This window comes from Manacus vitellinus, unplaced genomic scaffold, assembly GCF_001715985.3.
Source record: "Manacus vitellinus isolate BGI_N305 unplaced genomic scaffold, ASM171598v3 scaffold_15_pilon, whole genome shotgun sequence".
NCBI classification, from domain to species: domain Eukaryota; kingdom Metazoa; phylum Chordata; class Aves; order Passeriformes; family Pipridae; genus Manacus; species Manacus vitellinus.
In genome coordinates, this window is record NW_021939122.1 from 8508254 (window position 1) to 8652432 (window position 144179).

The following is a 144179-nucleotide window of genomic DNA, read 5'->3' on the forward strand; positions in this document are numbered from 1 at the left end:
GTGAGCTGAAGCATTTACACCAATGTGCAAGGGACAATTTTAAACTTGGACTGCAAATATAGAAGCAAGCTCTCACACTCCAGTGTCCACTGAAAAAGCTAGGTGCTTTATATGTGTCATCGTGTCAAAAACTAATCCCTGTTTCTTCTGGGGCATGAGCAAGTAACTGTTTCTTCTGAGAAGTCTCATTTTGCTGTGGTCAGTATCCATCAGAAGCTGGCATGCTTCCTGGGATATGTGCCAGTGGTGCTGTAGTTTCAAGCTGTAGCAGCAGCATTATTCACCAATGCCTCGGTCAAGTGCAGAGCTGCTGATACTACTCTCAGTAGATGTGCTTTCTAATAAAAGCCGTGTCAGCTTTTTGTTGTCAAGACCACCAGAAGTTTTGCCAACATCAATATTGAATTTCCTTGTGACTTTCAGTAATGAAGGGATTTCTCTCTGAACCAAGTGCAAATGTAAGTACATAATCCATGTAAAAGAGAACTCTGTTTTGCTGCATGCTAACCAAGCTTCACCAGGGTGACTCAGCTCCAGCTAAACTGTTCTAACTAAATGAGGTTGTTTTTTAACAGTTTTAAAAACTTTAGTTCACTCACACATCTATCCCATGGATTTAGGGCCTTTATCAGTGAATACAGGGTATCAGAATGATTTGTTTGGACATTGCAGGATATGGTAGAATGCTCTCACCAGGAACTGAGATCCTGAGTAAGATTTATATGGAGAATTATAGTCTGATGTTTAAGGGCCACTGAACCTTTGCTTAACTTTCAGGTGTGCATAAAGTTACTTAAATTCCTGCTAATGACCTTTGATGCAGAGACATCAAAGCAAATATTGTTGCGTACATCTGAAAGATTTACAAACCAAACTTGTCACCAGCCTCTCATGCTCATGAGATGTACTCAGACATTTCCTGAACACATTGGTCTGCTGGGTTGTACACTGTGCAGAGATCACAGATATCTTTATTTTCCCTCATATTCAAGAACCCAGTGATTAGAGAATGCTCTTACTTGTGAGATTTAAGGAGAATTGGCTTGCTTTTCTTTCCCTTATGTCTCATCTTAAAGAGTAACTTGTTGGGAGAAACAGAGGTTCTTCAGATCAGAATTGGAATAGAAACTTTACTTTTAAAAGCCACATTTTTCTGAAATAAGGTCAACAGAGTGCCTGTCTGCTGCAAAGAAAATCTGTCCATATTGGAAGGCAAGGCACGTGCTTAACTAGCATTAACCTAGGGCTGGAGAAGTAGAAAAATCACTCTTGCAACAGCAATGAGGGAAAGTTCAAACAATACTTTAAATTCTGCTGTAAACCCTTCTGATTTCTCAAATGTAATGTTAATCATATTATTTTCCACGATGTCCGTGTTTAATATTATCAATGGCTATTTGAAATGACTGATAAGAGATGACTTAGAGCTTCTTAAAAACTGAGGCTTGAAAGCATGGATGCCTTAATTAGGCTGTAGAGTTTCCTGTCTTGTTGAATGAAATAATATTGACCATATCACAGTTGTTACATTGACAAAACTAGCACTTTCACTGTTGCAGTGTGCACATTCACCAGTTTTGAGTTGATGAGGGTAATTAAACCTGGTGGCACTGTCAAGAAGCCAGCTGGATATCACTATGATAAGGTGTCAGGCTTCATTCTTACAGGATATTCTGAAGCATCTTATCTTGCTCTTTTTGAAACTATTAATTCAATATGAAATACTTAAAATCTTAATTGATCAGAGAGAGACAGCAAAATGTCCCTGACTTCCGGTGTGGATTTCTGTTCAAGTCTGAAGGGAGACTGGGTGTAAGGGGAGGTCTCACTTCTTGGATACATGTCCTGTTTGAAGTCTGCTTTTTTTTTGCAAGAGGCTCATTTGACATAGACAGCCAATGTTATAAGAGAATTCACATCTGCTACTCCTCCAGAGCATCTCCTTTCTACACACCAAGCCTTTCTTGAGCAGTCATGTTTCTCACTGGCTGGCTTGGTTAACTCTCACTCAGCACACCAGCTTTCTGGAGCACCTTGTGGAGGGGATTCCAAACTCCCCAAATGCCATAGAACCAGACACCATGGTGCTGTTCATTAAAACAACGTGGGGATGAGGCACTTCCCAATACTGGGTAATTAAGTGACATCAAGTGTTTGTGTTATTTATCTTGTTTTCCAGCAGGGTTGCGATGGTTCAGTGCAATAAAATGGCTTTTTCTGCTCAAACTAGAAGTTTATGCAGACATAGGAATACCAGTAATTTTCCACCTGAGAAACACAAGATTAAACTGCTTTCATGATTCTGGTGTGGTAGCTACTAATTCTGCATGGAGTGAAATAACATTGAGGGTCCATGCAGAACAACAATTGTGTTTTTATTTAAATCTTATTTATTGCAGGTCTTTGTGTGTAATTTAAAATAGCACTTCAAGGCACTGTGAGAAATCAATGGCTGATATCCCTGACCCAAGGCAGACTCACGTGTCGGGGATGGTTTAGGTAGTTATGTAACTGTCCCCATAAATCTCCAGTGGGGGAGATTTCACAGCCTCCTTAAGCAATGTGTTTCACTGCTCATCTACTCCAACCACCAGAAAGATTTTCCCTGTGTCAGACTTTCTCCTGTTGCAATTTTGAACATTACTCTTCTCACTGACCATAGGAAGACTTTTTTTCTTTCCTAGTGTTGGTAAATCTTTATATTAACGCCCAAGCTTCCCTAGACCATCAGCTTTCTACTAGGTTGAAATTCTATTCCTTGAAATGTGCATAACACAGAAGAAGGCTACTGAAATTGTAAACCCAAAGTGCTTGAAATAATTAAAACATTGCTGTTGCTTCCTGTCTTACAAAGAACTAAATTTACAGCTTTACCATTAAGATGAGCTCACTAGGCACAAACTTCTTTCCTGAATATAACTAGAGAGAGGAGCAGCAAACCTTTTTCCTTTTTGAATACTTTAAGACTAAATAAAATAATTTTTTGTCTTAGAGGCCTTAGCTTCTGAAGAATGGAAAAAAACCAATGATATGAGCTGCATACTTTACAGAGTGGGAGTTTTTTAGTTGGTTTTAATTACATGTAAGTGATGACAATAGTATTTGTGGTTCTTCTTTCAAAATAGGTATTTTTATTCACTAGAATGTAATTTTTATATTTTTTAACATATACCACACTATGATCCATATCTTTATCAGCAAGGAGGGGTTTTTTTGTGCTTAGGTGTAATATTTAGCAGGTAGGACTAAATCTGTTGTTAAAGTTCAGAAAAGGGTCTGGAATGAACAAAACTTTTTAAAGGTTATCACATTATCAACTATATGAGTCTTCCACTACAGTACCAGCTTCTAATGAGAAAGTGTTTCATGCTAATTTAAGAAAGCCTCAGAACTGCTGAAGAGTGCTGACCCGTAGTAGGCAAATTTATTTCATCTATAATACATAAAAGATCAGGATTTCCTTTTGCAGAAACTATGCTGAGTGTGCAACTGGGAATAGAACACTAGCTGATTAAGGTGTTGTGAAAATACAACTAACTTAAACTTTCAAAAGTAGTTTAATTAGAGATTAAAATTATTGGGGTTCAATGAAAAGCATGGCTTTTACCCTGAATTTTTAAAAGATCTTTAAAAAGACATGAAATTAAGACAATTTCTCACAGCAAAACCTTGAGATTCTGAAGCATAATTTCTGTTTTACTCATTAGTTCATTATATCTTTGGTAAGAAAGCCTGTTGCTAACACTTGAGCAAATTGTCAAATACAAAGATTAGCCTGAGACATGGTCAGTGAAATTGAAAAGTGGATAGAGTGGCTAATAAAATAAATTCGGCAAAGAGAGTGGTTAATATAGTAAATTTGGCAAAGATATTTCAGATATAAAGATAATAGATTTTAACATTTTCTTTCTGTCTTATGAACACTGGATTTAATCAACAATAGTATCACTTGATACTCTAAGTTATTGAAAATAACTTGGAAAACACATTCATATTTTAGAAAAAGGTTTAACCATCAAAGATTAAGGTGAGCATTATGAGGTAAATACATGCAGCTTTGCAGCAAAGCATGATGGAAAAAGCTGATATTAGCTAGCAGTCAGGACCAGTATGCCAGAGGAGAGACCTTGGGGTTTTGACTGTCCTCAGAAAACCACAAGCTTGTAAAAGAAGCAAATTTATTCTCAACTAGTGTATTTTTGTAAAATTTCCTCATTTTAATAATTTCCACAGAAGGAACTTCTTTTTGGACTTCACTACAGATGCAAGGAACAAAACACTGGAAACAGATTCAGGTTTACAGCAGGTGCTAGAGAAAAATAACGCCGCAATTCCAAATCCATAAGGGAATTCTTTTGCGAGTTTCTAATTTGTTGCCAGAATTTATCATTAACTTGTTTCCTGTAGCAATACCAAAATACAGTGACACTTCAAATCCACTAGAGCAATTTATAAAAACTGCACTTTGGGACATTTGTCAAATATAAGATTGAATAACTGACATTTCTCAACTTTAACCTCTAAAATATAGAAGTACAAACAAGTTCAATTCAGCATAATTCTATATCCAAACTTCAAAAATGGCCTCTGACATTGTCTGAAATATAAGCTTTTCAGCACCAATGAAGTTTGTATTTGCTAGGAAGCTGGTTTTTTTGAGAAGAGCTTAAACCTTGGTCAGAATTTCGGTCACCCCTGATTGTGGTTCAGGAAAATAAGCTACTTATGATTGATGTTTTCAACATGAATCTTAAGCAGCAAAGATCTAACATGGCCCTCCTGAGTTTTTGTGTATCAAGATGACATTTCACATGTATATGGTTCATGTCTATATATACTATACACACTACACATACATACACACACCATGTACATATAAATATATATATATATATAGTGGACCTATGAGGGCCAAAAATCTTTTGCAGCTATTCTTGTTAGTTAAGGTACAAGCACAATCATCAGGATTCACCAACCAAGAACTGGATATGCCAAATGTTAAAATAAAGTCTGACACAATAGCTGTGCTTTTACTGTTCTTATATTTAATAGTGCAAAAAAAAAAGAGTCAGTAGTTTACTATTTAAGATATTCCTAATTCTAAAAATATTTCCATTTGCAACCAGAAGTGCAATAGCTGCTTTTTTGCAAAAACATCAGGTAAAATATTTGAGGCCAAATTATTATACTCTTAATGTTTCTGTAGAACTGAATTATAAAACTAGCAGTAGCAGTCCTTTATGCAACCTTAAGAATAAAGCTTTAAAAGATCTCTTGCTGAGCATATTGGCAGTATGTGTAAAGCAAATATAGTAAGTCCATTTGGAGCTCAAGCTGTACAGAAGTCAATATGTGCTAACAATTCTCTGTGCTGGCTTGTTGGATACATCATTTTACATCTGGGACACTCGAGAAAACTTTCATCAAGGAGGCTTGAATGTTTTGGGGAAGGACTTCTGTCATACGTGGTCAGCTTCTCGTCAAACAGAGCTTGCAGATCTTCTTGTAGTTCCACACGTCCAGATTCTCGGAGTTTCTGGAAAAGGAGGAGCTTTAGCGTAAGACTGGTGAGACATGTGCTGATCAAATACCGTAGGAAAAAACATTAAGGCCTGATGGCACACAAACCTTGTGTGTGTTACAGCACTAAGAATTGTGTCTTGTTCACCAGCAGCAAGTTTGAGCAGAAGCATAATGCAGCTCTGTCACTGTGAGACAGACAAAACTAGGGAATACATTGTGATACAAAACACAGTCGTGTTCCCTGCTCAGCAATCTGACTATTCTACATCTCCTGCAGCAGCACTGTAGGAAAAGCAATGCCTGGCTAGCTGGCTGTCACAGGGTTCTGCTCCTTGGGACCACATACCTGAAGGATGTAAGGACACTTACTACGCTTGAAATAAGATCCCAAAGTGAGATGTATGTTTATGCAAAATCCCTGACTGAATTCACCTGCAAGTTATTCAGTACATACCAGAGGTTCCAGACGGGATATTTGCTCCCTGGCCTTGTGCAGTTCCTTGAGGACTTTGTTTAACTGATGCTCCAAGTTCTGGCGATCAAGCTTTCCATTCTCTAAGTCTGTGGTGCATGTCTGGATCTGGCAGCCCCCCAAGTAAAAAATAAAGAATTAAAGTCAGAATTATTAAGAATAGGGAGGAATATTTCCCATTTATATGTTTAAAGTCAGTTTTGCTCTGCAATCACATCCTACAATGGGATTAGAAGGAAAATTTAAAAAAAATAATTAAAAATCACTTGTTACTTTCACTACAATTAAATTCATACATGTCCATTTTATCAAAATCACCCTTAGCAGAGGTGAAGTTGAAAGATTTTTTGGTTGGAGGGTATTTCAGTTTGGACAGAAACTATGGATAACACTGTACACCCAAGCTTAGCAAATAAACATAACTGTAAAAATGTACTTGTAAAAAAAAAATAAAGAAAATGGAAAAGATAGCAATGCAATTATTTCTATAGCTTTATCAAAAATATATTGCAAAACTTCAACGAGTTGATTGGTTTAAGGACATTTCCTGTACCTCATCTGAGGATGTAACTGTTGAACTAGTGACTGTGGAGAAAATAATATCAGGTTTGATCACACTCATCAGTAAAAGGATACAGATTTTCCTCTTGACAGATGTGTCAAAATTTTTAGAAGCATCAAGAGATTATTCACAGTTGAATATTCATGCCTAGTATTGCTTTATTTAATATACTAATCATTCTTAAATTTGACGTTAGTCTAGAAAGACTTTATGCATAATAGAGATTAAATATCAGCATTTTAGCATATAATTGGGTACCTGTTGTTCCAACAAAGCTATCCTTGTGTGCTCCTCTTTCTGTTTGAGCAACGATTTATGAAGAAGTTGCACCTACAAGGCAGAGGAACACTTGTAACAAACAACTTTCATATACAGTAGTTAATAAGCTTGAAAAAATGATGAAGCTAAAGTGGGATGGAAGTAAACTTTTACATTCCCACGCCAACAGAAAATATATACCTGTTATGCAACAGCCAAACTTGATTTAAGTATCTCTACTTCCCTGAGGAAAACCCCACAGAAAAATCATTATTGCACTGAAAAGGGGAAATGCAGGATGATGTTATTGTTAAAAAAAGAAACACAAAACTGATGTTTCCTAGGTAATTGCCAGGATGCTGAGAAAAATTACACACAAAACCTACATTTGTACTAACATGACACAATGTTAATAGTATCAAACAATGCAGCTTTTTTTATAAGAGAAAAGAACAAGTTTAAGGCTCAGAAAGGACTAAACTATAATAATTAAGTAATTGCAGACATTAAAATATCCTCCGCTTTCAGTATGTATCAACTTTTATGACAATGCTGCTGTTCTGCTTCAAAAAATAAACATCTTTTAATCAGCGAGAACCAGCCTGTGTTTAGAGGGCTGAACTCCTGTTCTGGTTTTAGTATACTTCAGTGTCTAGTAAATTTTATTCTCTTATTTCGAATTTCAATTCTACATTGCTTTATTATTGACCCCAGAATTCTAGTAGCAAGTCTATCATATTTAGATGCCCTGAGGTCTGTCCTTCAAGGATGACTTTCCAGTTTCTCTTCAGCAGTTATGTGGCCATGATTTCATGTCTAGAAGAAGAAAGAATAGATTTTTTTTTTTTTTTTAGTGCTACCACGCTGATAGGAATATTCTAAGACACCACTGTAATTCTCTGTGTAGCAGACGTGGCACACTCCTCATGAGTATTTCATACAAACGAAGGTAAGCATTGAGTATTTTTAAAGACAAACATACAGCACATTCATATCTTTCCCCAACTTAAGGTCCATCCCTTCCCTTGCTATCAGTCCCTTGCTTTCTAGTACTCAGGGGTACTTGCAGAGATCTTATCCATCATATACAGAATCAAATGCAGGAACTCATCTGAATAGAAAAGCAAAGGAAAAATAATGCAGCTACATGGCTGCAATAGTTGGCTGAGGGCACTATCTGGGGACACAGCTGCTTATTCAGTAGGTATGAAACTACAAACCCACATGTGCATTGTAGCTGCCAGATGACAGCAAATATCAATGATATTCCATAGTTAGGAGCACACAATAAAATGAATTTTCACCTTTCCTATCCTCCTTTACTATTAATCTTGAGGATGAACTATATTAGAATCAATTCAATATTTTCTCACTTCTCCCTCATGTCCCACAAGACCAGGGAAATAAGTGAACAAAGAAGTTCCTTGTTTAGACAACTCAGTTTTAATCACAACGACATGAGTCTAGATCTATGCAGAGAACAGTTATCAGAGTGAGTGATGGGCCATTCTGATTAAGTATGACTTTTCATCTCTCTTGGTTCTTTGCTATTATCTCAAACCTCCAAATGCATCCACTTACCTGACAAGAAAGATCTTCAGCTTTTTTTTTTCCTTCTCTGAGCTTTTCTTTGAAAATTTCATTTTCCTGTTTTAGTCTCTGCACTTTCTCTTTCATTTTATTTTCATTTTCTTGAGCCTTCATTTCAGCAACCCGTTGTGACTGCAATGAGGCGTTTAAACTCATTATTTCTCCTTGTGTTTCTTCATATTTCTTTTTGAATTCATTAAGTTCAGATCTCAGCTGGGTTACAGTGCATCTTTCAGTCTCAAGATCCCTCTTAGCAGTTAGTAGCAGGTGGTCATAGTATTCTTGCTTTTCCTTTTGCAGATGACCTTAATGAGTCAGAAATAATTGAGTTAATAATGTGGAAAAAACCCCACTTAAAAAGCAGGGCACTAAATCCTTAAGCATTTTAAGGCTGGTTAATAGAAACTGACATAGTAGGCTATTACATAGGTCAGATTAGCACCAAACTTTAGTTAGAACAGCTTTCAATATTTATAATGCATAGTCTCCTTACCTATACAGTTACTGGAAAATTGCAACTTGGCATGTGCATAATATTTTGTGCTACAGCTACTTCCATCACTTACCCTTACAGCAATATTACAACCTTTGCCCCAAGTACACAAGCTCCATGACCCACACAGTTCTTACATGCCCTCATGCATTATACTGACACATGGGAATCTGACCCAAAGACACCAGATTCTTACTTCCACTTTTAGCCTCTCTAGCATTACTCCCTCCCCAGAGATACCCTGGGGATCTGATAGACTCCATCATTGTTGACCAAACTCAGACCATCCACTGTCTTTTGTAGACCATCTTCTTCAAATTGTATGCCTTAATTTACTTCTAAATGGCAAATAGAAAGAACTAGGATAGTTCTTTTGCTAAAAAAAACCCTCGACTGCTTCTTGGCTAGTGACTGTTACTTAAACCAGAGTTTGAAAAATTTCTGCTTGTTGACACAAGAAAAGTTTAGTAAGTAGGAAAAAACTAAGAGGCCTGCAGTAATACGGTCAGTAGTAAAACAAAATAGAAGCAGAACAAGGAATGCAGAATTTCATGGGATTTGCTGATTTTGGCACTGTTTCTTGTCTTTGATACTGTTATGATTGAAGACTTACCCTATTTCTTCAAAGTGTAATTTACCAGGGAGAGTTTCTAACTTGACTGTTCTCCCTTCCCTCAGCTACAAACTAAGCCTTATGTTCTCGTTAGCAATACTCCTTTATAGGGTGGTGACATCCTCAGAGACAGACAAGATTTTCCTTGGAAAATGTTGTCATATCTACTTTCAACTTGTATAGCTAGATCCTTAGAAATCTGGATTTCTGCTACTGTCTAGCTGCTTGAAGAAGGGAACTTCCTTACATCCTAACTCGTGGTCTCCTGGCTGCTCTGATGACAAAGCTTTGACTGCAGTAAGTAACTCTCGAGTTACATTTCCTGGTAAGCTACTACTTCAGTCTGTCTTCATCTAAAAATACTGTTCACAGATTTCTGAACAGCACCAAAACAAGATTTTGATGATATTTTATTGTTTTCCATAAAGATTCAAACAATACAGAAACCAAGCCACTGCATGTGAGTTACTGTGGCAAGTCCGTGGGTATGCTCTTACCCCACATTTAATGAATTTACCTTGCAGGTCACTTGCAGCATATATGAAATAATAGTTTGATAATAACTAAAGCAAGTCAACACCTTCTGGTTCTTCTGCTCAATGTGATTTTAGTTTTATTAATACTGAGAGGGTGTGCCTTACTGAGGACCTGCACAGCAAGGAAGTGTGAGCTGGCGGTGTCCAGATCCATATTGCGAAACACTATTTTGGACAGGTTCCAAAACCTATCACAGGTTTTCATGCCCTGTAACAACTGTTCAGGTGAATAAAGAACGTGGCAATCTTGAGTCATTTTTATAATATTTATTTTGAAAAAAGTAAATTTAAAAAAATCTGATCCACACCTAGCTAATAAATCCTTAATGCTTCCATTATGTCGGTTGAAAGTGTACTTTGAAGGATGGGAGACACCTATTTATCTCAACACTTTCAGCAAACAGAGAGGTTGCTAATAGTGTGTCAGAGCTGTTAAAACCCATCTTTGAAGTGGATAAGAACATGAAGTACTGTTGGTAAGTAACACAGATAACAGGAAGCAAAGAAATATTACTTAACCAAGTTTTACCAATAAGCAGCCAAAGCGTTGAAAACAAAGCCTTGATTTTGATTAATTGTGCTATCACTTGTTTTCAGAAAATTTATTCTACAGATAATTATGGTTTGAGTCACTTGTGGGGAAAAAATAAAGTTGATACCTTCTGAACTGAATCCTTTAGATTCTTGTTGGTTAACTACTTCTGACTTCTGTTCAAGTTCAAAGATCCTCCCAAGCAATCCCCTGACATATGCTTCCCGTTGCTGGTCATACAGTAGCCACTGTTGGTTTTTCTCAAGAGCCTTCAGGAAAATGAACAGAAGAAAAAAAAAAGTGTCTTGTAATTTATCAGATTTTTATTCCTTAAAAATGCAAGAAGTTATATATTGCACAGTTTAAAGATAAGCTATGTCTGCTGCAAATTGTAGGAATCGCCGTACAATAAATAAATCCATCTTCGTTTGGAGAGATAAGGCAGGATGCTGAACATAAGTTAAAACTGCAGCAATATTAAATACTCATTAGATTACTTCTTGGAATGGGAAAATGAGTTAAAGAACAAAGGCTTTCTCGAGTCATGCCTAGATTATGGAAAATTAACTTTTCAATCGTGAATATAAAATAAAACATAAAATAACAGACCTTGAAAATGGAACTTAGAGTTTCTAAGAACAAGAACATGGAGTTTTTAGCTGATTGGATCATAGAATTATTCAGCTTGGAAGGGACCTTGGGAGGTTTCTGATTCAGCTTCATGCTATTCCAGGCAGTGCCAGACCAGGTTCCTCGAGGCTCCTGATTTGTCAGTAACCCCTTTGTTCTGATGTTCTAAGCAAGGTTTTTCAAAGATGGTGGAAATCTTATCTCAATTTTTTTATTTTTCAAGGTTTTGTTTTTTTCAATTTAAATTATTGTCTTATCACAAAATAATTTTAGATACTATATTTTGGAGGGAAATATACCCTCTGAAGTTCCATGCTACCAAAAGTGTATACGATGATAATTTACATTCTTACACATCACAATACAGATTATATGCACTTGCAACACTGTACAGGAAACTTACATCTTTCAATTGTCTTTCAACTTCAGTGCTGTTTGTTACAGCTTCCTGCAGACAAAGGACAACCTGTTAGTGTTGTTTAAAATAGATGGCTGAAAGAGCAAAGCTAATTCTATATAACTATTAATTTCACATAAATACATGTGCCTTTTGTGTTTAAAAATCTTTAGAGTTGGTTGTTGTTTTCTTTCTTAAAGGATCTAAGTTATGTAGAAAACCATTTCATATATTTAAAATAGACTGTTCTGCAAGAGATGGGAAAAAGATTTACATTTTATTTATTCCATAACTCTGCAACTCATAGTTACACTAGAACATTTCCTAAGAAGACCATCATGTGTTTTCTGTTGAACTGCTCTCTTGGAAGACCTGAAGGGTGTTCTCCAAAGAGCTTTTGAAAAATCAAGATATTTAAGATATTATTTAAGTACAGAAAAAAAGGTGGTTGTTCTATTTTTGTATCCTTATACGTTTGACAATAAGCCAGACCCACAGGAGTTATTGGGGGAAAGCTCCAGACAGAGACTCGACAGCTTCACTGGGATAACAGGAAGATAGTTAACATCTGGGAAGTCGTGCAAGCCTATCCGGAACAATAAGGACAAACTGTCTGAGTTTTTGAGACCTGATCCACAGTACAGTGCTTGAAGTATGAGTCGGAGAGTTCTTGAGACCCATTTAAATCTAAAGAGCAGGTAAACAGTTCTATTTCTTCCATAATCTGACATGTTTATTCTCTGCATGATAGAATGAATTTAGGAAATTGGGTAGATGTAAGTCGGAGGTAACTTCAATAAGAAAAAAATAGATTGCTACCCAAATCCAAACTACATTTTTCCAATGTTTACCTATGGGTTTTGCAACATGATTTACAACAAATTTTATAACTGAAAAATACAGAGGAGCTTTGAATGCAGTCATTAAACTTCAGCACTTCCTAACAAAAATAGGATTTAAAGACACTACAATTGTTTATATGAACGTTAGAATCCTGCTCAGTGAAAACTGTGTCATACAACTGTTGTTTCTACTTCAGAGCTCACATGCCACCTAGCAGTTTCAAGCGGCATTGCTAGACTTGTTTTCAAGTTTTCCATGACATCCAGTCAAAACATCAGTCATATTTGTTGTCCTCTGTTGATAGATCAGTTAAGATTTTAAAAGAAAATTATGGTTTTAGAGTAATAGGTATTTTTGTAGTTTATTGTCAAATATATCCTGAAAATCTGTTGACTTTACATACATTTTAAACTATCTAACACAGTTCAAAGTCTCTTAAAATTGAAAATAAATATATTGCATTTAAAGTGGTATTTACTAATATACTTCATTTAGAAGTGATACATATTCAAAAGTGATAGATTAAGATATTTTGCTATGTATTTGCCTAAAGCAGAATTTCTAAGTTCCTTGTAGAGCACAGGGAACCAGCACCATCTATAGGTCAAAGCTGGAAAAGAAAGACTTACAGGCACTTACTTTTAGGCGCCAACTTCCCTGTGCCCCGCATTGAGATACTACTGCATTTTCCATGGAACATTAGAACAGGGAGGGTTGTAAAAAACAACTAGTATATTAAATGCACTTGCAAACGCTGCCAAGGATTGGCACCATACCTACTGACCACTTAGAATGAGAGGAGAAACTCATTATTCCTGTCCTACCTCGTGTCTCAGTGAAGTATTTACTGTGAGTGATGCCATAGAAAGTACAGACAATTAGTTTTAACAACTGAGACACAAATGAGGATTTATAAGAACAGAGAGGAAAAAGATATTCTCATGACTGAAGCTGAATGAGGTGAGGATCTTAAAGTGTGTCTTTATTAGTACCCCACATCTCTACTGCTGCTGCCTTCTCAGCCTGTCTAATCATTGAGTACACAAATCCAAGAAGGGCATAGTATCTGCTTAATCAACAGGGATCATTACATGTAGTATCACTAGTCACACTAGCCATGTGAGCTTGCATAAGGGACCTTGCAGTACAGCGTGAGAGAATTCCCTCCCCAGCTGTGTTGCCTGAAGTTGTGCTCCCTGACTGTTCTTCATTTAGCATTCAATCTGGATATCATCTCTCTACATACAAGAATATTTCAGAATGCAATGCAGCTTACAAGAAAATTAAAACCCCATCCTAGTTTATAACAAGTATTGGTGCTTAGTGGGCACAAATTCCAATTTGCAATTACAGCATTTCTTTAGTGCTTACCTGGGATGCCTGAGAAGTGCTACTGGCTTTGTTCTCGAGATCAGAACATTTTGCCATGACAGCAGATAAATTACATTTTAACCGATTAATTTCTTCTGATAGAGAACAAAGTAACTGTTCTCTCCTTTCTGCTTCCTTTGTTTTTTCCTCTAGTTGATTTCGTAGTAAGGAGACTTCACTATTACTGGTTTTGGACTTAAGCTTGTCTTTCAGGTTTTGGATTTCCCTGTCTTTCTCTCCAACAAGATGGTTGTGTTTTTCTTTTTCTTTTTCAAGGGAATGTATTTTCTAAATGAAACAGAATAAAAAAGTGACACAAGTGAGTAACTTAGTCTATGCAACAAATGCATTAGCAAGTTTACAATAGTTTGAGTGATCTGAGCAACCAAGTCTAGTGGAAGGTGTCAGGGAACTAGATGATCTTTAAGGTCCCTTCCAACCCAACCCATTCTATGATTCTATGATATTCACTTTCAAAGAGTCTCTCTTAGCCTTTAATTAGCTGAGAATATTATTTTTACTCAAACCAGACAATACTAGCACAATCACCTGGAATATTTCAAGTGATAGCAAAATGAGTCTGAAGTAGATGAAACAGGGAAAGAACGCAAAGAACCAAATTTCATAGGCTTGGTAGGTACTCAGTTTTGTATATGAATACAGATCACTACAGTATATGAACCTTCAAACACAAGCAGTACAAGAACTCCAAAAAACTTCCAGTAAAGACATTGATGATACATTTCTTAGCTTATTTCTCAGCATATTTAGTAGCTTTTGGGAAGCAGTAGAGCTTTCTTGCAAACTACATGACAGTAAGTGAGGTTACGAAAGAGTTATAATAAAGCATTCAGGAGAAGGATCCCATTTTCCAAATTATGTGGCCCTTCAAAATGTGCTTTCGTAGGTATTTTCAACAGGCACTCTCTTTTGAGTAGGCCTCCAGCACAGGTAATTATTACACAGAATTAGTACTGCATTTAAGATACCTTGGGGCTTTCCATGAACTTCTGATGTGAGAACATTTAATTTTTGGTGAGAAAGGCCGATGCTGAAATCCTACATGTTGAGAAGTCATTAGAAGATGACAAAGAAACTGAAACAAATTGAATTTTAGAGAGCCTCATTTAGGGAGTGGTTGAACACCATAGAATGCTCACTAAAATTAAAATATTGACACCACAGAATACCTGTTACATCTAAACATGGGGGTGATTTTTCACTTGAAAACTAGGAACCCAGTATTAAGTAACCAACACTGAGCAAGCAGCAAATGCTAACAGACACAGCGAATACACTAAGGAATTTAGCCACAACTGTACACGAGCTGCCCAGGCATAGCTGATCCTTGGCTTAGGATTTCTCAACTGACGTTGTGGCACAGACACAAGCAAAGCCTTTTTGCCAAAAGAAATGGCCTAGAAATATTAGTGTGCCTAGTCTCCATTAGCTGTATCCTTTGAAAGAGTCTACTTAAAGTTTTGCAGTCCTTCTGGGAAGCCTGACAGTATGTGACTTGGTCACATATTAAGTCTTGAACTTCTCTCTCTGCAACCACAGGTTTACCTTGGATGGAATTTGCAGTCTTAGTTTCTGCTCTTTGGTTGCAATGGAAGAATAATGTAGGGACCTGATTACAGTTTTATTTACCTATAGCTGAGTGGGAGCTTGACAATTCACTTCAAGCAAACACTCAGCACTTTTTGGCATGTTCTTAGACAAATGTTTGCAAACATAATATTCTTTGCAGGAAGTGCTTAAAATAATTCTCCGAGACCTGTTGGACACGAGAGGACAGGTCCTAACGGACTAGTTGGCACCTCTGGCCTCAAGTCTTTGTATTTAGCAGCCTTGTCAGATGAGTGTGATTTTATTAGTTCAGTCATCTCTGAAAAGTACACGAGAATGAAAACGTCAAACTAAAAGTTTGTCTAAGTTGTCTAACAGTACTAAACCAGCAGCGACATCAAAGTAAGCGAAGTTTCGAGAGGAAAGGTGGGGCTCTGGCTCCCGGGCCGGGCAGGCCCGGAGGCCCCGACACGGCACGGCCGGCTGGGCACAGCCCGCTCACCTGGAGGAGCCCGCTCCTCTCCGCCTCCGCCATCCCGCCGCTCCCGGGGGCGGCTTCCTCCGTGGGATGATTCCTCAGCCCAGCGCTCTCCTGTTTACCCTTCTCCAGCCCACTCTCAGCTCTGGAGCTGCTCGACTTTAAGCCCCACTTGCCCATAATACGATCTTTGGCGGTCTTGGGGTTCATCTTTCGGCGCCCGTAAAACCCAAACGCGGCGTCACGGAACAGCGATCCCTTTTAGCGGGCAGGACATGGCTCCCGACAGCTGGAGTCAGGCGCAGGGCTTCCCGGATCCTGCTGCCGGCTCTCGCTCCGTGGGACGGGACGGGGCCCGAGCACCCCAAACCACAGCCCGTCTGGCCCCGGCCCGGCGCCGCTTCCGGGAGTTTGAATCCCGCGGCTCCGGCCCGTCAGTTCCGGGGGTTTGGAGCTCGTCACGGCGGGCGGTGTGGAGGGACGGGCGGTGCTGCCCTCTCGTGTCGCTTGCCGGCGGTGCCTGTCCCCACCCTCCGCAGCGGCGCTGGCCTGGCTGGGGCCGCGATGGCCGAGTGTGGAACGGCCCGCTCGGTGCGGTCCCGTACCTGTCTCTGTCCTCGTCCCTCCCTCAACACGTGTGCTTCACATTACTTTTTTTTCTCCTCCTGAAGCTCTCCAAATCTACCCAAAATCTAATAATTTTAGAAATTCCAAAGTAAGGTGGGATGGTTCTCTATGATCGTGTAAGAACTAGGCTGAAGTGTGCTTACATGTGACTCATCCTGCTGTTTTCCCCCCTCATCTCTGCTTGGCACACGAGTTGCAGTGGCAGCGTGCACTTCTCGGGCTTTAACATCTGTTCCACAGCTGAGAAAAACTTGCTGTAACGCTGAGCTCGGGGAGCTGGGAGCTCTTGTGCCAGTCATGGAAGTTTTACCTTGTTACTGCATATGTTTGTGTTAGGACAAAACATATGCCTCCAAACAGTACAGAGGCAAACAAATACCACCTTTTTGGTTAGTTAGTTGGTTGGGTTTTTTTGTTTTTGTGGGGTTTTTTGCTGTTGTGGGTTTTTTTTGTTATTGTGGTTTGTTGGGGGGGGGGTTGTGGGTTTTTTGTTTGGTTTTTGGTTTTTTTTTTGGTACGCATTTTCTTAATTATTTTCCATTTTTAGTTATGCATATATATTTTAATAATTTCTCAATCTGTCTACTAAATCTAGCCTGTTCCGTGACGAAGCTGCAGCACTTACTGTGCAACACATCGTTGTTCCAGAACGCAACGGGAGGGGGAGAACTTACACTGGTTTTGGGGACCGTCGCTAGTTTGTGGCTGTAGGCTGTCACGGAGGCAAGCCAAGACCATTTGCAAACAATGAAGTTCTGCAAATTAAGAAGGGAAAAAACATAACCCATCGTGAAATTTCATACCTTGGTATACCAAGATGAAGATTTCATATATCTTGAGTACTAGAGTCGTGTTTAATGTTGATGTTGCTTAATGCTTACTCTTGCCTTAGTTACTTACTAGAGATTTATCACACAGCTTCAGAATAAAAGCAACCAAAAAACCCTCCAAAATAAATTTGCACTCGTTTTTGCACTGTGTCCTTTCTGTTACAGGATTTCATTAGCGAGAGCTGTTTTTTGTGCAGCAAGACAGAACTTGGTGTCAATTTACAGGACTTTTTTTTTTCCTAGATGGAGTAGCTAGTCCGTCATAGATCCACCCATAGACCTTCTTTATTGTAAACCAGCAATTCCCTGCCTCCTCTTCCTGCTAGCATTTCGGTCCAGAAGTTAAGGAGTGTGAAACTGAAGACTTCCTTGAATTTATTTTGTAACAGTCGACATTTAGGCAAGACGGGAAAGAATGCTTCGGGTAATTGTGGAATCTGCTACCAATATCCCTAAAACCAAGTTTGGGAAACCAGATCCTATCGTTTCTGTTATTTTTAAAGGTAAGGAAAACTGTCATAAATGTAGTCAGGGAGGAGGTTTTGTGTAAGACAGTGCCCTTTGTAAGCATTTGAAAATCTGTGAATACATGTTTTCTTGAAGCTATGTCTGATGTAGTTTTAGGGAAGACTTTTTAATTAGAGAGACAGGAGTTACCTGGATGAAATTTGAACTGGATGGAGTGCATTGGTCTGTCTGTCCAGCTGTGCTTCTGTTTCAGGATTCACATTTTACAACCTTTTGCAAGGGCTTACCCCTTTGCTTTAGAAACACAAATCTAGTTGCATAGATAAATCCACTTTTAATTCTGCTATTGAAGATTACCTTGTTTTCCATCTAAAAAATCCTTCTTGTCTTGATCACTTTGCACAGACACTGCTCACTGTTACACAAATTTTTATTGTGACTGGGTTATTGTTATTAGTAGCATGTTGAAAACAGTAGTTACTGAAGGTGTTTGTTTTTATTTTTTGGGTGGTTTGTTTTTTTTTTTACAAACTGATGTGCACTTCAAAATTTTGCCTGTTGAGATTATTTAATTTAAAGATTTAGGAAGGAAACCACATTTTACACTTTCATTGCTCGTCAGTTATATATGGGATAAGAAGACAGTGTGATAAAATTAGCACTTATATGTAAAGCTATTTTACTTTAACTGTTGCCATCATTTCCTCACTTAGTCTAGAGGAGCTCCATTTCAGATACTGATTTATCTTTAGGGTGCCAAAACCTCCAAGCAATTTTGGATCATGTAATACATTAACCCAAACTGTTACAAGCAGGCATCTTAATTCCTGGTGACCTGGTTTCCTAAGTTTGGGGTTTTTTATCCCCTTGTGTGTTAGAACAAGTGGCAGAGACTGTCTCAGTAGCTTTTGGAACTTCCTAGCTCTTAAAATATGATTTTACTTGCCCTGCAAAAAGTGATGATACTATAATTCTGCTACTTCTTAAGTATCCATATTCTCTTTTCAGTTCCTTGTCTTTTTCTTTGCTTTCCTGTTACAGTTTTGCCTTTGTGTTACCTCTGTTCCTGCAGTTTTATACTCCAGAGTTGGTTTACGCCTCCACTTCTTTAAATGTCTGTTTAATCCCTCCTTGTAATCTTTTGTTCCTAATATGTGCTCTAATGCAGTTCACTTTTACTAGTAAATATAAGTTACAGATATTTTTTTTCCTGCATTGCTGGATTTGTTTTTCAGTCTTTCAGTTATCCAAACACAGAACTTGGACAACAAACTTTGAAGGAATGAGTTTATATTTATGCTTTATGTGCTATAACTGGGATTTTTAATGTTCACAAACATGCTTAACCAGTGTCACAAATACAACTTCAAAATTGTGACATGTTTAGTAGGATATTTAATTTCTTATGCCACTTCTACTTATATGGGTTTACTACATACCAGCAGTCTGATTTTTTGCTTTCTGTCCAGAGTGATTCAAGGGCAGAAAATATGAGGCTTTTGCCAAGCTGTTAAGCAGCTCCGATTTAATTTGTGAGTGGAGTGCCTGTTTGCCAAATGCAAGGGCGTAGGGATCATATCAGAAATATGTTGAACTTCCGGCTGTTAATGTTTATAGATGTCTTTTTATATACACTGATGATTCCCCTCTCACTCTGTTAATGTGTAGAAATGGGAAACTAGTCTTATTTTATTTGGGAAGATTTATGTCAAACGGCATCAGTCTTTAACTTTAGTCCCTACCCCATGTAGATGCTGGGGGACATAAAAACACATTTGGGAGTGCATTTTCTAGACTGGGAAAACCTTGAGCATTTGCAGGACTTTGGCCATAGCCCTGCAGTACATTTTCATGTTCTTGTTTGACTCTGGAGTGTTCTTGGTGAAGTCTTAGTGAGTAGCACTCATTTGACAGAAAATTGCTGTGGAAGCTGAGATTTCATTAAACAATATTGTGTTCAAACTTTAATTTACAGAGCCTTTGCTGATGGCAGGTTCAGTAAATTTAAGGCTTCCATGAAATCACAGAGTGTCTCTTGGGATAAGACCTTTGTGGCTATGGTGTAAAGCAAAAGCGTACGGTCCTACAGCTGTTAGTATGAAAGTGACTGCAAAGGTTTTATATGTTAAGACACATAAGTTAATACGCCTTCATCTGTGAATAGGATAGACTTCATCAAATTACAATCAGTTAATACAGTGATTTATATTAGCCCCATATTAAGAGGAAATAGGCAGCTGTTTCTGTTCTGATGTCTTACATTAAAGGGGTTTTGTGCGAACATTTGACTCTTTTTTTCACACATTTATGTTCAGTCCAATGGAATGGAACTTTTATTTACTTTAAGAACAGCTCACTGTTCAAAGAGAACTACACCCTGAGAGTAAACTAATATCGCTATCTGGAACTGGGTGCTGTTCTTACAGAATTCTGAGTTCATCATCACTCAGCGTGAGACAAATTGTTAGTCCAATTAGTACAAAAGACTGCTGCCATTTGCTAAAATGGCACTGAGTGGCAATGATTAAATCAGTGTAGTGGTTTTGGTTTGTTAGATTCTTGTCTGAGGGTGTAAAAATCTACTCAATTGGTTATCTGTGCAGTCAATATTAGGGCATTTAGTGCTTTGATCATTCGTTTTGACTGCCTTGTTGCAATTTATGCATTAAAAACTGAGGTGAAATGGCATTTAGCTTGATTGAACTAACTTGAGTAAAATTTCTTTTTCCATCTGTGCTGAATCTAAGAGCTTTCCAGCAGGCCTGCAACAGTGCATAGCTATGTTAGTTTATACTTCAGTGTGTGAAAGAAAAGAGTATTAGAGTGCAATTATTCACTGCATTTATATTTCTGTTTTGCAGAGAATTAAATTAGCTACATTGGGGTTTAGAGATTTTTGGAGATCTACCCATTTGATCTGGCACTTGTTGCCACTGTGCAATCTTAATTCTCCTTTCACAAAACTGTTATGGAAAACTTAGTTAACTGAAATATGATTCTCAATGAATCTAAGATTTAGGACTGTTATAAAAGAAAATGTTTGCTTCTGCTATTCCCCACCTGCTGAAATTTATTAAAATGCTATTTATAATAAAAGAAAGAATTTAAGATGGAAGCATTGGTTGTTTTGCAGTACTGTAATTATCTTTCTAATGATGGAACAGTTATTATTTAAACAGCTCATCTTGAATGAATTTTTTTTGAACGCTGAGTCAACTCATTGGCCCCTAAGTTCTTATTACAGTCATTTCCAATTGATAATATTGACCAACATGTGGTAGTCTAACACCTTGATGAAGATAAAGCTAATAGTGATTTCTTCTACAGTACCATAGCTATTGTAGTTGATGAAACAAATATATAGAGTCTCCTACCTGTAGCCATTATAATTTCTTGTTGGTAGGGCCAAACTAAAAATAATGACTGGCCATATCTTACAGTTTTTCCTTAGGTCATTCCTAGTCTTTGTTATATAGCTGGAATCATTACCAGTAAAGGAAGAAACCTGAGGGCCTGAAACTTGTGAGCACCTGGAATAACTGCACAGTCCTTCTTACCCTGCCTGGCAATGGGATTCTTGGTTGGAAAAAAGAAAGAGCTTTGCCCACAGCTTAAAAACCAAACACCCCCACACCCCCCCACACAGTGTACTAAAATACTGATAGAAGTGTAATAAAAGGAAAGTCAGTAAAGAGAATATATACAAAATACATCCGTGAGGAATATGAATGCCACACTCAGACTGACTAAAATTACAACTGAAACCCAACGTAAGATGTTTCCCAGTGTTTTTTTATCTGAAGTTCACACAGATGCATGGCACAAAAAGTTTTTTTCTCATTATAATCTAGAATAAGCATATTGTTAGTGGAAACATTAATAATTTATTTGTATGAAAATGGGTAGTCCAGATTGTAAAATTTTGCTCCTTGTCAAGAATTTTCTTGACTGTTGTTCAAACCAGGGCTTTCCTTACCTTAGAGAGCTACACTTGAGCTCAGGCAGGGATCGTAGGACTTTTATCCATTAGTTCTGTCAGAGTCAGGTCTGTGATTCACTGTCTCCTTTACAAACAGCTGCAAGTGTTCATTTTTTCACCACCACTGAAAACATCTTTTCCCAGACTATCAGTTTTTAAGGGAAGTGCCAAACCCTAGATCTGGGACACTCAGTTTTGAAAATGCATTGTCTCCTATTAGATAACATGAGGTTGAATTTCTCTCACTAGCTGGTTAATTACTACTTTGTTCTGCAAAATGTGAGTCCACAGCATGGTATGTTATGAAAGCTTTTTCCTTTGTCCTGCGGTGTGAGTCAATATCCTGTATAAATTGTAGACAATTCTTGTTACATAAATGTGAGTCAGTTCTCACAATTTGCAGCATGGGCTGACTTTTTCAGTACATCCCACTCTCATCCAGTGAAAAGAGCCACCACAGTCTCCTGCCTAAGTAGTGGGTATATGAACTTACCCATTTGGCAAGTTTCTTTCCCAGGCCTTTGCAATGTTTTCCTGGCTAAGTATAGTTGTAACTTGTGAATAATAAAAATCCCGTTATCTTTACTGTAGTCAAACACAAGGAATGTGTCTGAAACTTACCCTTCTTGTGGTGGCTAAGCATTTTTTAGATCAGCTGTTGTTTTACTGACTGTACTTAAATATGCTCATTTGTTATCACAAATAGGTGCAAGTTCTGTTTAAAGAGCTGTGGTGTTGCCAGTGTTCTTTGGTGCTTCTCAGAGTCAAAAGATTTGTTCTCCATCAGAGCTGTGTACATATAGTGCAACTGAAAAGTAAAAATAATGCCACAGTATATATAATTTACACCATACACACATTACCATGATTTGTAGGTTGCCCAAATGCAAATTTTACCATGAAGTATGGAAAATTTATAATTTTTAGGCCACAGTCAATGTTGGTGAAGTGGTCCACATAACCTCTGGAAACCGATTTTTCAGGAGGGATTGTGAATGTGTATTTCTGCTAATGTTTGCTCATTTAAAGCAGAAAATACTGACACTGTAAGCATATTTTCTAAAGATTTTTTTTCGTGTGATTTTCTTTCAGAACTAAACACAAGTATTTTGTAATTCGGATGTGGTAAATATGTAACACATTTTCATTACTACTTTCCCAAGTAGTACTTTAATACTATCACTTAGAGGTTACTGTTTGGTTTGATGTCTCCAAGTCTTTTAGTCTTTCTTTTTTTTTTCATTATTCAAGGTGCAGTCAAGGGTCATAAAAGGCTGAGAAACCTAAATATTTATTTTGCTTTTTGGGAATACATCTAGCTATGCTTAACAAAAGAGAATGAAAAGCCTCAACTGCTAAAATTGCCCAGGGGACTTTTTGATTGTAAATTGTGCAACTACTGGAAGAGGTAAAAAGATCTGGAACATTTGGTTTAAAGCTCAAATTTTCTTTTGAGAAGTGAAAGGAAAAATTATATTTGTGTAGTGCTTTAGCAAAAACAAATAATCACCCTTTGTTTGTATTTGCAGATGAAAAAAAGAAAACAAAGAAAATTGACAGTGAACTTAATCCTGTTTGGAATGAGGTAATTTTTTTTAAATAAATCCTTGGTCGTTTTCAAGACAAAATGCTTTTAAAGTCTGTAAGTCAGTTTTAACAGTTGTGTATGTTTTTAGGAAGAGGAACTAGTGTAAGTACATGCAGGTGAATGGATTCATCTTGCACCATGTATTGCAATTCATTAAGTTATGTTTTGATGTAAAATTAGATGGATAACTGATGAGTTTATGGCCTGGTTTTGTTCCCACTTTCTTTTCATCAAATGATAGCCATTATTTAGCCACATGTATGGGAACATAAATGGATTGTTTATTACATACTAGGAAAACCCTACAGAATTAGAATAAATTTTACATTGCAGTTCCTCGTGGTTTATCTGTAGGACTAGTCCTATTTTGCATCTTCAGTAATATTTTTCTTGGGGAAAATGTTTTCTTAGTAGTGTTTTTTCACAACCATAAATAAAAGTTAAATATTATTCTTACATTTTGTAATTAGAACTACAAAGAAAGTCAACCTACAACTATTTGTCTAAATTCTGCAGAAACTGACCTCAGCCAATACTGGAGAGGAATCGTATCAGATATTATGAGTGAGAGGAGAATATGTATGTTAGTGTGAGGAAGTGGAACTCAAAAAGAGATTATGGCTCACTGCTAAACAACTCTGTTATTGTTACTAGTAATTAACAAATCAAATATGGGCTATGAGCGTTTTTCACTTTGCTTTTGCAAATGTAAACTGGTTTGGTCTCTCACTAAATGCAAAATTTGTTTCTGAATAATTTTGTTGTATGTGTTACTCTTCTGTTAATTAATTTCTACATAACTTGTAATTATAATTTGGGTTTGGTCCATTTTTTTGTTCAGATTCTTGAATTTGACTTGAAAGGAATTGCTCTGGATAATTCATCTTCCCTAACAATTATCGTGAAGGATTTTGAAACAATTGGACAAAACAAGTATGTTCTTTCTTCCCCACCCCTCCCCCTTCTCACTATTAAACAAAAGTTTCAATACAGAAGTACAGGGGGAACTGATAGCTGCTGTTTGCTGTGCACTCTTCTCTGTCAATGCCATGTAGTGTTGGCTGTTGCTGTTTTGAAAGGGAGTACATCAAGCCATCTCTCTTGTTTTATCAGGACAGATTTGGTATGAATTAGGCATACAGTCGTGTTTATTGATAGCAGTCCAATTCCATTGTTAGCTTTTTTTTACTACTCTGCCTCCTCCCAATATGTAGATTCAGGTTTTTACAATATTCTTAACAGCTCAGTCATAAAATTAAGCCAATGCCCTCAGGTCTCTCATTCTTGAGATTCCTGCAAGTCAGTAAAGCAGGAATATATTGCACGCCTCTGACTTTAGGGAAATCCCAGAACTTGAAATAGGAAAGTTTGTTAGTAATCAGAATTTTGTAATGGATTTTATAATGTATCAGAAAAAAAGAAGGTGATTATCTTAAGCACCTAAAATGTTTTACTCTGTATGTGGGTTCAAAGTTAAGCAGGCATGTGTTATTTTTTTTCTGCTTGGGTTTTTTGTTTTTCAAACTGTATTTGTAAATACCGTCTAGACTCATAATTGTAATGCTTAACCCCCAGTGTGTGCAAATGCCTGTTTGGTTTGCTTGAGTTTTATGCTTTGGAAGTTGTTCTCCACATACTTTTTCTGTCTATAATTTAAAAAGTAAACCACTGGAATTCTTGGGAAAGTGACTTCCATGTATGGAATATGTAGTCCTTACCAAAGCCAGAGTGACACCTTCAAAGTAATGCTCTTTGAAAACAGATCCTCAATAACAGCCACCTATTTGCAGTGTGTGATGTGTGTGGAAGGGCTGTTGGCAGGGAAACAGGATAAGGGGGTGAGAAGAGGGAAACACATGAGCAGGCATCCTGATTGTAACAAGACAATAGGAAATAGCACCTTGTATTTGTTTTAAAGACAAAAAGCACTGTAACAGCAGAAGGGATTTGATATTAACAAATCATCACATTTAGACAAAAGAGTACATGAAAGGGGGGAATGTGAAATAAGTTTCCCACCTATCACTTGACGTATGCATAACCTGTATTTCTGTAGAGTTACCAATTCTATTTACCGAGTTGGAGAGAGATTTAGGACTACCATATCAAATTTGCTATTTTTTCACAGTATCCTCTTTCAATACTTAAGAAAAAGTCTATAGTTAGATATATACCTGCAGTGCTGCAGCATTTCAAACAGGTGCTCAGTGGAAGAGTGAGCAAATGACACTCCCTTGTTTTGTCTGCATGCTAGTTCAGGATTGCGAAGGTGGAGTGCAATGCCTGCCTAAGGTCCTTACTACTGAGAGCTATTCTAATCACAGTTTAAGAAACCCAGTGTTTGCTGTGTGCTTTCGAAATTCAGGAGTAGACTCATTAACATGGGAGGTGTATCAAGTATTTAAGCTAAGTAGAATTTGAGTCAAAATCAAGAATCTTTCCCTTAGAGGTTCATGTTTTTATATATTTTACTTTAAAGCCTAGATTGAATTTGGATTTTGTTTTTGACTGTAGAGTATGCCTAGGGGCCTCTATTGCCTAAGAATGAGCAACGAGAAGAAACTACACCATGTCTTTGGGTTTACTTTTTTTCTTCTGGAGGAAAATCAGTGGGGATTGCTATTGTTATTTTGAAGGTAGAGACAGTGTTCTGCACTGTCTTTGCTGCAGTGTAGGCTGGAAGCAGAGCAATGAGTTTCTCAACCCAGCTTCCCTCTCTGGCTGCTCACTCAACCAGCTCCTGGCCAATACACACTCTGCTATTCCATGCGTGGTTAGTCCTGACGAGTTCCAGGCACCTGGTCTGTTGCTGTGCCTTAGAAGTGACTACAAAATGCATACTCCCCTCTGGAACAACAGAGCAGAAGATTGCAATGTAAGACATGATTTGTTCCAGCTCCTAGAAACTGAAATAGCTCTTCATCCAGTTCGTTCTTAAACTGACGCAGGACAAGTAATACAGTGGATGTTGTTCTGCTTTTACGCTGTGCCAAAGCACTGAACTCATTGCTTTGGCATGTTTCTGTAAATTAACCCTGAAAGAACATTTGAATATTTTTCCATTTCTTTTTTCCTGGAGATAGAATTTACTGCTTCATTTACAGGATCACTAAACTTTTGCAGATAGATTAAATGAGTGCTCTTCGTAGTAAAAAGACACAGTCATTGGAAAAGATAAATAAAGCAAACCACCACTGTATGCAGGCAGACCATCGTAGGAGTAAACCAGAGAACTCATATGATTCATGCTTAGTTAGATTTTCCAGCATAAAGATGTTTGAAAAGAGAACACATCTGTTTTCTATTACGTCTAAAACCTCAGTAGAAAGATTTCAAATTCTCAGAACACAAATATTTATGCAGTTAAAAAAAAAAAAAAGGACCAAAAAAATAACAAAACAAAACAAAAAAAACCCCAGTAACTTCAGTTGTCCCTGTGAAGTTAGGAAAAAAAAATATTAACAGGAAGTTAAAGTTGTGTCTGTATGAAGCGATTTTCATTCTATTTGAAAGACTCGGAATTATGTGTTTCCCCATGTCCTTTGTGTAGTTAGTAACCTAGTGACAGAGGAAAAACAGCTTAGGCACACCCTTTTCTCTAGCAGAAAAATGCAGCCACAAATGAACAGTGCAGCAAATTATTTAATCATGATTAAGTATTTTTCATGGCTTAATAATTTCTAGATTGTTTGAATCCTCCTACAGCTGTACTTTTGTGTGGATTCTTTTCCACATAAGTGTGACTGTGTGCAATTGCAAGCTTCCCTTGTATCCATTGTATGCAAGATCCAGCCAGTTTAAGATGCAGTTTTGGGCTTTTCTTTCTTGTACAAAACAGAATCCATGTTTGGGGGGATTTTTGAAGTTTGTTCATGCAAAGAGTATTATCAAATAACTAATGCTAAATAGACTTTTTTCTTAATAAAAATTACTCAACATAACACAAATAACAGTAGGTGAGTATTGGGTCTTGTAGCATAGACTCTATAATGAAACATACACACTGAGAAAGAAAGGTTCAGTATAGCAATTATAAATGCAGTGTGAAATCAAGTTTGCTGATGAGAATAATAAATATAGACCTCTGCCAAAATAAACCCTTAAAAATAGGTGAAAAGAATTTAAATGCTTGACTCTCAGGCAGTTGAAACCTCTGGGCTTCCAGTAGAAGTAGCATATAAGCTGCTGGAGGACATGATATGCTAAAGAATTTAGTATAGATTGCTACCTACAAACCAAGAGGAATAATAAAATGGTTGGTACTGTGAGTTAGCATTTCCTGATCCAGACAGGGATGTGAAGTTTCACTTCTCTTGGTTATTTAGGCAGCTAAGAGGAAGTGCTAACCACAATGCTAACGGATTAATTAGCTTTGGCACAAGAGCAAAAGTTGTTCAGTAGTTAGTCATCAGGAGTTCATTGATTTCATGCTTATAAACTAAGTATTTCCCTTTGGTTACTGACAGGAAAGTGTCATAGGCCTAGTGCTGGTAAGGTTCAAAGCTTAGAATTTGTCTAAAGCTTAGAAGTAGATTAAGATAGGATATAGACTGACTATTAAATTTCTCAGTCTTGCTAGAGTAGAAAAAGACTGGAGACTGTTGTTGCCCAACCTGCTAAAGGAGAGGGAAACAAAGGACTATAGAGACAACTGGTTGCAAGCAAGTAGTGTGTATAACTGATTCCCTCTTCAGTTTTCTGAAGGTGATCAGTGTTTTAAAAATGGTTACTATGCGTTCAAATGTGTGCAGTTATCATTTGCACAGGACAGATAAGGATGTAGAAATGGAATTTTACAGTGAAAAATTCCAAAAGCTCTACTTTGAACAGCTATTATTGAGTTAATGTCACCAGATAAGAGGGTGTGGTTGCTGAAACTGTCATCTTGATACGAGATAACTTTGAGTGGCTTCTGAATTGCTGATGTTTTTGAAGTTAATGTATGTCACTCCAGCTCATATCAAATGAAAATGTCGAGTCTACATAATTTTTCTACAAATGTGCATAGGAGAATATTTTCTTTGTCTTTCTCCAGAATCCCATTTGGCTGAACTGCTTTTGGCTAGTCTTGTTGGGTTTTTCCCTTCTAGACACCTCAAAATATGTAAATTTCTATTTGTTATTCTCAAATGGAAGCCATAGTCACGGTTGAAGGATTTAAGGAAAATAAGACTATTTGGAATTGATATTGATTAGTTTTCCATTGAAGGAAAAACAGTGAAGTGGGTTTCTTTCAGTATCCAGCTGCGTAAAGGAAATTCAAGCATTTGTTCCAACTGTAGGAATAGTTTGCCATTTGCTTATATTATAATTGCTTTCAAAACTATTAACATGTTAGAAGGCTATGTTTTAAAGAAGAATATGCATTGAGCTACCCAGTATGTTTCTCTCTTACTTCTGGGATTTGCAGTCTTTATAGAATGAACCTTTTCTACTTTTCTCTGACTGCTGGATAGTATCAGTGGCTGTCTGCATGACGCCTGCTCTTAACATAGAAAAGTATATAGAGGGAGATGTTCTCTTTGGTGTGTAATGTCAGATTTACTTGACTTCTATATAACAGCAATTTTTTGAATTTTGAAGTGACAGGGGAAAAAATACAGCCTTTTTCTGCTAGCAAGACCATGTTGTTTCCTGGGCTGGGTAGATGTTACATGCACCACAGGATGTTTATGTGATGTTCCAAATCCAGGTTTGTCTTGTGGATTGAATGCAATTTTATTACATAACAAGAGAAATTGCTTTTTAACCTCCCTAAAGCTGAGAAACACATGGAGACAATGTTTCAGCTAATTTCCATCTCCGTCCAACAATTTGTAAAAACTGAAAATGTATCTATGGTTCATCTAATGCTTACTGAAATAACTAGGTGTACTTCTGTAGTTTTTTAAAGGACACTGGATCAAGACTACGATACTGGATCCAAGTGTCTGCTCAATAAAGGGAAGAGAGATAGGTGTTAGAAATGGCATCAGAGTTTCAGTCATGGTCATCTTAAAGATTGGAACAGAATTTCATGGATTTCACGAATTTCCTCTGCAGCATGGCCTGATCTTAAATCTGCTTTTCACATCTAGACCATCCCCTCTGTGTGATGAGTATATGAGGGATAGCTGAAATACTACTGTGCTCTGGCAGTTTGGGGAGCAGAAGTGAAAGGCTTGAATAGTGAATCAAAACTGTAAAGAAGACAACTAGTTTAGGAGAACTGAGATGACCTGGGAAAGCAGAGTTGACTGAGGAGGTGACAGCACCAAAGTAATTCTAACAGGTCATTCAGACAGCAAGTGTAGTTATTTTTCATACATTAAACAGGAGTTGTAATGTGTAATACCAGGAAGATATATTTGCAGGAAATTAATGTACTTTGCCAAAAAAAGAATTTATTTTCTCGTAACATAGCACCCAAGAGTAGCCTTAGTAATGCTCTTGCTCTATGTCAAAAAATACCCTTGTGTTCTAAGCTTCTCCATAAAACAGCACTGTAATCTCAAGGGACCTCAGTTAGGTTCTCTGTGTACAGATCTTTTTTCTGTTTTGGCAGCAAATCTGGTATTTTGTTTATAAAACATGTTGTTTTAATACTTACAAGATTATCTTGGGTTTTCTTCACTGATAAAAATCTCAGTTATTCCAATAATCCACTTCAGTATAGGAGTAAACTGTTACTACATACTGTGGGAATGAAATACAGTGCCAGGTATCATAAGACCAGTGCCACACTGTGAGAAACTCTGCCTAAAAAAAGTCTCTTGGATTAAAAGTACATGGTATTTACACGTTTTCATGAGATGATGGGCATGACAGATGCAGTCCCAAAGCAGGCAGAAGTAGCTCAGGAGAGTCTAACACGTCAGATCCCTTGAGCAGCTTCTTTTGGTAGGCCTCTCTAGAACCATATTAAAACATTCTGAGGCTTTAGAAGCAAGAAGATGAGCCTATTCCAAAATGTAGATGGGCAAGAAGATCAATTTTGTGAATTCTCTAGTAAGCACATTGATTGCATTTGTTCTCTTTCATTGTTTTCATTACAGAGAGGTGTGTATGTATCTGGTTTTGTGTCTCTTTCTATGTAGTACAGTAGCTATCATACCTAAGTTTTATCCATTACTTCTTACCTGGGAGTTTGCAAAGCTACATAGGGAAAGGAAGGATTATATATTTTAGTTTGCCAATGAGAATTCAGTGGTTGAAACAAGAAAGTACAAATTAGCAGTACGCAGTCATAACATGACGTCTGCGAGGATCTTTTGTTGTGCTTTGAGTTTTCAAGTCCTGGCTAGAGTTACTTAGTTGACTAACAGACACTAGTAAAAGAAAAAGGGGAACCTCTGTTTGGTGTATACTTGCATTGTAATGATTTTTATTTCATTTCAGATTAATTGGCAGTGCATCCATCGCACTTAAGGATCTTGTAGGTAATCAAAGCAGATCTTCTCCCTTCAAACTCATACCTCTACTAAATGAAAGGGGACAAGAAATTGGAGTGAGTGACTTACAATTCCTTATTTTACTGTATTCTTAATCAAAATGCTCCAGCAACAGGGTTAGCATCAATTTAATGCTTGGAAATGTGTAGCAAAAGCTCCAAACAGATGAAATTTATAGCAAAATATAATTATGTCTGCACCATCTGAGTCAGTTTAATATCCTTTAAGTTATAAAATTGCATTCTGTGTATGTATTATGTATTTCTATATATGTGTTATAAATATTTTGGGCACAGAGTGTGCATGGAAATCAGTCTGATGTTGAAAAAGTGCATTTTCCAAATACCAGATGGAGTTCCCATATGCACTTTTTTTTTTCTGTATTCTTTCTAATAGCCACATGTGTCATAGCACTGATTCTGGAAAGCACATGATCCTGTACATGTTCACTGCCAGCTCAGTTCAGAAAATTACACAAGAACTTGTTTAACTTGGTTTAGCACATGTTTAAATTTAACTGGTTATTGACTTAGCTATTAAGTAGTTTCTAAAACCTGGGGCCTTACTGCGTTTGTGTAGTCTAGCTGTTAAGGCACTTCATGTTGCATTGTAGTACACTTAAATAAGAAGAGGCTCCAAGGGTAATTTCAATTTCTCATCAGCTGCAGTTTAATATCATGATTAGTTGGTCACAGGGTTGGGCTTTTTTTGCTGTCTCCTCATGTTACTCTGGCAACAACGAATAATAATGGTTTTTTCAAAAATCCGAAACTGCATTCAAGCATAAAAAAGACAATTCTATAATTAGAATGGAAAATGACATAGTGTTTTTGTTCCAGGATGGAACTATGAACAAGCAATTACAAATGCCAGATAGAAAATTTTACTTACAGTTCAGACTTGTTCAGTTGCTGATCAGATAGTGTTATTTCTCCATTTCTCTGTTTTTCTGTCAGCAAATTTAGGATGTCACCTTGTCTGCCATGAATATTGTGGAACCACATAAATTAACATTTGTAGAACATCTTACATGCTTGTATTGTGACAGATTTTTCTAAATATAAACAAATGGATTCCATTTGTTAGATATTATTTTAAAATCTATTCAATTACTTTCAAATTGTGTAATCTTTATTGTTTGTATGTATATATAGCCTAATAACAGTTTATCAATTTACTAGCAGCTGAAACTTTATAAAAAATGTGCTGTGACAATGAGTACTTAGCTGTTCATTTACAGTGTTAGAACAACTGGCTGCTTTAAATCAGCTGTTGTCAATACTGTGTGTTTCTCTGTAGGCAACAATTGATTTGGTAGTGGGATATGAGCCACCAGCTGGACCTGTAAATCCGAATGATCCAGGAGGGACCAATACTCAGGAAGGTATTTCCATCTTTTCTCAGAATAGTATTGTTAAAAACTCATGTAGCTGTTTAAGATAAGGCAAGAAAGTGATTCAATAGCATTGTTCGTCAGAAGAAAATGTTCACCAGAAACAAGCATGTCAAGACTGCCAGGTAGTGATTTTAAAGAAATTAAGGATGATTCAGAACTACAGCTAAGAAGAAAGTTGGCATTTACTAACATAAAATGGATTTTAGCATCATTTTCTCCAGTGGAATCAGGTTACAAAAGAATGACGTTGCTTAAAAGCTTTCAAAATGGCTTTTGTTTAGGAAAGAAAAGTTCTCGAATGCTCAAAGAAACAGCACTTATCTGCTCTAATGCTAGGAACAGCCCTGCTCTAATGCTAGGGCTGACCAAAAAACAGGGGAGTCACATCTGTTACTTTCCCTCTCAGGAGCTTTGTGAAAAGATTTTCTTAAGTCATTGAACCTTTTTTCCCCTACAGAATAATTAATTTTTGGAAGACACTCTTTTATCATATATTAGGCTTGATATTTGATTAGCCAATGAAATACTGTGATCAGTAGGGAATATTCTTTGATCTGTCTGTATATTGTATTAACCAGGCTTTTTCTGAGAGTGTTTTTGAGATCCTCTGGTTTCCTAGACTGTGTGAAGTAACAACAGGTTTTTGCAGTTGACTGGCAAATAATTAGCTTAATATCAAGGCTGTGTTTGTGCAGAAGGAAGTAAATGTAATAAATATTATGTATTTGAAGAGAATTAAATCAGTTTGACCATTATTTGCTGATAAGAAGGAAAAAATTAAAATCAGGAGTCTTCTGGAGGGAAATTTTGATTCCATTGAGTTCATTGGTATTCTTGGAGTGGAAGGATAGAAAATGCAAACACAAAAGCTGTGTGTTAAATTACCACACTTCAAAATAATTTTATAGAAATGTGGACTTGAAGACTAAAAATGCAAAATTCACTTATATGAGATTATTTTGATTGCTTTTTTAAATGTACTTGAACTATAAGATACAGCTAAAATAAAAAATGGCAGTTTTTTAACTAGCATTCAGCAACCACATGAAAATTATTTCAGTGTGAATTATCAAACACCTTAGTTAACTGTTGTAAATACCTATTTTCCATGAAATTAAATCACTTTCCCAGCTGAGATTGCTACAGCTCAGTTTTAGAAATTAAGTGCTAAGTTAGTGTATATAATCAGTCAGTTGCATGGATCCATTCAGGCAAATGGATTTTGAGAGATGTTAGAGAAATAGGTGGAGTCTTCTGGTTATAAAATACATGGTATGTAAGTCTCTCTGATTTTATACATCTCTTACAAGGATCACTGAAGACTTCCTCATGCAAAGTGATCATCACCCTATAATTCATAAAGTTAATACGCAATCTGTTAATGCTAACCATCAGAGACACACTCAGTCTTCTCTAGATTTTGCCATAGTCACTGTCTTTCAGTTAAGAGAAGAAGCTGGAAACACGAGGGAGTGACCACTTTTGTGGTCTAGATATTTATGGATTCTGTTTTGCAATACTGGAATCTCACTGTATGATTCAGCTTTGTAGTGTCATGTGCTTGTAGAACTGTCTTTCGCAGGTATGCTGATTTCAGAACTGTCAAAGAGGCTTACTGAGAAACTTATTCCACACTTAAATGTTGTGTAGAAGGATTCAGAGTTTTATTTATCATGAATGTCTTCATGATTCTGAACTAAAAACCAGCATTGTGCTATAGCCTAGTCTTGCAGATGGAAAACAGCTTCAGCTGGAATAAAATTAACCCCTTCTGGTGTACTGTGAAATAGTCAGGTGATGGTTATAGCTGACCTGTGTTTTGCTTCAGTCTGTTGATTCAAAAAAGTGTATAGGAATTGTATTAGGCACACTGCATGCTGAAGAGAGACAGATCTAGAGGTAGTTTGGTTAGGATATGAATTTGTTCTTAAGCAGCTTTTGAAAGGAGTTGGAAGCATGGAGTTGGCAAAAAAAAATTGTTGACATGAGATAATAATACAATTTTAATGGAACTCTTGGCTGTTGGACTCTTACTCCTGTAACTTTAACATCCAGCTCTGCTATTTGTTTATTTATTGCACTGTTTTTTTCTGTATGAGATGGAGAAGATGATGGAGATTATGAGGATATATTGGATGGCCCAGTTGGTGGTATCACACCAGCAGTTCCAAGTGGCACGAAGGAAGCCCAGCTGGCTAAACGCATCACCAAAGGAAAGAAAACGCGGAGAATCCTTTCTAACAAACCACAAGATTTCCAGGTATAAGATTTATTAAATATTGCATGTTCCCTTTTTCTGCCAAGCATGACATTGCTCCTTTCACATAGCCTGAATATAATTTAGTGTCAGCTTCTGCAAATCTAGTGCACTGTAGAGACAATTAGCCCCTTCCTTTGAAAGGCAGTATTTCAAAAGTATTCTTCAAATGTGCCTGTTACTGAGATGTCTGATTTTGTACAGTTCTGACTGAAACCTGGTTGAACCTTATTTATTGTGTAGTTATTGTATAAATTTCAAACTACAACAGCAGCTTTAAAAATAAGTGGTTATGTAAAGTTAAAAAAACCTACTGAAATAATTAACCCAAACTTGTCTTGTAAAATTCAAGTAAAACTATACTTGCTATCATAATTAAGCCTGAAAAGTCTGTCTGGTCCTAACTGCCAGCTACTTCAGGTACTGGCTAAGTTTTCTGGTATTATAATAAGAAATGCTTGTCACCAGGATGATGGATAATATAGAGAATGAATTAATATAAATATTTGTTGGTTTGGGTTTTTTTTCAGATTCGTGTTAGAGTCATTGAAGGTCGCCAGTTGCCTGGAAATAACATAAAACCAGTAGTCAAAGTTCATGTTTGTGGTCAGACACATCGGACAAGAATCAAAAGAGGAAATAACCCATATTTTGATGAAGTGAGTGGTGTAAGAACACTGTAGCTGAAATGTTGGTGCTATCAATTGTAGAAAAGTATTTAATACCGCTTTCATTGTAATCAATTATTAAGAATCTGCTAGTTTTTATGTGTAATTATTGCTAATACTCATCCATTTTGAGTCCCTTTCTTTATCTATTCACATCACTAAACACATCTCTGTCACCAACAGTCTTAGTAGATAAAACTGTCTAGAAGGAACTTGAAGTTCAGCTGAGACACATAGAACACATTTCTTGGTGCAGTTGGCCATGTGACAATCACTTGAGTAGTTGTGTGCTGGTCATAAAAATCACAGAAGAATTAATTAGAAATCATAGACCTCTATGGTGAGTGCAGACAAGTGCTCAGTGCAATACTTTGGGTCAATAGGACTGCCACAGAATCTGGAAATGTCATTGCCTTGCTACCCATGATTTGTAAAAGTACAGCTAGATTTCTTTGTCCAGAGGGGCTGTACTCCAAACACACTGAAATACAGGAGAGAACTCAAAGCTACATAAGGGACACAAGAATGATCCCATAGCTGGAAGAGTAATGTTCTCAAACTTAAGCTTAATAGAGAGGATGCTGAGGATAACTCGCATTATCTGGACATTTGTGGAAAATTCAGAAGATTTTGGAACTGCGTGGCGAGCATGTTTAACACATGCAGGCAAAACCAAGGAAGTTCTAAAACTTTGAAACTAAACTCTAGGTAGCAGTCAAGATTTATGAAGCTGTGGAGTGAACAGGGAGGGCAAAAATTCAGTTGCAACTTATTTTGAAACAATTCCTAGGATGTCTCAGTATCCCAACTAGACTAAAAATGGAATAGGATGGACCATGTTTACATACCCTTCCACTTTGTTGGATAAAATACTGACTGGAGTATAGCTGGGATCAAATACCAAACTTATTGAGGCATATGCTATTATGAAAACAAATAAGCTAATAAAGAGTATATTCATCTTTGTGCAGTCAAACTCTCAGTTTTATTCTTATGGCCTTGAATTTCAAAATTTCAGATCATTACAATCACTGTCACTGCTAGCCCTAAACAAGACCTTTTTTACAACTACAACAGAGGTGGCTAGACCAGGATTTAATGCCCTGGAAAATGAACAACCATTATAGTTGCCGAAGTTGTTCCCCTGAGACAAATGTGAAGTGCAGAGCAAGGAGCAAGGGCACTGCTGAAAGTTTGCATGTTTACTGCATTCATTCAAATGGAAGTTGTGACTGACTTGTCTGTTTTGTACTGAGTCTATTTACTAAATTTAGTTTTTTATTCTGCACTAAATTATCATATAATATGTCCAGCAAAGAGGCAGGGTAAAAGTACTGCATGCTTCATGTGCCTCTTAAAATAATGGGTTTGCGTTTTATGTTCGGCTAGTTATGTGTTTGTCATTTTGAGACAGGTTTTTTTGTTTCTTTTTACCCTGACAGATATTTTTCTACAATGTCCACATGACTCCTTTAGAGTTGCTTGATGAAACAGTTAGTATTCGGGTAAGAAAAAACAGCACATATTTAGAAGGCTGCTGGATGCATATGGCATTGGCTGGCCATTTCACCATGTTTAGGAACATTCCTATTTCATGCTCCTCTGTCTTTTTAGGTGTATGATTCTTACTCTTTACGAGCAGACTGTCTAATGGGTGAATTTAAGGTGGGTATAAAGTAACTTCCATATCTTGACTACATTAAATAAAATGGGAGAAATTTTTTAAGTACTAGTTTTAAATGTTTAAATTTATACTTCCTTAGCATGGGTCCAAAGAATTACTTGATGATGTCTTGCTTTTCATACCAGAGACATTTGCTCAAAACACTAGTAAGCAGTTTTCTTATTTGAGTATAAGATTATTATTAATGAAATTTGTGAGGTTTATATGCCAAGTTCTCTAATTTACATCCAAGAGAAAAAAATATTTACCTAAAGGTAATTTTTTTTCCCTCAGGAGGTGAGGTGATTATTTGATATGACATAGGGTTTGAAGAGATAATGTTGAAAGGGAATTATAATAGGCAGAATAGTGGTACTGTATGGTGGCATAAGGATACACATTCTCAAATGATGTGTAAAGGTGTTCCTTTGGTCAGAAGTTAAGTAGAAGAGCTGGTGGAAAAGTCTCTTAGTTAAAGCAATTTGTGATGATATTAGTGAGATTGTCTTTATTTGTAATTGTTATGTCAATACTGGGAGGTAGACATCTGCCTGTTGAAGATATTTAAAGCAATATAGACAAAGAATTCTCATAGCAATTGTAAAGGCTACTGGGATCCCCTATTATAGCATTTACAGTATCAGTGTTGGCTGTATTTTCTGTTTGCTTCTTTGATACTGCATAAATTCAATAGGTCTCTGGACCAGCTTTTACAAAAATATGCAAATGTGGAAGAGTGCTCTTCTCTAAATGAAACGCTTTCTACCACAAAGCTTTTTGCTTCTCACTGCTTATTATCTATGTAATTTCTAGTGACTCAGTCAGTGATATATTGCTCTGCTGTTGTGGAGGATTGATCATTCACTAAGCAGGTGACAGCACGTCATTCAGCTGCTTTGTGCTCCTGCAGGCACACATTCCAAGAGAAAACCGCAAGGGTAATTCTGTCTAGAAAAACACCCTTTCAGACTTTACCTGAAAGGAATACTAGCCCCAACTGCCATGAGCAAACATACTTACCTTCCTGAACATGTTTGAAATCTGATAACAATGAATAACAATCATGGCATATGTGCAGTCTTGTCCAGATATGAGACAGTGGGGGAAAAAAACTGGTCATATTCTTAATAAAACAAAAAAGGAAATTATTCATTAAAAAAACAAGATTCATTTCTGGAACTGAAGGATGAGATGTTGAGCAGGAAATAAGCAGGGAAACAAAAGTGTTCTGAAAACCCTGTCTGAACATAAAATAATGGCTGAACACAGGGAATTCAAGAAGCAGTAAGCTAGCCCCACCTTCTGTCTCTGGTAAATGAAAAAGCTGGGGATCTGAGGAAAGAATAAAGTAACTACAGATGTTACTTCTAATACATATTTTTTTGCATTGTCTTCTTGGCTGCTGTATCCATTCATAATCCCTCACTTGTCAGGGTAAAACATTTTCTCCTCCCTATAAAATGCTGTGTAAACTGTCTTGTTTGTGACAAGAGAACAATGTAGTAGTACTCATGAAAAACGTGAGAGGAGTTTCCCAACCAGTTTTTTGTTTTGGTATTTCTTCAAAGATAATACCTTTAATCTTTATTTCAGATTGACATTGGCTATGTTTATGATGAGCCTGGTAAGTAACAGTTACTCCAGAACTTTTTTCCTAGCTTGAGATTAGAGGTTGAAACATTTCATTAAATTTCTAAAGTAAAAGAAGAAAGTTATTTAAGTTATTTAAGTTTGCTGCTTTAAGTATTAACTTTAAAAAATCCAACAATATATATCTCTTTCAGTGATTTCAAGATAAAGTAGAAGCCCCTTTTTGTATCAAAGATCTAAAATTTGAAAAATAATTCAAAAATATTTCATAGTTATGTCCCTGAATTAGTATGCCACAGCATTTTAACACTAGATTTCTTGTTTTGAATGGCACTGTTGAGACCTGTCTAGGACAGAATAAATTTTTAAAATAATTAGGATAATTTAGGTTATACTTTTGGAATAGTTGGCAGTTTATATGATGTCTGACATTTTGTAATGGATATTACTGGGGACTAGTGGTGATGTTTTGTTTTATTTCAGGCCATGCAGTCATGAGAAAATGGCTTTTGCTAAATGATCCTGAAGATACAAATTCAGGACCCAAAGGCTATATGAAAGTCAGCATGTTCGTCCTGGGAACCGGAGATGAGCCACCAGTAAGTTTCATTTAAATGTCTTTCTTCCCCTTTCCACCCCATGGATATTTGTTTATGTCCCCCTGACATTTTTTTTAATACTGTATAATTTGCTCTGTGAGCAGTATTTAAAAGACAAGATTTACAAGTGGTTTGCAGGTTATGCAGTACTAAGTGGCTAACTCAAAGCTTATTTTGTTATTCTGCCCAATTAAGCGACCTCTGGACCAGCTCTGGGTGTGTTACTCTACTATGTGTAGATACTCCTTCATATGCTGAAGTAGAGATGTGTTAGACTGTTCTTGCATGCAAGCTGGTATGTAGTTCTCCTTAGCAGAGCTAATTAGGCCGAGTAACATACTGATACCAGTTCCAGGACTAAGTCAGGAATGTCTCCACTGCTACATAACGAAGACAAGCCCACAGAGAGAAACCTGAGTACCAGAAAGCTCCAAATTTTTCCAGGTGAAAATCAGACCTGTGCCAGGCACAAGTGCACCTGTGCCAGACTTGTGCCAGGCACAAGTAATTTGATGCATATGAAAGCAGTAGGTAGTTTTAACGATCCAATCTTTAGCTGTCTGCTGTTCTGTCAAGGTAAAAACAGGCCCTTTTTTCTTGTAATGTTTTTCTTACTTGACTATTGTCTGTAGTTTAAGTTCTACTGTTCTTCCTGCCTGATATTTTTGCATACTGGTACTACCTAGTTAAGTATAATACGGTCCTCAGAACCATGGAAGATTCTTGTTGCATATTAACTCTTCCTCTCTGCTGTCCTCATTATTCTTGAAATCACAAGGATCACAAGTTATTTGTGGTGTGTTTATTTTTATTTTTAAATGAGGAAGCAGTAAGTTCTGGTAAATATATATCAGATTTGTAAGCCTTTCTAATTGCAGTAAGATGCCTTGAGATGAGTATGAAATTTGCATGAATTGACATTATACATGGGCCAAAATCATCATCATCATCTGATGATGATTTTAAAAGTATGATTATAATGGTCTCCTGCAATTGAGTACTTTAGAGCTAAAAGTGTAAGTAAAATAGTTTATCTAGAATGAATTTTTTGTGGCTTGATAATTTGATGCAGACATTCTTCATAAAAAACTGACAACAGTGTTCTGTTGAAGAATGTTGCGGGCACCAGTATAACTAATCACCTTAATTCTGTACATTATTCTGTCTTTATTGTGTACCACTGTATCTCCCAACAGGTTGAAAAAAGAGAGAGAGATAATGAAAGTGATGATGTGGAGAGCAATCTATTATTACCTGCTGGCATTGCACTTCGATGGGTCACTTTCCTTCTCAAAATCTACAGAGCTGAGGACATTCCCCAGAGTATGTAGCTTCTCCCACCTTGTCCACTGGTGTTTTTATTTACCATTAGAAACATTTATTTGTGTTAGCCATTCAGAAACATTCTTTGAACATAAAACATTTTGAGGTTTTTTCATTTTTAATTGAGTCAGTCATTCTGTGATGGCTCCAGTCCTTTTTTAATGCTCAGTAAGTCTACTTAATTCTTGTGATGGTTAATTTAATGTGTTACCCATTAGATTGGTAATGTTCATCTGTTGCTGAGTGGTAGTGGGGAAGGGTCATCTTCACTAGCCCTCTCCAATCGTAGAGGTTACATGTAAGTAACAACACTCGATATGCAGATAAGGTTCTGTGCACATCTCCTGAAGTATGTGGTGCATGTGTCAAATTCCCGTTGGATCCCAATCCCTGCCAGCTTTTGAGAGGTTATTAGACAGGTGGTTCCCTGCAGCCCTCTTTTCCAATGTCATTTAGATTCCAGGAGATAAGTAGTACTGCAGATGGCCTTCTGCAGCTTCCTCTTGCCAACAGTCCATTATTTCTTCCCAGGTGCTGGTAGCTGCAGCTGTGTTCAGCAGGGCAAAGGCCACAGGGCTGCCACAGTCAGTCAGCCCCTGCTGCTGTGGCCAGGGCCATCTGCAGTGCCAGCACCCTGCTCCTGAGTGGCCACGGGAAACAAGGGTCTAGGAACTGACTGCATCTCGGAAAGCAGCAGGCAGTTTGTGGGCTCTAAGCTGAGTACCATAAGCTTAAATAATAGCCTTGGAGGGCAGGGAAGTTTGTAAGCAGTTTGATCTTAGTTCTTTTAGTGAGATTTTACTTGTGTCAACCCTACCTGGCAGAGACAAAGGCTGTTTCTCTCATTATATGCCATATGTGTTTTCGCATAGAATGTAGGCGGCTTTTTGTGCCTTATTAGCTTATTTTCTCACCTGTATCTGTGACAACAAATGGCAATGTCTACAGATACATGCATAATGGTTTTCAAATACAATGATGCCTTTAAATTCAGGAGCACGTCATCATTTCTTGTGATGTTTGAAAAATCTATATTTTTAAAAATGCTCCTAAGCAAAAATTCACCATTTTTACCAGCAATACGCTTCAGAATTTTGTTTATCAGGTTAGACTTTATCCTTCCTAGATCTGTAAGGTGGTTAATTTTGGTGGGATTGGTATGGGCAACTTATTATTTAGACTGACAATAATAATAATAATCATCATCATCAACAACCAACCACCTTAATTTAATCTTTGACACTTCTCCAGTGGATGATGCTTTTGCACAGACTGTCAAGGAAATATTTGGAGGAGAAGCAGACAAGAAAAATCTGGTGGATCCATTTGTAGAAGTTTCTTTTGCTGGGAAAAAGGTAATTTAGTAAATATCTGAATCTTTGTATTCTAATCGTAGTCTTAAGAACAGATTTCATATGCTAATATGAATATTTAGGTTTACTGAAATTATAGAAATAAAAAAACAGTGAAAAACAAAGTTCACTTTGTAAAGTGAGGAAAAACAGCAAGGTACAGTAGAAAGGGTGTAGAGCTGATGACTAATAAAAGGAATGTATGAGTAAATGCTAGAAGCAATGCATGCCAGATTGCTTGCCTTCTGGCTGTTCCCGATGGCTTTTTGTAACTCATGATACAGATCTTTCTGGACAGGTTAACAGCATTTGTGTGTTTTATTGCTAATGTGTTCCTTAGAATGCCAAATTTGATCTGGAGCACAACTGTACAACTTATATTCATTGGTAGCCTATCTTTTTTGTCATTTCTTTAATATGTTATGTAATCAGGTTGCCACACCCAGTAATGTAGAGGATCTTTAAAAGATATGACTAGCAAATAATTTAGCCTCTCCCATATTCTTCATCTACTCTAAAATCTGCATAAAGAATGATGGAATCAAGTAATTCCTCCATTTCATTTCTTTGCTGTGTTCAGTACTACTGTGAAAGCACATTAAATTGTGGCTTGTGGAAATAACAGGCTTTAATAATTTCATTTAATTGTAGCAAGTGAAAATAAAAGGTAGGGTAGCTCCAATCTCGTATTTAAACACAGTTTCCAATTTTCTTTTCCCTCTAATAGTCATTAATGTTGCATATGCAGATTGCTTTAGCAGTAGTTATCAATGGAAAACTAATGGCTCACTGCAGCATAAACCATTCAGGATTCATCATTAACTACTACCTATTTTTTCCAAACAGATTATGATGTATCCTAAGTCATAGCTAGTATATGCTGTTTTGTCTGTTTAATCTTTGATGTGCTGTTTAGTTGATTTCATTTTTGGCAGGTTTGCACAAATATAATTGAGAAAAATGCCAATCCGGAGTGGAATCAAATTATTTATCTTCAAATCAAGGTCAGTTTTTTCCCCTTGTTTCTGTAGAAAACAGCCATCCTTCTGGAACTCAGGGCATTAACATTACAGAGGTGAAATAAATAATGAGTTATTTTACTTTAATTGCTTTTTTTTTCAGTTTCCTTCAATGTGTGAGAGAATAAAACTTTCAGTTATTGACTGGTAAGTTATGACTTTTAATCAAAGTACTAAACAAAATAAATTAAGTGAAGAAAAGTCTGGTTCTGTTGTCAGGTATTTTCAGTATTTTTTACGGTCTTTGAGAGTATCTAAGCAAGTGTTTAAGTATTTTTATGGTTTCTTTACAAGAGATTGGTTAGTGTAACGTGGATTGTTGTTAACTTTGTGCAATGAGCACTGAGCACAGTCACTTTTAAGTGACAGTGTAAAAGTCAGGTGATTTCTTCTTGGTACAACCCACTTTTGTAACTAGTCATTACCATCTTAGTAATATTAAAGCGTTCTAGGTGATGCAAAATGTGTGTACTAGTAGCTTGCTTCTGTGTATGATGACCAATATTATATTTAAATAAAGTCTTTCTTTTTTCTTTCTGTAGGGATCGTCTTACAAAAAATGATGTGGTGGGAACAACCTATTTAAGCCTCTCAAAAATTGCTGCTTCTGGAGGAGAGGTTGGAGGTAATTGGTTGAGCAGTGTCTAACTTACTATCTTCTCTTGTGTTACAGAGAATAGCAAAGATTAGTGTTCTAAGAAAGTATATTTTTCTGTAGTTCCCCAATTCTCTGGCAAAAAGATTATCTATTTCTGGAGTTTTCAAAACAAAGCTTTTAGAAAAAATGATGTGGGACTTTTCAAAGTAAAGTATTAAAATTTTAATGTCTAAACCACATCATCATTGAAATAGCAGTAACTAATTCAAAATTCAGCGTTCTGTTCTGTATACACACACACACACACATATATGAAAGTTAGTGAACTAATTAAATTTGTGAGTACTTTGCCAAATTCAGAAAACTATGTGATATCACAATCTATCATGAGTAAGATATGCAAGTTTACTTACATGTTTAAGATATTTAATTTCAAGGCAGCTTGCAGTCAGTGCTTCAGAATCACTGATTCTTTGGGCACTAGTAAACAAAACTTCCATTGCCACCTTGTAAGAGTATCTGTTCTTTCTTTGGGAGGAGAATGTAAAAGCTGTGGAATTTTCCTGAGTAATTAGCCTGAAGGAACTATCTAGAACCACATACTCATTTCTGGATACTATTAGGCTGCTTTCAGATGCTGGGGGAACTTGGATCAGTCTTTGATCAGTAGCTTACTAGAAATGGGCTCTGCATCTCGTTGCATGAGTGCTTCATATTCTTACTTAGTAACTCTTATTTTATTAGCTTCAATGAATGAAAATTTTATTGCAATGCATGATTGCAGGCAATTAATTTATGCGCTTCAATCCGTATAGATGACTGGATATGTAATTTCATAAAAACTAAAAAACAAAACTGATTAACTGGAAGAAAACAACAAGATAGGCAGGATATGAAGTGCCTAACATGTTGTTCCCATTGGAAAACAGCTTTGTAATAAAACTCTTCTTTATGATTTTGGATAATATTTTTAAAAGTCCTGTTACATTTATGTTTTAATATAATCTTGTGATTATTGATTATTTCTTTGTGATCTATATTTTCAATCATCTCATCTTTTTATAAAAAGATATCTGATTTATCTGATTATCTACACTAGTATAAAGGGCACTGGCTCAAAACCATTTCTGCCATTGCCACAATAAAAGTCTGTTGTGTTTATAAAATCTATATATGTACTTATCTGAGACACACCAGTTTGTCCTTAACTTGGTGGCTATATCAGGCACTTAAAAATAAGATGGCAAAAACATAGTGGCTCCAGTCCTATAGCGACTTGAGGCAAGAATTGGATGGAACTGTATTTTCAGTCATATAACTTCAAGCTTCTAATGTAGTTCTCTTAGAACGACTGCTGTTGAAGGAAGAGCTCGTGCAAACATTCTTTTCATATATCCCATGTGCAATCAGAAGCAAAAGAAAAAGGCAGTGGATTAGGCTTTAGGGGGAAATTCAGCTCTGGAGAGATCACTTATACTCCCTGTATAAGTGCATAACTTGAACTGCTTTGTGATGTGTATGCTTTTACAATAGTGTTGTCACTTGTCATATAACTACTTCTCTTTTCATAATATAGAATTTTCATCTTCAGGAACAGGGGCTTCATCATATGAAGGTTTATATCTTCATCTGTTATTGATTTTTCTTTCCAGTGCCCAAACTGAGGAGTATTGCCTAAGATAATCCATAATCTTAAAAATATTTTTAATAATTACTTTTCTAAAATATTTCACCATTATGATTAAAGAGTATCAAAAATAACTAACCCTAGAAAACAGTTTTGGCACTGGAATTGGTTTGAAAATGTTTCTGTTTGGCTGGTGCTTCAAGCTGTGTGTTAGAGATGAGCATGTAGTTGCTTCGATTATAAAGTGCTTAGTCTAACAATGGCTTGCAATTTTTAACTTAACTACGAGATCATATCTATTTTTGCAGCTGCAGAGCCTTGCAGAAGTAAGTAACTGCCTAAAATAATTAGTGGCTGTTTTGCTGATGCTTAACAAGCTATATAAATAAAGTCTGAAAAATAAAATCTGATTATGTTACTACCTGGAGAGATGTGTTTTTCCGTAAATGTCTAGGTTGACATCCAGTTTTAAAAGACTTTGTGATAAATATTTATATAGTGAGGAATAAATATGAGTGGATTGCAGTTGAAAGGTAGCATTCATTCATCAGCACAATACTTCATTTACTGTCTTTCTTAATAAAATAATATTAGGTTAAAGACAAATAATTTCTTGGAGTCATTTTCTGTAATACATGATAATCAACCTTCTGAAAGTAAACAATTGAATATTAAATGTTAAAAAAAATAGAAAATAATTCTTTTGATTCCAGGTTTGGGAGGGGTTTTTTGTTTGTTTTAAAATTTATATTTTGTTTAGTTTATTAACATCAGTAAGTAGTGAATATATTAATACATATCTATACCTCAAATCTAGTCAGACTGAGATCTGATGTGAGAAGTTCAGTGTTAGAATTTTTAAAACACTGAACATCATTCCAACAATTCTTTTTCATTCAAATTTTGATTTGTTTCTGATTCAAATATAAGGATATGGAAGCATCCCAATGCAAACTAGGGAACTGCAAGTCATTATTTTGTATTGTGCAGATTTTATGTGACTTTGTGTTGACTGGAAATTACATCAAGACATCACATTCATTTTTACTATCTGTTTGTGCTACTCAGCAGTAGCATAGTCATACAAGGCATAACCCTTCACTGTCACTTTCTTTTCTCAGCCTTCTTTTCCTGTGATAAATAAGTGCCTCCTTCTTTGTGCTGCAGATCACTCCAAGTGATATCAGTTGCAAGGTTAAGAACCTGTTCTCATCTCTTTTTTTTTTTTTGTACCAGGATCATTTGTTCAAAGGCAAAGGCTAGGATACAAGAAGGAAAAGAGTATAGAATCTTTTCTGTTCACTCAAAACTATGCAGTATTTTTCTGCATGTGTGTTGCTTACCTTGTTCTAATTATCTTTACATCACTTATTCAATTTATCAATCAATAGCCTTGGCATGTGTTTGATTGTTACTGAAAGCACAATTACCTCCCTAGAGTATAGATTTTAATTAGCTCTAAAAGGAGCTTTTTATAATATCATTCATCTAATAAATTTGCAAGGCATACATGCAAGCCCAAAAGATAACAGCAGTAATGCAATTGAGGCTTCCCTATATATATTTTTCTGCTAAAAACCAGAACATTGTTAAAAAATACAATTTTATGACAGTAAGCATTAGCAGTGAAAATGCTTTTTCAAGTTTTTGGATATTATAAATATCTGAAAATAAAAAATAACTGTGGTGTGCAGTTTTCTAGCTTAGCCATTGAAACTGACAAAAATTTCTAAATACTTATTAGTATATGTTTTTAGCTAGATTAAAACATTGGGAAATTTTAAGCTGTTAAGTCATGAAATAATTTTATTCAATTTAGTTGGTTTATTCATTTTAATCGGTTTATTGTCATTGGAATTGATTGAGAATCAGCTGAATTTGTGGACTTTCAGTCTTGTATGGATTTTAGCCTATTGAAAAGGGAGTTGGTGAGAAACAATGCGCTGTAGCATTATGATTAAATTTTGCAGTAGTCTGTTTTACACTAAAGGATAGGCACAGAAAAATGATTTTAAAAATTAGAACAGTAGGATTAGCTCTGTTAACAGTAGGGGGTTTTCTGCTACAGTGTGCATCTTCTTTGTGACTGTTTAGCTTGATCATTGGCTTGTGAATTTAAATGATCGCAAATATTATTTTTCTATGAGCGTAAATGTATTGCCCTTTGACATAAAGGAAAACCATATATTTGGGGTGGGACAGAAGTTCTGTTTATTCTGGGGGGGTTTACCGTGTGAAGTGTTATTTAGAATAAGTATTGTACAATGAGGAAGGAAGTTAGGAACAAGTATAGTATAATTGCTTTACATTCATATGGTATATCCAGAGAATAAAGCGTTCTTACATTACTAATACTAATACCTAACTAATATCTAACCTTCATTCTAGTGGATTTGATAGTAATGTTAGTTGCCTTTCTGGTTCAGTAATTAACAATATAATGGTAATTAACAAAGATATAATTGTGATGTTTTCTGTTAGTAAACACTGGAGACACTGAAGTTGGCTTTTTACCAACATTTGGGCCTTGTTACCTAAACTTTTATGGAAGTCCAAGAGAATACACTGGATTCCCAGACCCATATGATGAATTAAACTTGGGAAAGGTCAGTTTCCTTATTAATTGTTTTAATAAAAGAATTAAACCCAGTTGTTTCTAATCAATAAATTAATTAATTTTAATGTCTTGTCTTTTTTTTTGTTTCACATTACACTCCTTTTGGAGTTTCTTTTTGAATAATATATTATATTTAAGATTAATAAGGAAGTATAATAATATTTACCATTCCTATCTGTCTTCATTTTAAAGGTGTTTTTGATAGAGCAGCAGTGTTTTTGATGATTTTCACTAACTGCATTTTTGCATGCATTTATATTTCTTATTTCCTTGCTTTTTACTTCTAGCGTTAATTAAAACCGAGTGCTTAATTTCACTTGTTCACATATGTACATTCATGCCTCTGCAGGAGTTCTGAGAACACTTCAGTGAGACCAGAATCATGTACAGCTAAAGAAAGTGTATGCTTCTGTAGGACAAATATATAAAGTTGGATTTGATGTGTGTTTATGTTACAGGGAGAAGGAGTTGCTTATAGAGGGAGAATTCTGGTCGAACTGTCTACAGTACCTGAAAGCAAGCCTGTTAATAAAAAGTTAGAGATGATTCCTAATGATGACTTGCTGGTTGTTGAGGTAAATACTTGTTTTATCCTTGTCACTGTTGATAATGGAGAGGTGCCTTGGCTGGTTGTCTTCGGAGAATCATCTAACTCACAAACATCAAAACTAGATTTGAATCTCTGAATTTGAAGGGGTGTTTACTCGTGGTTATTGGTGACTGAGGAGTGGTGGCTAAAAAAATGTCATACCCTTGTAGCAAGAACTGTTAATTTGAAACATTTTATAGTATCAAATACAGTAATTTAACCAAAACGTTATATGTTTTGGTTTCTTCTCAGAAAGTAGCAAAAATATTAAAGTTATTATTTCCATTAAGAAATTATTGCTATTTCTTTCTATAATTGTGGATCCTGTTTTACAAATATTGAAATACAAGTAAAAAGATTGTTCTTGTAGAAATACCAGCGCAGACGGAAGTTCTGCTTGGCTGCTGTGTTTCATTCTGCTACCATGCTGCAAGACACTGGAGAGCCCATTCAGTTCGAGGTTAGCATTGGTAACTACGGCAATAAGTTTGATACCACCTGTAAACCTTTGGCATCAACAACTCAGTACAGTAGTGCTGTTTTTGATGGTAAGGATGCTGCCAGTATGGGGATGAAAGACTCTAAAATTCTGGGTTTGAGATGCTGTTTTATAGCTTTGGAATGTCAACCCTGACTGCACTGCACACTTACTGAAAATATGACAGAGCGTGTGGCTTTTCACAGCTCTTGAGATGAAGTTGCATTTATGGAATGCATGCTGCAAAGCCTGCTGGGGTTATTAATGAGGTTTTGACAGAATTCAGTGAAATCTTTTTACTATGTCCTAGATGTGCACAGGAAAATTTGCAAGGAAAAAAAATCACATTATTTTACAGGTATCTAGGGGTTAAATAGGGAAAACACCCTTTGAATATTCTTATTTAGAATAAAATAATAACTTGTTTTTAAGCCATGCATCTTGCAGCCCAGAAAAAAAACCAACCTAGCTATATCACAGGAAAATATATTTTGCTATAATTTTTTTTTAATTAACTACCAAGAGGAGTATTTCTTCCATTTGTATTAAAAGAAGTAATCAGACTTAATCTGGAAAATAATTATTTGAATATTTTATTTGTAAAAGTTTTCCATTCAACAGACACTACAGTGGCTTGAAAATAAATCCTTTGATGAATTTGGACTAGCTTGCATGTCCTTAAATGATTTGTAGTACATAAATGAAATAAATATAGCAACAATGTACAATATTATACTCCTGCCATGAATTCCAAATCTAACATGCAAATGTTTCACACCAGGTAATTATTATTACTACTTGCCATGGGCAAACACAAAGCCAGTTGTAACACTGACTTCCTTTTGGGAGGACATAAGTCATAGATTAGACGCCGTGAATGTACTCCTAAACATGGCTGAAAGACTGGTAAGACACTTAAAATCTTCCTTTTGCTGCTATGCTTTTCATGTTTACTTTTTTTTTCGTTTAGACATATAATCAAAAAGTGACATTTTGAGCAAATTATGGAACAGTTTTCTGACGCTTTACCTCCTTTTTTCTGATTCAAAATTAAACACAGCTCAGTGTAACAAATGGCACTGTTAATCATAGGTCTGCATTTTGGCAAGGCTCAGTACACTCCTGATTGAATCTGCGGGGAATTCCCAGGGGAAGGAAGAGTCCTCGGTGTTAGTGGCATGTTAAGTCTGTGGAATTGTTATTTGTTTTATAAGCTAGGTGCAATATCATATATTGTTACAGTGAGGAAGAACATCAGGTTAGTTCTGTTAAATACGAATCAAGTTTGAACATCTAAGTCTTTTTTTGATTTGGTCTTTACACAGAGAAATAAATAAGATCAAAGTCTTAAAAGTCCTATTGACCATAAACCACAATGGAAGTTTATAAGTGCAAATCCTTTTCTTTTAAATTCCTCAGCAATCCAATTTAGCCACCTTAAAATCAGGAATGCAGGCTAAAATTTCTGAAAACCGATTAGCTGAGATGTGGTTGAAGCTGATTGATGAACTTACAGAAGATATAAGGTAAAAGTACCCTTTTTATCTCTTATGTTATCATTCTAGGCCTGCTCAGAATCTTTGCTATTGCCTTTACTAAGTCAGAAAACAAATTCTAAGGACTATAAAACTGACTATCCCTATGAACTGACCTAAGAACTGGAATTCCAAAAGTCTCTGAAAGTAGTAAAACATCATGAATATTGCCAGTGAAGTAATCCATCTAGTTTTGTAATTCCCCTTTATCTCAGGATAGTTTTATTACTAACAGTGATAAAACAGTATCTCTTGAAAAAAATCTAAAAATGGGAAATTAGGTCGCTCTGCTATCTTTCTACCATTTTGCCTTCTTTAAAATTCCTCATGTACCTTTGTTTTACCCATGTTTTAATGTTGTATCTGAAACTGAAGAGGGAAGAAATTCTATGATTTACTGGTAAACCCAGAACAAAAAGTCAAAAGCTGTGGAAGACTAAGGGTCATAAAGATTGTATTTTTGACTAAGTTGAATTCACAGAAGACTTTTCCTTCTTGTGCTAAAGTTTAAATGAGTTAAGAGTTTGAGAGAGTTTTCAGTGCACTACTTAAACCTAAAATGAGGTTACTTTCTGGAATTTCTGATCGGGTACATTTGATTTATGCCTAAGTACTTGCACTCAGGGCAGATAGCACTTGCATTCAAATTAGTAGAACTAAGTGCAGTGGAAGACACTATAGTCAGTATCAAGGTTTTACAGAATCAAAACCCTCAGAAGTGCATAGCATGTCATTAAAAGTAGGTCAAAGAAGAGTCAGTCCTTTCAAACTAGACAGTGTCTTCGAAAATTTTTACACTTTTTCTAAAGGATCATATTAAAGACCTCCTGGTGAACTCTGTTAAAGGGATACAGTCATTGGTCTTTGAGAAGCTGCCTTTTCCTCAAACTTCCTCCAACTCAAAAAAGCTAATTTCTCCTTGTTTTTACTGTGATACTCTGAGACTCATGGTGTGATTTTTTGGGGTTGTCCTGTGCAGACCGCAGACCCAATGATCCTTGTGGGTCCCTTCCAGCTCAGGATATTCTATGGTTCTATGATTTCTTGGTTCCATTGAGTAGTTACTCTGCCCTCTAGTGACTCAGAAGTTCTATGTCATGGATTTTTTTTAGAGTTCTTTGATGTTTTCATACCAGAGGGTTAGATAGTCATAGACAAGAGCTGTATTTGTATATTGAGTTTCTGAGAATTTACAATTTCCATTGAAGGAAAAAATCCTAATGTTAGTCTGAAGGCACTGATTTCATTTTTGAGATGTACATTCTGAGACAATAATTTTTTTAATGTGAATATACAGGGAAATGGATTTTGCTTGATTTGGTTAGCAGCAATTACATTAAAGCATACACATCAAGCTGTTCTACCTTGGTGTTTGTATATTTAAGTACACCATTTCTCTTGCTGTAAACACTTTGTCAGGTGGAAATCTCTGCAGAAATAAATGCTATAGCACTCTTCCCGTGGTTTTTAATAGCAGGAAAAAGTGGCACTCAATCTCTTGCCTCTGTTTGCACGGCTGTATTCAGTGTGTGGCTAAATAAAATCCACTAAGGTTATTAACCATAATTAATATTCTCTTTTCAGTAAACCATTTCCCCTCATAGAAGGCAAATCTAATATTACAGTCCTTGACACTCAGATAGAAAAACTGCGCCTCAAGTCTCTCAAGCAGATTGGAGAAGCAGCAGCAAGGATGAGAAATGAAGCTACTGATGTGAAAGCCACTCTGACAGAAATTGAGGACTGGTTGGATAAATTACTGCAACTCAGTGAAGAGGTTAGTGCTACACAGTAGTGGTGATTCAGTTAGTTTAGCAATACCTCTCTAACACAAATAGTTGTAAAGTTCACTGCTGATCAAGCAATATCCGCTCTCCTTAGGAAAGTAATTTTATATGCTGTGGAAGTAAACATGTTCCCCTCTGTAATTAAGATTTACTTAAACATAATGTTCTTGTATGCTACCTGTCTTCACTGAGAATGTGTGTTGGGTAATGAACACTCTGTGATTTATGGAATAGACTCTATTCTGTTTAAAATGATTGTATTTTGTTCTTTCTTCCAGAATTGCAAGTCACATTACTGGTTCAGAGACTGCAGGATATTTGTTGTCTTTCCACAGCTTGTTAGCCATAGAAATCAACTTCTAACAGAGTTAAATCTCTTTGTTTCTGTGTTTTTTTAAATTTTCAGCAACATTTCCTGGTTTCATCTCTGCTATCTCATAACTGGTTGTCACAACATTGTAGAAATTTTTGATTTGTTGCTTCTGCTCTGAAAAGATACTGATTACAAAAAAGAGCAGACTTGCAGCTAGCATAAAAGATGTGCACAAACTGCAAAAAGATATTAGATGGTTTATGTCTTCTGCTAAAAGTCTTGTGATGATATACCCTTAATATGGAAGCATCATAAGCACTTAAATAGGTAGCAGGTCAATAAGGTGCATTACCATTTGGGATCAGTCACTATAGTTGTCATAAGAGGATTGAGATACAAAATGTCTCTAGAAATATTTAGAAAATACATAAGAACTGTTTTTTTAATAGAACTTACTTGCCTTCCAAAAATCTCAGTGGTATCTTCTATGATTCTTTCAGAATTGTCTTGCTTAGTAAAGCAATTTCCTCTATTTATAATAAATTCATGGCAATTGTTGATTCTTAGAGATAAATTCTTTGACATAAATCCTAATTTATGTTTCTGTTTTCTAAGCACTAAATTAACTTAATGTTCTATTAATTATTATTCTTATCTTTCCTTTCCCCACAAATAACCTGCAGCCACAGAACAGTATGCCTGATGTAATCATATGGATGATCCGAGGGGAGAAAAGACTGGCCTATGCTCGTGTTCCTGCACACCAAGTGCTGTATTCCACAACGAGCCCTGAATCATCTGGTAAATACTGTGGAAAGACCCAAACAATCTTTTTAAAGGTACTTTTTTTTTTTCTTCTTAAGAAATAATTAACTCCCTAAACTGAGATGCCCTCAGACATGAGCATGAAACATGCAAACAAACTATGAAAAATGGAATATCTAAACTCAGGACAGATTAAAAGCCAACTGCATGTAACTTCTTCAAAATATCACAGAAATTGTAAATTCATCATAAACCAGTTAGAACCAGATTGCCCTTGATCTCTGGGGCTTTTCTGAAAGAGCACAAACTTGTGACAGGACTTTTAAAGTGTTACTGTTGGTATTTCCGGGTTGGACATGCATGTAGACTTTCAGAGGGAATAATAAGTGTAAGTCAGAGAAGTTCCAAAAACGCATTCAAAGTTTTTGATGGTTTTCTGCAAGTGATACAGAGCATGTCTACACCCAGAACTTATGTCTCTCTGAATTGTGTCTTACTCTTGAATAGGAATATCTCCATTTAAGTTTATATTATCTTCAACTGAAATAAACGTAACCTGAAAAAAAGCAATCTGACTGTAAAACAATAGCACTTACAGAGTTTGTCAATGTAGCAGTAGTTACACTGAATAATGCTTCAATGAAGACAAGCCTGTACCTTCACAGTTCTTTGCAAGCCCCCTTATCATGCATTGATTCAGTGTGTAGTGAACCATCCCGACGAACCTCTGCCTTTCCAGAGTCTCCTGGCAAGACACTCAGACATCAACAATGAAGTTATTGTCAAAATCTTGTTGAATAAAACTTGGGAGAGAATATAGAGGAGCAGGGATGATACTACTGTTACTATGTTTGGTTTTTACATGCCCTAGGCAGGTATTATTTAAAGAATGTTTCCTTCCTGGAATATTTATTACTGGCTTTTGAGAAAAAGCAGTACAGGAAGTGATAAATAAATCACATATTATTACTCCTCATATCTCTATGTTATTGCATATGTTTTACTGAAATCTACAATACCTTCATAACATAACAAAGAATAACATTTTTGTTTGTGTGCCAGTACCCACAGGACAAGACGAAAGATGTCAAAATGCCTGCAGAGTTGCGAATTAACATTTGGCTTGGGCTCAGTGCAGTGGAAAAGAAGTTTAATAGCTTTGCAGAGGGAACATTCAGTGTTTTTGCTGAAATGGTATGTCCATCATTGCTTTCTTACTTTCATCTTGGACATGATTAGGAATTCAATGCAATTGGAACTCTTTTGAATTTCTTTGCATGCTGGACAGAGAGGTAGAGTAGTATTTATTATAATGAAACAAGTAGACCCCATTCGAGGCAGTTAATGATCAAGTCCATTGTGCCTAGCAGACGAACTTCAGCAGACCAGATTCTGAACTGGTTAATCAGGTACAAATCTGGTTAACTCCAGTGATTTCAAAGACATTTATTTTAGATTTTTATCAGTGTAATTAAGATTGGGATCTAGACCATTATGTTTTGGCATGGGAATAACCCTTTTCTTTTAATTGCTTCTTCACTACTACAAATTATACTTGAATGCAAGTAGTTTTGCTTAATAATGGTTCTTTTGTAGCAGTGGAAAATTTACTGCTACAGGAAAACTGGTCAAACCCAGTAGATTTTGATGACAAAAAGCTATGTTATGATAACATTTCAAAGGTAAGAGGTAAGAATAAAAATGATTGAAATAGTCCCACAGCATATAATAGAGATTTTGAAGGGTAATGGTAAGTGGCAGATGTCTCTTATATGTCACATCACCCAATGGTGCACCTAATCCAATATCAGTAAAATAGCTAATGAAACAAGACATTTTTACAATGGTGTCACCATTGCAGTTATGCTTAAATATTTAGCAGTGCTGTAGTAAGTTGCTTGAAGCAATGGGTGTTCAAAGCCATTTTTTAAGTATAGAGGTTAAGGTACTATTGAATATCTCATTTTTTGCTCTTCATACAGCAGTCCAACAATTTTACAGGAATAAGAGCAGAAAACTCAAGACTATCATAAATTACAAATAATCTCAGGAAGGGAAGTAGACTATATAAACTGGGCTAACATCAGAATCATGCCCCTGGTAACTACTATGATAACACTTTTCCGTGTTACAAAATAAGATATTTTAAATAGGAGGAGATTTGAGATGGAAAAGAATGACAGAATCATGCATTTAAGGAACAGAAGGAACTTGTTTGAATAATATAACAATATTTTATTTAACAGAGCTTTACTTTTGAGGAAACTTGAATGTAGTTGTAGAGAGGCAATAAATTGAGAAGATTTGCTTTACCAAGCAGCATAGAAGAAAATTAAAAAAAGAAATTAATGATTACATTGCAGAGTAATGGAGAAAGGGAGTACTTAATTTCAGAGAAAGGAAATGTGTAACAGAATGATTCATTTGTAAAATTTACAGAAATATTTGTTTATTATTCCTAAATAATAATTTGATTTTTACTTTCTTCCCACACAGTATGAAAATCAGGCTTTCCTTTTTGGAAAGTGGGGTACCTCAGGACTTGTTGGTCGCCACAAGTTTTCTGATGTCACAGGAAAAATCAAACTGAAAAAAGAGTACTTCCTACCCCCAAAGGGCTGGGAGTGGGAAGGAGAATGGATGATTGATCCTGAAAGAAGGTCAGATTTTTTTAATTCTATGTGGGCAGCAATAAAGACATTTTAGTCTAGACTAAAAACTCCTCTATGTTTTCTTCGCTGAGGAGATTTTAAGTTCAACATTCTATGACTGAAAAAACCAGCCAATAGTCAAAGCTAGTTAATAACACTAAAATTAACATAACCTTTTTTAAAAAGTGAAATAAAACAGGCAACAGAAAGAATGCATCCATTTCCTAGGAACCAGCTTATGGTTTAGCGGTCCCCATGTCCTGATGGCTACATTACTTATTCTTTGGGTCTCGGTGCCTCATTTTTATAAAAGGGATAATAATAGTATTTCATACCTAGAAAGCTACTGTGAGGTTTATGTGTGTCTCTGTGAGATTCAGAGATCCTGCTGTGATTGTTTGACACAAGACCCTTGGATTTCTGGGTCTTCCCTTGGTAGAAGCTTAACCCTGACACCCAGTATAAAGCTTGGATTCGTGTTGTAGCAATACCATTACAGCATTTGTGTGGTGGTTTTTTGTCTTTATTTCATTAAGTGTTGAGAAGTTCCATCATTCAACAACTGATGTAGGTAATTTCTCAAACTGACTCAAGGCAGGAGTTGTTTTCAGATTCTAAGGTTGTGGTGCCATATGACAGCTCCTCCCCTGGCAGACCAAATTCATGAGGTGTCAGTTCTCCGCCAGCTCTAACAGGGTCAGTCTTTCTCTGTCAAAGGTTTTCAGCTTTGGAGTTGTGCCAGTTCAGCTGTGTTGCCACACTTTAAACCAGACTGGGTACATTATTTTTTTCATAAACAAAAACCAGCATGAGAAAGAGACTATTTTCTTCTTTTTTAAAAGAAAATATTCACCCCATTTTAAATTCTTGTGTTATGATGGTGAAAAAAATACAGAACTGTTGCTGTAGAATAACCATGCAAGAAAAATGTATGCTATTATTTGATTAATTTTAAAATTGTATCTCTCATAGGTATGAATGGATGGGGTTTTTTTCATATTAAATTAACAGCTTTTATTTCAGTGAATAATCTGACATGAAGAAAAGCAATAACATGGAGATATTTTCTCAGATAATGGAAAAACCCCTCCTGTTGAAATGCATGGTTTTGCCATGCATCTGCTTTTACTGGGAGAAGATCTGCCTGGCTGTATTTGGCCAGCAAATGGCAGTGTAGAACACACTTCAGCGCGTTCTGAACTGCAGTGAAGCACTGAGGGAAAGCAAAAGGCTTTTGATTGATTTACTGTTCCCTCATTTCTTTTATTTGCAAATTAGAAAATACTAACCAACTGATTGCTTGCCTTGTCAACAGCATAAAGGGAAACAAATTTACGTACATTGCCAAATTTTGGTGCATGCATAGATGCATGCACCTTAGAGACACGTGTAACTGCCATACACAGTCTGGGGTTTCCTACATTTAAATATATGTTGTTTTTTCTTTTTTCAAGAGGACGTATTAAAAGCAGATCCTGAATAACGCAGCAGTTAAAATACTCATGCTAGTCACTCATATTTATGGGTAATGTTCCTCTTATTGCTTACTACTACTAGAGTTGCTTCAGTTTAAGAAAGGCATTCTAAGGAAATAAGTGTCCCTCATATAGATGGAAATCCAGAATACCACCATGTGTGCATGTTCTGTGCTTTGTTTCTATATGTTTCTCTGTAGTGAACTAAAATATTTTTGATTTATTATTACATTTATTTTGGATGTGCAGTTTGTTGACTGAAGCTGATGCTGGTCATACTGAGTTTACTGACGAAGTATATGAAAATGAGAGTCGCTATCCTGGAGGGGAATGGAAAGCATCTGAAGAGAGTTACACAGATGTGGTGAGACCTTAAGTTTTCACTGGATAAATAAAGGTTTAAGAGAAGGAGTTCTATGCTTTGCTACACAGTGTATTTGCTCTATTAATGCACAGAACTGTTATGTTTTCCCTACATAAAAGAATGGAGAAAAAACTCCACCCCCACGCGAGTTCACATGTCCTCTGGGATGGATGTGGGAAGATGATGCTTGGAAATCTGATCTAAATCGAGCAGTGGATGAGCATGGTGAGATTTACTGTTTATTTGCTGATTATCAGGAAAATCTGTTGTTGATACTGAAGGATGATGTACATCAGGACTGTGGCAATATCCTGGGCATGACAGTGGTTGCCCTGTGCAAAAGTATCAAGGAAATATTTGGGTAACAGTTGCTTAAGGAATCAGACTAAATGACCTTGAGAAAGTGTTCACTGTCTGCATCTGTTTCTATTTCCATTTTAATCACTGTTCATCAAACTCACCGTTCTCATTGAGTCTTTTTTAGATCAAAAGCTATTTTGTACAAGATACATAATAAATGCATTTGTAAGTGCTTACTAGAGAATCTCATAGTCTAAGAAGCTGTATGTTAGTCTTAACTACAGCAGCAGATGACAATATTGAACCAAAAACTTTGACAACTTAAAAAAATGAAGGTTAATGCAAACAACAGTCTATTAACATGAGAGGTTTCATATGGGAAAGCTGTGTGTATAAACAGCGGGCTTGGAAATAGAATCCACCCTATTTTTTAAATAAGTTTCCAGAACATTTTTCGCAAGTCCGATCTTAATGCAGTCCAGTGGTTACAATTGGGCCTATAAGACATGGATAAGTAGCAGTAACTGAGGTTTTTTAGAGAAGTCCAAAACTTGAGACATGAAACCTCTGTAATTGCACTGAGAATATGTGGCAAAACTAGATTTGGATCTTTCGAATAATTTACCTGCGAGCCTTTAGCCGTGTGATGAGTTGCCAAACAATGCTAAGAAGTGAATCAGGAGGTCTAGGGACTAAAAGAAGTGAGGAACCTGTTTGTGTTGGTCACACACCACACACGTGTGTGAAGGATTCCTATATTGCTGAGAGAAAAATAACTGCACTGAATTTGTGTGGGAAGAGAGACATGCAGGACTGCTCAGGATGAAACAGACAGTGTGCAACTGATTCTTGGGCAATTCTGAAATGAAAAAAGACTTGAAAGCCTTTTTGTGAAGAGTCTGGTGCTCCTAGACAGAGTTTTTCAGATTAGATGTACTGCTATCCTGATGAGGTTAGAAAATCCTAAGTGCACCATTTTCCTGGTGTTACTTTGACTTCCATATGCTTGTTACTTACACTAAATTAAAACTGCTACCAGCTTAGAAAGTTGTGATATAAACAACCTTATAAGACCATAATTTGGATTCTACAGCAATAGGAAAAGGCAATATATCGTAGCAAAGAATTTACAGGAGATTGGTTTGGTGGTTTGAAAATGAATAATGAAAACAAAAATCTCTTGGGAGATTCTGGAAAGCCCGGAATTTTGCAAAACTATAATGAATTTTTATTTGTTCTAAAACAGCTGAAAACTCTCAAATAGTTACTACTTTTAAATATAAGTGAAATAGCTAGCTATTAGGATAAAATAATCTTTTCTTTATCTTAGTGTATTGATATCTGTCTTAACCGGAACCTCTGTTAGGAGTCTGCAGTAACCTTTTAATGAGATGACTTTAAATTAAAGTCTGAGTCCTAGATATTTGGCAAATGAATTATATTACATAGTCAAAATACCAGTTCTTAAAGTTTTATGATCAGAGTTCGTATAGTTGGTCTTCCTTTAAATGCCAATCTGCTGGAGTTACAAGAGTGCACAGAACATTCAACTCTTATTTAAAGTTAAAGATGAGTTTTTCCTGTGGTGAAGTATGAAAATGTGATATCAACATCTGAAAAAAAACAAGAATGAGAAGAAAAGGACTTGAAATATATTGTATCTGTTTTAATATTGAGATTTTTATTGTCACATATATTAGCATCATTAAAATGTCATCAGTTGCCCCCTGGCTATTGGACACTTAGGTTCTGCAATGCTGAATAGTCTTGTGTGATAAAGCTTCATCCTTTACAGTCTGGTACACTCTATTTCCCATGCTTTTCTTCTTTGTATCTTGCTTCTATTTCTGAAAATATACCAACTAATCGATTCTGTTTTAGGATGGGAATATGGAATTACTATTCCTCCAGACACTAAGCCCAAGTCATGGGTTGCTGCAGAAAAAATGTATCACACACATCGACGGCGAAGACTGGTGCGGAGACGTAGGAGGGATTTACCTGAAGCAGTAACAGCAGGAAGGGTAAGCAAAGGAGAGATCCAGCCAGGGACTTGCACATTGTAACAGTCTGAGTTTCCTTTTTTTAAAAAAAAAAATCTGCATGAATTTCTCATTTCCTGAGTAAAGAAAAAATGTAATACCAAACAAAAAAAAAAATCTAGAACAACCTTTTATTTTTTCATTATATTCCTTTTCTTTATCCTTTTGTAAATTGATGTTACTAGCTTTGGTTTATAAGGGGAATTTTAGGCCTGCCAGAGCAAGTGCTGCTTTTTTTCATTACAGTCATACAACACTGTGGATAACAAGAATTTGTGTCCTCTAGGGAATGTCATCATATGAAGATCAAGAAGGATGGGAATATGCTTCCTTGATTGGCTGGAAATTTCACTGGAAACAACGCAGTTCTGACACCTTCCGTCGAAGACGATGGAGACGAAAAATGGCTCCCTCAGAGACACATGGTGCTGCAGCTATCTTTAAACTTGAAGGTGCTTTGGTAAGGGATAGAGTATCAAAAAGGTCTTTCAAAGGTCAAACTGTTAATTCACAGTAAATAAACATGTATATCAGTCATTCTTAAATTGTTAGACTGATAAGTAACTAAGAAACTAATATAGTTTATATTGTTTAAATTATTTAAAGTCTGAAAGGGACCATTAAAGTTGGAGTAGAGACTCTTGTATTAGTATTTTTTTATATTTTATATTGCGTAGAAAATATTAGATATTATATATAATTTATATATTTTATAATTACTTTTGATTGTTTTTATTACTTTATTTTTCAATATTTTTTTTTTACTGCATTACATGAGATTTAGAGCAAAAGGCCAAATTACTAAATAAGCCTTCTTTAAGTAAAAACAAGTAAAGTGAAAAGGTAGCTCAAGATTTTCATGCACATAATTTAGATATATTAACATCAGCACAACAAACAACCGGCACTGAAACAGCTGCCCCTGATTGGTATTTGCATGTATAAACAACCAAACACAAGAAAGGAGAGCAAGTGTTGGAGAAGCCAGAATGTCATATGTCACATGTCACAAATAGATGACCAGAATGTAATTATTCCTCACGTTTTCAGGTTACACAACTTCACAGATAAGCTCTATTTATCAAAATACAAATTGTAGCAAATCATGTGAGAAGGCTACTTTGTTTTTATAAAATATATAGGACTTCTGAGTCTGATTGTATAGCATTAACAACAGTTTGCACTTTTTTCTTGGTTTGTTTCTCTTTTTTACATCAAATGATGACCAAGGATTCGCTGAGAGCATTTTCTTTTTCCAATTAATTTGGTTTCACAGAGTTTAATAATTCCTGCATCAGTTTTGCTTATGACTGTACTTCCTGGGCTATTGCTTGGATAAAGCCTTAGAGCAGTTCTCTGCAACAGTGCAGTGCAGGACACCTGCAACCTCTCCTTCAATCTGAGCTGAGAGGTAGCTAGTGTAACTCCAGAAATAAGACATCCTGGAAGTAAGATGAAATGGTGGGATATGATTTCTGCACAGCTTCAATGGCAACAGGAAATGACCTCTGGACATGAGTAAACATCTTAAAGTACATTTACTCACAGAAGTAAATTTCTCCTTGCTATGGAGGAGAGACTGAAACCCATAAATTCACACACAGAGTCCCCTTTTCTCAGATTCCTTCTATGTTTGTAAATACTCAATAACTTTTTTCTATATATAACTTCAGGGAGCAGACACCAGTGTTGATGATGGAGAAGGAAAGAGTTCTGACAAAACCAAAGACTCAGCTACAAAGGTGTTTGGTGCCAATACACCTCTTGTTTCCTGCCACTTTGACAGTAGGTTCTTCAACAATTCCTTTCTGAAAAACCATATCTGTTTCTCCCCGGTTTCATAATTCTTTACGTTTTGCATCTAGCTTTATATACCTTCTGTTAAAATGACTATCAGATCCCTGATTGGGCCCTAATTAGGTTATTAAAATAAAAATTACAGTTAGTCATTTTGATGTTTTAGTTCACTGTCACACAGCCATTTTAAAAACCTGTATGGGACAGGAATTCTAAAGCTAACTATTGCAGCACCTGAATTTACGCTGTCTTAAATGATGCATCTTTAGCATTGGGGTCCCTCCATGACAATGCAGGGAGCTAATGCAACAGAGATGATGTATATACAGTCAGTTTTTTGTTGTTTTAGCTCACTTAACCAGCTCAGTGCAGGGTCAGACAATGCCTGACCCAGAGGAAGCAGTACCATGTAGTTGAGTTGGCAAAGTGAACAAAACTGTAACTTTGCCAACCTGGATTGGTTTTAAATGCCTTGTAATCACTGTAATGTGATTCACAAAAGCAGGGACACTGAGATGGGAGCCACCAGTGCTAGTTAACAGGAAGGGTGGCCAATCCTGAAATTTAAAATCCTTTTTGAGGAGCTCTGACTGGAACACTTGTCTTTCTTTGGACTCTGCAGAACTTGATTTCCCTGCTGGGAATGGGTGCCTAAATCTTAAATCTTTTAGAACCTGAGGAAAATTATTGCAGTTTCTTTTTAATAAAGACCACAGTTGGAGGAAAATGACACCTTCTCCTGCCAGAGTTCAGAGGTTTCAGCTCAATGAGGCTATGAGTGGCTCAGATTTTTTCAAGGGCTGAATGAGTTAGAGGTGATATCTTTTAAAGAAAGGCTGTAGTAACTGCACCCCATGCTGTCCTGGGTTTGGGAAACTCTCACATCTTCTTTTAAAGTTATTCCACCTTACCTACAGTGTTTTGTTGTTGTTTTTTTTTTAATCTTTTAGTTCAAGAGACACAGTTGCAATTGGGATAATTTTCTAGAGCGGAGAGCTAAAAATGTGAAACACTCAGGTCCCTGGAGGTGCTGTAGTGAATATTTAAATTAAGCACAGGAATGCCCAGTTATTGATTCTCTTTGGATGAGCTAGATTGTCATGCTGTTTCAAACAGGAGTTTTTGAATACAAGGATTTTTAGATGATCATATGGCGAAAAAAGCCCAAATAGCATTAGTGGGCTTTTTCATTTCTGCTTTGTGTTGGAACAAATGTTCTCAGGTGCTAACTGAGGTATTAATATACCTGTCACAAGAAAACCAAAAATGTTCCTACAGTTCTTGTGTTAAAATGTGAAAGGCATTTGAATAAACTCAAAATATCTTCATTACAGAAATGAAGCCTGTATAATGCACTTGAACTGTTTTTATTTATTTGATACAGGAGTATATACTTACCACCTTCGCTGTTACGTCTACCAGGCAAGAAACCTCATGGCTTTAGACAAAGACAATTTTTCAGGTATGGAAAAATGCTTTTGCCATGAACCAGTAAATTGATTTAGCTGTAGAACATCTTAAGGTTTGTGTGTAGGTCCTAGCTACTAAAACTGCACTGTAAAAAAAGTCTCAGATTTGTTAGGTATGATCTCAGATTGGTTAGTACTACCCCAGAAGCAGCCAAAAATGCAGTGTTCTATGTGTGCAGTACCTGTTACTCCCAATGAATACTCAGTAAGAGAATGGGATTTCAAATAAGGTCTGAATTTCCCATGACCAGTCCCTTCCTCTTGCCTTAGTTTCTTCTTCTAACCAAAGTCTACATGCAGTTTTTTTGTGCAGGAAGCTTGCATAAAAGCAAGGATGGAGAAAGCTGGATGGCTGTCACATCACCAAGTTTTTTTTATATAGTGTTCAGGTTTTTTTATATGAATTCATTATGGAGATGAACTTGTAGAAGAACTACACTGTGCCTTACTAAAAAGCATAGCTTTTTTTCATTTATAAATGTGTACTGCTTGCCTTTTTATTTCCAGCTCTTAGGTATTCCAATGGTATTGTATCCATTTGACATCTTTGTAGTCAGGCTAATACCCAGATTTATCAAAGATTCAATTTTTGCAAATTAAAATTAAAATTTCACTGTGAAGTCGGAGAGCAAATTGAATTTAGATTCTGTAAGAATAAAACTTTACACTTCCTTTAAGGAAGTTCAGCAAAAGATAAAGCTGAAATTAATTTTCTTTCCCCATTATCCTCCATTTGCATCCTTTTCTCCCTGTTTTAAGTAATAATTGAGTAAATGTAATGCATTTGTTACAGAAGATATAGCACTATACATATTTCAGTGCTATTTTCTGAAATGAGGAAGGTTTCATACAACTACCTGTGTATATTTGGTCTTACTTCACTATGCAGCACTTAAAGCAATACACACAATAATAAATGCCTCTAATTTGCACATGTGTAATTCAGGACAGGCACCTCATATGCAGTCATACATAAACTAGCTCATCTACATTTTATTTTCCCCTAAAATTAGCTTGAAGAGTTAACCAAATTTTGTAAAACTCTGATCAGGTACCTAGTCAGAAGCTATTGAAACTGACCTAAAGATAACCTTTAAAATTGCCTTGAATCCTTAGGAATTGCAATTTATACAGGAAACATCAACGACCATCATCAGATACCTTCTACAGAGCTCTTGATGATTTAAGGACCTGCCAAACACTGGGCTTAGACCACTTTAATCATTCAACTGTTTCACAAGAAGAGATTGCTATAAATAAGCATGTTTGAAACCAAAAATTGATCTGAGCTATATAGCCTGGGAGAATTTGTTGTTTGGCAACTATTCAGAACTAGAATTATTTCTTTGTATTATTTATGAGGCTGTATATCAACGGAGATAACAAAAAAGAATTGCTACAGACAAGATGTAAGAGGAGATTAGTATAGACAATGTTTCGTTTTAGCTTTCAGGTTCTCTTTCTGATTTACAAAATATTTTATCATTTTCATTTATTAGTCTGTTAATCAAGACTTGTATAAAGGAAGCGATTTAGTAATCAAATGGAAATTGCTCTATTAAATGCAAATTACATATATGTGTTTGTTTTTGTTTTAAACAGAATGGCTTAGAGCTGGTAACAACACAAAAAAAGAACATGCTGTATTTGATTAAAATTGTGATTGTGTGCTTTATGACTTGATGAGGCTTTGTTTGTCTGTAACTCTGTGCTTTTAATCTTTGTATGATATTCCAGATCCGTATGCTCACGTTTCTTTCCTCCATCAAAGCAAAACAACTGAGATCATTCATTCAACTCTAAATCCTACATGGGACCAAACTCTCATATTTAATGAAATTGAGATCTATGGGGACCCACAGACAGTAGCTCAAAACCCACCTAAAGTTGTTATTGAACTTTTTGACAGTGACCAAGTGGTAGGTGAAATCCTTTTACACAGATTGCTTTTTTATTTATTTACATTGGTTGAGAATACATTAATGGCTGTGATTGCTATTTTTGGTTGCAGGGTAAAGATGAATTCCTTGGAAGAAGTGTTTGTTCCCCCATGGTCAAGTTAATCCCAGAAGAGGACATCACACCAAAACTGCTCTGGTATCCTGTAACAAATAATGGCAAAGCTAGTGGAGACATTCTTTTTGCTGCAGAACTTATTTTGAGAGACAAGGTATATGTTTCTTTTTTTGTGTGTGTGTATGTGGAATGTAATATGATACATTATATATCCTTTCAAAGTGAGAGAATATGTGAAGAACTATCTTAATACTTGCAAGGTATTTCATCTAAGGAAGATGAGAAAAACTTATACTCATGTTTATGTCTTAATAGGGTGGTGCCAACCTTCCAATTCTTCCATCACAAAGAGCACCAAAGCTTTACATGGTACCTCAAGGAATCAGACCAGTAGTTCAACTCACTGCTGTTGAGGTATGGCTTACTCTTAAACTAACTGAATACAAGTACAATCATCTTATCCTCTAGACAGTAAGTTTGTGTATTTGCTTAAAGAAAACTTAAAAAATCATAGTGAGAAATATAGGGGACTCTCTTCCTTACATGTTTTGGAATTTCACTGTTTCCATTAACTTTCCTAGAACTAGAACCTTGAAATATTTTGCCAGTCAGATTTTATTATTTAAAAGACTTTATTTCTTTCTTCCTACTTTTTGAGTATTATATTAAGCATATTTGTATCTCTTCCCACTTTTGCTTGTACTGGATTTTATTTTACAGATTCTGGCTTGGGGGTTGCGAAACATGAAAAACTACCAACTGGCACCTGTTATGTCTCCCAGTCTCATTGTGGAATGTGGGGGTGAAATGGTGGAATCTGTGGTGATCAAAAACCTCAAAAAGACACCGAATTTTCCATCTTCTGTTCTCTTCATGAAAGTGGTACGTTACAAAAAAACAGCTGTCTACAGCAAAATAAGTTATTCCATGGTTTTAAAGGTCAAGGATTTCTTCTGAATAGAAGAACTCAAACATATGCTTTTGACTTACTCTAAGCAATTTATGAGCCTGAAAATTCTAATAAAGATCATGTAAATGTGTCTGTACAGTCATTGATAAGTGTACCATTTTATATACACAATCCAGTGCAGTATATATATTTTTTTATTTGAAAAGGCATTAATTTACCTGTAGGTATGTGGCTACTTTCCTACTGCTATGATGGGATCTGTGCAAGAGTCTAGAAAATTCAAGACTTGGGGCAATTAAAATTGTTTTTACTGATTTTTATTAATTCATAATATAAGGTTAGAAGTTTTGATTCACCATACAACCATAGAACACAGTAGTTCAATGTGAAATAAATGAAGCAACGACTCTGATTTAGGGGGGAAATCTTTATTCAGTTTTCTTCTGTTTGCATTATAAAAAAACTCTAACCTTTTATTTTTAGCTTTTGCCAAAAGAGGAGTTATACAGTCCATCTCTTGTTATTAAAGTAATAGACCACAGACCATTTGGACGGAAGCCCATCGTGGGACAATGTACTATTGATTTACTGGAAAGCTTTCGCTGTGACCCCTACACTACTAAAGAGGACATTGCACCACAACTGAAAGGTAGAAAGCTGGAAAATAAGAAGTTCTACTTTCTTGTGTGATGCTAGAATTACCTACCTTCAGTGTTTACTCTGTATGCTGTAGTGATGAATAGCTACCTCATGTTGTGTACTTATTTGGGGATAATGTTGTCTGAAAGAAAGAAACTCTAAAACAGAGTATTAATTAGGGCAATATTCTGTGGAGCGTAAGAGAACATTATGCAAAGGCAAGTCTAGTCTTATGCTTGATGTGCTAGTTCCCAGAAGTTCCTCTTTCGTGTCAACTTAGAATTTAACTACCTGCAGATTACCCTGGCAATGGTACCAAAGTAACAACCCAGGATTCCAGCAAGAATGCTCTGAATACAATCCTGACATTTTCCTCTATATTTTTTCCAAGTTTGACTCTTTTTTAAAGAAGTCTGTATATTTGAGAAATGTTTGCATGTCCTGCGCAAAAATATATTGTGGCTTTTTAGCAAAAAATGGCAACTAATCGCTTTCTTTAGAGTATCAAACATATAACAAATTAATTATTTTACATTTTCTGTGACTGTTTGGATTTCAAATCTGATGAAACTGTTTAGTAAGATATTTTTCCAACACCATATTGCCTTAATAAAAACTTTGGCTTACAGTTAGTCTGCTCTCTGCTGCACCTCGCCAGGATACAGTAATTGATATGGAAGACACACAACCACTGCTAACAGCTCAGGTAATCTTTGAAATTTGATACTTTACTTTATTCTTCAGATCTGTGATTTCTGAGAAACTATCTAGACAGCAAAACTGTCAGAAACATATGCAACCTTCTAGAAAGCCAGATGGAACAAAGGCACTTTGTGACAAAAACGCAAAGGAAATATGTTTGTCATTGTAACCTTTGTTTTCATGTAGTAAATATCAAACTATAGCATTTTTGTGCTTGGTAAGGTTCACCCAGTGTTGTAAGAATTAATTCACTTGTTCAAAGCTACTGAAAGCACATGATAGAACACTAGCAGTTGCCCAGTGATGGTGGTTGGAGCAGCCTCATCTGGCACAGACTGAACAGTTCTAGATAAAGGAGTTAGAAGTAGGTGTGTGTTTTGGTGGGTGCAGACCTTCAGCTGTTCATTTTGTCACAGCCGTGGCTTTGTCTCTCTTACCTTGAAGTCATCCAAACCCAATACCACTGAAACAGTTTTATCTGCACTAACACTTCTCTTCTTTCCTTTTCTGTTGTGCCTTGTGAATATCTTTACTGCTCTGATTCTTTCGGGACCACCACAATACAGTTTTACTTGCCAGGTAAAAAATAATTTACCTTGCAGAATTTTACTCTTGAGTTGAAACATTAGTGAAAACAAATTCCTGACAGTGCATTTTCAAGGAAAAATTTTCAGTTCTCTTAGGAATGTAAAGTGTTTCCCTTACCTAGAAGATGTTTTCATTAACTTCTGATTGGCCTGTTTTGTTAAAGGAAGCACAAAGGTTATGTCCTTTAATATATAGTAATTTTGCAGGCTCTTAATCCACAATTTTGACTTTTGAAAATGCAGAAAATTTTACTTTGCTGCAGAGGTCCCAAAGTAAATACTACTGAATTTAGATTTTTCAACTCTCACTCTTATTTGAATATATTAATGATTACATTGTTCTTTCTTCATTTCTTCTTCTGTATCCTAAAGTCATGATATTCAGACTAATTTAAGTATATCATAGACCATGGTCTTGTGTTTCTTGTCATCATACATGTAAATTGTCCTTAATATTTAACTTAGAACAGTCTCTAACTTTTATCTGAAATAGGTTTTCTCTTCTAATATAAGTGCAGAGAATCATTATTTCCTTTAAAATTTTTAAGAAGAAATATTTACAAAATAAAGAAGATTTAGCTCTTCAAAGTCACTGGCAAAATTGATTGTATTTGTGTAGTTTCAACTATAAAGGGAAAATTTCAAATTTTATATAAGGCGAAGCACAATTTCTTTTAGTTTGTCATCACCCAAGCCACATACAATTCTGGATACAGTGATAGCATCCTTATTAGAGGAATGAAAATTCAAAACAATTGAAATAAGTACAACTGTGGGAAGTATAAATGCTATGCAGACAATACTTCGAGGACACCAAAATTTCATCAATTACATTCCAATTTCCAGTGTTTAAGCAGTATGTCAACAGCACTCAGCAAAATGGCTTCTCCAACAACAGTGCATGTATGTATGTACCGAGCTAATGCATGCAGGTGACCAGAATATTGATGTGGTGGGGTCATGAGGGTGTACATCTCTTGGCAGTTCCGCCACAGATTTTGGAGGAGATGATGCTCGTAAGTCTGGTGTGGTTAGTTATGGATATTAAGATATCCTTGTTCTGAAAGTCTTACTATGCATATAAAATATGTATGAACTACTAAAAACCTGGTTTGTGTTTCAGCTTACTTGGAATCTGTGTGGTAAAAGCATGAAACACAATAGGAATTACTTAACCACACTATTAATATTTAAACTTTGTCTAGAAGTCTACTTTGTGGAAAATAAAATAACTTTATGATAAGTAAAATTCTAACTTTTAACTTTTCTAGGCATCCACTGCATCATAGAAATTTTTTTCCATAATTCCAAATTGTTCGAAAAGCTAATAGTTCACTGTTGATGTCCTGAAAACATCATGTGTGACAATGTAAAGTCACTGGATACATTTTAAAAAGGACAGTACCTGTCACATTGTTTTTATCATGTGAATATCTCACTCCAAAATCTCTAATTTATCATATGGCATTTTATTCTGTGTTTTGGCATTCCATAAGCACATCCTGCTTACAACTTTCAGTAAGAATAATATCCAAAGCTTGAAGATTGTTTTTTGCTTTGGGAATTTTTAAAAAAAGTCTTAAAGTTTTATTTTTTCCTTAATTTCTTCTTTCCAAAACTACCAAGTGCATTATTTGAAGAGACATTTGAAGGTATATCAAGGCAAAAAAAAACCCCAAACCCAAAACATATACTCTAATTTAAATTCTTCCAAAATTATGCTCCAAAATGATGAAAGATTAAGACTTCTACACAGTAGGAAAAGGCTTTAAATTAGGAGTTTAAATTATTATTGCATAATTATGCAAGTTATCCTTCACATTGTCAACATTACCAACCAGAGTTTAAACAAAGTGAAATTTAAATATGGCAAAGTATTCAAAATTATCTGATGAATTCTGCCTGTAAGTTTTGCGAATCGCTAACAGTATGATTTCCAAGAAAAAAACTGTCTTCAGAAAATGACAGTCCTAGGCAAACCTTAAAAAATTATGCTGTGTTTCTGATTTGAAGTTAGACAAGACTAGTAAGATATGGTAGACCTGAACACCCCAGCAAGATAATTACTTAGAGAAATGGGAGTAAATGAGTATGATATACCAGAGTGATGTCCTGACCTATTGATGCATTTGGTTTGTATTCATAAAATGTTTTTGCATATTTCTTCTGCTTCTCACAAAAAATTATGGCTAATGCTTTTAAATGAAAGCACAAGGTATAATAAAAAACACTAGCACAACTGACACTTGTTAATCATGGCTTCCAAATGGGACGCATGATGCTTGCTCTTAATGGACTATCAGGTCGTAATTATGGTATCTGTGATTTAACAGGTGAAGCATTTTGGATTGTGCACATTGCTTTTATACTTATATGGATAGATCTATAAACACACATATACTGGTTGTTACTGTACCTTATAATTCATGTTGAGCATTAGCAAATTACTTTATAGAGAAGCAAATAGTGAAAAAAGGCAAAAAACCCCACTTGAATCTTCCGTATGTGAAATTTGTTTGGAAAAGAATCTTTGGAATAGGTTCAGTTTTGTAAGTGCTCTTAGAAACATTTTTCATCTGAAATAAATCAGATCCAGTGCTTTGTGCAACCGCAGATGAAAGCAGAGAACGATGCTACTGTGGAAATCAATAAATAGAATCCAGACTGTAACACTACAATGATACAATAAAAACCAAGCTTCTCTCAGTTTTGCTTTGCTATGTGAAGAACAAAGCACAGGGTGATAATGTTTTACAGTCCTCTGTAAAATCTGCTTTTCAAAATTTATATGTATATGTGCTCCAGCTTAATATCTAGAACATATTGACAGCAGAAAAAAAAAATCCGAGTTAAACATTTGGTGTCTGAATAGTCTTCAAATACATTTCTAAATTATTGTTAGTAAGTTACTTCACATACATACTGTGTATAAAACCTCGAACTTTTAAAGCTTGTTTAACTGTCTAATATTCTACAAATCATATCCTTACCATTGTTTCTATTTTGCTCTTTTTTTATGACTTGATCCTCATGAGCAGCTTACAGAGAAGGTAACGTATACTACTTTTACACATTGCTTTCTTGTAAATGAGATATCCAGTTGAAAATCAGTATATCAATATTGCCTCTAAATTAGCATTTTAAGCATGTAGGTGAGAACAGTAATCTCTGAAAATATTTGATGTAAAACCTACAGTGAACTTGTGATGTGGTAAATTTGGGAAAAATATGAAAGACTAAAATAAGAAGCCATATATATAAAAAAAAACCAAAAACAAAAACAAAAAGCCAAAACCAAAAAACCAAACAAACCATCACCTTTAATGATCTGTATAATAATTTAAGGTTCTCTTTAAATCCATAGAGTCTTAAAAAAAAATTTAATTTACACAGTGAATGAATGCTATTCGTTACCAATGGAAGTATGTTTTCAGGGGTATATAATCATATTATGCAACCCTTATGAATACAGAAAATAGCACTCTCTTAAACACAGTGATTATCAGACTTAAAAGATACTGTATTATTGGAAATGTATAGATTGCTAGCACCTAGGGTGTCATGAGGCTTATTGAAGTACTATTTTTTAGGAAGCAAGACTCACTACTCCTTTTCAGCTGCACTCAGTAAACATTAAGGTAGATCTGCAACTGCAAGACTGTTATGATACAGGCAGTCTGCACTGGTTTTAAGGGAATGATGTATGGTTAGAGCAGTTACAGGTCTGTCCCAGTTTTATTATATGGCAGTGGTTTTGAAATAACTAGGAATGTTGGAAGCAACTAGCTCATTTATCCCTCGGGAAAGTTTGAACATATTCTCTGTAGTTCTTACAGTCACACAATCCCTGTAACGAATCCCAGGTGTGATGGTGCTGTTCCTTACCAATGACTGCACCAGCAAAGTGTACCTGCACATCCTCTGACTCCAGTAATTTAGAACTCGGGTGGTTAGGCTGTACTGCCCTGCTAGAAGGTGGAGGAGAGAAATACACCTCCCAAAATCAGTACTTTGAGATAGGTATCTAGATACCAGTAACTAATCACATGCTCGGAGGTGGCTGGCTGTTGACTATCAACACAGCTGGATTACAGACTAGATACCTAAACCTGGGTAAGACACATTCCATTTTTTAGCCTTAATAATTAATTACATTCTAATTCTCTTTCAGATGAACATTTAATATTACCTACCTGATAATAAGTTTTAGAGTATATTATCTTTTATGATGCTTAATTGTTCTTTTTTTCTGCTGTACAGCATGATATAAAAGAGGATTTGTCTTCTAATAAAAAAGTCTTTTATTTGCTTTTCTTCAAGGAGGAAGAAATTGTTGATTGGTGGAGCAAATTTTATGCTTCAATAGGAGAACATGAAAAATGCGGACAGTATATTAAAAAAGGATATGACACTTTAAAGGTATTGCTCAGGATAAAATAAATTAATGTATCTCAGAGTTTATAGGCCCAAGACCTGATCAGAGCTGTGCCCTCTGTTATTTTAAATGCTCTTCAAAATTTAACTATACCTGATTTCCTGTAAAGGTTCATTACTAATTCATGTGGTGAAATGAAAATTTTAAGAAGATATCTTGGCTTCTCTTCTACTTAAATACACTTATTAGGAGATGTATCAAGAGTTTAATATTACCTTCAGTCAAAGGGGATTTTACTCTTGACTTCTTTGGGTGCCAGGCAGATCCCAAATAAACATATACATTGATAAAGTATGAGCACAGAGGATCAGTATTTTTACTGTTTGTTGGTTAAAATTTGAAGTCACTTTTATTTCTCATCTAATACACATAATGAAGAAAGTAAAAATAAGCTTATGGCATGATACTTACTCTGTTTTTAACAAGGCCTAAATGAAGCTTGATCACATCTCCAAACATTGCATTTGCTTCCACTTTGATATGAAAATTATGATTTCTAAACTGCATTGTTTTCATTTTACTTTTCCTTTTTTTTTAAGGTGTATGACTGTGAATTGGAAAAAGTACCTGAATTTAATAACTTAACGGACTTCTGTGATACATTTAAACTATACAGAGGCAAATCTGAGGACAATGACGATCCATCAGTGGTTGGGGAGTTCAAGGTAAATTTCAAATGGTGGGCAAAAACCAAATGCTAGTTGCAGTCTAAGTAAGTGGTTATCATTGAAGTAGGTCTACATGCAAGCTGAAATATGGATGTGTGCATCAATAGGGGCAAAAGATGCTTGTAACTACTTAGGTACAGACCCTTCTGTGTCAAGGAAGGTACAACTATGCATTGCTCACAATACACGTGATCCATGTTAATCTAAAATAAATATCATTCCTACTAATGTAATCTTCCCTGGTACGTGTGGGACAGAACCTTCCCAGATAACCTCTTGAACAGACTGAAGTTTCACCTGCAGACATTCTGAGCAAAGAAATTCGTTTTTAGAATGAATTTGGAAAAGGTATTTTCTACTATTTCTGGGTCTCTATGACTTATACAGATTAAAATAATGCTAATGTAGAAAAAACAAACCGAACCTTAAACAATGCTTTTGGAGAGGGAAACAAATACAAGATATTTGTTACGTGTTCTCAGCTGGAGCAAACTGAGTAATTGTGTTGACATAAAACTAGCTGAATTAATTTAAATTGCCAAAGGATATAACCTTGCCTTTTTAGTAAGTCTCATTATCCAGAACACGTTAAAGTAAAACAAAAGACTTCCAAGTGGCTGTGGATCAGGCCATAATATTGCTATTCCTAATTAAACCAGAGTGTGCATGTGTAGGATAAATAAGAAAAAACAAACCTAGCTGAGTGACTTTTCTACATTTATCTTGACTGAGCCTTTATATTACTTTGTAGGGATCCTTTAAAATCTATGCATTGCCTGACGATCCCACTATTCCAGCTCCTCCCCGCCAGTTCCGGGAGCTGCCAGACAGTGGGCCTCAGGAGTGCATTGTGAGAATTTATATTGTTCGAGCTCTGCAGCTTCAACCCCAGGATAATAACGGGCTGGTGAGACTTTTTGCTTTTGGAATGTTTGCAAGCTAATTGGTGTAGTATATTTTAAATAAAGTTAGTCTTCGTAAATATTCCTTAACAATATTTTTTTCTTATTTTTAATAGTGTGATCCTTATATAAAAATATCTCTAAGTAAAAAAGTAATTGAAGACAGAGATAATTATGTGCCTAATACTCTCAACCCAATTTTTGGCAGGTAACGAACTTTTTTGTGTTTTCAATTTACTGTATTTTAAAATGTTTTTCTATTTTTTAAGATAAACCATTATTTGAAATATCCAATGCTCTATTCATGGTTGTATACTGACAGTTAATTATGAGTAAAATTGCATAAGGTATTTCCCTTTGATATCATTGGACAACATAGAAGTTTGGTTAGGCTGTCGATTTTCTGTGTCACATGGGTAAATTGCACAAAGTCAAAGAATGTCTTTATCTTAAAAGCACCCTGTGTTATGCATATAAGAATAACAAAATATGCTTATAGAATATGGAGAAAGTTTTAACTCTGAAAACTACTTGGATGTCACAACAAGTGATCAGCTTAACCTTCATTCCCAAGCACACTGGTCTTTCCATCAAAGGCTAATGATATCATTGAACTATGTGAATTAAAACTACTAATTAGGAATTAAGAGGTTCCTTCATTTTTATAATTACTAATGGAATTCTGGGTCTGGTTTGGTGTCGAGAGTTAGAGGAGGATTTTGGTAAATTAGGAAGTTTGGAGAGGAGGACTAGAAGGATCAGAGAGCATTCAGAAAGCATACTTTGCAGTGATGCACTACAGGATTTCATTTGTTTAGACTATACAAAGAAATAGACAGCAAAGAGATTTGATTACATATACAGGGTACCTTCAACATTCCAAGTTTTTGCAGAATTATTCTGGAAGTCAAGGTTTAAAAGTTTGACTAGAAGTAAAACAAACAAACAAAAGAGATACAGAGAATAATTAACCATGGAATACTCTACCTAAATGCTAATGGATTCAGGAGTAGTAGAAACCACAAGGCTGCAACTCTTTAAATTCAGAGAATTAATTTTGAGAAAACTCTACACTTGTTTAATGTAGGACAGCTAGATGACAGAATAATCTCTTCTAGTCATAGCAGCTTATCATTTGGACTGTAGTTTTTAAGGATTCTACTGCATTTGTGGTTAAAAAAATTAGAAGTTTCTAATCATAGAGAAACAATGGATTGAACAACCATATTTTTTTTACAGAGTGGCTGGTAGAGCCACACCAGTTTCTTTCTCAGTCCCAATTCAAGCTGCTACACAGAAAACATCTAAGTAATATATTGTGCAGAAAGGAAGGGGGTGATATCCAGGGGAGTACAAATGAAATTATTAATAAGTACAAATAGAAATTGGAGCATGAATGGAAATTACTGCTAGATTTATCAACATGGGAAGCATCCCTTTAATATCTCGTAAAGGCTATTGCTCAAAAATAAACGAATAAGTGCTTTTTTAGTTGGTTTATTTTAATATTAAAAATAAGAAACATTGTTTAAAAGAGTAATAACCTTAACTGAGTATTTTTATTTTTAGAATGTATGAACTCAGCTGCTTCTTGCCTCAGGAAAAGGATCTGAAAATTTCAGTCTATGACTATGACACATTGACTCGTGATGAAAAAGTGGGTGAAACCATAATTGATCTTGAGAACAGATTCCTTTCTCGTTATGGATCTCACTGTGGCATCCCACAGCAGTATTGGATGTAAGTAATTTTGTCTATTGAAAGTTTTTATCTGTAAGATCGAGTACCCAGTCTCTGAAAAAATCTGGGCTTCATCTTAATTCTATGGTTAAAAAACAATGCTATGGCTTCTCATGGATATTTGTTGTGCTCATTCTGTCATCTGAATTCCAAGTGAAGCTGTAAAATCTTCAGAAGAGCCTTGAATGAAAACCATGATGTCAAACATTTTAATATTCTGTTAATACAGCAATGTGTGTTATTTCTGTCCAGGGAACTCACACTTAACAGTATTTTCTGATGTACTCATGGAAATAAATAAGAAAGCATCTATTAGTGTAAATTATTTTGATTTATAAAGAAAAAAGCACTCTGTCTTGGAAGGTAATTGAGCTGATACAAAATTCTGTCACTGTATCAAACTCAAGTGACCTCTGTTTGGTCAGTTATAGTGCTGTCCTTCCTGCATTAGTTTAATAAATACATTTTATGTGTTATGTAAATACCCTGCATAGTGAATAATTTTCGGATGTGTTTCTTTTGCTTTCCTAAAAGTTCAGGTGTGAATACCTGGCGTGATCAACTAAAACCTACCGAGTTATTACAAAATGTAGCCAGATTTAAAGGCTATGCTCCTCCTGTGGTCTCTAACAATGGTAGAAAAATTAACTATGGGGGACAAGACTATACTTTGGAGGAAGCTGGTGAGTTTGTTCACTTATTTAATATCTCTGTCTTAAATTCATATTGATACAAATATAAAACTTTTCAAGTATTTATGGAATATTAGAAAAAAAATCTTTGATGTTTTCAGATTTGAACACATTTTTCTGCTCAGTTTTAAATATCTGGTTTTAATTTTAAAGTTCAAATGCAAATCCTGGTTCGTGAGTCCCTGTTCTTTTCCGATTTCATTTATTTCAGAAGCTAACAAAGTTCTGCATCAGCATCTTGGCCCAGGTGAAGAGCGGCTAGCCCTTCATATCCTCAGAACACAGGGATTGGTACCTGAACATGTGGAGACAAGGACCTTATATAGCACCTTCCAGCCCAACATCTCCCAGGTACTGTAAACAGGCTTACTTATGGTTTCTCGAATGCAGAAATGGAGCATTCTGAAATTTATATTATGTTGTCAATAGAGTGGCATCACTCAGGGGAAGCAGGGCTACAAACTGTTACTACTTGGCTGAAAATCTAAAGCAGATTAGTCTAGAAACATAACAAAAGACAGTTATGTTTTGCCATTAAGACCTCCAAGTGACATCTTAAACACTGACAGAGTGGAAATTAGGAAAGATTTCATTATAACTTTGTTACTGAAATAAATTGGAATATGTATTTATACCTCACCAAAAATAAAGGAGGTGGCCTGGCTCAAGAGCTTTCTAGCTGCATTCAGCAAATGAGACCAAACTTGCCAATTCTCTACAAGGTTCAGAGATGCAAGTTTAAACATGAAGTCTTATTTTGGACATCTCTGCTAGAGAGGAACAAAGGCTAACATTAGTTTTCTGGCATTGTCTGACTCACCAGTGGTTGGGGTTTTTTTTAAGAAAGTTTTTGCAAAAACCAGAAAACTTCTCTGAAAAATAAAATGCCTTGCATTTGAAATAGAATGTAAAATCTACTGTGGATGCCTTACTTCAGAATGTAGTTAAGGGGACTGATCACTTACACAGGGTAGGCCACCAGCTGCAAACTATCACCTGTATGACACTGGGCTGAATACCACCTCTGAAAGAACAGTGAGAACTATTTAGGCACCTAGCTTGCGCTGATTCACTAGGACTTAATGTCCCTACCATCTTCTGAACTCTTGGCATTGTTCATTTGAAGAAAATTCTATAACGTGAGGGATTGAGCTTGCTCTGAAGTCTGTAGAAGTTCTGACATTGGTAACGTGAGGTAGGTCACTAAAATTAGTACTGAGTGTGCCAATAAGCAGTTCCATAGAACTACAGTGACAAACCTGTATACAGCAAACACTCCCTCATTCATCTTCTCCACTGCTACAGGGAAAGCTCCAGATGTGGGTTGATGTTTTCCCAAAAAGCTTAGGACCACCAGGCCCTCCGTTCAACATCACTCCCCGAAAAGCCAAGAAGTGAGTATCCCTATATATTCCATACCATCTGGCAGCCCTGACAGAGGCAATTCAATTCTCTTTCCTCAAACATCTCTCTTAGGTATATCTTGCGGGTGATTGTCTGGAACACCAAAGATGTCCTTCTGGATGAGAAGAGCATCACAGGGGAAGAAATGAGTGACATTTATGTGAAAGGGTAGGAACACTCTGTTATGTTAACACTTGCTTACAAATGAGTAACATTCAGAATATCCTCGACCGTAGGTTCCAAGGATTATTTGGTTCAGCCAAGTCAAATGCTAACCTCAGAGAAGTACAGAAGTATTATGAGATAAAGCATGACCAGTTAGTTTGTGGTGAAAGATCCCAGAATTTCATCTCTTGAGATGGGCAGCAACTAAAAAGGTAGTGAGTTGGATTTGGTGCTACATAACCTGGGTTCTTCATTTTTATGTTCCCTGATCTTAATGTAAAAAATTCAGTAGAAATCAGAGAAATATACTACTAGGCTGTTGATTTAATTTTTCCTAAGAAAGAACTCAGCAACTTGCTGCTGATACAAAACTGGTCTTAGGAGATGAGAAATTCGGTTCAGATGTTCCTATTTACAGTGCCAAATTGGAACCAAACTGAGAAAGGGCGTGAAAAACTCTGCAGCCCTCTGTGAGCAACTCAGACAGCTTGTTTGCAACCCCTTACTGACACAGTTACTGTACAAACAAGCACCACTGTAGTCCCACTGCAAACACCAGACACGTCTCTCTGTATTTCCAGATGGATGCCTGGTAATGAAGAAAATAAGCAGAAAACTGATGTTCACTACCGATCATTGGATGGTGAAGGGAACTTTAACTGGAGATTTGTTTTTCCTTTTGACTACCTCCCAGCAGAACAACTCTGTGTAGTTTCCAAAAAAGTAAGTATTCTAAAGATTTCAATACTTAGAATACAGATTGTAATTAGTCTGATCATTTGTACCTACATATTGAAAGAGACAGTTTGGCTCAGTTCTGCATACTTTTCTCAAACTGCTATTGTGACCAGATATAGTTTTGCCTTTAGGCCAGGAACAACACACTGGCAACAACAGCAGTCTTTTTAGCAAGAGCAAGAGCAAGATCAGATCCTTAATACTTCCACCAAACCCAGAATTCACAGGTACTAACTGACCACAGCTTTGAATTTTCATAAGTAATTTTTAAAGGTGCTTGGGTTTTGTTTTTTAAAATTTTAGGAACATTTTTGGAGTCTTGACAAGACAGAATTCAGAATCCCACCCAAACTGATCATTCAAATATGGGATAATGACAAATTCTCCTTGGATGACTATCTGGGTAAGATTTCTAATAAAATAATTACTGTTGTCTCAAAGAAAGATATAAAAAAATGAATGATATTAAATTATCACATAAGGACATAAGGACTGTGTTTACAGAGTGAGAAACTGAGCATGCAAATCCTGGGAAACTCCTGGTTTCCCTCACAGTACAGGCTTACTTGTGATCATGAATGAATGAGTGAATATTCACTCAGTAAAGGCCTACTTGAGGTGAATCAAGATATTTTTCATTCAGGTAAGCCCTCTCACAAAGTGCATGAAATTATAATGTGCATGAAAATTTGCTTTGCTTCTTTCTTTAATTAAAATTACTTAAACAAGGTTACTTCAGTTCAAAGTAAGAGTGTTGACGTAATGCTGTTATTTAGGTTTAAGTGATCTATTTCACAGTGTTATTAATCCCTACTTTTTCTAGACATATTGCTCTGCAGAAGATTCTCTGCCCTGTATTAAGACAGCTCCAAAATCTTTAGCTTATATACAAACCATATAGGCCTCAAAAACTGAAAACAAGTAGTTGATTTAAAACTGTCGGTAAAGGTACCTAAATCATACACTTAACTATTAGGAATTACATATTACATTTCTGTATTTGGGTATCTTCTGTTTAAGTGTGGGGGGAAAAAATCCTCTATTAAAAATCAATAGATTTATTAAGAATCAATAGATAAGGGGTAAGTAGAAAAATGCATTTGATCTTACATTAAAGAAGGAGGAGGTGATCTTGCTAAATCCAATTTATCAACACCAGCAAGATGGGTTTAAACACAGCCTGATGTGTCCCACTTCCCTGCCTCACAACATCCTCAGACAAACAAGAATGTAATGTGTCTGTTGATTGTATTTCCTAACATGTTTAGAGATAGAAAAGGTGATGCTGAACCACTGTGCTGGATGATAGGTTGTCTTATGCAGTGTTTGTTTCTTTATCCACCTCCTAGGCTTTGTGGAACTTGATTTACATAAAACAATCATTCCAGCAAAAGTTCCAGAAAAGTGTGATATAGACATGATTCCAGAATACAAGGCAGACAGTTCTCAGAAAGCTCCCAGGACTGCCTCTCTCTTTGAACAGAAATCCATGAAAGGATGGTGGCCATGTTATGTCGAAAAGGATGGCTCCCGTATTTTAGCGGTATGATTGTTACTTCTTTAAAAAGTACTTAAAACATGCTCACAAGTTACAAAAGAAGACTGTGAAGAGTCTCTCACTTAGCCATTATCTTTCAGTGGTTGGACAGAGTAGAAGGGTACTGGGTAAGTAGAACAATGCGTGCACAAGTTCAGGAATTTGGTCCAGCAACAATTTTTTGTTTTAAAGTGTGAGCTTAATATTTAATTTATTTAGTTTGGTTTTAGCCCTGCTTGAAAGACTGTGGTGCCAGGTTGAGTCATGTTATCTCACCAAAAAGTAGCCAATTAAGTTATTGTGTGAATGAATGCATAGTCTCAAGCAGCTCCAGGGGAGGACGTCAGGAAGAATTTAAAGTTTAAATCCAAAGGATTTTTTTGTAAACACCAAATAAAATTTCTGTACTGAGAACCCAGATTTGCTTTGTGATTATGAATGCATTCAGAAGACCTAAAGCATTTTAATCTATTCTGTGAAGAATATAAATGTGTATTTATCATTTGTAGAATATTAAGCCTTTCAAGTGTGTCCGCTTCTTCTTTCTAATGTTTTTGCCTTTAAACTTTTATTACTGGAATTTAATAAATGAGGAAAAATTTTCAGAAACACCTACCAGCCAAAGCAATATGAAAAATTAGATGCTTGGTCATTTGGAAAGTACGCAGTCCTTGGGTTGCTCTTGAAAGAAGAACTGGTTTTGTTTTGCTAGATTGAAAAAAAAAAATTATAGCTTTAGGCAGAAGTATAGATGAATTAACAGAACAATTTTATGTGCAGTGATTTGTTTTTTTCTATGTGTCATTCCCTGATACTGTGTTGTGACACTGTCATAGTACAGAAATCAGTATATTTTGAGAAGGAAATGGGCAACACACAGGTGCACACAATGAGCTGATCCCAAACTGTAAGTACTGCTGTATAAGTGCCAAGCAAGTCCTATTAGTGCTGTTTCAATAAGATCCTTGTCTCATGTCACCTTTTTTCTGAAGGGCAAAGTTGAAATGACACTGGAAGTTGTCAATGAAAAAGAAGCTGAAGAAAGGCCAGCTGGTAAAGGAAGAGATGAACCCAACATGAACCCCAAACTAGATCTACCAAAGTAAGATAGTTTTCTCACAATAGTGTTAGAAATATCCAATATGTAGCTACTATGATGTTCTTGACAAAATCTGCATGTAGCAATCTATTAGATGTCAGTTATCCTTTGCAAGACTTTATTTGTAAAAGCCAGTCTTGTTTCTTGTTTCCTTCTTTTATCCTCATTAAGATAAAATGCAAGGTGGTTTCAGTATTAATGGCACATGTTTACTGGAGCTGCTATCTTGCATTACAAAATTGTCTGTTTTCTTCAGCCTCCAAACCATGTGTCGTAATGTGTCACAATCTCATGATAACTATTTCCTGTTTGTATAGTATAAATAATACTTGTTTCTTTTAAAATGCAGCCGACCAGATACTTCCTTCCTCTGGTTTACAAATCCCTGCAAGACAATGAAATTTATTGTGTGGCGCAGGTTTAAATGGCTCTTTATCGGCCTTATCATCTTGCTGATTCTACTCTTGTTTGCAGCAGTGCTCCTCTATTCACTGCCGGTAAGAATTATTAAATGTTTGTTCTCCAGCTGTGGTATGAAGCTACTTTAGACAGGAGTCATCAGCAGGGTGCACTCCTTACTCAGATGGGAGTCCCTCAACTCTGTTTTAGCAGGAGATATATGCTTATAGCTATAAAAAAATTCAGCTGATTTTCATTGAGAAACAAAGTTTAGGTTAAGAGCAACCCATTAACTAACGACAGAGCAAGTGAGTGCTTTAGAAGATTTAATAACCTACACAATTAAACTAGTTAATAGTTGGTCTAGAGTCTGGATTTCAGTCTGTGTTAGTTGGAAAAAAATTGCTCATTTTTACTGTATTTTAACTGAAATTACCACACCCTAAATACATTTTGATCCATTTTAATATCTTAAATGTCTTTTTCAAAACTAAACTGAAGTGTTTTATGTACATCATTTTACCTCTCTTGTTCCTTCCCTCTTCCTCCCACAGAATTATTTGTCAATGAAGATCGTGAAACCAATTTAAAGAAGAGTTTTTTACCTCATCTTTTTAAATAGTACTGAGTTTTCACCTCAGGCTGTGGACCAAAATCAAGCTCCTCCATCCTTTGTACCTGCTTGTATTTAGAACTGTAAAATAGATAATTAATACTTTCAATAGGGTTAGCCAAGATTCAAGAGGTCATGAAAGATGTTTTTTAAGAACCAAAGAAGAATCCCCCCCTTACATTTCATGGACATTTTTTTACTTCAGTGATATCTACAAGTGGTGAAGTTCTGACTTCTTTGCTTTTAAACTGGATTTTTCACAAAAGTCCCTCAGGAGGCTGCCTGCTGTTGCTGTCTCTGTTTTTTAATGGATACTCTCTTTTGAGAATTCCTTTCATTTCCTTGCATTTTAACTAAAAGAAAAACAACCACTACGTATAATTATCTGTACCAAAGAAACATCACAGTGCAATCAAAAGGTCCGACATTGCTTCTAGAAAAGTTTTCAGCATCATGCTGCTTAAAATTCTTAGTTACTACACTGTAGATTTGACAACACTATATGTGTATCTTGACAACAACTTCATGTGCATAGAAATAAATAATATACGCTTTATTTACTCTAATTTACATATTTTAAATAAAGTTATCCACAAGTAAAATTCAAGTTTCCAGTTTTCTTCATCAATTACAAAACTACAAAGTATTAGGAACTGTGTAGCGTCTATCAGAAGATGTAGTGCCACAGGCCTGGAGTCTAACATATATTACTGTTATCTTCACAGTGAAGAAGAAGGAAATACTTCTGCACAAAGTTCAAGTTAATTTATTCATTAATTAGGAAATTAATAAAGAAATTAAATCTGTTGAATGGTTTCACTGTTCTCCTTGTATTTAGAGATGATCTTGAATCAAAACACAAGAGTATACACAACCCAGATTGAACCCTTGTTTGAAATCTGATCTGCACATTAATAGTATCTCATTTGCCTCAGTCTCCTCTCTCAAAGCAGAGTAAAATATAATCTACACTAAAAATCAGGTCACAATCTGTGATTCCACCTTACTTTTACGGAAGGCTGAAGCAGAAGCGTCTCTGGACATCCTCTAGTCTTTGAAATGTAGGAAATCTGCAGTAGAACCTGAAATCAGCATTTTGTATGATTGTCACACTCTTAACTGGATAAAAACTTCACCTGTCTTTAAAAAGATGGCAAAAATAACTGCAAGAATTAATTAGTCTTGAAAAACCTCTGTCATATTTAATGATGCACTTAACACACAGTACTGTAACATAAGCATGTTGTCAAGTAAAATAATAAATTATACAGACCTTACTCTGTTGAAGAAGCTAGAGTAAAGTTATTAAGTAAAATAATTTCCAGAATGTGAAGTTCCATTGGCTAGAGTGGAGCAAGCAGCAGTCATCCTGTCAAAAACATAACACCACTCTTATTTTTTAGTTGTTAAGAAACTCTCAAGGATCTTGACCGGTGAACGAGACCTGAGCTGGAACTAATCACCATCCAGATGGATTGTCCCTCCACTAATGATGAAATAGCACTCCGGAAATAACCAGCAATTTGCATGAGCTAATGTTTGATCATCCACTATTAAAATCAGTCTCAATCAATGCCATAAATCTGACAAATGGTCAAAATCACAGCAATCTTATTTTCATGTAAGACAAGAAAGTGTGTTGCTTGTAAGGGTTGTAATTACAAAGCATTTAACTTCAAAGAGCATGGAGCAGAGATCCCTGTTCACAGAGCATTTGAAAGGTGGTAGGTACTGTCCTCCTGAGTTGAGTTCACCCTCTTCCAGATGCCTTTTTGTCCAAGCAAGCATAGGCTTGATCGTTCCAGTACAATTAGGTAGTGCTATTAAAAACATAACTGAAAAGTCTGAGAAGCCATTCTGTCTGCCAACCTGCTCCAGTAACAAACAAAAGACTACACGTGTTCACAAGGAAGAAAATATGATCATTCATATTTACATACAGTGCTAGTCAAATCTGTAATTCCTGGTGCAGCTGCTGTGCATGACTCCAACATGCAAGAGGTTTTGCCTAGTTGGAACAGTTACTAAAGATTTAGCCCCATGTAGGCAACTGCTCTTGCTGTGCACTGACAAACTGGGATGTTCCCTTTGGCCAGGCCAGCACTGAACCACTCCAGTTACCAGCAACTGAGACAAATGGTCTGTAAGGCCACAGAAAAGAGGGCAGAATGTGGATGTGCCTGGTATCACTCTTCCTTATTACAGGAAATTACTTAACCCCAGGAATTCCTCCTCCTATGAATTTGTTTTGCTAGCCAGCTGGAACAGCCAGGGAAAGGCTAAAGCTAAACTGAAAGTGCTTTTAACGAAAAAAAAAAAAGGGTGACTAGCAGCAATATGTCAGAGTCCTCCTGCTTCTGCCATCACATAGGTTTGAACCCCAGTGCACTCTTTGGTGCATTCAGGTATCCAAGCAGCATGTGACTTCCTATCAGTTGCTTGCTGTAGTCACCCCAAACCCTGACTACAGTCACTGGGGTGGCTGTCAGTCAAGAAGAAAAATTTGCACCTATACCAGCTCAGTGTAAAGTGAAGAGCTAGTAAACTCAGCCATGCTTACGAGCTGTTCTTGCATTTCTTTGAACAACCACAAGATGACATCCCAAGTCTCATGTGTTCTCAAAGGCCTTGCAGTACTTCTGTTTTATTCCTATCCTAAACACATCTCACATAACGAGATGAACAACAAGATATATTTAATAATTAAGGAAAAAAAATCCATGAAATCCATTACTTCTAACTGTATTAGAAAAACACAGCTGTAAGCACCTTTGGAACCCACCTATTGTATACAAAGAAAGCGACTCCAAGCCTGGTCCCTCCTGACTTTAATGCTGTTGTATACACTCCCTGCCCCTAGATGCCTAAGTATCTATGTAGCAACTTGAAAGCAGTACCAAAGAGTGAAATGGCATTATTTGGCGCTGAATTTTGTGTCAATGCTACTCAGCTATAAAATACTACACGGCTTTGTGCAAAGTACTTGCCATTGCTCAGAGCTCTGCGTGTCGCATATACAGACAGGCTGTACATGTACAGACAGGGACCTGAATTAGAAAGACAATTCTCTAACAGAAAACTATCAGGTTCTTTAAAAATTCATATGAAAAAACAAATGGAAATACGCATTATGTCTGTTGAATCTGACCATGCTCTGATCACAAAGCTATACTTGGAAAAATTTGTCTCCCTTGTAACCCTTACTGTGGCTAAGAGACTAAATCCATTCAGAAGTGCAAGATGCAGAACACCACAGAGAAAAAAATAATTCCCTGAAGCCTGTAAAAAACTCTGCATGCATTATAAGTGCTTATGAAAGACTCCAAGGCCACTCTGTTCCTTTCCCAGACCTACAACACCAAGGACTTGCAGCAAAAAGCACTGGGGCATTTTGAACACAGCAGGAGGTACACCCTAAACAGAGCCGGTGTGACTGCCAGCCACCTCAGAGGGATCCTGGAGTGTCAGCACAGAAGAGAGAGGTGCTAGCTGAATTCCTAGAGATGGTCAGTGGTAGACAATGAGCCTACAACATGTCTTACATGCATGCCTTACACCTCACAGCTCAGGGTTGCAGCAGGGTGCCAGCGTCCACCAGGGATCTGCAACCAAATCACTTCCCTTCCATTCCCTTCTGCAACAGCAACAGTGCTGCCACCAAAACAGCCGTGCAAGAAAGTGAGCCCAGCACAGTGCACCAGTAACAGCCTGGCACGCTCAGCCAGACAGCAGATTTTGGTTTAAACCTTTCAGGTAGAGAAGTGAACTGAACCTGCACTTCCAGTCTACTGTGTAATTCCTGTCATTGATAAGAAAATATGGTAAAACGAATGGAGACACAAGTACTGCACAACCTATCAGCCAAAGCCTTTGGAGATATTGAAGCTTTTGGTCATGATGCAGATTCAGTGCCAAGTTGCTCAGCTGTAAGAAGGCACACACACTTCCAGAAAGGAAAAGATGCAAAACTAGGAGTGACTGGAGAGTTTATATAAAACTTAAGTGCTGTTAGACAGTAATGGAACAGTTACAGGTTTGCACCTAAGCACCTGAACTCCCAGCAGTACCCTCCAGCTGTGTGTCTGTTGGGTCTGTCACTGACAGCAGCTCAATATGAAACAGCAATTAGGAAAACGAGTAGAGCTTTCATCACACAGGAAACGGTGAATAAACCCAGAATATGTTACAGTGCTCCATCTTATTTTCAAACTTCTTATTTGATTTTGATGCAGGTCTCAAGGCACATTATAAATTAATAAAAATCATGAGGACAATAAAAGTAGTCAAGAGCAAGCAGGTAGGATAAGGCTTCCTGTACAAGAAAAGCTTGAGATATCAGCACTAGCCTGGAAAGTGATAGAGGAACAAGAAAATAACAGGTATCTATATAACAGGACAAATATAATAGGGAAAATAAAAATAAATAAAAATAAAATATAAAATTTAAGTAACAAAAAGGTACTTAGCCAGCAGTTCACATATGTACCAAGAATGAGGCTGGACACTACAAAGAGGACAACTTAACAGTTGAGACAAAGAATCCTTAAGATGCTCAAGAGTTTCTCTAAATGTAAAAGACACATATTAACACATCCTAAAACAGTGACAGCTCCAGTTAGCAACAAAGCGTTAGATATCACTGTCTTGGAGAAAAGCAGGCTTCTACAGGAAACTTCCAGATTTCTTAACACCCCTGTTTTCAAGGAGAGAAATGTGCAGAAGTATTTTGTATATGGATCTGCTCTGCTTTCACTCCCGGATACATGAAGCCTTTGTTTTAACTGTCATAGTTAACAAATGTTTTGTTCAGATCACTCTCTGGCTGAGAACTGACAGCACAATTAATTAACACCTTCTCTTCAGCCTGTGCCTTTACTTCTCCTGTGTAGGAAACACACATCGGCCTCCAAAGGTGACTCGCCTTCAGCACCTCTGGGTGCCGAAGGATCCTGAGCTCCTGCTCAGGATCCCTGATGCTCCCTGGCCTCGTAAAGGAGACCGAGTTTAGTGGGCTTTTTTAAAAGCTAAAGAGTTCCAGTTTTGGAGTAGGAGGCAGTAAATTAATTTTTTAAAACCAATCCTGCCCACGTCAGAGCAGCCTAGCCCAAAATATACATGTTCTTCCACATAATCCACCTGCTCTCATACAAAAACCTGCATTTTATATTCACTATATACTTATAACTGTTACTGTTAGAACATTAAGAAAGTAAAAAAATAACACAATTCAGAGACAAGTATTTATGCAAGAAACACAGGAACCAGAACACCCAGTGAGATCTTTTTCTGGTGTTGCTGTACAGGGGCTCTGTTACCAGGGACCTATTCCAGTTTTGAGGTGTTTCTTGCCTTAAAATATCCTGAAAGAAAATGGGATGGTCCCACTGTGTTGTGAGCTTAAACATGCACACACACACACACACAGAGAATGTAGACAGGTAGAAGCAATCAGATCCAAGAAAGGATTTACTTTTACTTCAATTGCACGAGTATATTTGGGTGTATTTTTAAATAGTAATGAGATGTCTCCACTCATCTTGCCCTGATCCATGCTGTGCCAACTTAAACCCTGCCAATGCATCTGAATAGTCAAACAAACGTCTGTCCCTCCCCAAACATCCACCATTCACATTAAAAAAAACACATAACAATGGAGGGAAAATAGACCTGAAAAGAGCTTATTTCCAAATGTAAAGGTCTAACCTGAGGATAGCTATTTTCATGCAAATCTGAATTCTTCTTGCTCATATACATGAACCAAGAATTATCTGTTTAGTTAACATTCTAAGCCTTCCTTATGCGATTAGCAGGGAGGATCAAATTAAAGGAAAATGGAATGGAAATCCCCCAAAGCAGTGAAAGACAACCGTACCTCCCCTGCTCCAAACTAGCATAAGACTGAAAACAAACTTGTGCACTCAGGGCAATAAGGAGGGAAGAAAATGAGTTGAAACCACAAATCCAGCTTGCACAGCAAAAGCCACACCAGCATGCCATGCCGTGAGAGAGTTTCTGTTGTTAGCATCAGTTTTGTGACTGATCTGCTCTTTGTCCCTTTTGGAGCACGTGGGAAAACATCTTCAGCTCATCCAGCCTCCAAATCAGTCTCACCTTTGCAAAGCTCAGGCAGTACAGATGCTGTTGCACCACCGAAACACCTTCCCACAGCAATTGCTCAGCACGTGGCCACCTGCTCGGCAAAACTTCAGCTCTATTGTACATATCCACTGCAGCATGTCACTATTGGCTCAAAAGCTGAGTTTCCACTTTGGAAACTAGAAATACCAAATTTCACTTATGATTTTTTTTTTGTCTGAATGCAATGAAAATAATAATACAAATACCTGTGAAATTTTTGTGTGAAAGCAATTAGAAAGGGGTAAAGAGAAAAATCCGTTGCCCATGTGTGAAAACACACACTTATTGGTTCTGCCATGAACAGCAGTTCCAACGAAAAGCTGCAGAAAGCTACCAGAATTGCTTGTGGTGGTAGCAGCAGCGACATCTAATCTGGGCAAAGGAACCTACAAGCTCAGAGCAATGTCGGAGCTGTGACAAGCTCTCAGTAATACAGGCAAGGCTATAACAGACCCTTATCCCTGTATCTGCAAAAAAATGAACAACATCTAACTGAAATGCTAAGCTCAATGAACTTATGTCATCTTTTTTATGCAGAATGGAGTGATTAAATTTTAGCCCACTTATCTGAATCAGAAATTATTTCTCTACTGATGGTTCCCATCAAATAAGCTCCTCCAAGCCTGTCACAGGGTAGAAGCTGTTTCTATTATTGCACAGAGACAAGGCCAGGTGAATTAGGTAATTAGGTACTAGTTTAAGTCCTAGTCCATTATTATTATTATTATTATTATTACTACTACTACTACTACTGTATTTTTCTTCATTGTTCATGAGTATATGAGTATGTCCTGGATTAAGTTATTTTATATACAAAGTTATTTATATACATTTTTCTGTGGTATGTATATAAAAGATCTGACCCACACTAACACTCACAAGGATTAAACAAGATAATATAATTTTAATCAGAAAATCATCTAGACCTTACAAGAATGAGATGAAACCTAGTCAGAATATCATGAACTGGTCTACTCCAACACATCCTTTACTACTTCAGTCATAAGACAATAGTGAAAAACCATATGGATAGAACTGGCAGATGCAACGCTATAGCATAAATCCTGATATGAAAGCCAAGTGCTAACATGAAGGCAACAGCCAGAGTCCTCAGTGAACTATAGTTTTACTGGGTCAGCATTTTTCACATGAGCTATTTGTAAATGTCTTTTGCCTGTGTCTGCATTCAATAAGCAGGAGAATGAGTAACAGGGAAGAAATCAAAGAAAGAGGAGGCACAGATTAACAGTATATTCAATGTCATATGAACCAGTGCCTTGTACTAATGTGGTTTCACAGAATTTTCATGGTTTGTGATGCCAGCAAGAAGAAATATAAGGAAAAACACTAATGATTTTTGTTGGTGGAGAAAAAAAAAGTTAAAAAAACCCTAACCACTGTAAAGCAGTGACCTGATGATAACAGTATTCAGTGAACATGGCTTCTGTGGACTGCTATCATGGAATCATAGAACAGTTTGGGGAAGAGACCTGTAAAGGTCATCTAGTCCAACCTCCTGCAAGGAGCAGGCATATCTTCAACTTGATTAGGTTGCTCAGAGACTTGTCCAGCCTGGCCTTGAATGTTTTCAGGGATGGGGCACCTACCACCTCTCTGGGCAACCTGTTCCGGGGCCTCAGCAAACTCAGGGTAAGAAATTTCTTCCTAATATCCAATCTAAATCTACACTCTTTCAGTTCAAAGCCATTACTCTTTGTACTATCACTACATGCCCTTGTCCCTCTCCAGCTTTCTTGCAGGCCCCCTTTACATATTGGAAGGTGCTATAAGGTCCAGAAGCCTTCTCCAGGCTGAGCAACTCCAACTCTCTCATCCTTTCCTCATAGGAGAGGTGTTCTGATCATTTTTGTGGCCCTCCTCTGGATTTACTCCAAAAGGTCCATAGAAGGACTCTTTCTCAAAAATCTTCTTTTCCAGAAATCTACATTACTTATCCATGACTGTTAATCAAGAAAGATCACAGCACACCAGGTTTCTCACCAATGCAACACTACCTTGACAGAGTTACACCAAGAAATAAATGCACTATCTCCCTCTTTATGTACAATGCATTTCTTATTGCAAAGCAGACCTGTCCACAGAGATGTCAGTGTATCTTCTTAGTTACCACTTTTTATTTTGGTATTGGATAATTTGCTATTAGCAGTACGCATATCGAACAGTCCTATGCTTTCATTGTGTAAACCTTCTATGGAAAGCACTGCCACAGCAGGTAAGGAATTTCTTAAACATTAAGTTATTAGTAGATATTACCTTTACTACCTCCCATTTCCCACATATAACAAGCAAGGTTACTTCAAACCGTATCTGCTTCAGTTCACTTACCTACAGAAATTCTTCCTTCACATCTCTGCCCTCTGACATGAAGACTGGAAGGGTCACATTGGCAATAAAGGCAGCATAAGCTAAGTCCACATTCCTACGTAATATCTTTCAAAAGTTACAAACACATGAATTATGAACTTAAATTATTCAGAAAATTATTTAACACAACCGAAAGCCAGTGAAATTTTAGGAGACCTACTTTTACTTTGTCTTACCTCTTGAAAAATGTTTGCAGCAGAAGAACTAAACTATGTTCGTTAGTTCTCCTAGCTAGACATCTGTTGAGTTTGGAAAGGGACTTTTTATCAACTCAGAATTCTACCTGTGAGAAGGCCTGAAGGGACTCTCAGGATCCTTTGTTTTTTGTCCTGAACTTAAACACACAGGAAGACTGTCCCAATACCAAATTGATAATTGAATATTTTAGCTTTTTGTCTCCAGGGCTCTATCTAGGAACCCAGTTTCTTTGGTCTGGAAGAATGGATAACTGGACTCATTATTATCAGTCAGGTGCTCTCTTATCGCCCAACTACCTCAAGATAAAAGCCTTGGTGTTTAAAATATAATCAGCATCCTTGTTTGAGCCCAGCCCGCATGCAGTAAAGAGGGTCTAATTTCTAATTAGCACCAAAAGCAGTTTTATACTTACAAGTACTTATGGCACATAATCAAGTACTCATCTCTGAAGACAGAACATTCAGATGGGATTCATCACCTCCTACCTCCCTTCACTAAAATTTGTCTGCAGCCTCGCCCCTGAGCATGTCACGCAGAGCCCATGTTGCTTCACTAAGCAAAGGCTCGTCTGCTAATTTTATTCCTGCAACACAAACATTATCTGTGATTTCTGTTCTGCAGTATCCACCCTGCACTCTCTGGATTTTAGAAAGCTAACAGTCATTCCATCTTGCCATGGAAGGAAAGCACTATTAGACTGTGCTAAGTGCTTTGCTAACAGATAACTGCAGGCTTGATCTTGCTATCAGTGGAAATGGGTAAGACCCTCCTAGACAGCATCAGTAAATGGTTTGATATGTGTATTTTAAAACAGTATTTCCAGACTATAAAAGCACTGTTTGTCAAATGAAATACATTACACTTTAAAATTCCATTATACCTATTTCAAGGGAAGGAAATTTCACTGCAGCAAACATACTTCTAAAATGTTTCTGAGGTAAAAATATCTCATCCCTGGTTCTCTCAGAAACTGCAAACAAGTAATTAGCCGTTCTGAACTCCAGAGTCTGTAGCCTGTAGTTAATGTGATCTTACTAATGCATTTATAAACATCAGGCTCCAAAGCCAACACAGAGATATTCCATCATAATTTAGATCTCTCATTAACTTCACCACCCTGACCAACATGCTGTCACTGGCAAAGTGTTTGACAGTTTACATTACCTGCAGACATGAGTTCATGTCAATTCAATTAAGAAAGATTAATTCCAGAACTGACAATGCATAAATATTTTTAAATTACACCTGGCCTTGTTGGCAGTACTTACTCCAAGACTGACTTTAGAAGAGAGAACATGTTTTTAGCCTCCTGGGCAGAAAGGAAAATTTGAAGGAAGGTGAAAGAAAGAATTTACTATGAATTCAGTATTCCATCATAGTGCCCAATCTATCTTTTGTAATTCCCCCTCCACTGTTTCCCCCCCAATAGTTACACAAACTTATCTCTCACTGTCTGTTACCAAATGAAAGGAAACAGGAAAGATTCGATCCAAACAAGCACTGCCAGAAAATTGTCAGCGACATCTTTATGGTGATCATTTGCTGACTGGTTTAGGTCTAACATGTGTACATTATTGCTTTGGAAGGCATTCAGATACCATGGTGATAGACACTATATGAGAATGTAGATAGATAACATTTGACATTTATCTTCATGAACAAAGATCTGGGTAACTCCCCACTGATTGCACTTCTGATGAGTGAAGATAAATGTCACATCAGACTAAGCCATCTTGCATTCTAGTGAAACACTCTTACTCTTGGCTCTGATGTGTAAAAATATCTAGCTTCAGTGCATGTGAACAGGCTTAATTAGGTAAGCATCAAGCACAGGGTGATAAAATGTTTTGCTCACTATTATCAAACAGCTCAGGGGCCAGGGTAGCTGGATTTATTAAATTCTGCTCTCTACTGCTATAGCCAAAGCCATGCCCATATAAATAAACCATTGAGAACATGTGTGTCTGTCACGAGTATCACACCTCTCCTGCTTAAGGGACCAGAGCCTTCTCTTTGTACTAAATTATGCTGAACTCTGCAGATCCACCAACTTCAGTGATATTAACATTGGCTGATGCTAAACAAGACAGACATCCTTAGTGCAATAGGAGTGGGAATCTTTCCTAAAACATAAACTGGGAGCACAACAGGGAACGTTCAGACAGCAATGGGAAACACAGGGAGAAGTAATACACTCAGCTCATCCTAGGGACTATTTCTTCTGTTCTATTGAGCGAGTTTGGTATTAGGGTTAAATGGGACAGAAGTAGTCGTGAAATTCAGCATTCAAGATTTTGATGCTTTGACATGACTTTTCTAATTTTTCTGCGCCCACTGGTTGAAAAGCTGTATTGAGTGCCTTGCAAGGTACCTTAAAATTATCAAATTTGAGTACTTCTGTACTAGCCAACACAAGGCATCATAAAAACCAGACAAATACAGCAGGAAAAAACAAATCCAGAAAGTAATAATGTTTCCAAATCCCTTCTAGGGATTCCAAATCCCTTCTAGGGTACAGGTTTGAGCAGATATTACAAGACTGAACAAATTCAAGGGTTTAGCTTGGTTTCCTAAGAAACAAGGGTTTATTTTACTGTACTGTTCATCCATCCCTCTCTCATCAGTCCTTTTCTAATAAGGCTTGAAGGTGCTGTCCAGACTCCATCTCACACACACCAGGTTTCTAGATGACCAGCAGCATATACAAAAATTCAGGATGGATCCAACAAAAGGTTTAAGTGCTTTCATGTTGAACAGCAGTCAGACTTATTATTAGGTGCCTCTATTCCCTTTGAAGTGTACAGAGTGAAGTAGATGACACAAAATCAAAGCCAACATAGTCAGCACTTGGAGCAGGCCACACCTGACCAAAAGAGAAGCACTCAGGGCAGGTGTGTCTGAAACTCTCTACATGGCTTAGCTTTCTTCACAGACCTGAAGCCTCCTTTGTATGTAGAGAATGACATCAAGAGTGATGTTTAATCCACTCAACATGGAATTTTAGCCCTCAAGGACTGTTGTTTGTTTTAACCAATGATTACCTTGTGTAAAGGTGGTGCTCAGGGTTTTTTTGTTTGGGTTTTTTGGTGTTGGTTGTTTGTTGTTGCATTTTGGTTTGGGGCTTTTTTAAAATATTTTGTTTTATTTTCAAATCCTGGATTGTATTTGTGAGAGTATTAATTATTCACCACTACTGTTATCATAAGGTAGAAACCCAGCATATTTCCAGATTATGTCATCATTTTACGGGGGAAGTCTAAGTTCTAGTTGAAATTTTGGGTTTTTTTAAAGGCTGATGATTTTTAGAATGTGTCAGGAGAAACAAAATGTTTCAGGCTCTAAACTTTTTTCAGATCACTTCAGCATTAGAAGTCCAAAGTGAAATGCCAAAAACTAAACAAGTAAAAAAATGCCCAAGTCTTTTCATGTATTCAACATCACCCCCACCCCTCCAAAACCTAACATAATTTGGGGAGGCAAGGAGGGGGTGTCAAAGACTAGTCCATATAAGGGGCCTCTGTATAAATCAGAGATGCTTAAGGTGTCTGGAAAAAACATATATACTCACATGTTACAGTTCTCACTTATCCAATCAAGTTTTACTATGACATACTGTGTCTGACCTGGTCATTGCACACATCAAAGCTATTTCCACCAGACTCTGTTATCCTGTCTGACAAAGGCACCCACCTGTGTGTTTCCTTCTTCTGATGAACATAGACTTGGCCTTTTGAGCACTAAAATTCATTAATCTTAGCAAAGCAGAGAGAACTACAGCTGAATACAATTTCTTAGGAGGTCCTTCATTCAAGCAAGATTTAATTCATTTATTTTCTTAATTCCAGAAGTGCACTGAAGAAACCTGGACTTGCTGAAATTTACAAAAATAAATCTGAAAACAAAACCATCTATGACAATAGATAGTGCCAAGTCATTAGAAATACTTAGCTATATTAGGGGAGAAAAACAGAATTAAAAACACCATTGTGAACTTAGGAACTGCTACCATTCCATGGAAATAACATTTCTATGTGGAGAAGGAAAACACAGTCATAAACTGCACTGAAGCCGTAAAGGGCAATGCTTCAGCTGCATGGAAGTTATTAACCCAGGAGGCAAACTACAGGAAAACAGGTGACATTTGCTTTGAGAATTTTTAGTTTAGGCACCTATTAAATAATTTTGTATTCTTTCATCTAATCCCCTGATTTAACAGAACAATTACTTCCCAAACAGCACTCAATGAAGTTGAATTTCAAATCTCTCTGAATAATCAATTTGCAAACTAACTGTTGTGATTTTCTCCCATACCAGCATTGAAGATGTGTTTCAGAGTGCATAAAGTTTTGATGATACACTGATTAAAACTTTTGGCTTAATTTTTGTCTGGTGTTTGTTTTTTTTATTTAAACTAGATTTTATTTTTCTTACTATTTTTTAAAGCGAGCTTTTTTTAAAACCAACCACCTCCTGTGGGTAGGCAATAAGCTTGGGATCCAATGTACAAACTGTTGAGGCCATTTTCAGAGGAAGTCAGAATAAATTAAAAGAAATCCATATTAAAATAACAAATTTCATTTTTATTTGAGAAGACATTCTCTATTCTCACCCTTTCTTTCTGTCTAACAGCCATTTTCAGACAGCTGACTGGCTCAGCTATGCTATCTTTCCCTGGAATATTGCCTTAGCTGGAGGAGAGCCAATATCATCACTTGGTGTCTCAGAAAGTGATGGGGGCCTACACTTGAATTCTGTCAAGGATCAACAACAAGGCAAAACTTGCACCTTTATGTAGTTGAAAACCTGCTGTTCTGAGCTTTGGGCCAGAAGTCTTGACTCACACCAATTTTTTTCTGTTGCTGGTAAAATAGAACAGCTGATATATCTCTGCCTTAAAATCTTAGAAAGCTGGGGTTTTTTAAGGACTTCTGTGTTCCAAGCATGTAATTTCCACTCACTCTGCTCCCTCCACTGCATAGTCTGTTTTTTCATACAGAAAAAAATTGATTAAAATAAATGTTTAAAAAACCCCAAACCAAACTAAACCAAAAGGTGGTATGGATGAAGTAAGAAATCTATGTCAAAGCCTTTGGATTTAAGCCAGGTCACAGATCTTGAACTGAGAGCTGAAACGCAATTTTCCCAGCCTAGCCCTGTGGCTCATTTAGTAATTGTCATGTTCATTTCATTAATACTTCGATTATTTTCAGAATAGTGCGATTTTTATGAATTTGAGACTAAGAAAAAAAGCTCCCTTTTTGACAGTCCATTCGGTGAGAAGTTTCTACCACGAGTAGAAATTGAAGAACACCACAAAGACTATTAGTTTTAGACCCAAAAATCAGTACTTCTTGATATAGGACGTTATTTTTTAAAATTATATTCACTATAGAGAAAAATTGCAGCTAAAATAACTTCTTTAGCTTCTCTATAATCACAGAAGAGCTAGAAGTCCACTGTACCGTCCTTCTCAGGGACAACAGCATCCTCATATTGGCAGCAACTGGCCGTGTTTGGGGACAAACGTGTTCCCAACAGTAACACACTGTTACTCTTCCTGCAACAAAGTGAAAGATGTTCCAGGAATGCAATATCCTGGGGCTAGCAAGCATGGAGTAGACCAGGAGGAACAAGGACAGTGCAGTTTTCGTTCTTGCTTTCGGCATATCTTTCATGATCACAAAGGAGTTACCCAGTGGCTCAGGCATATCAAGATCACTAGCAGACTAATCAGCATTTTTAGTAGGAGATAAGCGCTAGAAAGAGATTCTCCAAAGGCCTGTGACAACCAATTTGAAACAGAATACAAACTAATTATGTTTTACAGCTGAAAGAAACACGTATACAAGCGTAAAAAACAGAAGAAAGCTAGAAGGAAATGGAAAAACTCATAAAAGTTGCATGATTGCTCAAAAAAGAGTTACATAAGGGACAGCAAGGCATGTGTATGCAATAAAAGAAAATACCTAGTAGTTGCAGGAAGCAACTAGAAAATCAGGATAGCTACAGAGAGCAGCAGAATGGGCACAACAAAATAATTAAAAATAAGGTAAAATGTGCTCCCTTCAACTGTTTAACTTGTGAGATCTTTAGGCACAGTGCTACCTTCTTAGGTGTTTTTAACACCCACAACACAAACTTTCAGACACTACAGAAATAAATACTTCTCAAGAATCACAATGTAGCATATGGCAGACGGTGTGGTGTTGGAACAAAGAAGGTACTGAAAGGCTAATACACCTAAGGAGTTTTATATTTTGGTTTTGGTCATGGAGGAGTGGTTTTGTTCTGACTCTCTTTGAAAAGAATACAACCTACATTACTACAAGAGCAGCCTCTGCATCAGGCAACGGAAGACCTCCCTCTGAGGTGTTTAGACCCCTCTATGTTTTCCTGAGTGAATCCAATATGACCACAGGGAAATCCAAGTTCCCTAAAAAGGGGTCATGAATGATATCAAGCAGCATACTTCACTACTAGCTTTGAAAGCAGCTATTTAAATTCTGTATAGGCTTTATCCTAATATTTTGGTTTGGTACAAATCTTTTTTTATTTTTTACTTTTAACAAATGACTGGTTTTGTATACCAGTTTTTAAAGCCTCAAAATACGAAGAAGCTCCTTAAATACTGTCTCTCTCATTTTAAACCATTTCTCATCTGCATGAGCCATGTCTAAATAGCATCTTCCAAATGAAGACTACCTTTGTAATCTTTTTAAGAAGTCCATTCTAGGCTATGTTAAGACAACCAGGTTTTGTTGTTTGTTTTTTTTAAATGAGAAAAATATTTTGTTCCTCGTACTTTTCAGTTTTGAACAATTTGCTTTCTAAACTGCAGACATTTTGCATGTTTCTAAAATACACCAGAGTCACATGTAAATAGGTGCATTAAAATATCACACTGATTAAATAATGCCAAAAGACCCAAATTAAACAATGCCAAAAGACCTGGCCTAAAATGAAATAGGCAGGAAATTAAAACTTACATCTGACATTTCATCTTTAACTCAAACCACTGAAAGAAGACTTACATGAGAAATATTCTTTTATCTATGGAATTAATCTGAGACACTGCAGAGTGAGACAGAGGGTGGTAAACTGTCTACAAGTTGTATGGTCACCTAAATAGTTTACCATCAACCTGGACAGGCAAGTGAATGCACAGGACAATCCAGGATGCTGCAAGCAATGGAAATGGGTTCAGCAGGTGATGTTACACCCCCAAAGTGCTCCCTTTGGCTTTGGAGCATTCTGAACCCTACACTCAGCTACAACAGGCACAGCAATTTCCTGATCACTTAGGTCATTGAATGTTTCAAGGCATTTATAGGGGTAAATATATTTACATAGGGGTAAATATATATTCCACAACTCTATTCATTCTTCTATTCTACTTACAGCTCCACAGAGCTCCATCCTTTATTCTCTTCTTGAACATGGCTTGGCTCTATTTTAAGTGTAGATGAGGTGATTTTAAATGAATTTATAAATCTCTTCTAATTGAAATCCATTGTCCTAATCAATCTCCAGTAATTTCTCAGTCTGATGTAATTCGATGTTGTTGAATGATAGCTCCAAAATCTACCTAATTTCAACTGCTCTTAGAGGACCCAAAAAATAAATAAAAATTACAAGATGATTGACAGACCTGAGACCTGCTCTATCTAGAACAATCCAAGGGAGATTCTGAAATTAGCTAGAGCTCTCTGAAACACCATCAAGTCATCCTTGGATTCAGTGAATTAGAGGTTTGGAAAGCACTTATTCAGTGGAATGTTTTACCCTGCAGATAGCTGAGAGGAAGTGAAATTGTACTGACATGCTTGTACACAGAATGTGAGGGATAGTAGATCATGAAAAACAACTTCCATGTGAAGGCATAAAACTGGTCAGTCTCAGGAGCACACCTGCAGTGTAAGTGTACTTGCAGAGAGTCACTCTGAAAAGAACACAATTGGATCCAAATATCAGACATGATAATAGAGGATCCTGTGCTATGTAGGCATACTGATCTAATGACCACAATGCCCATTATTAATAGTTAAAAATATGAAATCTAAAATATTATCACTCTTACAGAAAATACACAATGAGTAATTAGTAGCACTGTGACCAGACAGGAAACGAAAGCAGAAAGTCTGTTTTGAAGGTAGAGAAGTCAGAAGTTCAAAAGCAGAGAAGAACAAAGGCTTGTAAGAGTGAAGACCTATAATACAAGCAAGAAAAGAGGGTACAACTTAAGGAGTGAGAGGCCAGCAGCTAAATGAAAACAGGCTGAGTAAAGACCAACTGAAAACAGGATACATGAAACATGTGAAACAGATTCATCCCTGAGAGTCCAGACAGAGAGAAGAGCAGTCTTATTTTGCAAGAGACAGCTATGGTCTGTCTTAAGCATGACTCCATGTCATACAGTAGAGTCAGAAGAGTCACAGCTAAGCAGCTGCCCAGTCTCTCGCCCTCCTTTCCTCTTTCTTCTCTACTTAGACTGAATTTGCACAAGTAGGGGAATAGCTCAAGAAGAGAAAGATTTTAAAAAAAAATAAATTTAAAATTATTCTGGTTTAGTGGGATTCTGACCTGTTTCACATAAGGCTCCTTGATCCTCTGACAAGCAAGCATGAGTAATCTAATAGTGGTACAGGGTGATGGGATCAAACCAAACAGTGGAATTAGTAGAACTGTGATTTGAAAGTTAGGTGGTCTTCTCTGGGCTTCTTTACAGGAAGGGCAGAGGATACACCTGGACAAAGATGGCATGGAATTCTGTGGGCTAGGGAAGAAGACACTGCATGCAATGCATATGTTATGAACAAAGAAAATAATTCCCAGAAATGTAAAATTTTAGCTTTTTAATCACCTTCCCTCAAAATGACACTTCAACAGGAGTACTTTTTGCTTTCCTAACATTCAAAGATTAGAAAGTTTAAGCAAACCTAACCTTTAGTAAAAACATCTCAAAATCTGTGGGTAAAGGAAATCACCAAATTTTATGGAGATCAAGAGTCAAACACCACAAGTGCTTCAATGGGTGAATAAGGCATAAGGAAAGCTATTAATTAATGGAATGCTTTATCTCAAAACAATATTACACATCTCCAACCAGCAGATTTCTAAGAGTAGAAGAACATCGTTTTGCCTTTTTCCCCCCCCCCAGCCGTTTCTAAGACACTTCCCTAATGCATTTTAAAAGCCCAGAGATACATTCCCATTCCTGAGTTTTTAACAACCCCACAAGAAATTTAGGTCAGAATGGAAAAAAAATTGCCTGAACATAGGTAAAATATGAGGAAGATTTCTGGTTTACTGAACAAGTGTCATTAACATTGCTACTACTTGATGCATATTGTATTTCACTCTGACTCAAAAGTTTTTTGCTCCAAATCTCTGTAACTAAATGTATCATGGCAAACACACATACAGTCATAATCTCCTATTTGTACGTGATCATGAAATCTTAGGGACTCCACATAGCCCTCCAATAAATAGTAAAATATCTTATCTATAAATATTGTTATATGGGTCATGAATAATATTAGAAAGGATTACTGTGTCTCAGAATTGGACAACAACAAACAAGGGAGCTACAGAAGAGGAATAACAAACACAATAGACCAAAAGAGAGAAACATACATTCAAGGCACTATGTCACTGCCCTACTTCACTTATAAAAGAGTTGGCTAGTAATGAGCATTAATTTAGTTTACATTTTTTAATGGTATGACATTATTCTAGACATACATCTCCAGTCAAAACAGAGTAGTGGCACATTAGCTACTTTTGTTACATTTACATCCAATCTAATTCCGATATTAGCTAAAAAGCAAAACCATTTAAGAAAGATCTGAAACTCAAACAAGACACGTACAAGGAAAATCTGTTTTAATCACATGATTTACCCAAAAAGAAGTGGAAAATCAACATAAACAGGTCTATTTTCATCTTGACTCTCTGTAAATGTTTAATGTGAAAAAATGTGGTAATTAACGTTTCTATACTCTTATGCTTAAAGAGTCATTACAATCAGCCTTTGTTTGCTACAGAGTTGGCAGCGCAGACCTGCTGCATTTGAGAAGGGAATGTTTTAGGGTCATTTAACATTATATCACTCTTGGTGATACAAGAGCTGCTATAATTCTGCCAAACAGTATAGAGGGTTTCCCAGTCAAGTTTCATCCTGATTTTGATTATTGTTTATCTCTAGTCCACGTCTGAATAGTTGTAGTAAAATAGAGGAAGTTTTACTCCTGAATTTGAGGTCAGCTTGTAATGAACCATGGTTTCAATCGCATGAACAGCTGCTTCTTTTATAAGCAAAAAGGGTTCACTTACAGTTCAGGGTAACACAGTAATAATTTAAGGAACAAGGAAGCTTCTATTCATTTCTTTATTTTTTATATGTTTTTGAAACATTTTGACATCTGAGTGCCTATAGTGGAGTTGTCTGAATAGAATGTAATATTGACACTATTCTGCTTTACAAAAAAATGAACAAAGTGAATTTTAAAACCAGAAATACAGTAGACCTATCAATCATCATATAAAAGCCTTTTTCATTGAGAACTTCATTTTTCATAGCAAGAAAAACTATCATTGAACTTCTAAAACTGTGTAAGTCACGTTAAAAGGGACATAGTAAATCAGGTATTCTCTCTGAAAACAGGACCAAAAATATTTGGAAATTACAAGAAACCAAAAGGGGAGAACATCCAAAAAACAAGACACTATTAAAGTCAGTGGGACATAAAATTTCTTACAATTAACCAAGAGCTCAACAGAAATAAGAAGAATTGATGGGGGGCTTTCCCCTATTTAATTAGCAAATGTTCTTCTGGATGAGCAGCAATAATTTTTATGAATTATAGAACTAACTAAATAGAAGAAGACTAACAATGAATTTTACATTTTTTTCTCTATTGCTCACCTCTCCAACTAAGAAAACACACTGTTTTCTTACAGACATGGCAGACATGGGATTAAGCCATTGTCCCAACTCACAGTTGTCCTGAAGAAAACATTAGGAGTTCTTCTTCCTAACTTTTACAAAAGACTTAACTCTCTCTGCCCCTGCCACTGTCACTTCAGTTCAGCTTGGACTTCTCCAAGTATTCCATGCAATTCTGCTCAGTGGGCTTGTTCCTTATCTACAGCAATCAAAAAGGTGAAGGAAACCTGGTGCTTTTGCTTTACCTGACTCATGTCATTACTCAGCCATACACATCCATTTTTCTAGTGTTATTTTACTGATGCAGCCAATGTCTTGATTTCCACTCTGTTCTACTCTCTCTTTAGCAAGTAGTCATCATCAAGTTAGGAATATGATTTCACAAATTACTAAAAGTTTACTAAAATTTAGTGGTGTTGGGGTTGGTTTCTTGCATTTTATCATGGTGATAGCAGGCAAATCCAAATCCAAGAGTCATTTTACCTAGGAGACAAAGCTGTGCCAACTTTCAACTCCCCTGAAGCATGACTGTCACAAGGAATTCTAAAACCTGAACCCAATTCTAGATGGGCCAGTGTCTTGAATTTAGAGGAAAATGGTTTTTTACCATTTAGGAAATACTCAGCTCTTACTGATGAAGAGAGAATCTCAGGAGGAAAGGAATGAGAACTTTAAATATACAAAAGGGTACCTGACTCTCACAGTGTGCCTTTAATCCTCTCTCACAGGTGAGTTGTTACTTGTTTGATAACTCAAACAGGGTCTTGGCTCCTTTCTGAAATGGATGAGGTAGGGATGAGTTAATTCAGCATTTGAAGTGACCTAATTTAGAAAACATGTTGTTATTTCACTTCAGCATACGCTGTTCTGCAAGTATTTCTATTCATGGCTATGTATCTCTAAGGCTTTGGAGCACTTGGAAACTTATATTTCTGAAACCTGCTGCTCTCCACATGTCCTCCTTCCTCACTAACACTTGCTGTAATTCACCTCTTTACCAGATGAAAAAGTAACTGATTGGCCAGGGTACACTAACCTCAGATTCCTTGTTGGATTGGCCATTTCTAAAATGTCACAGCAGAATGGCAGGACACACTTCCTACCTTACATTCAATGGCACTACATCCCACAAAGAATAAACAGCATGATGAAAGCAATCTCTCCAGGTCTGTTATCTGAGCAACAATTCTTGCCAGTTCTTTGAGCACACACTTGTGGCCACTGGATTTATGCAAGTTCCATATCTGAAATATTATTTATTCCCTAATTTTCAATGGAGAAAAAACCTTATGGAATCTTGATATTTCTAACTCACACCACTGCTTCTTTTCATGCCCAGTTAGATTTGTTTCCATTATTGTTTTCATAGATTCTCATTTTCCTATTTTTGACACTTCCTAAAGTAAGGATGACTTCCTGAAGCAGAAGCATGACCAGCAAAACAATGCTGCTCATCATGCCCTTTCACCAGTTTGTCCTACGAATTACAATTTTTTTCCTTTCTCACTATACCAAACTAAGATTTCTTGGTAAGGTAGACACTCCACCCCACAGGTCTCTATACGCCCTTTTATTTAAAACTTAGCTTTGGGATTCTTCTTTTGAACTTAAGCAATATTTTCTTGCATAGATTTGCCCTGCTCAAATTACAAGGCATACGAATAATAATTTATGTAAGAAAAGGTTTTAACCTATTAATTATTAATCTCTGTTGGTAGTTAAAGTAGAGATATCTTACTTTGTCATCCCTGAACACACAAAACCTAAACCTAAACCTAGGGTCATCCTCTAAAAAAGTAATTCATAAGCAATTATAAACCAAACAAGGAGGGAAGAAAGCAGTAGCTAATGTTATTATTGGAACAGTTCTACTTCACAGTGTGAAACAGAATAGCCTCCATTTTTAAGGTTTCTAAACAACATAAGAGAAAATTGTACCTCTGGCAAAGGTACTTTAGGTGCCAGACTCCTTAAGAGACTTGGTAAGATTTAAGCACACATCTTTCTTAAGCCCTTCAAAGTCTCCCTCAGAACTTGGTTGAAAAACCACTCTCCCAAATTTCCAGCAGTAATACAAACCTTTCTACTTCTGTTTTCCCATCAAGAAATAAATTCAAGACAAAAGGTGAAGCTAGTGGGTGTACAACACTCCAATCCTCTATGTTTCTGGAAAAAAATTACTCACATTTTATGTTTTACTGCTTCCTTATAAGCATGTTACCTGTATTTCAGGAGATCATTGCTTTTGAACAGCAAGACCACACCCTCTAAGATGTTCAGTTCACATATATCAGTCAACTTCTAATATTCTGAGAAGGAGAAATACAGGACACACATTTTAGATGAGATCTATCTGTTAAGTACATATAATATTTTAAATCATAGAACTATTAATTTCTCAAATATAAACAGCATACTTCAAGGAGGCAAAAGAAATCTTGTGATCAAAAGCACAGTTTAGTGACTTGTTTTTATTTCCACCTTGAATTATTCTGCATTTTTGTGCTAGGTTAAATCTTCATGAGCTTGTAATGATTCCTACTAACACAGCTCATCTGACAAAGGAAAACACCTTTGCAAGTAGTTCCCTACTTAACAGAACTAATTTTAGAGTTATAAAAACCAGTGAATTTACCATTTTACTGGGTAACTTGTTTCACTGAGATATTTGTAATGGCAAGTCATTAGCTAAAACCATTACATTCACATTAGCATAAAACACAAAACAGTATTAAGACTCACCACTCATACTTCTTTCCTTCTTTTAGCTATGAAGCTTGCTATTGTCTTTAGTTCTTCTACTTTCATTACCATTTACTTTTCATATTAATAGTACTTGGGTTAGCATTCCTCTGAATGTCTGGTTTTGCTAAGGTAGCCCTGAGGTAGATATCTGTTATTTTGAGGATGCAATTTACAGTCAGGATAAGGAATAATGCAAGGGAACGAAGCAAATAAGCCCAAACAGAATGCAAGCTGATCAAAAAATGGAATACTGTTGCTGGGTTAATAATATAAGGCAAAGTGACAAATAACTAGAATAAAACACACAGGAAATTTGGGTTCCAAAACGGTGTGAAGGGACACGACTGTGAACTCTGCTGCTGGACTTCAGACAGCTTCACTGTATTCTGCTCTCAAAGAACAAAGCACATGATAAGGTATCAAGCGGAAGGTACACCTACCTGACACATCAGGGATTGTTTTCTTTAACTAATCATAGCATGTCAAACAATATTTAGACACAGAATACAATCACAAAAGAAAGACAGTAATGCTAAAATGTAAGGGTGAAAAGGAAACTTTAATAACATTCTATGTGCATAAGAGTGTCAAACACTCACTTCCACATCATGCTAAATATGAATTCCACAGGATTTTTGAGAAATGCACAGCAAACATACACCCACATAAAAACATGAGAATGTTTTAATCACTTCCAAAGGTGTATACTTAAAAAAAAGAGGTCCTGAAGCCTCAAACTCATTGCAGTGAGAAAGTAACTACTGTTCACAGGTTTGCTTTACAACATCAGAAGTTTCAATCCTGGTTACAACTACCATTTGTGTTAAACCAAGGAAACAGCAGCTCACTGAATTTCCAAGTTTCAAGCCATAGAAGAGTTAACAGGAGTTACAGCAGCCTAGATTCTGGTACCTTCAGTCACACTGACTAGTACTAAAAAAACAACTTTAAAACAAACAAACAAACAGGAAACAAAACTTCCAAGTATTACAGAAATTAGTTTTCTTACTGGACCAATGTGAATATGCAGACCACTCTTGGCCCAGTATAAACATTTTTTCAGTCAGATGATGTGTCATTTGTACACTTCCACTAAAGAGGAGTTTCCTTTATGCAGATAAGCCTGCAGCATGCACACGTATGTATGAGTGCATATTCACAATGGAATGTGTCTCAGCCATGGAAATGCCATCAAACTGTAGAGGTTTATGAACGACATCCAAAGGCCCTACAGAATGCCATCAATGATGAGCTATTTTATAAACTGGGAAATAACAACAAGACTTTAAAAAAACTGTAATCCGTAGCCACTAATGGAAAACAGACTGCTTCTTGAATTGTATACTTGATAGAACCCTTCTGAAACTTCCTCTTGAGAGATCCATTCTCCACAAACTATGCTCAAGGTATAGCAGCAATTGCCAGTATGCCATTATGCAGCTATTACAATAAAAAAAAAGGGAAAAAAACCACAGAGAAACAAAAACAAATTAAAAAAAACAAAACAAAACAAAAAAAAAAAAAAAAAAAAAAAAAAAAAAAAAACAACCAAAAACCAGTCCACAGTGCTACACCAGAAGAACTGCTATTGCCCTCCCAATCTGCTTAATCCCGTAAAACTGTAAACTATGTGCAAAAGATGACAGTTTAACTTCTGTGGATGCACTCAGATTATTCAGACCCATTTTTCTGCCAATGTATTTGAGTCAGTATCGTGTAAATTCAAGTATTGTCCCACGACTCTGATCTGTTTTTGAAATACAAAATTACTAAACCAGGACTCGGCTACAACTTTCTTTAGGGTTGTAAAGTTACATAAGGAGGAAGAGAGATACTTGATGTAACTTAATACTAGCTGAAATAAATGGCAAGCTGCTTTGTTTAAACAGGTCAAATCACATGGTCAGCATTCAAAGAAAATCGGAGTGAAGTTAATGGGGTTCCTCCCTAGACAATTGTAGCAAATTGGCCCCGTGATAATGAAAATAAATTAATTCTGTAATTTCAAAGATTTGAAGCAGATTAGGACAACCAGGATATGTTTTTATATTTCCATCCTAATATACATCTTGCTGCTTTATTTAGAGGATAACTGTTCAGGGCCCTTTCTCAAAGTTACTGCAAAACATTACAACATTCACGCCTGTTTCAGTCACTAGTCAAGCTACTTTATTTTACATTATTTACTGAATCACAATGATCATATCCTTCTTTTGACCTCAAACCTTGAAAAATAGCACAGACTGCTAAAATACTTACAGTAAAAGCATCCATCTAATCTTTCTACTCAAGCAAAACAGTATGCTCTATCAGGAATGAAAAACTGGTTTCACTGAGGCTCACTTGACATAGGAATGAACCCACTGAGTATGTAAGGTAAAGACAAAGGGTGTTAAAATAGGAGTGAAATGTTGCAAGGAGCGTTTCCCCTTAATGAATTACTGGGAGATTTGTAGCAGGCCAGCCAGGGTAAGTCTTTCAGCATGTGTATCCAGAAGTGTCATGGACTTGCTGCACTATATCGTTGCTGCCCTTTCCATGAACTGGGCAGTTTCCTTTCACCAGTTTATTTTCACTTCTATTCTGGCAGCTGTCTACAGCAGTAGGCATTTATCTTAAATAATTTGCTACTTGTTGAAGAATTCATGGAGGGTGGGGGGAGTGTGAAATAGCCATTCTTGTTGCACCATGTCATAACTGATTAAAAAAAAAACCGAAGCAATAAAGATAAAACAGAATTCCCACAGATTTTCCCCCTCACTTCAGAGGAAATCTTATACATATAGGTACTTTCCCCCCAAAAAAACATTACTAGAACTTGCTAGTAATTTAATTTTCCAATTATTCTAAGTAGCAAAATTTATGGAAGCTGTGTGCTTTCACTTAAATCATCCAAAGGATTTTCCTTAAAAAAAAAAACAAAAACAAAAGCTCAGTGATGACTACACCAAAATTAAACTTAGTAATAAAAAAGTGAGATTAGGAATTTTCCTTTCTTTTCCACACTACTAACCTTTTTCAATAACAAGGCAGAGCCTGTGATGCAAACTACCTGTTCCTATGGTTAGCAACTATCCTCAAGAGCAGAGTTTCTGGAACAAAAAAATAGAGTGGAAATTCAAAAGGTAAGAGCAGCATTTAATGGGTATTTTTGCTCAAATGTACTTCACGTTACCTTAATTTCTGTGTCATGAGTAAAATTATTATTTGTCCAGTTAGTAGAGTACTGTGGAAGAAAGAAGAAACATCATTGTTGAGTGCTGTTGGTTATATAAAGAGCTGTTCTGAGCAGGAAAAAATATGATGATAAAGAGAAAAACAAACATTTCTGTTCTCCTTACTGGATACAATTATGGGAGGCTGGCAAAGGACATTGCCAAGGACACCTTACAAAGGATTTGGTAATTTTGTTTTAAATGAGTTTAAAAAGTTATGTGTGCACATGATTCTGTGAAGTCTGTCAGAGAGGAGCTATAATCAGAACCTCAACAGTAATGCCCTGCTTCATCTTAACATTTCAGAAAAAAATTAGTTTCAGCTATGCAAGTCAATCTCCTTGAAGCTGTCCAATACTGAACCAATGGCTTTGACTCCAGTCAAATTATATTCTTGTCTTGCATATATGAAACCCAAGGGAGCAACTGGTATTCCAAGCGCTGGTTGCTACCAATGATTTGATGAAAGACTGGTAGCTGTAAAACTTTAATGCTTTTCTAAGCTTTGTACAATTTCTGTGAAGTCAGAAGTTCACTGCAGCAGGTGAAAAACCAGGCAAGTCTCCCTAGTCCTCATTTTCTCTCATTTGAATGCAACAGTTTACACTGCAAGTTTGCATACTGTAGCCCCACAATAAAGTAAGCAGAACTGTAATTTACTGTTTAGAGTAACTCATCTTTTCAGACTGAGCTAGCACTATAACTATTTTGCAGTTGCAGAGACAAAAAAAGAAATTAATTTACATAACACATTCATTATATTTATATTTCCATTTTACTATCCCAGAAAAGTTTCAAAAGCAGGAAAAAAAGCAGACAATACTGAAAACCAAAATATTTTCTTTTCACAATAAAGTCTGAGTAATAACTAATTGACATTCTTCAAATGGAGATTAACAGTGTTGAACCAGATGTTCTCCATTTCACAAGTGTCTATGCCTCAAAAGTACCCAAGACAGATATCCTTTGGAAAATCCTACATCCAGAGCTCAAATTCAAGCTTAAACAAAACAAAATGAAGTGGAACCAACACCCTCTCCCCTCCCCTCAACCTCCACAGCATGTGACACTTCCTCACTCTGCATATATCAGTAGAAACTGATAAAATGAGTGTAAAAAGTTATGTGTGCACATGATTCTATGAAGTCTATTAAAGAGGAGTTATAATCAGAACCTCAACATTAATGCCCTGCTTCATCTCAATATTTTTAAAAAAAATTAGCCTCAGCTATGCAAGTCAGTCTCCTTGAAGTTGTCCAATACCGAACCAACAGTTAAAATCAAAACCAGACAGATTTTCTTCAGTTCTGGTCTGTTAGGAGTCGGTTGAAATTTTCAGGCGAATATGAATTTCCATAAGGATTGAATTTCAAAGCACAGACATCTTATAAGAATTGCTAACCTTGAAATATTTCCCTTGGAATCTTACGGCATGTGGATGCCCTTTCATCTGTGCCCATTTTTATAAAGTAACCTTGAATTATACTAGAGCTAGACCTCTTTACTCAGTATTTTTAGGGAAGCATCAATGAGAGTGCCATTTACATTTCCCTGTCTAGAGGCTTACAAAACTATTCAAATTTTTAATTCAAATTTAAATTAAAACCTAGCAACTTGGTTAATTTACCTGTGTGGAGGAAGGATCTCAGACCTGCTACAGTGATGTTTACCTAGGAGAGATAATCTAAAAGCAAATGAATATCAGTACTGTGTTATAAATTGTGAAGATCATCAAAAACATTTGACATAGGAACAAGTCATCTCCAGAATCCGCTTAGTTGACCAAAGATATAGAATCGTTTTGTAATATAAAAGTCTTTTTTCAACTGCCTATAATTTTGCAACTCTCCAGCTCGTCAATCTGAACATTCACATTCCTCTTACCCATGGTGGAACAGTCTTCTGGAGAACTGCAGTGCAACTCTACCACTGCTCCTGAAACAAGAATAACCTTGCCCTGTCAATACATTTGGATGATAATGCCTGGCACTATAATGCTTAAGAACAAGGGCTTAAGACTTGGCTAGGGAGACCTTTATTTCACACTTGTATTAAATCAGCTTGGAGTCTAGGATGAAGAGCAGTGGACCAAGAAAGAAAAAGAAAAAAGGTTTTATCAGACCTCAGCAAAAGATTTCACGTCTGCAAACTAATTTCTTGTTCACTGAGTTAGATAACAAGCTGTAGGTACTTGTCAGTCCAAAACCTGTGGGATCAACTCTATGAAACAGCAACTTGTGGAAAAACATTGATGTTGTTCACAAGCAAGTGACTTTTGTATTCAGTTTTCTGAATAGCCTTGAAATCATAATTTCCCTGATAAATAAGGTCTAAACACCTCAGATTGAAGTCACAAACTTAGCAGAAACTCTTGCACCAACTTCCCTGTACTTTTGTCACACTCTGTAAGATGGGGGAGTACCCCCTTCATCCTGTGGAGCTGCTCTGAAAATAAAGTGCCTTAACTAAGATCTCTGAAGCCTAACCATTCCAGAAGGTACCCTTGAGAAAACCCAGTATATATCACAAATAAAGAGGAGGGTTTGAACCTCACATTATAAACAGCATATGCTCAAATTAAATGGAAGAGGTACTCAACTGCAAGCACCTACAAAAAGAGTCAGTCTGTCCAGAATATTTGTTAAATCATGGCCACAGTTTGGCCAAACATTTCTAGATTTCTTCCACTTCGTGTTTTGCTTCCTGTGTTAGTTGCTAATAAAAAACATTTTGCCACTACTGAGAGGGGCAGAGAAAGAGACAAAGCCAAAACCCAAAAAAGTTGTTACATGGTTTATCTACTTAAAAAAACATGTTTTCATTGTAATCTGAACAAGGCTCAATAACTACATTCTGGGAATTAAAGATTCAAACTCAGTGTTCTTAATTTGTACTTTTCCATAGAGCCAAGCCTTTCAGAGATGCTGCATAGTCTAGTGACGGTCAGAGGAGAAGACTGGGAGCCTTTAGGATACTAGGTCCTAATCCAAATTCACAGCACTGACTCACAGTCGCTTGACCTTCTATGCCTTAAACAGTCCAGCTGGAAAATACAGAAAGAAAAGCAGCAACTCTGAATGAGAAACAGTTATTATGACTAAGATCAGCTTCTGGATAAATCCAACATCAAATAAAATGTGTTTTCCATATGGAAGCTGCTTTCCTAAAGTGGAATAAAATGTAAATGCCTGTCAATTACAATGATCTGAGAGGCAAGCGGTAGAAAAGCAGCTATGTGACAGACCAACAGGAAAGACTCAGTTAGGAATGAAGGACACTTTTTTTTGAGGTGCAGAGACACGGGAGATGGAAGGCAGTCAGGCATCTGGCAGCAGCAAAGGTGAAACCATGGTTTGAGGAGGTCAGAGACAACAATGTGTCTGAGTCAGAAAAGGTCACTTATTCAATATTCCAGCTGTAAGATGAAAGCATGCAAGTGGAGATTTTTCAGAGCAGAGATCACAGATGCAAGAACATCTAAAAGATGCACTGTTTGAAAGTGCCACTAGCAGATATGATGAATCCATCTTCTTAGGCCAAACAATTTCTCAGCTCCAGATTTTACCTCTTCCTCCTCTTCTCTTGTACTTCTCTAGCAGTCATCCCCATTTCCCTGAGCTTCCACTCTGCCCAGGAATCCAGACTTCTCACTAAATTTCAAAAAGCCAGTCCTAACTTTATAATACTGCACTGCTCTAAATATGGGACCTTCTGATCTTCTAGGATTCTGCTGAAACACTCACATTACAGAAATACCAGTACAAGGAGACAAGATATTCCCTAGAAACAGTGCAGACAGGTCTTAGATTTCAATGTTTTCCACTAGATCCAAATCCTGTCCATCCAAAAAAGATTATGGATCTCTTTCTGCTACTCTTGCCATAAAAACATTGTTATGGAAGCCTAAGGTAGAAAGTTCTATGAATTCTTTCCATATGGAAGATCAGTCTTTAAGGTCAGGTACTTCACCTATCCTGAACCACACATTAGCCCACCAGTGTTCAAGCAAGACTGCTCCAAGCATGTCTGTGTGAGAAGCTAGCCAGTTCCCAAACTAAAGTTAAAAAAAAAAAAAAGACATTACTTCTGTTCTTCTCCTGATCTGTGCTTTCTGTGCATTTTTGTGGCAGCCATTCCATCAAATTACCGTGTTCTTGAAAAAACGTATTTTCTTCACTAACAGAACAGCTGAGGTAGCAGTGTCATTCCTTATTGGTATTTACCTGAGGTTCATGTGAAGATGAATGGAACAGACTGCTAGTAAAACAGATGAGTTTTAAGGAATGAATACCTTCTAGAAGCACACAGAATCCAAACTGCAAAAGAAGCAAGTACAGCATCGTTTAACCTTGGAATAAATACTGATCTCCAGCATGTCCACAAACCTTCAGATTCACCAGCTGAGACCTCATGATCTGAGAGAAAATAAAAACTGCAAAAAGGTCAGATGTCCTTGAAGTAAAACATAGGCTTAACAATCAGTCAGTAATGGTGGGGAATTGTGAACCGTGGGAAAGAGATAGTGTGAGAGGCAGTCACCTACAGATTGCACTTAAAGAAAGAAATTTATTTCTTTGGACTGACTTTACAAAGCCAAAACAAATTATGGAAGTGTTATATGAACAGGAATGTCTAGTTCAAGTAGGAAACATGCCATCAGGAAGTCCACTACTTCCACAGCTCCTGTTGAAATTCATAAAACTTGTTCAAAGCATTACAAAGCAAACACATGAAGAACTTGAGTTTAAAGAACTAGCCATATCAGAAACCTGTAGCAGTGGAAGCCCTGGCAATGCACCAGAATTGTCATTACAATGAATTAGTTAATCCTCTGGAGTTTTTACTGGAGTGGGATAACCTCCTTAGGCACAGGGCAAGCCAGAGGCAGTTCTGGCATACCAAGGTGGAGACACACAAATCAGCAAGGAGTGTCACTGTACAGTGTGGCCTTGGGCAGGTCCACAGGGTACAAAAATGCACCCTGGAAGCTTCCTACAATAGTACAACTTCCAAAATATTGTGGTGAAAACTACCAATAGCACAGTCTTTTATGGGCTGTGAAGTCGGTACTGACAGTTTCTCACTTTCATCTAGCCAGGAGAAAATTGAGGTTAAAAAAAGTGCTTTTAGCAGTTATAGTAAAAGCAATTTAGTAGTTAAAATAAAAGTAATTTGAAGAAGAATAAAGAAAGGGGAACAGCTAAGGGTAAGGAAAGGATAGCAGCTGAGCAACTGTCCAAAGTCTAAAAGAGGCAGTCCTGAAGGCTTAGGCAATCCATAGTCTGTCAGTCAGCAAACAACACAAAGAATTTGACTTGCTAACCACAACTTCACCAGGTACCTGATTTGATGAGGACAAAGATATGAAACATGGAATGATGTTAATTTATGGTTAGCCTGCTGTCAGTGACTCTTCTGCGAGAGGAAAATGGGAAGTAAGTTCAAAGTAAAGCTCTCTCTTGACAGTATCCTTAGCAGGATATCAAAGAAAACACTTGAAAATCCCAATGCAGACAAAAACCAAGACAAAATTCTTTTTGGAATTCTTACAACTAACATTCTCATTTATTCTCCTTCTGTTGTTTTCATAATCTATTTCTTTGCCATTCAGAAGTATTTTATTTATTTATCATTATTTATTTAAACACTGCTGTTATGGCAGTTAAAGACACAAACACTTCGGCAAGTCATAGAAGTAATATCTCGCTGCTCCTGTGGACCAATGACAAAACTGACACTATTGCAGCTCCTGTTTCTTTGCTCAAACTAGTGCAAGACTCGACCACACTGACTTAAGAGTTGGCACTGCAGTTTACCATTTTCCTGTTCCCTTCTGGGAAAACTCTTTACTACTAAATTATTTTCAGACCTCTGAGCAGTTGTAACATCAGGTTCTTGCACCTTTGATGTGATTTCTGTTAACACAGTAAACACACTAGTGCAAAAGCTCTGTCTCTGTGTTCTCAGTGCCAGTCTCAGCTTTTTTGTTGTTGAAGTGACTTCACTTTCAACTCCATGTCAGCCCCCAGAAGACCAGTGAATCTAGCAATTAACCAAAGTAATGACACATTTATGAAGTAAAAATGTAACACCAATATTTACTCTTAAGGGATACTATTTGAAAAAGAAGTTCAAAGACCCTACTGCACTGTATGGATAAGATCAGGAACCACTGAATTAGTAATGGTTCAACCACTTTGGGAAAAAATGTACAAATTTTCCACCATGTTCATCCAAAAATATTTTAAATGTTTTTATGTCAAGTCTAAACAGAATGTTTCTGAAATCACCCTAATGATTTTTCAATATTACTTGACTTGCAAGCAGAGTCAAAAGGCTAAAATACCACTGAAAATTCTCTTCCCCAAATACAAAAGAACCAGTAAGCGGTTAGTATCAGAAATCAACATTTTGTTTCAGGTTTTCAAGTCAACATTAGAAGTCTCGAGAAGCTTGAGAAAAACTGTCACTATTTCAGGTGCTTAAATCAACAAAACCCAGAATTTCAGCATTCTCGAAACAGGCAAAGTGCTTTCTTTCTGTCCTGACATATGTACATCGACATAAGCAACCTAAATAAAGTTATTGATACAATTATAGTAAATAACAAATGCAGTAAATTTTTCATATCTGTTAAGACAAGCAACAAATTATAATAAATTATTAGAAAAGCCTAGTAATTCAAGCTTTCACATGGAATACAATACTTGTGCCCATCTTTCTCCCTTTTCTCCCATCCTAGAGTTACTTCCATTCACTAAATAGTCTGATCACTCCAATTAAGAGCAGTCTGAATGGGAAAACAGATTGCATTTATCAGCACTATTATTGTACTTCAGTCAAAACAATATGAGATGAATACAGTCTAATTTATGAATTACCACTGGATAAGTTTGACCTTTCCACATAACTTAAGTAATTAATCTCAGTGACTATTATTTTTTTGCTATTTGTACCTCCACAGAACTGAGATTACCTATAGGAAGAAACATCTAATGGAAGAGTGAGTTGCACTTTTCTTTCTTTATTACCATATTTATTTTCTCAGTGTAACTAAAATACATTAAATGCAACGTATAGCAATTACCATACCATTAGGAGAACTGATGATAAAAACAGAAGACCTAGTCAGTTTTCACCTGTTAGAACCTGCCACAATGAATTAAATCCTAAACATCTATTTGTGCAAGAGGTATCAATAAGTAGGTAAATATTGCTCTCCTATTGTCTCACAAACATTGAATAAGAGAGACAATACAATGAAAAGTACAGTATTGCATTAACATTATTAGTGTTGCAGCCTGGTTTCAGCAGAATATTTTTCAGTAATACTCATGTTCCCAAATAGAAGATGAAAATTATGTTCAAAATTACTGGCCATGTTCAGAATAGGAGAAAAACCACTGTTACACCAGCCTCAACAACCAGAAGCAATGAAGGACCACCTCATCATTAGTTAACTCTATCTTTAGTTAGAAGCTTACACAAGACTCTGGTCTAAACTGTACCTTGAAAAAATGAACCAACCAAATAACAACCACCCTGAAATTCTCTTCAGCTCACAGGTTATACAGCACTTTTGGAAGGTTGTCTGTATGTTGTACCTCTACACAGAGCTCTCAGAGAAGTGACAGAACGCTCATTTATTTTAAAGCCATCTCCATGCCCTCTCTGAAGACACAATGTATCCCAGTGTCTAAGGTCACTTGCTGACGACTTCATGGAAGGCTGCCCAGACGCAATGAAGTCTATGAGTTTCATCTCCAGTGACTCTCCTACCATCAACCCACCTCCAGAAACGCTGGAAAAGCTGGGAGGAGAGGTCTCAGAAGACAGCCTTCCTCACCTAGACCTAGAATTCTGAAAGCTTGTTGTACTGCTCTGTGATTTTTACCCAGCATAAATGGACTAAGGAAATACTCACATGCACATGTGTAAGTTAGGTCATAAGCAAACCTTCACAGTAGGTCAACAGCTCATGCTGAAAATCACTAATGCATTACATAAAACTTCCTGCCAGCACTAGTAAGAAGCTATTGCCACTGAAGTGAATGGCTTGTATACTGGAAATTCTACTTTTACTTCTCCAGCTTTTTCCCACAACAGGCTGGAAGCAGGAAAAAAACTGACGCTTGCTTCAGCAGAGCTAGTCTGTGGATTAAGTACCAACCAGCATCAGAACAGGTGCACTTGATTAAGATGCTGCAGCAGAACCGCCCAAGACAATCAACATTTGCAACTATCAGACACAACATGCAATGCACTCTTTCTTACAACCTGTATTTTTTCCATTTAGCAGACACAAGGCTACAGAAAGAGGAGGGAGATAGGGTAGTGATCCTAGTAACAATCACAACTTGCATCACAAGATCAGTCACAATCTCAACTACAAATATGAGCTTGGCAGCACAGGTTTTGAACTATTGCAGATGTCCACCAAATGTGACATTTCCTCGTTACTCTTCACGGAGAATATGATTGCTAATTTCTTCTCTATGTTTATATCTGTTCTTTGCTGAGTAATGCAAGAATACCAATGAATTATTTCCAACAATAATTTACTCCTTCTGCCAAGAGCATGTGCCTCATACAGAGACCAAATAAAGCAATTTTAACAAAAATCTGTAATTATTTTACATTTTCCTTAAATGAGAAGTTCATACAGTGTTGTAATCAAATGATAAGCCCCCAAAACAAGATCTGAGCTCTTACACAGCATCAAGAAAAGAGCAAAAATTCAAACTTTTTGTAATGTAAAAATTAGAAAATATATGTGATATTAAAAAATATATTTTAGATAATCATGTTGGGTTTGGGGGTTCTTTTGTGTATTTTTAACAGATGTAGCAATTCTGGAGAGCCTTGAACAGTCAGAGAAAACAGCCTTAAATTAATTGTTCCTTCTGATTCCAAATGTAAGTCTGAAAAAGAATTGTTGCTTCTTCCTGGTAAATTGAGTCTCCAGACCTACTATAAGAAAAGGAGAGTGTGCATAAGGAATTCCTTTTCATGGAAAAGAGGCTGAATTTATTACAGGCTCTTCAGTTTCTGGTAAGTTTCCATATATAAAAAATATTTTTGTACAAACTGGTTTTGCCACATATTTTTATTTTCTAATAAGCAGGTGAAAATTGCATTAACTGACTTTTCATTTCTACCAGCCTTATACTTCACATACGCTTGTAAAACCCTCTCAACTCAAGACTATATCATGAGATGACATAGATTAAAACTTTAAACAAATACATAAAGCCATGACCCATTTGTTTTGATATTCTGCAATGTTCCAGACGGGGAGAAAAGCCATCACTGAAACCATGAGACATACAAGACTTCACAATTTATTAAGAAGATTAGCTGGGTTTAGTTTGTGCAGTAATGATTAGTCACTGAATATGTGTTGGTTTGAAAGACTAAAAGGTCAGGGATCAAGGAATTATTTGGCTTAATTGTGTTTAGGGGTTTTTTGTCTTTTAAATAGTTAAAAGGTTTTTTTAAGTCAAGCAGAACTTTGCAAATGCAGAACCCCAAGTATATTCCACACAGAAAAACAAACACACCTTAAATATAGCATGTTTTTTCACTTTCGGATTATATTTGTAGAACTGCCTGCTGTGAAATGACAAAGTTCATGGTTCATCTGAACTTTTGAACTCAAGTGAGTATTTGACACAGCAAAACAATCTAAATGAACCTAACACAAAGTTTTCATAGTTTAAACCTAGCTTTCAGGCCTTTGTCTGGGGCAATTGGGTAGGAAAGTTCTTTATTGATGTTGTAAAAACTACCAGTTTAATAACAGGCAGAGAGAGTGGGGCGATCAGTGGAAAGAGCACCTTAGCATTTCTGAAATAGTGCTGGTTTGGTAGTTCATTGAACTTTACCTGACCCCATTACGAAGGCTTCCCCAGGACAAGTTGTAGCTGCATTTGTGACAAGACTGAAGCTTCCTATCTTATTTCAAATAGGCTCCAGGGCTGGGAGTTCACAGATAAAGTTAGTTTTTAAAAAAAAAAATACTCTGCACACATGAATTCACTTGGCTCCCTGCACTGTTCTTTCATTTTAATGTTCCAACTGGATTCTCTTTACTATGGAGAACTAGAAATTATTTTTTCCAAAAGGAAAAAGTTTGTCACCTGCATTCCTGATTTATACCAGAAAAAGTCCTTGAAAAAATGGGAAAACACAGTGCATTTAAGATTCCTATGCTGATGCTCCTCACAGAGCCTAAATCTTGGCCTGCCTGCGACTACTATGATCCCTTCTTAATGTTACTAAAAATTCTACAGCAGTCTCAATTCATGCTTTATCAATTATAGACCAACTTATCAATCAAACAACAAAACCTGAAAAATATTATGAGGCTTTTAAAGTTACTTTTAAGGCTGTACAATATTTCCTGTACTTTGAGTTCACAAGCAGTTTCATAACTCACTAGCATATATGAACGACAAAGATTTTCACATTAGAAATGCTGACTCCATACTACAGTAGCAATCGCTAACAATATTACACTCAAGGTCTCCTCTCTGATGCAGCTCACTAACAAATTTGTATGTTTTTATTCAGCTGAACTATGACAGGAAGGCAGATTCGAGAATTAGAAAATTTCTAAAGCAACTTGATGACAGTCATTATTATTAACGTTCTTTTCTAAGTCTTCCAACTCTACCATTTAACTCCAAAGCCTACTAATACAGCTCTATTTCTAACCCTTTCACTTCATTTGCTGCCAAGTTTTATGTCCAAGATATCTGCTCTTTTTTTTTCCTATTCACCAAAGAGGTGAGCTTTCTGTAGGAATGAGAAAAGGAAATACCTATCTCGCTGCCTTAAAAAAAAAAAAAAAAAAAAAAAAAAAAAAAAAAAAAAAAAAAAAAAAAAAAAAAAAAAAAATGAGAAAAAGGGTTGTGGGGTCTGGCTTTATGGGCTGGGCTCTCCTCGGAGCGGGCAGGCGCGCGTAGGTCCCGCGCGGACGATGGCAGGGAAGGCACAGCCCCAGCCGCTCCCGGCTCCGGCGTGTACCACCCTCCGCGGGGCTGGGGTCGCGTCGTGCGAGCCGCGGTGCGGCGCTCCCGCCCGCTCCGCTCCTGACCACGCAATTAGCAGGTTACACAGATGCACATGACCATAAGGAAGCGCTTTAGCTCCCACCCAAAGCCGACTGCGGACCCGCTGCCTTCCAAACAGCCAAACGAAGGGATGCCCTGCACCTGCAAGTCACAGCCCCGGTATCTTCTCAAGGCACTTGCAAAAGGCACTAAACACCTTCGCTCTCCAACCCACCGGGCTCCCGCTCCGCTCCTGACCACGCAATTAGCAGGTTACACAGATGCACATGACCATAAGGAAGCGCTTTAGCTCCCACCCAAAGCCGACTGCGGACCCGCTGCCTTCCAAACAGCCAAACGAAGGGATGCCCTGCACCTGCAAGTCACAGCCCCGGTATCTTCTCAAGGCACTTGCAAAAGGCACTAAACACGCGTGGCTTTGGCAAGGGACGGCAACAGCCCCAGGCCCGCCAGGCACCGGCTGGGCAGCAGTGGGGGGAAGGCAGGGTGGAAACAAGCCCATCGGCGGGGACGGGACAGAAAGACCGCGGTGCCAAGCGGAGCCGCGACCCCGGGACCCGCTCCAGCCGCCCCTCAGCCCGAGACAGGGAGGGCTCAGCAACATCAGCTGAAAAGGATTGTCCCACCTGCACCTTGTAACCAGGGTGATGGCTGAGGGGGTTGCGTTTTCTTTTTTTTTTTTTTTTTTTTTTTTTTAATGTAATTTTTTTATTTTTTTTTTTTTCTTTGTTTTTTTTTTATGTACTTATTTTCTTTTTCAGGACCCACCTGTGCTCTACAATGTCGTAAAATATGTGAAGTAGCTGACAGTGAGTCACTAGCTCACCATCTGAAGGGCAACACCGAGGTGAAATTCCATACAGTGACATGATCCAAAACAATAACATTTTGTACACTCCAATAATTGTATTGTTACCAGAAATCTGAAAAATAAATGCCTGAATCATTGCTTGATTAATTCTATATATTCTTCATGAAGTATCTAAGTTCACACTCCAGATGCTCTATGAATTAACCTTCTGAACACTTCAAGGGATAAAGTTTAGTTTTTCCATTGTCCTTCCTGTTGTTGAAGACCCCAAATACTCCCTGTCAAGAATCACAAACCCTATCAAGCCTGGACCCAAGGTTCAGTACACACTCTGCAACTGTGCCACCACAGATTTACCCCACAGTTTCCGACCTGCTGCTGATGGCTCTTCTAAGTGAGCCTTGCTGGGCATGGCTTTCCAGTCAGGTCTTTTGTCACACAGCAAGGAGAATTTCTTTTTGCCTCAAATATATAGGAGCGATTTTGCTGCTTCCTGCCACTCTCTGCAAAGACTGGGCTGGGATTTGTCTGAACTTGAGGAGTGGCTGTTGGCATCCATTTCATGATCCAGGGAGAAAGTTACCTCTGGCATCTGGAATGATAACAACTAGGAAAGATTTTGTTGCCAGTCCTCCTGAGGCTGCAGTTACCTTCACAATGACAGGTGTGGATGACCAATATGTGTTTAATACTGCAGATCCCCATGTCTTTCTTCTGGGAAGTTCAGAACAGTATGTCAAACCCATTCTCCGACCAAAACACCGAATCCTCTGGGAGACATAGGAAGTTGACCCTTGCTCTGTAGACCCTGTGTGTGCCCCTGCTCTCCCATTTCTTTCTAATTTGTTGTAGGACTTGTACTGGCAACCTATTACAGAAGCATCAATCAAATCAGCTCCTAAAATGGTTTGTCAGACTGCTGTGTACATTTATGCTTTAAGAGAATTGGAGGGAGAAAGTCAGAAACAAGCGGTGCCGCTAAAATTGGCTGGGCCAGTTTTATTAATTCTGGAGTAAGCAGAAGCAAAGTAGCAAACGTGTGCAGAGTATGGTGTTTGGAATTATGCAAAAAATGCCACAAGCTTTTTAAAAGTCTGTGTTTAGATATGACACCTTTAATCAAACAATCAGCCCGCTTGATGCTGAAGAAAGGTTGGGTCTGCAAGGCAATTCAAGATAGCCAATGGATCACGCAAAAGTTAAATGTTCTATTTATGAGCTGTTGTATGTAGCTATTTCATAAGCTACAGGGTAGCATCAAGTAACTCTGGCCTCTGGAAACATAATTTTGTACAAGTGTTAGTTATTCTTCTCTTGGCATCTCCGCAGGTCCTAGCAATGCTACATAAATGCAGAGCAGAAAAAGTCCCTAAGTCCATGCCCCAAAGAGCCCTACTATTAAATAAAAGAGGACAAATTACAACAGAGCTTTACAACAGAACACCAGAACAATGCTCATCAGCTTGAGGAACAGGCATTTCAGGAACCCAGCAGTCTGTTGGTAATTTTTTGTAGGCATTGTATCTAAGGGCAGTGAAGATAAATAGGTTGCATTTCTTTGTGAGTTCTGAATGGAGTTTCTGCCAAATATATGGATGAAAGCACTCTGGTGCTCTTTTGAAAATGTAACAAGTGGAAAATAGACACTGGCATCATTAACAGGTTAAAAATAGTAGTCAACCTTTAGATGCTGAATGAGATGATCACAAAGCTATGAAAATCTTTAAAAGACAGATCACTTCAACTGATTTAGACTGTGGAGAGAATGATTGTGAGAGAGAGGTGAGTGAAATAACAGCCTAGGAAAATTAATTTTTAGCCATTTTTCTGAGCAGGAATTCAAGGGGAAGAACTGAATTTGTGAAAACCAGACAAAAAGATGTGTTAGAAACTGAGAGATGAGTGGGTGAGAGTTTCATAAAAAGGTTTTAGCTGTGTAGGCATCTGGAGGTCACAGATCGGGAAAAATGTGTAAGATAAATATAGCACCATGGTCAACACTGGTACCAACTCAAGCACATGGTGTTGTGCAGACAAATGAGTGAGGGTTTATTACATGGGACTCAGCTGGTGCACATGGTCTGTAGACCAGTTCCTTGGACCAGACTCCAGCTGTGACCGTCCTCCCTTTGGTAGCTAATTGCAATGATTTGTTCTTTTTGCATGTTGCCCTGGGAATTTGTTTTTTTCTCTATCAGTTTTGAACTGTTTCAGACAGCAGTAGAAGTTAAAATTATACAGACTTGACACTCAAATAATTCAAGACTATAAACTCCAGGACAAAGACTATTATGTTTTATAACCATAATGATGTTTTTTTATGGCTAGGATTTGAAAGAATGTGTGTTAGGTCTGTACTCAGATTTGTCTGAAAAATAAAACTCTGAAAAACATTGTATGGAAGCCAATTATTTGGTTCCTCCCATTGATCTCATTGCACTCCTCTAATCACGAATTATATCTTTTATTCAGTTAGGTTTGATGTAACTGAATCAAGTTTAAGTCAATTATTCTAAAGCATGGGAGCCGTACATTAAGAGAAATGTAAAGAAATGCACTAAAACCATCCACAGTTATCACTGTAACTACAAAGATGTATTTTTCATACATTTAAACCGAAGGACATTTTTATCTACTCTCTCTGGTATTTCCTGTGCTGCTTTTATGTAATCAGTACCAGCTGTATTGTTAATACAACTCACAGCAATGTAGATTTCCAGCTCAAATAATTGACAGCTTTCTCCACTGACCTCATCCTCTATTGAGGCATCATCTCTAAAACACTTTCCACAGACATACTCTTACTGTTTGCATACTCTTAACTCCTTTGGTTACTGTACTGTCAGGTTACATTTGGATCTCTGTCCATCCACTCTTCTGTTCTGAAGTTTCTGGAAATAAACTCATGGTCATATTACTAAAGTATTATGAAATGTTTTCTCAGTCATTCTAATGTCTGTTGTAAGACCACGATTTTTGCAGAGCATCCTTTTTATTTTGTTCATGCTTTTTTTGTCACTAACTGTCCTTCCTCTGTCAGTACCTAATACTGCTCCTTCATTACAACCTTAACAAAAACTCAGGGATCCTTACAGGTCACTAGGTTTCTGGTGAGATGCCCATTGACTTTAGCCAATTTGTGGTCTCCTCTAATGATTTTGTTCTGTTTTCCACTCTCTTAATTCTCTCAGGACTACGGTTACTCACTTAAGGATATACTCTGCTGACTAAGGCCTGCCCTCCAAATGAGATTTCAATGGAAAAGGTACCACTGCAGTCCCTTCAAACCCTCTAGTTGTGGGTGGTGTCAGCACTGCCCTCGCTGTGACCATACTGCCCTGACATGCTCTCAGATAAAACTGTTCAGAATAGATAAGGTACCACAAATAGTCCTTCTGCCTGATCATTCAGCAAAGATTTCCCACAAGATGATCTTGCATCTTTTATCTGTACTGTTGCAACTGCCTCCCCTAACTTATTTCTGGCAATAGCTTTTCCTTTAAGGCCTTGGGCTTATACATTTTCTCTATTTCACATTTCTCCATCTGATTATGTTTGTTTTCAAATCTGTGTGCAGTCTTTAGAGGTTGTATGTCATTAAAACCAGCTAGTACCAAACACTGTTAACTGCTGCCTCCTTTTGCAATGAGGCATGCTGTGCTGCCTCTGGATCTATTGCCCCAATAAACATCACATCTGTGACCTCAGCTCATTCTCTTCTATGGACCTCTATGTTTCTTTCTTGGGAAACACATTTTTTGCAGGGGGCTTTTCTTTTCCCTTTGAACACAGTTTATCATAGTCTACCACGTGCTGGTAGTTTTGCTTTTAAGTGGATGATTGGTGCTCCATTGCTTGCACCCCTTCCCATTTCTCTTCCCTCTTGAGTCAATGTGCAGTTTGTAGTCAACCAAACCTCATGCTTCCTTCTCTAAAGCAGCATCTCCTCTGATCAAATTAATTTAGGGGCTGCTGTTTAGTGTAAGGATCCACCTGGTCTTTCTATCAGGTATCATTCAAACCCCACTTCAATTGATGAAAACACCGTATCTGACCTAAGTGAACTCTAGATTGGTCCTCTTAGTATTTAGCATTTAACTCGATCAAGTTAGATAATCCCTTGCAGAGTAGTTGATGACACAGAGTTTTCAATGGTTTTTTTTTTTAGTGGAAAAAATAAGTTTATTTCAAGAGGTCTATTTCATAACACAGTCACAAAATCAAACTTTATCCTACGTCTCTCAAAAAGAAAAAAAAGAAAAATAAAAAGAAAAACAACAACAAAACCCCCAAATAAACAAAAAACCAACTAACCAAAAAACCCACCAAAAAACCAAAAAAAACCCACAAACAAACAAAAACCACCAACAACAACAACAAAAACAAACCAGAAAAACCTCCAAATCCTTCTGAATTGACCCGTGAAAGCTATACCATGCATAGGTATCATTGCTTTTCATGTAACAGAATGGCACTTTGGCACTTTGATTCATAGGTTCTAAGCTGTCTTGGCACAACTGAAGCAGGACTTTGTTGTGAAATTTGTGCCTGCAATACAGATTATGCAGTACGATGAACATCTTGCCTTCCAACCTATGCAGTGTTGCTTCAAGATAGCAGGAGTGCATTATGGCATTATCTAGGGACTACTACTTTCACTTTTACAAACTTCCACTGAAGTAAGTTGGTTTACTCACTCGAGTAACATAGGCAGAATTCATTACCAAATTAATATTTTCAGCAGATCTGTATGTAGACTTCACAAAAGACTGACTATTATAACATTTTTACAGAAAACATCCATCAAAAACTTTACATATTTTGCTGCTGGATTTTCTGCTTAACTCTTAAAAGTTTCTGTTTAGTATTTTAACATTTTTAAACTAAAGTAAACAAAGGAAGAGGTGAAGGTGTTTCACAGACACAATCGCTTCAGGCAACTGTCAGATGTAAAACTCAGTGGAAAGCTTCAGCATGTCTCTAGTTTAACTCAGTTGAGGAATGCTGCAAAAACAGGTGTTGTCTGACACAAGCAATAATTATCTTTCACCTTGATGGATGTTAGTTTAATCTGTTTTTTACATGGTAGCCAGGTCTCAGCTGGGTTAATGCCAGAAAGCAGATGAGATGTTTTGCGTACTTTGTGTATGACAGTATCCCAGACAATTTTTACTCTCCTTTTTTATTTATTATATAGAACAGTTTTAATAGTCTCAGTGGTTTATCCATGAAATTTTAACTCTAGATTCATTTTATTTTACATTATAAATGTGTTTTAAATGACTTTACAATTAAACAGTTGGCTATTGAGTACTTTACTGGAAGAAAAGAGACTAATGAACAGAGTATGCTTCTAAAATATGGATAGTTACCTATGTAATATTCACAAAGCAAAATGGCTTAAAATACAAGATTAGAGGAACAAACTTCAGAAAAACCAAAAAACAAATCCAACTTGTTGTCATTCCTTTGCATATATTTAAACTAGAAAATAAAACTCTGGAAGTTCTATCTTTAATCTAAAATGCTTTGTTACTTTCTAGTATCTGGTGGTTGTGTTACATCTTTCATCATACTAAGCCATTCCAAACTAGACTACACCCTTCCTATGCCCTTGGGCAGACTTTCTAGCCCTGTGGGCATGGGAATAGTCTATAAACGATGTAACATTGAACTTGGCATAATGTCAGGGATTCTTTTTGTATAAAACAGTTTATTCAAGGTGCTGGACAATAAATACAGCACGTTAAACAAAAGGCATGCAGAGCCTCATGGTTTAGCAAAGTTTTCTACAAAGCTTAAATTTATAGATACGTGGTACACCACCTCTGATGTCAGATTCTTGCTTGTGCACACACATGATGTTGAATGTTGGAATGATTTCAAACTAGCACTCATACTAGTCACAGTTGGCTGGTGACTTCCATCAAAATGTATACAAGTACATTTCCACCAGGTTATGTTGTCCAATCAAGTGTCCTCTGTTTCTAAGGAGCTCCTGACAGATAAATTTTCTGAACACCTTTGTGAATCACCTGCCTCCAGGAACAAGAAGAGGTCAATATTCAGTGGCTGCACTGCTTCTCTAATTTACAGTCCACCTCTTAATAGCTCTTGTATGACACAAAATTTCAGCACGAAATTTCAGTATTTTTATGCACTGAAAATGGTAGGTTAATATTAACAGCAGTGGTGGCCTCTGAACATAGACCCTACTTCTCCCACTGTACAGAACAGCCAATGGTTTAAGTGCACTCTTTAGCATACATATGCTTCTCTCCATACTCTGCATGCCCTAAGATTCTCATTTATTTCATCTTAAGACAACTACCTTTACTCTTATGTTATGGTATTAGGCTTAAACAATAGGAAAAAAGTTCCAAATGACAGCACATAGCAGGATTAGAAGACATGGCTACCTGAAAACCTGTGTTGAAAGCAGACTGTGGTCTGCAGAGCTGACAGAGACACAGGGGAAAATTGTCTCAAAGTCATATATTCAAAAGAGGCTACTAAAAAGGATTTCTTACTGCCCATGAAAGCAAAGCACTTAAGGAACAGGGAAAACTCTCTATAAAGAGTTATCAGTAAATTCGAATGCTCTAGGGTGGTGGTAAATTTTGTAATTGTGCAGTTTGCCTCAGGGAAAACATAAGTCAGGTAACACAGATTAAAAGATGACAAAATGTAAAGAACATTACAAGAAAGACCTATGTAATAAGGCAGAAGTCTATCCATTCTTCACAGAACAGGAAATCAGAAAAATAACAAAACAACCTTCAAAGTTGAGGAATTTGATTTCATTTAGGTACCTTTATGCATAAAATGTGGAAGTATCATTGAGTTATTTAAAAATCCTACCCCATGTATGTTTTCATTCTTTACTATTAAAATGTGTGTAATATTACTCTCTGACATACTCATGCTTCTCCAGCAGGAAATTATTCTATTATGATGTTTTCATTTCTAGAGAGCAGCATAAAACAAAATAAATGAGAATTGCCTGCATTTTATATATTGGATATACAAACATAGTTTCACAGTTATACATCCATTTTTTCATCTTTCTGGTTCCCCATTTCAATATGACCCTCAAACCACAAACTTTGCACAGAGTACAGCGTTTGGCAGATGATTTTACACCTTATGGAAAAGAAACAAAACATAAAAAGAGATGACCATGTGTGTTTAGGTATTTAATAAAAATACTTATTGATATCTTTTAATTAAAAGTGAAAAGTAAGTCTTATAACAGGTGCCCAGGAATTTCTGTGAAAGACATTCATGTGAAAGATTGGCCAGCTTTCAATATGGAATCTGGTTCTATTTTGTCAATGTTTTTAAGATGGCATTATGATTTATTTAGCAGCAGCTGGAGATATCATTACTAACATGTGTGCCCCTCCCAGGGTAAGTGTCGGAAACGCTCAGCAGGCACCTCAGATACAACATTAATGTTTTTGAATGTTGCTACAATAGACAAAGTCCATACATGTAAAGGAAGAGAAGAAAAAATCCTGTGCCTGTGTAGACAGAAAATATGACAAAGCAGAACTCAAGCTTGTAAACGAATTTGTGCAACAGTCTATAAACATTTTTCATCCAAAACCCCATGAATTTCAGACTATATAGAACCCTATTTTGCTAAGGGGTTTTCCTTTAAAAGGTTGAGTTAGAAGCCACACATAAAGCACAGTAACCATACTAAAATTCCAGTAGTTAGGACACGAGGAGTTGAAAATCTGTGTTGAAGTATGTAAACAATCATAAACTGAACCATTCTGAGCCATATGTGAATCAGGGGTAACAACACTTTCCTCATTAAGAAAAATGTACAGAAAATGCATTGGGTCTGCAGTACTCAGATATTACATTCTTAGTGGCTCTATGCAGGACAGATCTATCTCAATATACATCTCAGATGGTGCTGTTCAGGAAGCTTCTTAGTTTGAGAGTGAAAATTGCAAAAGAATGGTTGAGCTCTGTATAGTCATGGCCCAGAAGCACAGCCATGCCCACTGAATCAATACATCTCCAGGTAGAGATGGCAAAAGTGAAGGAGCTGCAAACCTCTCAAGAACCTATAAAATATTTAGCTTTAAAAAGTTATCCAAACACTGAATGAAAGAGTGGGCACAGTCAGTGAACTTGGGATAAAATCTTTTAAAAATAAGAAATAATTCAAGGGGACAAATACAAGGAAATGCGGCACCATTTCTTAAATGTTTTTAAATAAAAGTTAAAGATCCAAGGAAGAAAGAAACCCAAATACTGCTCAGAGATTGGCACCACTCAGGGAGCTCACAGAATTCATGGTGGAAATATACAATCATTAAAATTAATGAGAGCAATTAAAAAAGACCAACATGAGACAGATAATCTTTAATATATATATATATATATATATATATATATATATAACCAAAGAACTAGAGCATATTGTCAAGTTGGTCCTTCCTTCACGCTGTTTAAAGGAATACACAATAAATCCTTTATTCAAAATCAGTAAAATCAGAATGGGGGGGGAAAAGGGCAGAGTAAACATTATTTCTAACATTATTGTAAATAACATGAGGACTGTAAAAATTAAACAATAACTCATATTTGTGAAAAGAAGCCAAAAGTTGAATTGCAAAAAGAAATTCTCTCTTTCCCTCCTCCTCAATAAGGCCAAAAAAATTGGAGACATGGAGACTGTCAGGAAATAAGGATGAGATGCACCTTCCCAGTGCAGGGGTGGTAGAAACAACGTAGCCAATCCTGATTGCTACTGCATGTTTGGATGCACGTGCCTTGGGAAAAGTTGACTACTATTCCTGATTGTATCTTAACGTAACTTGACTGTGGAATAGCAGCTGCTGAGTGAGTAGGCTCAAAACTTTAGAGGCATCTACTGCTAAATTTTGAGAAATTCCAGAGGAGGAGTAGGCTTCCTCCAGGCACACTTAGACTGGCATGAATGCAATGCTTAAGAGTACTTCAGGCTTATATGGGATAATGAGGCTCTAAAGAAATTATATGAGACGGATCAACTCGAACTTTTCGGGGGCAGAAGAAAATGATCATGAGATGTTTTATTCGCTTTCTCTTGGACTTACTGATAAGCAGCAATTTTTCCCCTTTTCACCTGTGAATGAACTGTTTGTTGTCGGAAATGGATAAGAAGTAGCCTTTGCTGTGCTGCTGAGAAGATCACATTTGACACAACACTGCCTTCTTGTAGTCTTTGATAAGCACCATGTCACTAACATGGCTAAAATGAAGAGAGCATAGAACAATTAAAGTCGAACCATAATCTCCTTATATTTGACAAGCTTCAAAGTATATGGAATACTTTTTTTTTTCCTTATTTTCCCCTCCCAAAGCCATGTACTGAAATACATAAACAATTAATTGGAAGAAATTTCGACAGCAGGTAGATGTTATCTTCAGTTTTGTGAAGCAATTGGATCTACAAGCTTGGAATAATATCCGGTTTAGGAAGACACTCTCTCCCTTCCTGTGTAGTCAGCCTATGGTTCACATTTGAATTACATTTTTGATGTGATATAGCTGATGAGGGCTACAACTTTCTTTCGTTTCTCACAATTTAAAGAGATATTATTTTTTAGTTTCTGATTTTGACTACAAAATATCAACACACAATTAATGATATACTATTTTACTAAAGATGCTACCAAAAGAAGTATACTTGTTTTTTCCCATGTTTTGCCCATAGCCTCACTGTTGCTGGCAGCTCCACTAATTTTGAATCCCCTCCATTGAGCTCACTCCATTATGGAACAAGTTTATACAGGTTCACTTATTGTGTGATTGCCGAACATGGTATGCGCATATAAGAGTTTAAATTATTTGAAGTTTATACCTGTGATTTAATTTCATATATCTATCACAGATCCAGTTGCTTTACATTTTTGAATGACTTATAGGAAAAAATAGCTTGTAAGATTTGAAGTGATGAGATAAGAGGACAGTAGCTGAGACTGAACTTCTAGAAATCATTGTAAAACTGTTTCCCTAACAAATTTTGATATTAAATGCTTGCATTCCAAAACAGGGTAATGACTGGGTTTGGATTATGATTTATGGGTCACATTCAGCTACGTGTAACAGAAAAAGATCCATTTTCCTTTATCAAATACCAAAGGAGAAAGCTGAGGCTTTGGTCACTCTGGAAATTGATTATGTAGTTAATCCATTGAAGAGTTATGGAAAAAGAGAATTATTCCTGCACCACGTACAGGTATTAAAGATTAGTAGTAAACAAGATGCCGTTATACAAATATTTATTTTCTTGAGTAAGTCAGGTGTTTAACAGTGCTATTACAGCACTGGCGTAGTATATGATTTCTTCTCCCTTCTCTTTAGAGAAAACATCCAGATTAAACAAAACATCCCCAAAAGCCCTCAGCTGCATTTTTTAATTATTTGCATTCAGATTGACTATACTATTAAATGTACTGCCTTCTGGAGCAAGTGAAGCTGGGTAAGGCAGGCATAAAACCTAGTGATTGCTGTTTCATACGCTTGGTTTCAAATGTCTCTGAGGTTTAGAAGTAGGACATTTTAAAGAGAAACACTCATTCAACTCCATACTGAAGGCGTAAGACTAATATTTTGAAAACCTCTAATTCAAAGACCTGTTATCTTTGCTTGACCTTATTTCCTGTCATTGGCAAGAAGTGAGTTGCTTCTATTCACTCTAATAGCCATATAGTATAACCCTTGCTGTGAACAACTGCTATTTATGCATCCCTTTGTAGAGTGCTCCAGTCTTGGGAAGTCATACCCTGCCTCAGAAGGGTCATTTACAAACAGCCTCTTGTTTGACCTAAGGGATACATCACATTGCCTTGCCCTGTACTTTTTACCTTGTGTACTGTACTTCCTTCCTCTCATGTTTAACACTGCACAGGTGGTTCTGTGGTTCAAAACCAGGTGTCTGAGTCTAAAGTCATCTGCCGAAATGTTTACCTTCTTATAATTTTTAGCTGGATTTCAGAAGTTATAAATATGCAGTTATTTTTCTTTGAGAAGGAAAAACCAATTTATCATGGCTTCTTTCCATTTTGTAAAGAAGAGATTTGAGACATTTTTGTCCTCTGACCAAACCACCTATTTATTCCCTTTTCCAAAAAATTATCAGTGATAAGATATTGGCTAAAAGTATATAGGAACAAACAAGAAATAGGAGTCTGTATCTGAAGAATTATAAACTATTTTCCACTATTAAAAGAATGGCTAATATAGAAATTACAGAAGGTATTTTACAACAGTCCAAGCACGAAAACTTTTTGAAGCCTCTCTGCTTCCCATTTCAATTTTTTCAATAGTATGCAGACAGCTTTGTATAGGTAACTGTATTTGAGGTTGTCCATACCAGGAAAAGAGAAAACTTCTCTTTTTCCTTCTCAAATCCATTGTGCTTCACAAAGACCAAGATCTCAAAAAAATGTAAAGTCATAAAATGGTACAGAATCGAAGGCATTAGTGTAAACATGAAGGCATTAGTATATACATCATCTCTATGTAATTAGGAGAATATTAATATTTCTTGAAGCATGTTTTTTATTAGGACAGATCAACTATGCCAGGTCCCTATAAAGAGGATATTTTGCAGAACTATAGTCACAAAATTTCTTTCATCAGCTCTGAAAGAATTTCATCATTTTGATTCTGAGTGAGGAAACCAAGAGACAAAAAATGCAAGTCAGAAAAGCGCTTAAAAAGCATTATCCTGCTTCTGCATTCTATCCCCTCTTATGGGAAGAACTATTGCACTGATGTACCACAAAGTTGCATCTGTTAACAATACCACTATCCATATTTGAAATGCATACATTTTGCATTTTTCCTGACAAGTTAAGGATTGTTTCATAAAAAACTGTACAGAACTGACATATGAAACTCAGCTCTACCAGTGAGAATTCATAGTAAATATATCAGACTGAATGAGACAATTCATGATGGTTTGTTTTGAAAAAATAAGAGAATTTCTTGCCACAGAAAAAGCCTGCAGTGAGCACTCAGTGCTATGCTGCTTAAGTGGTTTAAGTTAAGGTAGAGGAGGTAGGAATTGTGATTTGTGAGGTGGCTGATAATTTTGCTAGGGGGAAGTGCTGAAAGGAGTAATATTTGGTCAGAGGTGCTTAGATGGGAAATTACTACTGTAATTTCTCAGTGATCAGTTTTTTGACCATCTCATTTCACAAGACAGCAAAGAGTCAAGGGGGTTGTAGTGTCCAAAAGAGAATGGCACTTAAGAGTGGGTCAGTAGCAAAAGTGGGATGAAAAGTATTATATAAAGTACATGTTTAACAACTAATAGCAAGAGTTTAAAATGGACTAAGATGAGACTAATAATTCTCCTTGGCTGGAAACTACTGAAGGAAAAGAAAAGATCAGGAGGTATTACCTGATCATGGAACGACTGAGTCGCCAACGTGATATGGCTGTGAAAAGCCAAAAGTGATCCTGGAATATATGAGGCAAGGCATTTCCAGTGGAAATAGGCAAATATTCATAACACTGGAGAAGGTGTTGGTCCAGCCTCATCTGGAATACTGTTCACATTAGCCCATATTTTAAATTCATCTTTGTTCAAAATTGAATGACTGAAGAGAAACTTGCTGCACTGACAGGACCCTGGAGAAGAGAATGAAAAGGCTCATGTGGTGCAATAGAACAAAGTCTGCTAGAATGGTTCTCTATACTCAAATTGGGAAAAATCTTAATTAATTTTACAATCAAATTAATGCAAGAATAAATAGATATAACAAGCAATTTTTTTTCTGGATTTTGAAGAAGGTTTTAACTATTAGAAAAGGGACACCGAAGAAGAATTTTCCAATAAGAATAGTGGAAGCAAGTAACATACCTGTTTTTAAGACCACACTTGATACAGTTTGAGAATGGGTTTTGTGACTAGATAGTAATTACCTGCAACAGCAGTGTCAAAGGTGATCTTTTCTAGTCCAGTGCCATGATAACATATATTGCATATGATAAAAATTACCAGCTCTGATATAGAATTTACCACATTGTTGCCAAATTAAAGTTATCTGTAAAATAACATCTGCAAGGTATTGACATGTTAATATAGTTTCTCTCAAAATTTAAATTAAGAAACAAACTCTTTCTCCCACCTCTTCCTCCCACCACTTAACATCAGCAGATACTAAAGTTTGCAAGAACCACTTCACCAGCAGTAGTAATGGTAGGAATATATTATACATTACTTCCAAAAGAAAACATACCTTAGGATGTGGTTAAGTGTAGAAAGATCTTTTTACTGTCAGTGTGAATATTTTAGTTTCTAGTTTTTGTGGCACATGATATTATGCTAAGAAGTTATTATTCTGTAGTGTATGACTTACTGCCCCGTCCTGCTGTTTTAACTCAGATCTATCATGACTCCTTTTCAGACAAGGTGATTCTTTTACTTTAATTGTGCATTTGAGTAAGGAATGCAAAACTGAATCCCTATTTACTACATTGAAATAACATGAACAAACCAAATAGGGTATGAGAACAAGGAATTTGTATTTTGCATTTATTCCATCCATATGACAGATGTTTTCCAGATTTAACCCTCATTTTCAGAATTCTCCTACTACTTGATAAATCACTTAGAAAGGTTCAGGTCTATGACTATCTTTTATTCAATTCCTCTTTCCAGACAGAGATAATAAAGTGGACAATATTCACATTCAGGCACAGAAAAGGTGATAGCCCACTAGGAAATCAGAGTATTTCTGCAGTAAGTCAACGCTGCGGTTTCTTGCCTCAGTCTTGTCAGTTTTAACTACTGCTGCCAGGACCACAGTGGGCAGATACATTCCCCAGTGCACTGGTCTCTACTGTCCTCATAGGAAATAACTGAACTAAATCATGGAGGTAAAAACTTGAGCCTTTGGAACTAGGGTCCCTGGGAGCTTAACTTTCATCCTTTGCAGTATTCTTCTCTCAAAAATCAAGTGTACTTATCACTAGAGAGCTTGGGTGTTTGTTATACAGTACTGAGATTGCAGGTTGCAATCTCAAAAGCAGTCAGAGTTGCCATCTCACCACCAGGGCAGCCAAATTGACATCAAATTCATCCTCAGCCTAATCAAGCTGTCTTTGAAAGATGTACAGCTTTGTAAAAGGTATAGCAAAGCCCCTCACTTTCACACAAGCACTCCAGCTCCTGTGATAGCATCCTGCTTCCTGGTCAGACTAGCGAATAGTTGTAATCTTAGTCTGGCACAACTCCAGATAAAGCTGAGCACTCTGCCATGCTGCTGGAGGCTCTGTGGTTAGGAATGCTTCCCCAGCAAGGGGGAGAAGCACGTCACCCAGCCAGGGTATGACTTAAGTTTTCTAGGTTTTGGATGCCAACCTCCATTAGCAGGCAATTAGATGAAAGGAAGACATCATTGCTATTTTCTCTCTTTCAGGTGACATCCTAAGCATATCTACTAAAAAATTCATGCATCTAGGACCCTTGAGACTCATAGATTATTGAGTACAAAGACATGGTAGAAAATGCTCTTTTAGACTCATAGTCTGTGCTTCAGATTCACAGATGCTATGAAAAAATTTTAAATAGTAACAAGATAAATAAGGATAGTCTCTTTATAGGGTTGCTAGGGAAGTCCTGCAAGACATTTGGGCAAGATACAGCCTGGCTTTTCAAATTCAAGTGAAGTTTTGCTATCAACTCAAATGAGGTTGTCTTTCAAATTATGCCTTGCTTTTGTAACACTGCATGGTCCCTGTGTTAGACAATGCCATCTTGACATCATATCATTATCAATGAACTTGATTTGAGTATTCTAGCAATTTCTTAAGATATCATCAATTTAGAATAAAATATGTAACAGAGGTAGTTTTGTTTTGTTGCTTTGAAAGAGTTAAGTAGCATTCAGCAAGGTAGGTAAAAATAACACAGCAGCCTACAAATACTGACAAGAGCCCAGTTAGGATTCACTTCTGAATGTCCACCAAAAATTGCAGCCTCTCAGAAATCAACATTTTCTTCAATAGTCTTCTATTTTCTCACATATATCTTTTAGATAATTCAGCCAGTACCTGAATATATCAAAGTCTACAGTTCTTAACATTTCTGTTTTCCCAACTTTTTCATATAGACAGTTGGGTCGGGTCCCATGACTTTCTGTTGTAGCATCATAGATACTGTGAACACAGTAGTTGTTACTGCCTTCACCTGAATGTTACCTATTCCTGAAGGATTCAGAAATGAAACAACTGGTTTCTCGGTAGAACTAGGCAAGCTTTTGATCTCATTATTATCTTCAGATGCTGCTCCTGAAAGCCCTCTAGAAATTAATTTTCTTGCTTTTGAAGGGACATAGTTACCTCTTTAGCTTCAATTTGGTCTGCAAAGGCCTTCTGCATGATGTAGACACGGGGCAAGGACAGGCTAACATGAAGAAGTTGGTCAGGAGAAGGATGCAATACCATCTGTGTTCGTCAGCCTACAATGTGTTTAGATGAATGACCTTGGCTTCTTGTAGAAAATGTCAGCCCAGGGAATAGAAGATACACACTTTGCAGTACTGGAAAATAACCACCCTCTCCGTGATCAAAAATGTTCCTGAGTTTAACATTGTTAAGTTATCAGGATGCTGAGCGGATACCATAGTCATACAGAACATACCTAATATACCTAAAGTGTTCTAAATTAACCAACCTTTCCCATACCTGCAGGTGCAGGTAGAACACACCATTTGTGTAATAACAACATGAAATTCTTCTGTGGGGTGCTCAGTCACCCATAATTCTGAACATATCAGTCTGCATCACAACTGGTCAAAACAAGACAGAATTTCCATCTCGAAAAAATACATGCCACAAATTACCCATAACATGCTGACTCTTTTCCTTACTGTGCATTTTGAATTGAAAACAATTAGCCAGATAACCTATTATTAATAATCTTGCCCAAATACTGTGTATACCACTGGTTACACAGAAGCTGAGAAACCATTCAGCCTTTTGTCTAGAAAATCTGAACCACTGATCACTTACTGCTACCATAACATGCTTCTGATCTGGAACTGCCAGCCCAAGTCAGACCCTGTGCCTTCACAGTCAGCAGGCAGAGCAAAACCTCCCTTGACAAGGTGTAAAGAAGGGATATGTGGGATATATAATACCTTTTACACAGCTCCACTTACAACAGGTTTATAGTTTGTGTAAGCCTAGGCACATTCCCTTCAATGAATCCCATATATTACTCTTCCCACAATTTAATGGACAGCTGATACTGCTACCATAATTTTATATTCAAAAGGATATTATGTGTAAACACTTTTTTTGTGTGTGTGTGAAGATGTATGTAAAAGACGAACAGAAACAAATGTTTCATCATCCCCAAAACAATTCAATGGCTCCATTTCTTTGCCTAGTGAGATGAAAAATTCCATGAATCCAAGATGGGTGCTAATGTCATTGCTCAATTCATTTTTGGAAGGTTCTCATAGTGATGAGCACAGCAAGGGAACCCTACCTAGAGCAAAACATGGTAATGTAGCACAGAAAATAAACAGAGCTCTGGACTCAAGCAGGTAACATTGACAGAGTTGTCGGTGCAGGTTTGCTGACAACAGCATTTTGGACACTGGCTTGGTCTGTATACACCAGCACAACAGGCAATCTCTTCTTCCTAGTGCCAGGACATTCTGATTACAACATTGAAAAGAGAAGGGTTAACGGTCAGGGACATTTGAACAACGTTTAAGACATGTTTTAGTCATATTACTGCAATTTACACCAGTGATAGTAATGCCCACCATCCTGTTACCTATCTTCATAGCCCTTACCCTTTCAAAGGAGAAAAAGTCTTTTGGCAAGGGCAGAGAGAGGTGAAGAGCCATACTGAAGGTGACAAATAAGGAATTGGCAGTCTCGGGAGGGGAACTCAAGCCCCAGCTGAGCAGTCTGGGAGTTACTTAGAATATGTGGAAACCTCTTTTTTTCTGCGGTAAAGAATGGTGAAAAGGGTGCACACATTTGTCAATAGATAGTGCTGCACTCCTGTCAAAGTGGTGCTATAATTGGCATCCAGCAGCCTCCGCAGAAGGCCACATGGTTAGAAGAAATTGCTAAATTATTTGACTTGTAAACTGGGTTTGAAATGCTAACTGCAGAGTATTTGTCTGAGTGATAAACTCTTTAAGGAGAAACCTTTGATCTCCAGTCAAGTAAAGACCTTTAAAAGTCCTGAAGTCTGGAGTAGTCAGCCCTAAAGACCTTTGTTTGCAGCCATCACTGGAAGAGGGGGAGGGGAAAAGCATTTTGCACAGTGATTGCCCAGAAGTTTGGCTTCGCTTGTAAAGCTGGAAGGTGAAAGGCCGTGCAGCTCCCTTCCCTTCCCCCCAGAAAAAAAAAAAAAAGGTTGTCCAGCTTTATGGTATAAGGTAGTCCTTAACTTTAAACCAATGAATTTGGCTTAACGAAGAAGGTTGTATTAATCTGAAAAAAAGGTTATACACAGTGAATTTTCTTGTTCATGAAAATACTCTTTCAAGATCAAATTTGAAATGGCCTGTGGTAGCCCTTAAATACAGCATGTTGCAAGACAGCACTGAAATGGGAAAGAGTTCAGTCTGAATGCAAGTTCTGGTAGAGACACTTACTCCGTTTATCACCCAGTTCAGCTCAACAGGGCCAAAGCCTGCACGTGTTCTGCCCACCATTCTTCAGCATCACTCAGACTAAAAGCAGCAGGGTGTTGGACTGCCACTGCAGTTCCAGGACAGTTGAACCAGATGTGAACTCTCTCCTGCCACTGCACAGGCAACCTCTAGGGGAGGCAGGCAGTGTTACTAACCTTTCCTTCCTCACGAGTTATTCATGGATAATATACTTAATTGCCATCATTCCTTCTGATGGAAGCAAGTAGAGTTAAAAAAAGTCTGGTAAGAAATTGGTAAGGCCCTCCTACTTCCTCCTGTGTCCTTTCACCACCACCACCCCCTGGACAAAAGTTCACAGCTCACTAGCGGTGTCTGTAAATGGGTAGATCTTTTACTGCTGGCTTTAGCTGCTGCTGAGCTCCCAAATGGGATGGTGTTGCTTGATGGAGTCATCTGTTTACTTAAAACAGGACTGGGATCAAAAGTTCATTTTCATAGACCATTAAAGGACAATGATATGTTAACCACATCAGCCACTGCTGAGTTGGGCTGGATGTGACTGGTAGGTGAATGACACCATATGCCAGCCACCCTGTTTCTTACAAGATTTATTCCAAATGCCTTCCCTACACCAATCAGGGAATATGGAAACAGCCATCTGCCAGACCAGTCTAGAAGGTGTATCTGTAGGCAATCTCTGACACATTATCTTCCCCTTAGAGGTCACTAGTGATTCATTACAGCATATTTACAGACATACCACCAACCACTTGGATTTGTTTCAATGAATCAGTAACACTCAATTTCTGACCAGAAAAATCTTACTCATCTTCCACTTTTTTCGGTCACAAGGAAAACTCTGAGAGACTTACTGCCTGTGGAGCATTAAATATTAAGGTCAGCACTTGTGATCCAAAGAGATGGTGAGGGAGAAAGAGAAAAAAATAATGGCAAAGGGTGAAAATTTAAGTAATTTCCAAGTCTTTAGACAGCAGAATTGAAAAAGTGAGCAACAATTCATGCTGCCTCCAACAGGCAGCCCTCTGAAAAGTGGAAAAAGTATGGCAGTGAATGATTTTTGGTATAAAAACCTGAGTTATTTAGGCTCTCCAAAGCCCTCTCCATACTCAAAGCCTCGGGTCTTTAATGACACCCGTCATGAGGCCTTTTCTCAGCTCGAGGATGTTTCTCCTGCTGTAGTATGGTGTGTTTCAACTACCTCATCAAATCCACTAGAAAACGCCAAGGAATGGTGTAGACCAATGCCAGACCCTTCTTCAACTGGAGGAAAATTTGAAAAATGAGAACGGAGAAGTGGAAAACCCTTGTGCTCTGGGCAGCACCAGGGACTTCTGCTACAGTGTTTAGAACACACAAGTGTCTGGTGGCACCCATTAACTGCTTTCAGCATAACAATGGCTCTTTCTCATGTCTGCCCATCCTCCCTGTCCCAGTTAAATGAGCTGTTTCCCAGACAAATAAAGACTGGAAAGACTGCTTCACTAGGGGTAGGAGACTGGGAAAGGGAATTCAAATGGGAATGATGGAAGCCCCCGGCAGAGGTGGGGAGACAGGGTCATCCTGAGCACTGCTAAGGGATATGAGGAGAAAGGTAGGAAAGCCTGGTACAGGGGAGAGAGGTGCAGGGAGCATGAGGGGACATGAACCACATATACACTCTGTCACAGGGATCTGCAGGAGGGAAGGGAAGCCACAGTGCAGCAGCAGATATTAGGGATCAAAGACATGCAGGAGGTCAAAGGAGGATGGGAAAGGAGGAAGCTGACAGGGAGGTGGCCCTGGTGCAGGCACCAGCTCAGCCTACAGGAGCTGCAAAGTACACAAGTGTTCAGTAAAACCAGCAGCAAAGGGCTAGGCTTCTGCTCTCATCACTTAGTTTTCTTAGCATACCTCTGAAGAAGTTGAGCAGGCGGGAGGACAACTACACCGACCTTGTCTCAAGCTGGTGGCCTGATGCACCTTTTCAGCTGGGGCTGCAAGGACAGAGTGTCTGATCAAGAAGCTGCTTCTGAAATTCTTCTTCCTCCAGCCTTCAAGAAAAGCAAGCAAACAAGGAGCAGGTGGGACACACATTGTGCTTTAAAGGTGATAACAGGTCAAGGTTCAAATCCACAGATGCAGCTGTGTTTCTTTACCTAATGTTGGTAATGTGAAGATAAAAAACATTTTTCATATTTCCATCTGACTTTATATAGCTAGATGTATAACTATATACATTTGCCCACATACAGCATGAACAAATATTTCTGTGTCTAACCCAACTGCAGACTTCATGCTGCCAGATAAAACAGTTTTAAGGAATTCAAGAATACAAGATTGGTTTATAACATCTCAATTGTAATTTTGCTGCTTCTGTTGAAAGCAACTGTTCCAAAACCCCAGCCAGCCACAGTGATACAGCAGAGCCCAGAAGAAGGGGTTTGAGAGCATGAAGTTCAGTATATAAAGAAAAAAATAGCAAGACACAGACTTAATTTTTTAAAAGACGTTGGGCCAAATCTTCCTCTACAGCAATGTTAATTATAAGAAGCAATTATCAAAATAATTCAAAGAAAACCACTTTGAGTCTGCAGCACTGTCCCAATTCAGAGAGAGCAGAGAGCCTTGTGCAAGGCTGTGAAAGCATATTTGGGAACATTTTATTGTAGACCTCCTCAAACATAATTCTCTGCTGAAAGGATGAAGCCAATCAGCACTGAAATCAGAATGTTACTGACAAGTGCTGACTCAGCCTTGCCCAGATATCTCCTTCCCGATGTAGCCACTCCTTACCTCCCTATTACACGTTCTGATGCCTCTGTATACAGGACAAGCTTGCTGGTACATGCAGCTCTGCTCACCCTTTCCACAGGCTGAAGAAGCAAGGAAGTCAGCTGAGGGCATACTCCGAGGAGGAACGCTCGCAGGGGCGTTTGCAGCACAGTCTCCCCCTCTTCCAAGTGTACTTTCTTCAATATACCCCTTGTTAATGTTGTTGTGACTTTTTTTTCCCCCTCATGTAGTAATAGTGGTGCTGAATTTTGATGAGACAAAACCACATGTAGTCCATGACATTTATTTATTTATTTAGAAGCAAATGCAATATTTTGGTAAATATTTTGGAGTTACAAAGAGGAATGCTAGGTCAGCTGCTTCTCTCAATTCATAGTGAGTTCTTATATTTTTACGTGGTCAATTAAAGGAAATACTTGCCTTGAATCCACAACTGTATTTTTCCTTTTAGGTATTCCAGACACTTTTGATCTTACATTAAAGTTAGTGTCAGCTCTTTATATAATTCATACAGTAGCCACAGGCACCAAAAAAAAGTTAATTTCTTAACTGTAGCTTTCCTCTTTTTATGTTTGCAATTTCAATTAACTGTTCTAAATAACTGACAACATGGAATATAAAACATTCCTGCAACAATGTGGGTCTAACAGCAATTACGTTGATTTACTCTGGACCATGTTAAGTTCAGGGAGTAGGATAAAGAGACAAGAGTTTAAAACTTCTTTCACACTGATGTAATAAATTCAGTACATTGCTTTAAAGTTAGGGCAAAATAGCTGGTAACTGAAAGTCAAAAAAACCCCTTGTTTTGTTTTCCACTGTGATAGAAAACAATAGATTATGGGAAAGTTCTTCAGAAGGTGATCAGAGGAAAAGTTCACCAGCATCTATCATGGACTGTGTCTCTGTGGCCTGCTGGGATAGGAGGGAGGGACATAAAGGTGTCAGCAGTTGAACTGATACGGTAAATCACAGTAGGGCTAGTAAAGCGCAATGGCAGCCTAGTGTAAATGCCTTCAGACTTCTATTTCTTCTCCGAGGTTGTACTCGGGACACGTCCCCTCTTTGTGACCTTATCTCTGGGGCAGTGGGTTGTGCACTGGTCTCCTCTCTTTAGTTTACGAGGACTAATCCATTTGCAGGTTAATGAAAGGTGAAAAGGACAATCACCAAGAAGCCACCAAAATAAACAAGTAGTACCTTTGACTGCTTAAGAATTCTTGGTTTTCTGCAGTAGCATGCTCCTCCCATCTCCTTTCTCTCCTCCTAAATACTTTGATAATAAGTACATCTGCAAACCGTTGATTAAAAAAAAGTACTGACTATGCAAACATGAGAACAATAAGACAATTCCATAAAAAGTGAATGATTCCACTTTGCAGGCATGTAACTCATCTCTGGAACATGTACTTTTCTGTGCACATCCCTGTGGTTGAAATTTTCAACTTTTTTCTAGAAATGCTGACTGACAATTACTGCATTTCAGTGACCAACATGCTCTTAGTCCCAGTTAGAGGAAAGGTCCCCTCAGAAATGTCACAAATCTGAGATATTTCATTTATTTCATATAATGAACAAAAAGGTCATGACATGCCATTACTTCAAGCAAGATTAATGAACTTTTCTCTTTAACCACAAGATTTATAATGCACCTACTATCTTGCTGCAGTGCTGTAGGCAGCATCATTAACATCAATAATATATATGTAATATAATGATACCAAGAGCTAGAGAGTGTGGGACAAGAAGGATGACACCAGGGTGAAAATCACCTGTGTGTTAGGCAGCCAGGGCTGTAGTGTGGTGCTGGAGCGGTGGGAGTGTTTGTCTCTCTGCTGGTTCCCCTTTGTTCCCACCCTATCTCCTTCCATTCTTGTCAAAGTTAAGGACAATCCACAAAAGAGGAGGCTATTGCCAGGTCAGGGAGCAGTTTCCGATTACTTCGTGGTCCTGAGGCTTCCAAGGGAAGCTTTGAAGAGAAGCAGGGTGTTTGATGAGTAGGTGTATGACAAAGACTTTGAAGTAAGAGGGGAAAAAACCCCACTGCATTCTTGCAGGCTGGCACTACTATAGCTAGCAGGGTAATATCCAGTCCCTTCCTTGCTTTCCCATAGGATACAACCAGGCAGTTAATTCAAAAGGGCTCAGATATAAAATAAAGGCTGTTGGGTAAAGCACACCATAGGCCCTTGCTTCTTTTAGTCAATTAAGGCAGCAAGTCAAGAAAACCAAGACCTACCATCATTCCACTGAAAATTCAGATTCAATCCTGAAAAAATGTTTGTTCTGCTGACATTTCACACAGAAAAGCAGTGTATTTCTGAGATACAGGTACATTAAATTAATGCTGATCAAATACATCCACAGCAGAAAAATATCCCCAAACTAAGTTGTTGCTCTTCCCTCAAAACAGTGATTCCTTGAGGAACCTCGTTCATTTAAAGCAGCATTAACAAAGATGACTTAACACAGGTAGGTGTGTGCCTGTGTGCAGCTCCTCCTTAAACTGAGCTGTACCTAGACCACTGCTCAGGACCCACATCTCCATATTGATGCTGATCTTATCAGCTTCCAACCACCTCAGAAAGTTACTGACCTGCCTCCTACTCAAAAGAGTGCTAATGGGACTGACTGCATTTTGGTTACTTTTATCTCTAGAGAGATCCTGTAAGGGGCCCTCATCTCTGGAATTTATTTCCCCCCTTCGCTTGAAAACAGCCTTCAACAATCTTTGACCTTCTGTGTAAGCTCTGAGGCCCAAATCCAAGGATTTGCTGTGGGAGAGGCATGAGAAAGGTTGGCATTTGTTGGTGTGGTAGGAAAGTGCGTTTTCTATAGCTGATTTAGTCCTGGGTTTAAAATTTTCTCATGTTGTGGCATTTCTTTTGTAGAGTAGTGTAAACTTAACCTGTGGAGTCTTAGGCTTTCCTAAATGTTCATAAATTGGGGAAAAGAAATGCATCAAAATCTACCAGCATATGAATGATTGTGTATTTGTGAACAAAATGACCTGGCAAACAAGTACATCATAAGTCACATTTACTAAAATGATCCTTCCAGCCTTGCAAATCACTCAGGTTCTGCATGTGTCTCTGGGGCACTAACAGCATGCACAAGTGAAACTGCACTGTTGGAACTGCTGATAAAGAGACAAATATCACTTCAGTTGACTGAGAATACTTAATATGTTGCCCTGCCTGTGTTGCAACTGAGAGGCAAGCTGTAAATACCTATTAAAACAGCACTATTATGTCCTACTGTCAAAGTTCTCCTGTCTGTTACCTTTTAAATATTTAAATCTCAGATTCTTTAAAAGCTGTTTCCGCTGCTTTTACTCTTTGGATGTAAACAGATTTGTTAAATATTTTATTTTTAACCCACCCATGAAGATACATTAATTTACATAACTTAATGAAGGTTGCATTATTCATTGAACTTCTCATATAACATTTTTCGTAAGACATTATTAAACAAGTGAAGCAAGCCAGTCTAGTAATGAGTTTTCTCTAAACTTGCTGCCAGTTACATTTCCTTTCTCCTAATCTATCACTCTAATGGTTGCGACTAATAAACTTTTTGAATTTTCACTGCTAATCTGTATATGTTTTGCATTGCATGCTGGATGTATAAGTTGACAGAGAATTTACAATACAAACCACCTGGCAAACAAAACTATCTGGATTAACAAATGCTATTCAAACCCACCCCATTCTTTTTTGTTATAATAGAGAGGACAGCTACATGTAACATAATACCTTTAAACCATAAATAAATTCACTAATTTGAGGCTGGAACATATGAGCAGTATGTCCCAAACACAAGATTTGTGTCTGCCTTCTACAATTTCTAAAACTTTGCCAAAAGTCAATAGATTGAAGTTTGGTTTATGCAGATGTTCAGCATGGCCTTGTAAAAGATCCTAT

At 36.9% G+C, this 144179-nt stretch overlaps 2 protein-coding genes across 4 annotated transcripts; one reads left to right on the top strand and one right to left on the bottom strand.

Annotated features, from left to right (window-relative positions):
- Positions 1-5234: 5234 nt before the first annotated feature.
- Positions 5235-16303, bottom strand: CEP55 (centrosomal protein 55). Its single transcript, XM_008929840.3, has 8 exons — positions 15892-16303; positions 13821-14108; positions 11613-11657; positions 10707-10848; positions 8397-8710; positions 6816-6887; positions 5978-6103; positions 5235-5536 (listed from the first exon to the last, which is right to left on the bottom strand). The coding sequence occupies exons 1-8, from the start codon at positions 16075-16077 to the stop codon at positions 5330-5332; spliced, it is 1380 nt and encodes a 459-aa protein (XP_008928088.3). The 5' UTR covers positions 16078-16303; the 3' UTR covers positions 5235-5329.
- Positions 16304-17654: 1351 nt separating this feature from the next.
- On the top strand, positions 17655-82911 carry MYOF (myoferlin). 3 transcript variants are annotated; one of them, XM_018069173.3, is made up of 54 exons: positions 17655-17827; positions 23301-23356; positions 24201-24292; positions 30737-30845; positions 32089-32173; positions 34285-34445; positions 34973-35101; positions 36553-36615; positions 36725-36775; positions 38367-38397; positions 38847-38962; positions 40159-40285; positions 41537-41640; positions 42573-42641; positions 42760-42803; positions 43199-43281; positions 44831-44869; positions 47363-47487; positions 47957-48073; positions 48458-48635; positions 49347-49471; positions 49985-50091; positions 51685-51877; positions 52884-53039; positions 54028-54159; positions 55462-55625; positions 57341-57455; positions 57575-57680; positions 59637-59779; positions 60084-60257; positions 61471-61582; positions 62979-63056; positions 64801-64982; positions 65075-65233; positions 65395-65493; positions 65800-65961; positions 66473-66638; positions 67258-67334; positions 70956-70967; positions 72238-72336; positions 72892-73017; positions 73772-73927; positions 74039-74130; positions 75492-75662; positions 76197-76345; positions 76566-76705; positions 77660-77748; positions 77831-77926; positions 78505-78646; positions 78965-79064; positions 80011-80204; positions 81191-81300; positions 81647-81794; positions 82251-82911. In XM_018069173.3, exons 1-54 carry the CDS (start codon positions 17740-17742, stop codon positions 82284-82286), a joined length of 6177 nt encoding a protein of 2058 aa, XP_017924662.1. In that variant the 5' UTR covers positions 17655-17739; the 3' UTR covers positions 82287-82911. The 3 variants fall into 3 exon arrangements, with proteins under 3 accessions (XP_017924662.1, XP_017924663.1, XP_017924664.1); XM_018069174.3 differs by lacking the exon at positions 44831-44869; XM_018069175.3 differs by lacking the exons at positions 76566-76705; positions 77660-77748; positions 77831-77926; ... (4 more) ...; positions 81647-81794; positions 82251-82911 and having other exon boundaries at positions 76202-76323.
- The last annotated feature ends 61268 nt before the right edge of the window (positions 82912-144179 follow it).

Bases quoted from the DNA above. Each gene is read 5' to 3' on its own strand.
- CEP55 (XM_008929840.3), bottom strand. From the start codon at position 16,077: ATGAACCCCAAGACCGCCAAAGATCGTATTATGGGCAAGTGGGGCTTA. The intron at 10,849-11,612 runs GTAAGTTTCCTG...ATTTTCCTGAAG, and splicing joins TTGAAAGACAATTGAAAGAT to GCTCTTGAGAAAAACCAACA. The intron at 8,711-10,706 runs GTATCAACTTTA...TGACTCATTAAG, and splicing joins TAAAGGATTCAGTTCAGAAG to GTCATCTGCAAAAGGAAAAG.
- MYOF (XM_018069173.3), top strand. From the start codon at position 17,740: ATGCTTCGGGTAATTGTGGAATCTGCTACCAATATCCCTAAAACCAAG. The intron at 73,928-74,038 runs GTGAGACTTTTT...TATTTTTAATAG, and splicing joins CCCAGGATAATAACGGGCTG to TGTGATCCTTATATAAAAAT. The intron at 81,795-82,250 runs GTAAGAATTATT...TTCCTCCCACAG, and splicing joins TGCTCCTCTATTCACTGCCG to AATTATTTGTCAATGAAGAT.